We start from the raw sequence: 115,185 nt of genomic DNA, 5'->3' as shown, positions 1-115,185 counted from the left end.
ATGGAGCTACTAGACTTAGGCTAAGGAGTTAGGGTTTCTGGAAAATGCTCCTCATTGACCACATACAAATTTTTTCAATAGCAGCATTGACAAAGACACCTCAGACAATATAAAGCAGTCGCTAAACACGGGAGAGGTCCCCCAGGCCACTGTAAGCCCCCCTACTCCACACAGTGGTTAGGAGGTCGTCCCTTGAACCTTCCTAAATCCCCCCATGGCCAACTAAGCATAAGCAACATGACAGCCAATCAGAACTGAACACAGGACTATATAGAGGAATAGACACTAACTATTTACATTAACACGCACACACACACACACACACACACACACACACACACACACACACACACACACACACACACACACACACACTGTCTGAACCGCTTGTCCCATACAGGGTCGCGGGGAGCCAGAGCCTAACCCGGCATCACAGGGCGCAAGGCTGGAGGGGGAGGGGACACACTCAGGACAGGACACCAGTCCATCACAAGGCACCCCAAGTGGGACTCAAACCCCATACCTACCGTAGAGCAGGACCCCACCCCACATCAGCCCTCCTCAGCCCTGTTACAATATTATTTCTAGTTTGTATTTATTTGTTTGTTTCTGTAAAAATTCATACTTTTTTTATCAAGGTTCCATTGAAATGATTTAAAAACACAGCCAAGACATCATTATATATATTGCAAACAACAAGTACATTTACTTGTTTAGCTGATACTTTTCTCCAAAGCAACTTGCAGCTAAGGTTACAATTATTTGTCCATTTATAGAGCTTAGGAATTTTACTGATTTAAGAATCTTGCTCAAGGGTACTACAGCAAGAGGCAGACATCAAACCTGCGACCTCTGGGTCCAAAGACAGTAGCTCAAACCACTATGTGACCAGCTGCCCTGGTACTGCTTGAAATGACTGAATGATAATTTCAATATTTTTATTATTCACATATGACTGCAAAGCTCCGTTTTCAGCAGCCGTTACTCCAGTGTCCTAATGGTGAACTAATGGCAGTGGTCTTAATGGTACAGAAAGTTTCTAATTGTGTTTTCAAAATGGCCAAAATGAATGAGCTTTCTCAAAAAAACGTCAGTCTATCATTATTTTTTGAAATGACAGTAAGATAAAGAAAAAAAAAAAAACAATATATGAACCTAAACAAAGAAAAAAAGGCCTTTCTGGGCAAAAGGCAAAAACTCTTGCAAGAGAAGAGCAAACTGAACCAAAACACTTCTTCTCCAGACCACACACAAAGCCTTCTTCCCCCTTTCATCTCACAAAAGGTTTCACGCAGGTGTGGGAAAAATAACAAGTCGGTTTGATTCTGTCCCGGTGGATGAGAGGGTTGTAGCTATGGGTCACAAAGAGAAAACTCCAGCTGTTGTTTGTGCACGTGCACCAAAAAGCTGCTCTGAATATTCATTCTTTTTACAAAAGCTGGGTCATCTGCTCGAGAGGATGTCACATACCAACTCTTTAGCCCTACTGTTGGGATCTACTCGAGCGTCGATCAACTCTGTAGTCATGTCATCAGAATTGAGTCCATATTTCTTAAACACTTGCGTGACAAGAAGGACAGAGATGTCAACTGGTGGTGAGCATGATTCCATGCATAGGGTGCCAGTCAGACAGACCTGGGAGACTCAAGTGTTCTGAAAGGGTTTTCTGGAAATGACTGGTAGACAGCCCAGTGCAAGATCACTTCAGCTCTGAAGAAACGTGTCCTTTATCTGGAGTGAGGACACAGGACAATTCTCTAGAGTTAACGGAATCCGACTGCTTCCCTCAAAGTGATTGGGATACAATGTTTTTTGAGGATCTCCTGATTTAGATGAGAGGAACCGGCAGGCTAAGAGGATTACAGCAAAGGCAGTTGCTGAAGCAAAATCTCAGGTATAGAAAGAGTTTGGACAGGCTATGAAGAAAGACTGTTGGGTGGGCCTTAGAGTTGTTCTGCACCTTCAGCATGCACTTGAGTGGTTCGCTGCCAAGTTTGCTGCAGTTTGTATGAAAATCAGCTCCTCTCTTCAAGTAACTGCCCCTAATGGAGGAGTTAAAAAATCTTGGGGTTTTGTTATGTAATGGAAGAGCGCAGTAGAAAATTGAAAGATGAGCAGGTGCAGCATTATCGATCTGTGGTGGTGAAACAGGAGCTAAGTCTCCTGGTTTAAGGCTTGATCTCCATTCCCATCCTTATCTATGGTTATGACCTTTGGGTAGTGATCAAGAGAATGAGATCATGGATACAACTGGCCGAAATGAGGTTTCCCTGAAGGATTACTGGGCTCTTTCTCCACAAAAAGGTGAGAGTCTGGCACTCTGGAAGATTTTTGGAGTAAAAGTAAAAGTAGAGAGGTGTCAGTTGATGTGGTTCAAGCATGTTGTTAGAATGCCACCAGTCAACTTCCACTGGAGTTATCCTGGACAGGTCCTACTAGCAGGAGACCGCAGGGCAGATCCAGAGTCTGCTGGAGAGACTATATCTCACAGCAGGCCTGAGAACACCTGGGAGTCCTCAGAGAAGAGCAGAGACTGTGATTGAGGATAGAAAGGTCTGGGCCTCCTTGCTCAGCTTGCTACCGCAGTGACCCTCTCCATGACAAGCAGAAAAAGAAGCTGAACTGAACTGCACTAAACTATTCAATTTATTGACTTATCCGATGTCGTTAACTGGAATGACTTCAAATTTGAGCCACAGTTTTTCACCCTTTCAAAATACTGAACACTTTGTACATGAGCGGTTCCGAGTAAATACTGTGCTCAAGGTTACTACAACAGAAGGTGGGATTCAAACCTGAGTATTCTGATTACAAGACAACAGTGTGAACCACAATACTTCCTTGTAGAAAATACTTTTGTAATACTCTAAAATAGTGTCTCCTTAGTGATATTGTCATATTCTAAAAGCTGTAATAAATCCATCTTACCTGTAGTTACTGCTAGATGCAGAAACGCACCATCATCCATAGTGCTCTTTCCATCAGTCTTCACTCCACACCAATAATAGTCAGAGGCCTTCTGTTGTAGGTTCCTCATGTTCACATAGAAGACCAGCTGATCGGGGTTATCAGTGATGGACAGCTCACTTTTACGCCTTGTTGAGTCAGTGCGTATCATGGTAGTACAGTATGCCTTTGCATATCCTTTACACCAGTATTTCACATGGTGTTTATATTTCTGATCGTAGTGACATGGGATGGTGACAGATCCTGCTCTCTGTGTAGATATCCAGCTCACAGTCTTCACACCTGGATTAGCTTATGGAACAAATATAAACAAAATGAAACAGTGAAATGTTGTGGAGCTCACAGGTGTTCTGGGTTTATAGAGTTAACATTATGCTAAAGTAAGAATTGCATGTAAGGAATCCTTAGTTTATTTGGCTTTTCAGATGTTTATATATACATTTTGAGGAACTAGTTTATTCCATTTTATAACATAGACACATTCTATCTCATCGTGATAGACGGAACATGAGGTTTTTGTGCAATGAGGAATTACTGCGGAAATATAGATAACTCCAAGGGTTTCCAGACATTTACCGAAAACTATATATCATTACACAAACGCATTTGTTTGTTGGTTTATCTGCTGAATTTCTCCAATGCGACTTATAATGTAAGGTTTTTTTTATATATATATATATATATATTGAGCAGCAAACAGTTGCCCCTTTAAACACCTGAGCAATGTTTACGTAAGTGTTCAGAGTAAGTACTGTGCTCAAGGCTATTCCAGCAGGAGGTGGGATTCAAACCCGTCTTCTGACTGCAAGGCAGCAGTACAAACCACAATACTTCCTCATGTCAAAGCACTTTTTTATTGACTCTAAAATAGTGTCTCTCGAAGGTTTAGCAGGGGGTAGTGACAGATTCTGAAAGCTGTAATAAACCCGTCTTACCCGTAGTTACTGTTAAGTACAGATAAGCACCATCATCCACTTCATCCGCTGTGCTGGCTCCATCAGTGTCCACTCCGCACCAGTAAGTGTCAGAATTCTCCTCCTGCAGGTTCCTCATGGTCACATAGAAGACCAGCTGGTCGGGGTCATCAATGATTGACATATCACCTTTACTCTGTGGTGAGTCACTGCGTACCATGGTAGTACAAGATGACCATGTTTTCCCTTTACACCAGTATTTCACATGTTGCTTGTCTTTCTGATCAATGTAACATGGAACGATGACCGATCCTCCTCTCTGTACTGATATGCTTTCTAATGTTTTCACACAGTCATTACCTACAGGGAGAAAATATAATTGCACATTTACTATGGTTTACCCTTTTGTTCCCCCATTTTCATCAGTCTCTTTTTCTGTGGAAACAGGTTGTAAGGTTGGCTGCAGCCCGTAGCAAATTTTAGCATTTGTAGGCACTTTCATTCCGAAATGTGAAAAAGAAGAGGTGAATGCCAGTCAAATTACACTGACTGATGGAGGAGCTGAAGAAATAAACTTATTTAGGAAATCCAAAAAAATTCTTTAAACATCTTTTTGAGAGGAAATTTTGAATTTTTAGTTCCATTTAATTCACACAAATTCACACAATATACTTCTTTTTTTGTTATTTTTTTTCAGTTTTTTCCCCTCCCATCACTGTGAGACCCAGCGGTAGGTGAACAAAAAAGCACCTGGAGGAAAGACATGCAAACACAATGATCACATGCAGACTCCATAGAGACTGGGAGGGGATTCAAATCTTAACGCCAGGAGCTGTGCACTACCGGTGTGTGCTGTCATGCTGCACATTGTTTTGCATTTGCTAGAAAACTAATTTTATTTCATCAAATTAACGTTATAAGTGAAATATATAACAACAGAATGCTGTCAGGAGACTAACTTGACTCATTGTCTGATTCGCTGTAATCCATGATTACAGGCAGGATTTTTTAAATCCTTTTTAACGTCTTCAGGCTGTTAAAATGGATTCCAAATTCACTGCAATTTACTGATAGAATAATCTGAGCCCAGCCGCGTAAATTTACTACAGACAGTTCCGTTCCACCAGAGCAGTAATGGGTCAGTGCCAGAGCTGACAGTGTGAGGACTTATACATCTTCATGACCGCTTATGAATAAGCTCAGGTGGCTCCTTGGAACAGCCCACCTGGACCAGCCTATTGCTCAGCGTGCTCCTCTGTTTAGTCAGGGTGGTCTGAAGATCATGAAAGTTGTTGTCTACAATGGACAGGAGTTTGTTTAGACCTTCTCTGTGCTATTTCCTCCAGCCCATCTCCCAGGACCGAGATAGTCCGTCCCATTAGTTTATTCAGTCTGGACTTCCAAGACCCAGTCTAGTTTGATTTCTGCACATAGAGACACATTAACTGAACCTTGTTGCGACAACTTTGTAAAAATAAATAACTAAATAAATCTGCGTTTACAGTGAAAACGTGTTTCCTAACAGGATCAAATTTCAGGAATCTCAATCACCTACCTGTACTTATTTTGCCCATTCCTCCCTAGATCTTTGTCAAAGTTACAGAGTCCACAAATCTGAGCAAAATTCTCATCATATGGCAAGAATAAGGAAAGGTTGGAAGCGTTGTACCTGGTGTCCTGATGAGGTTGAGGAGGATGAGGAGGAGGAGAGGAGCCATGTGTGAGAGAGTATCAAATTGTCACCGTTTGGAGAGTGAGTCTGATTGTCTGTCCTCTGTGGTGTGACCACTGTTCGAGTCCTCAGTCCCTGTTCGCTGTGTGCAGCATAAAAGTGGGAGGAACTGAAACCAAAAAACACTCAATGCAACACACACATGTCTGCTATGTTTGTTTTCATGGCAAACCTTTGTTATTCCTCTCATGCAGATTCTCCTCCATGGAAAAGAAGTCCAGCTCATCATTCTTACACATCCTTCAGCTGTTGTGGGAATTGTGGGAGTACATGATCTCCCCCTCTCACTCAGAACTGCTGAAACTCTGTCCACATTTAAGAAGTGTCTGAAAACTCATCTCTTCCAGACTCACTTTCATCCATAATCTCTTGAACTCCTGTAAGGTGTAAATGTTCATGCACCATAACTTCATGATGATGCTCGGATAAGCCTTTACACAGTCGCTACTCCTATATTGTACGTAAATGTTTCTGTCTATCCGGAGTTTTGTGCACCTACTCGTGTGATGAGCATCGACGCATAAAGTGGAAAGAAACAAACCAAGTTTACTGAAGAATCTCATGTCTGCAACTATGTCTCTCTTTCTCCTAATGTAATGCACAACTTGTATTTTCTCTGAGATGTTGTGTCGTTTTGGAGAAAAGCATCTGCTAAATGAATAAATGTAAACGTAAATGTACATGAGCTTTGACAGTCTGGAGAAGACCTACATTCTGATACTCTGGAGGAGACATTGTGGGAGTGTGTTGTACTAGGACTTCTACTGACTCCAATTTTCCCCTTATAGCTGTAGAGTGAAAGTTGTGCCCAACTCATGTCAAGCTCAATCAGGAGGCTGATATGGGAGAGCTGGTTGCATTCTAGTTAGAGTTACTGCCTCTGAACCCATAGGTTGAAGGTTTGACTCTCATGTCCTGCTATAGCACTTCTGACCATGGTCCTCATCCTAAAATTGCCCCAATGAAATTATCTAACTCTATAAATGGGTCAGTAGTTAAAAGCTGCTTTGGAGAAAAGTGGCAGCTAAATGTCAGACTCTGTCAAGAATGTGTCTTATCTCCCCTTCTGTTAGTGGTGGTGGCACATTAAGGTGCCTTCAGGATTTTGAGTGCATGAGACCGAGGACAACAGGGTGTATGTGTTGCTGGCCGTAGACAATGTGGTCCTGTTCATCTCATCACAATCCGTTTTCTGAAATACACTAGAGCAGTTTGCAGCCTGGGGTAGCAGCTCCTCTGGTGGGTGGAGTTCAAGAACATTGGGGTCAGTGGTGGAAGGTGAAACCACTGGATTAACCAACAGCTTGAGGCAACACCTGCAGTGTTGCAAACTCTGTGCAACTGTGGTGGTGAAGTTAGAGTGAGGGTTGAGTTTTAAGGCAGAATAGCTGATTTACTGTTTATGTTCTCTGGCATTTATATGTTACTTAACCTTCTGTTCTCTGAAAGAAGAACTCCATACTTCTGCTTTCGATCTTCTATCTGCTTGCATTTAACTAAAGCTATGTTATGAGGCACAGGGCTGGGTCATTTCACAGAACATCAATTACAAAACTAAAATTCAGACAATGGGAAGGGTGCTCAGTGCAATTTAGTAAAATATGTGCTGTAATACATACACATAACAACACAAATATAAAGGTTTAGGAATGCTGCTATAAAACCATTTTCCTGCGGTTGCTGCCGTGTGGTGTTTATATTTCTGATCAAAGAAAAATAGTATTGTGAAAGACTGTGACATCCATGTGTTGTAACATCCACTTTATGCTGCCAACCCTAATAGCTGAAGCGGGTGTAGCAGGCTTAGGGTTAGGATTATAGAGAACTGTTATTCTTGTATTTCATAAATATGGAGTTTAAACCATGCTTCCTGCCCAGTAAAAACACTTACAAAATCTGCGAGTTACCACACACACACCGCACTGTATTTGTTATTGTTTTTGTCTGAGCCAATGATATGGTATCTATGAAGGAATGACTTTTTTTTGTCAAAAACTCTCTTTGTCCCGAAAAGTTAATTTGTAATTTCATTTAACTGATGTACTGGTTAATAAGTAAAACGTAAGCGTTCCGGTGGCGGTAAAAAAGAAGAAAAAAAAGAAAATTTAAAAATACAAGTGAAAAAGAATCCTACAGCAAGAAAATACTGTGACGCGCAACACCACAGGCGGCGTTCATTACGAACAGTCTATTTGAACACCGGCACCAGGAAAATAATGCTCTCGGTCCGAGGACCCCGTCTCACTCAATAATAATAATAATACTACAGTATCACTATTATATTGTAACGACCCACGTAACTGGTGTTCAGGCGGGGAGGTGTGCTTAATTTAAATAGTTGGATTATGGGAACATTGTTAATAACGTGTGCAACCACTAGGGGCACTTCGGGGGGAAATAGTGGGGTGACCGTGTTGGCGAGGGTGTCGAAAGAGAGCGGGGAGGTGCTAAGCAAGTGGGGAGAGTTGGTTGTAGGCGCAGGTCCTGGCGAAAAGGAGATCTTCAGACCGATCCCACGGCACTATACGCTGTAGTCTTATTGTTATAAATAAGCATTATTTTAACACTAATTTCTGAAGTTCTTATGATAAAAGGGTTGGCTGGGGCAAAGAAGGACACACAAATGTTTACAATAACACTGGCAAGAGGTTTGGTGCAAACCAATGGAAATAATGCTTTTGGTTCAAGGGCTCCTTTATCTCAAGGATCTGCACCCCAATCCAGCCTGCTCAGCCTTCTTTAAGCTTTTCTTAACCTCTTTGACTTTTTTTTTTTCTACCCCACATGCCTGGCAACAGCAAATAAACACCTAACTGCCGTAAATCCACGTTTCAGACCTCAGCTCAACAACGACAGGCAGACCCCTTGGAGCATGAGATAAACAGAAGCCATAGACCTGAATTCAGAAGTTTCAATCTTTGCCTACTGTTCTGATTCCCCTTCTCCCTACCACCTTCATTCCAGCTAAAAGAGTTTTATCATAAGAGCTAAGTGAGCTTACATGTCTTCTTTCCGTTTCCTCTTATATGAACCATGTGTATTCCATCCATTTTCTATCCCGCTTGTCCTAGTAGGATCACAGTGCCGTCACACTTTTCTGTTACACATATTACTATATTTTAACTTATGTTCTTTCCTCTGTGCTGCTGGGTTTTTGTGAACCAAAGTGCTGTAGGTCACTTCATCATTTTTGGTGGTCGGTTCAGAGAGAAACATTCAGTGTTCAGTCATACTGAGTTATGTTAAAATGTTTATTGACATTAAAAAACTTAGTTAATATAGAAAGATTTGTATTGTTTCAGATAAAAAATTCTGTAGAACAGTGAGTTCAGTTGAAGATGGGACTCAAAGGGAGAGAATGAGTTAAGTAGAAAAGACGTGAGACAGAAATGCCCATTTTGACTCTTTATCTCTCTGTAAACACCCACACCCACACACATACTTTTGAGTGACACAGTGAACCCGATGTCGGTCTCTGAAAAGAGAAGTGATGGTAAACAGTTCAGGCCACTGGTTCATCTCACTGACTTCTCCTGCTCTGTGCTCTTTATGATGCTTCAGTTTATCTGCTTTTCCACAGAACATGACCATTCATGTCAGTTTCATGTGCTAAAGCACAGTAAAAAATGCAGTAACTCTTACTCTGTCTGTCCCACTGTTTCCAGGTAACCATGAAAACAGTCAACAACATCGGCAGAATTCCCAGCATCACCAGAGAGACCAGAAGTGTGAGGAGACTCCAGGTCTCCCTTGAGGAAGAACTATGACCAAAATATCATTTTAGATAGTTTGTAGGTGATGTTTATAATAAAAATCTTAATGATTTGATAGAAACCTTAAGCTGTAAATTACCCAGTATAAAGTTTGTGTAAAATCCTTACCGTGGTAAATCAGTTGTGCAACATTTTTTCTTTATTGACAGTGACTATGGAGACATCAGGAGGAAACGCAGTAATTGTCACTTTTTACTCGGGTAAAAACTTAACCAGCTGTAAAAATGGGTAACTAATTATATGTAGCTTAATATTGTAAGTTGCTTTGGAGAAAAGCATCAGCTAAATGAATAAATGTGACGTAAAAATTAAGTGTACAAATTGCTCCCTGCCTACTATTTAAGGAAGCTACTGCAAAAACACTGGCCTTGAGGACTTGAACCCCTGACCACCTCTGAGACAAGGAACATGTCATATGTAAATGTCTGTTTTCCTTTTATAATTCTCAGGTGTAGAAACAACACCATCTGATCTCCCTTTATTCCCCATCCCCTGTGATTCCTCTGTGGGCTTTATGTATGTTTAATACTTTTCCCCATTTGATAAAACTTAGAAAATCTGTAACAGCTGAGCAGACTGGAAAACATATGTGTGTTCAGCTTGCAGCTGTCAATCATAATCAAGAAAAATGTTTCAGAAAGCAATGCATTCATGTATTTTGCAAAAATGACAATGAACCAGTTGTAACTTATATTTTGACAGCCTGTTTTATTTTGAAAGTTTCTGACAACTGCCACAGAACCATTTTAGCTGTGTCTACTTTTAAATATACTGTATATGGGTAGAGTCATCCTCAGTTTCAGGTCCATCAGATCTCCACTCCATACCAGTAAGTGTCAGTGTCCTTCTCCTGTAGGTTCCTCATGGTCATATAGAAAACCAGCTTTTTGGGGTCATCAGTGATGGACACGTCACCTTTCCTCTGTGGTGTGTTGGTTCATACCATGGTACTACAGGATGGCCATGTGTACCCTTTACGCAAGTTTTTTACATGGTTTCTATATTTGTGGTCATAGTGACATGGGATGGTGACAGATCCTCCATGTTGTGCTGATATGTTTTCTAGTCTCATCTCACACACTTTATCTACAGGGACAAAATTTCAAAAATAAATGAGGTGAACAAGATGTCCTTATAATTTTTTTCCATTTGCATCTGTTGATCTGTTGTGCAGGTGGGAAAATTACTATGAGCAGTGTAGCCCCATGTGTGAATCATTATAAATCCCTTTTGAAACAGGATTCAGCTAAAAACGAAAAACAATTTTAGATGTCTTTAACGTGGCCGGCAGGCTATTTCTGTTCTTTTAACTCTGTTTATTTTTAAAAACTGCTTTTCTCATCTGAGTGACGCAGCGCAATGAATCATTGTGTCCACAACAGCAGAAAAAAAAAAAAAAAAAAAAAAACAGAAATAAATACAGAAAGAAAAAAACAGCAGTAATGATTGAAAGGGTAGATATTGGGTTTCAATAATAGCTCCAGTGTGAAAAGAGATCAGATATTCCTAGCAAACTACTGTGTTTAGGCAGGAAGATGTGCTTAATGTAAATAGTTGGATTGTGGGTAAATTGTAAATAACATGTTAAACCACTGGGGGCACTTCTGGGGGAAATGATGGGGTGGTCATGCTTGCCCGGGTGCTAAGACGAGAGGCTGGGGGCACTAAGCAGGCTGGCAAGGCTGGCAAGGCTGGCAAGGCTGGCAAGGCTGGCTTCAGACACAGGTCCTGTAGAAAACAGGGTCCCTATACCAAGAGCATCGTTTCCCCGTGTGCTGGTGTTCAATAGGATGTCTGAAGTAAACAGTGTCTCCGCGTCCTTTTTCACCCCATCCAAACCCATAATGCTGAGTGCCACCACACATACAGGGCAATCTTTAAAAGATGTAGTTTGGAATTCTGCACACGTTTGTCCTATAGCAGGTAACTCTGGAGCCCTACAACTACACATCATGAATAACCATCCTTGCACAGGCTTCCTAGAATTCCCCAAGGGGCAACACACACAAACATAGAGAACTCTCCACAGTACTGAGCTATTTACACCCCTGGCACATACACAATAAATTGACACTTATTTATTTAGCAGATGCATTTATCGAAAGCAACTTCCAATGAGCTCTATGTAGAATTATCACCCTACGCACCTCACCAAGGTGACTTACACTGCTAGATACACTATTTATACTGCGTCACTCATCCATACATCAGTGGAACACAAACACTCTCTCTCTCTCTCTCTCTGTCGCTCACACACATACATCAGTATGTTCCACACCATTGTAGCAGTTGACTGAACAGCACAGAAACTTGGAGCAGATTTTTAACTAACTTCAGAAAATATTCTCATTTAACTGTTTCATTGAAGCCATACTGGTAGCTCTACATTAACATCAGCATGTATTTGTTTACATTTATTCTCTTAACTGACACTTTTCTACAAAGCGAGATACTTCTCTGGGAACAGTACACAAATTTGTGTTTGACAAACTTACACACAGACACATGATTCTTGAGTTCAGCCAGTTTGTCATATTGTACTAAATATGCCAATACACATCACATGAATTATTTTTTGTTTTGAAAAATTATTAAAGAGATACTTGTTCATGGAGCACTTTGGACATCACAGAATAAGCTTGAAAGAGATGATCATTGAGATCTTTCTGCTACAATGGTGTGGAACATACTGATGATGGAGCTGGTCAGAAAAAGCAAAACCCCAGCAGCTTCCTATTTGTCATGCTGTGCAGTGAAAACTATAAACAAATGGGTAAGACACAGACACACACATTGTCTGAAGTCGCTTGTCCCAAGCGGAGTCGTGGCAAGCCGGACCCTAACCTGGCAACATAGGGCACAAGACTGGAGGAAAGGGGACACACAGCCAGGATGGGACACCGGTCTGTCACAAGGCACCCAAGCAGGACTCAAACCCCAGACCCACCAGAGAGCAGGACCCAACCAAACCCCCCCAGGTATGACAAATAGCAATCAAAATTAGAAAAAAAAACCTCCATTTCTTTCTTTTCTCAGTAGGAACCCACAGGAAGCAACATTTCTACTATTGGTCATAAGTACAGGAAGCAACAAGGCAAACAGAGAACAAACCGCAGAGTGAGAGATCACTGTGAATGTAGAGCAAAGGGACAAAAAGAAGTGAAGAAGCAGGAGCAGCAGTGAGCAGCACTGGAGCCTCATGGCTGGGTGCAGATCAGACATACACAGGGCTTTGCAAAACTTTTCAAATCCCTTCAGCGTTCTGAAATACTGTATTGCAGGGGGTTTACTGTATCGGGTGGCACAGCGAGTAGCGCTGCTGTCTCACAGCACCTGGGTGGTGCGAAAGGACATGGGTTCGATCTCTGCTCAGTTTGTGCCGGAGTTTGCATGTTCCCCTGTGTCCGTGCGGTTTTCCTCTGGGTGCTCTGGTTTCCTCCCACTCTCCAAAGACATGCTGTTCAGGTTCGCCATAGTGTGTGAGCAACAGAGAGAGAGAGAGAGTGTTTGTGTTCCACTGATGTATGGATGAGTGACGCAGTATAAATAGTGTATCTAGCAGTGTAAGTCACCTTGGTGAGGTGTGTAGGCTGATAACTCTACATAGAGCTCATTGGAAGCTGCTTTCGATAAATGCATCTGCTAAACAAATAAGTGTCAATTGTGTATGTGCCAGGGGTGTAAATAGCTCAGTACTGTGGAGAGTTCTCTATGTTTGTGTGTGTTGCCCCTTGGGGGATTCTAGGAAGCCTGTGCAAGGATGGTTATTCATGATGTGTAGTTGTAGGGCTCCAGAGTTACCTGCTATAGGACAAACGTGTGCAGAATTCCAAACTACATCTTTTAAAGATTGCCCTGTATGTGTGGCGGCACTCAGCATCATGGGTTTAGATGGGGTGAAGAAGGACGCGGAAACACTGTTTACTTCAGACATCCTATTGAACACCAGCACACGGGGAAACGATGCTCTTGGTCTAGGGACCCTGTTTTTTTCCAGGACCTGTGTCTGAAGCCAGCCTTGCCAGCCTTGCCAGCCTTGCCAGCCTTGCCAGCCTTGCCAGCCTTGCCAGCCTGCTTAGTGCCCCCAGCCTCTCCTCTTAACACACTAGCAAGCATGGCCACCCCATCATTTCCCCCAGAAGTGCCCCCAGTGGTTTAACATGTTATTTACAATTTACCCACAATCCAACTATTTACATTAAGCACATCTTCCTGCCTAAACACAGTAACATTGTTACAGTATGTAATCCTTGAATATGCCGTGTGTTCTGAAAGTGCCGTAATTCTGCATGTAATAGCTTCGGTGTGGGGGGGGTCCTACAATATTTTAGAAAGGGATTATACACATACATACACGCACAATGAGTTATTTAAATATAATATTTGGCAACAAAAAAGAAGCACTGACTTCCATTGTGACTCAGTCCATCAGCAGGGTTTACAGAGCCCTGAAGAAGAAGAACATGAAGGATCAATTAAGAATCAATCTATTCTCACAGCCAGGTGAATTTACTCTACATTATATGTAATTATGTATTTATACCTTTTCTTTTTTGTGACAGAACTGTAGACAACCTCATCAGCTCCTTGTGTGGAACTCTGGAGAAACACAGTAAACCAGAATATTTAACTGCAGGTGATACATTTCAGCTCTGTGTGAATCAGATATTGTCTGAACTTTTTCATTTTACTTTATCATTTTTCATGGGTTGAAGGTTATAAAGACAGAAGGACTTAAACGTACTTTTATTGTAAGTGTCCATATTACAAAAGCAAAACTGAAGTCCCTTAAGGCAGCTTTATGTCCATGTGAATCAGGATCCAGAACAGAGATAGAAACCAGTAAAGTACCAGATTTAGCTCAAGGTCCATAATTTCATACTGAGTCCACAGAACCTGTCAGAGGTCCATATCTTGGTAACATCATAAAGAGCAAATTACACTACAGTTTACACTATAGTATATTGAAGGTGTGTTACAAAGTTATTATTACTGACTATAATTTTGCTGATACCTTCAGCCAAAGTAACTTGTAATTTTGGGGTTTTTACACTAAATGCCTAAAGACACTTTATTGATTTATTTACTGTAACTGGAGAATTTTTCCTGGAACAACTGAAGCTGAGGACTTTAATCGATGATCCTGCAGCAGGAGAAGGGATTCAATCCCAGACTCTTGGACAAGTGAGGAAACAGCTTTAATCACAGTGTCACCTACTTACACATATTAAGTGTATTAATACAGTGTTACATAGTTTGCTGATGAACTCTTACTTTAATCCATTCACTGTCAGAATTTACTTGCTATATTATACTGTATGTTCATCTGTTCTGCTAGTAATGAAGTATGATGCTTTGGGGAAGAGTGTAAATAAATCTCAGTGTAACATGATGGATTCCTCACCTGTTAAACCCAATAAACAGCATAAAATGGTCACTGTGTATCATCAACCTCTTATTGTGTTACAGTTTCAGACATGATACAAGTATAAAGTGGTACCTGTGTGCCCTGTAGAGCTACAGTGCTGTATAGAACTTCACTACTGGGGTCCACAGGGGGCTGGAGAGGAACAAACACTGTAAACACGCATTGCAAACACACTGTGTCACCATATGCTACTGCTGTCATACTTTACTGTACAGCTACACTATTAGATTACTATATTTTACCTTATGTTCTTCTCGCTGTGCTGTTGGTTTCATGAGAACCAAAGTGCTGTAAGTCACTTGATCTTCATTCATGGTGGTCGACTGAGAGAGAAACACTCAGTGGTCAGTCATACAGAGTTATTTACATTAAATTGTTTATTAACATTATGAACTGTTCAGTGAATTTCACAGTAAAGTACAGAATGGACTCTGTTGTTTCAGATTCTAGATTTTCTCACAGAAGAACAGTACATTTTATAGAATCTGGAGATCAGAGGAGCAGAACGAGTTGAACAAAGAAGATGAGAGAGGAATGTCCATCTTGACTCTTTACCTCTCTATAAAACACACACACACACACACACACACACACACACACACACACACACGCTTTTGAGTGACACTTACAGTGACAATAAACCTGATGTCTGTCTCTCTGTTCCTGCTCTCTGTTTTCCCTGAGAAGAGAAGTGATGGTAAACAGTTCAGACCAGTCATTGGCCTTCATGAAACTCTTTTTGCTGAATACGATCATTTGCCCATAATTACTGAAGAACATAAAACACTTACTAGAATGAGTGACCAATGCGTTATAAATCAGTTTCATCTGATGTCCATTTCATAGGAAAAAAACAATAACTCTTACCTAATCTGTTCCGTAGCATCCTGGTAACCATGACAACGGACAATAGAATCAGCAGCATTCCCAGCATCACCACAGAGATCGGCAGTGTGTGTGAACTCCAGGTCCCCCTTATTTTAGTAAAGTAAACAAAATTATGTTTATATGATTTTGGTTGCTTAGATATCTTAAAATAAAGAAAATATCGTTGGTTGTAAAAATCCTTACTGCTGTAAAGTCGTCGTATTTATTTTGTCCTCAGTGACACTGAGTGTGGAAACAAGAGGAAACACGGTAACGGTCAAGACTCCCTGATAGTTTGTAGTTGAAGTCCAACCTGTTCTCAGTTCATCATCTGGAGTCAAATTTTCTGTCGTTTGTTTAACTGAGAGTGTAGTTACTGTCAGGGGTCAGATAAAGATAGTACACACACACACACATTTTCAGAACCGCTTGTCCCATACGGGGTTGCGGGGAACCGGAGCCTACCCGGTGACACAGGGCGTAAGGCCGGAGGGGGAGGGGACATACCCAGGATGGGACGCCAGTCCATCGCAAGGCACCCCAAGCAGGACTCGAACCCCAGACCCACTTAAAGATAGTAATATTTGATTATTAAAAATGACATAACATTGTGTAGAGTGTAAATGTAGACAGGAAATTGTTTCAGAACAGTAAACAGAAGAAAAAAACTTCTGATTGATCAAAGTCAGTTGCTACCAGGGGACATGAAAAGTACAAATTTAAATATCTAATGTTCAGTTAATTTTTAGGGGAAATTCTTCTCAGTATAGATATGAACAACAGAAGAAACGCAGTACAGTTACAGTGATCATGTTTCATATCTCTGTTGGTATGAATTCATACAGACATATAGAATATATAAATACAGAATATTTTGCCATAATGCTCCTTCACAGTGTTTAGAGCTCAGACCTTTAGTTTCGATCACTGTCTTTGCAGTGGTTTTCTGTGGGACAGCAGAGGAGCCTGAACACAGAGACAGAAACAGGGAGAGCGGTGAGAATCCTCAAGTTGTACAGTGTGCGTGTGTGTGTGAGAGTGTGAAAGTGTATTATAATTTACTAGAACAGTCCATTTCAGTGTATGTGTACAGAGTCACTACAGACGGTGACAGTCTCGCACCACTGACCACGTGCTCAACGATCACACTGATCAGGGAGGCAGGGTATAAAGAGGCTGCCCGGACTCTCCACATTGCAGAAAGCCTGGTTCCCATCTTGTTCCCCGCTCCTTACCCACCCTGTGGTTCCTCGGTATGGTTTCCCGGTTCCTCAACTCTCTGCTCCGTGATCTCAACTCTGGTTTCGTCTGCTCCTCGTTCCGACATATGACGATCGACCGACTCCTGCCTGTCCCTGACTATTCTATTGTCTGCCCCACTACACAAACACGCACCGGCGTTTGGGTCCGTCCGCGGTATCACCACGAACAGCATAACAGACAGTATATGAAAGGTGTCATACATCTGTCATCTTACCTGTAGTTACTGTTAAGTACAGAGATGCAGAGTTGTCTGTAACTTTAGTTCCACCAATCTCCACAGCGCACCAGTACCAGCCAGAATCCTTGTCCTGTAGGTTCCTCATGGTCACAGTGAAGACCAGCAGATCGGGGTCATCAGTGATTGACACGTCACCTTTACTCTGCCGTGAGTCACTATGTACCATAATAGTACAGGTTGACCAGTGATACCCTTTACACCAGTATTTCACATGTTGTTTATATTTCTGATCATAGAAACATGGGATGATGACAGATCCTCCTCTGTGTACTTCAATCTTTTCAAATGTCCTCACACAGGTGTGACCTACAGGGAAAAAAATTAAATGGTGAATTTCTTTTTTCAGCTGACACGTTTCCTCTAAGATACTTACAATGATTTACCCATTTATTAAGCAGGTAAATGTTCACTGTGTCACTTCAAGGTAAGCACCTTGATCCAAGGTACAACAGCAAGAGGTACAATTTGAACCCGGATCTTTCAAGTGCAAAGCAGCAGTTTTAACCACCACCCAACGTGTTGTACTTTTACTTGTATTTGAGAAAAAAATATTTGTCTGAATTCATATTATATCGGGTATTTTTAGCTCATGGGAATGTGTTGGTTCTGGAAATGTTCATATACTCAGTCATTCAGGAAAGAATAGATTTGTTAGTGATCATCTTTGGTTCTTCTTGTTATGCTTCCAAAATTTCATCTTAAAAAATGTAAATTTACTGGTAAGAAACCCCTCCCTGTTTAGTTACATCATGACAACAAGCGGTGTATCCATATCGATCTGCAGTGACTGTAAAGTCCTAAAGACCACTAAACTGTATCTTTAGAGTATTTATACTTCTTCTCTAGCCTGTGTTTTTATTCCACTCACATTAGTTCTGTTCTCCTCTGTTTGTGTTGATTCTGTAAAACTGATTTCTGTTGTGTGTCTGAATAGTTAAGAATTTAAAGTAAAAATGTGAAAATGAAGAGCACAGATAGAAGAGGAATCTAAATGTGTCGTGGGATCATCTCAGTCAATACAGAGAACAACTGCTGAACTATGTTCATATTAGAAGAAAGAAAGAGTAACAAACAGCAAAAAGAGCAGCACTGTAAAGCTGTGTCTCAATATATGATACAAGCATTTAGTCCTGTACAGAATCACAGGGAATATTACATTACAGTGAAGTGATTTTCCACCTTCAACAATAGTGATGATCAGGTGTCCTCTATTACCTGAACTGTGTTTTCAGACCAGGAACTAATCATGAGTACTGTACTATGGTAAATATACCTTTTTTTTTTTTTTTTCAATAAATTTGCAAAAATTTCTAAAATCCTGTTTTTGTGTTCCCATTATGGTACTGAGTGTGAAAAATGAATTTTAATGATTTTAGCATAACACTGCAACATAAAAAAGGTGAACAAAGTGAAGGGGTCTGAATACTTTCAAAATGCTCTGCATACAAAATATATTTGACTCAGATTTCAACACTCATGGGATCAACTCTATTTATCTCTGACGCTTTTGGTTCATATCCACAACACGATAACCGAGTTTCCTTTCCCACTTTTGCACAAACACGTTCATTTGAAAATTGCGATGCTTACATGGAATATTTGAGTCGGTTTTCAGTATTTTTGTGCTGTACATTTGTTTGCTTTTCAGTGCTCAGGAATACATACTACTTTAACTAAAAATGAAAGCTTAACCCGAACCCTTTATCATAACTTCCACAAATTAATGTGACTTTTGACTCTGGTGTCAGTAGACAAGGAGAGAAAAATTAACACCTGCACACGATATTCGATTTTTTTTTGATGTGTTAAGATGCTTACTAATTTTTACTCATTTATACAGTTAATTACATTTACACATAATTTTAGCTTGTTTAATTTACCCAGCTGTATAACATTTTCTATTTAAGCATCAGTGATAAATTAGTTTCATAACTCTGGCACCATGTATTATCTTGTAACTTTCCACACTGTCCCCCAATGTTTCAGTGAGTGTGTCTTACCTGGTACCCTGGTGAAGATGAGGATGATGAAGAAGAAGAGCGGAGCCATGTGTGTGTCAAAGTGCAGCTGTGTGTGAGTGTGTGTCCTCTGTGGTGTCACCGTTTGTCCTCAGTCACTGTCCACTGCATGCAGCACCAAAAGAGGAACTGAAAATACACGCACATGCACGCAAACACACCTTCTTCTTTTTCCTGCCAGAGAGTTGAATCTATTGCTTTCATATTTTAGACTTTTAAAGAAAAATTATGTGCTTCTGTCTCATACATCAGTATGTAACACATTTACATTGTGGACCAAAGGCTATTAGAATTATTTTTGTGTCATACACTGAATGGACTCGACCCATCTGGTAGTATCTGGTGGTGGAATGGTCTGGTCTTCCAGAGTAGAGAGTGTGTGTCGATGGTTAGAAACAATGAAAACAATGAGGTGATTGAGCCAAAGAACACAAACAATCTACCACGAATTCACAGAAAGGTGGGCTGCGGTGACTCAAGTGTGCAATTCAGTTACAAACACTGAGTGCTAGAAATAGTTCTGAGATTTCAGTGCCTTAGACAAGTGCTCACTTGGAGATGAAGCTGCACATATTACTTGGTGATGAGGGACTGGAGATCTTGGAAGATGTGAGGATAAGAAGACTTGGCAACATCGAAGACACAAGAGCAGAGGGTCAGAAAACACTGAAATATTTCTCAACTGACCACCAGACAGACACTGCTCAAGAACCACAACTCAGCAACTGTCCTTCATTCCCCCATTTTACAGACCTGTGAGTGGTGACCAAGTGACCCTGAGCAGAACCTCTGGTGGTCACTGGGGTCCTGCATCCAGCGGTATGCTAGAAATAAAAGAGTACAAATCACAAAATAAGCTCGAAAACACGACTAAATGTAGAAATATGGTGGTTGTTCTCCCAAAATTCCAGCAGTTACTACAACCGGAAATTCTCTCTCCTCCTGAACAGTTTCTCCTCTTACACAGTTTTAAGCAAGTTTTTTCTTCAGAAGCTCGCAGGTCCTTGGGAAGAAGTGACAGTCGAGTTCCTCCATCTTTGTTTCTCAGTATGTAGGTGAATTGCCTTTTATTCTCCATCTGTTGTACCCTGGTTTTGATGAAACCATTTGTTAAATGAATAAATACAAATGAACGGACAGAAGAGTCGAATAAAAGGTAGTTGGTGAAGGGCCAAGAAGTGGTGGAGCAGTGCAGCTCGAAAGGCCGGTGGGAAACTCCAGCACCACGACATGTACAAGAAACACTAAGATGCAATTTCTTTCATCTAAGATTCACAGGTCATAGATAGAAACCTGTGGTCAAGACTGTTGTGCTCACTAAGAGGCAAGTCGTGAGCTGGTTGTGGGTCATGACCATGTTGCGTGTGGTTGCACTTGCTGCGTATGAACTGTTCATTTACTCCTTTACTGATGCTCTTCTCCAACAAGACTTACAAGCCATTTACAATTATTTCTCCATTTATATAACTAGGTAATGTTAGTTGAAAAAGTTAGGGCAAATACCTTGCTCAAGGGTGTTACAGCCAACTAGGGGATTTGAACCTGATACCTTCAGGTCCTAAAGCAACAGCTCAAACCTATACACTACAAGCATCTGCTAGGAATGTCACTCAGTCCCTTGGAGTTGAGCATCAGCTGCAGAAGGGAAGGTGTATTTATGTATTTGTTTATATTTCATTTACAAATGACTGCTGATCCCCATCTACGTGACAAAATATGTGTTGTCTGTGTATTTTAAATCTGAAACTGAAATTAGAATGGATTTCATACAAGCACACAATGAGTTTCTAGTTCGTTCCATTCCCCTCTTGCCGTGGAAACCGTGCAAGTGGTCTCTACGAGTCCGATTCAACTCAATGGAACTTCCATCCATCTGCAAATGAGTTACAAAAAATAAAATGCGAACAGATGTTTCATTCAACCAGTCTTCCACAACTGCTATAGTCCTTTGACCCTCTATGTCCCAGTCCTCTGTCACTCACTATCATGTCCACAATGTGTCCTTCAGGAACTGTGGCTTTCAAGACCTCTTCGTTACTGCACTTCATGTTTCTGATCATTTCTTCATCTCCTTCCATCCTTTCATTACCACTCCAAGTCCATCTTCCTACGCTGTGCCCCATGTCGTGTTCTGCTCTAACTTAGTTTCAATCTTAAAAGGGAAACCAAAAAGTGTTGTTGGCTCTGCAGTTTACAGAGGGGTCCTTGTATTCCTCAATAGAAAAAAAAAAAGGAATAAACCAGTCTGTAGCAAATAATCCTCACAAACCTTTCAGTTCCAGAATTGTCAAAAATAATGACATACTGGGTTGGTTTTTCATTCAGGTTATTGACTTCTTTATTAGTCACTGTAGATGGAGGTAAAAACGTGGGGTCAAAAGTATAAAATGGAAAGTGGGCACACAAAAAATGAAAACTGTCACATGGTGAAAACTATGTGATAATACACATTTGTTAAGATACATACTGCAGAGCCTGTGACACGCTGAACGGTGGCCTGTATAGCCTGTGGTCGTTATACAGACGTTGCTATTTGCGCAGTTTTTGTGCACTGACTGTGCTCGTCAGGGTAGCCGGCTCTTGAGAGGCAGGGTAGTAGCAGAAGGGGCGGCTGTGGATTTCCCATAATGCATTTCTGTTGCTTGTGTTGTAAAGAGTCGTGTGCAACCGCTGCGGGGACCTGTGTGAGGATTGCTGATCGACATGTCAATGGGGGGTGCATGTGTGTGTTGAGTGGGTGCTTGTGTTGAACCATACTGAAACATTCCTGTTACAATTCTTTTTCTGAAATTTACTGACACCATGGTAAAGGTACCGTTGTATGGTAACAACCTTGCAAATGTCACGCAATTCAAAGGTAAGTTGATCTGTTTTTGCATTTTATCACAAAGAAAGTTAAAAGGGTTTGTGTGCTGTTCCATTACAACCTTCTACTATGAATGGTAAACTCAGTTAAAGATAGTAATACACAAGGTTGAGGTAAACACGGTATACAGAAAAAACACAATAGCATATTCACCCATCCCACCCCCTATTGTCTGAACTGCTTGTTCCATACAAGGTTGCAGGGAGCCAGAGCCTAACCTGGCAACACAAGGCATAAGGCTGGAGCGGGAGAGGGGACACACCCAGGACAGGGCGCCAGTCTACTGCAAGGCACCCCAAAGAGTGCTTGAACCCTAGACCCACTGGAGAGTAGGAGCCAGTTCAACCCACTGCACTACCACATCCTCCCTATAGTATATTCAGTTATTCTGTAATATATAGACTTACTATGTAAAGTTTCCTGCTAGTTGGTGTTCCCATTTTTCATACTTAGTTCAATTTCTATAGCAACTATATACAGAAATAACACGTATAACTGAAAGGATACAGGAGAAAGTTTCACATACACTAAAAACAATGGTACTGTGATGTTACAGCTGTCCTGACACACTGTTATGTAACGGATAACTGCTCTGCTCAGAAACATTGGTCTTTGTCCTCAAGTTACATATAATAACGACACTGAGTCAGTTTTTACTCAGATTGTTCATCTCTTTACTGGACGTTGTGGGCAGAAGTGAAATTGTGATCCAGGAGTACAGCGGGGGACAAAAACATGGAAACTGACATCAATTAAATTACACATAAGCTTAAATGAATGTTACCAAATAAAACCTAAAACATACTTTATCAGATATAGCACATTTTTAATCAATGCCATGCAGCCGGTTCACAGCACTGCTGCTGGAGCAAACTAATGAATACAGTACAGTGAGGTCTTCATCACGGCGACGATGGTGCAGATGAGGTAGACCAGAGCTACAGCACAGTGCCTCAACACATCGAGAGTGTGTCCCCTACTGGATAGGAAACAGCATCAAATTGTGTAAATGACAGGACTCCTGCTACTGTGCAAACACACACTATTGGTAACCAGCGATCCTACGGGAGGGCTGAAGTCGTACCACGAAGATGGGGTCCAAGGCCACACAGAGAGCACACTGAATACGAACACAGCCGATCACAGGGTAGCCACACACACTAAATAGAATCACCAATCCACTGAAAAAATGTGTCTGTCTGAAACAAATGTCCTCTGCCATACTTTCATTTCTTTAATTCCATCCCTCTAACACAAACGTCAATCAGAATTGACGTTTTCGATATACTGAGGACAACTCTTTTGTTCCAGAGAACCAGTAAAATACTTACCCTAGTAATTCAGTGCTGTTAGAATTGTCCTTGGATTTATTGATAGTTAAGTCAGCGGGAGAAAATGTGTTAATCGTCATTCCTGTTGGATGAATTGTCATTGCAGGTGAGAAAATACCTGGTTAAATTAAAAACAAACAGATTAATTGAATATAATCATTTTGAACTGACCACAGTCCCTTTCTGCAGGAATCACAAGTTAGAAATATAATTAATTATGATATTAAGTGACATTGGCAACACAAAGGGTTACATTTAAAGACCAACTGCATTAAGATAATATGTCTTTAGTGTGTTTCAGAACTCAAATTATTGTGTTTGATAACTGTTTGCATTGAGTGTAATAAATGCAAGGGGTCCTCCTAGACAGGTGCTCACTGACACCAATGAACCCAGGTGAATGAACCCTATTAAGACACCGAGTCTCTGAAAGGGGTCTGGAGAGGACCCGAGGGAGACACCCTGCAGCGTGTACCTATTAGCAACTGGGACAACACTGGTGTGATTTGGCTCATACTTTCCAGGACATGTATTTTGTTTCAAACAGTTTTCATTTTATCTGCTAGTTTGTATGACTAAAACTAAAATGGACTAAAATGTAGAGAAGACTAAAACAGTGATGTGTATAAAATTGCCACGTACCTCTTGTCTGGTCACCAGTCCCTGAAAAAACAAAGACATGAAGGAACCAATTGAGGACTTTAATGAACAGAAGTAGAGGACAGTCACTGTGTCCCCCATTTACAGCATCAGTAAGAGTGAAAGATGTTCTCCTACTGTGAACACAGTCATGTAGAGAACAAACCTGCAGATACAGCAAGATACCAGGAAATGAACCCCTGATCTCCTCTTATGAAAGTGAACACAATTTCATTCATAATCATCAGCTTACTGTTTCTAATCACGCGATGGACTGACGTCCTGTTCAGAGCGTGTCCCCTCCACCTTCGGCCATGCACCCCATGTTGGTGGGTAGACTCTGGCTTGCCGCGACTCCGCTTGGGACAAGCGGTTGTAGACGTTGGTTGGTTGGCTGGTTGGTTGTTTCTAATTATTAAAGGCAGCATTGCATGTCCATCATCTTCCTGTGTCTCCACAGCACACCAGTAAGTGTCAGAGTCCTTCTCCTGTAGATTCTTCATGGTCACAGTGAACACCGGGTGGGTGGGGTCATCAGTGATGGACACCTCACTTTGTGTCCGTGGTGAGTCAGTGCGTACCATGGTACTACAGGACTTCCAGTGATACCCTTTACACCAGTATTTCACATGGGGTTTATATTTCTGATCATAATGACATGGGATGGTGACAGATCCTCCTGTCTCTGCTAATGTCCAGCTCTTAGTCCGCACATTCTGAACACCTGTGGGGAACACAGCGGAGAGGAAAAATAGACTTAAAAATGTGTATGTTGTGATAACAGTATATGTGTATAAGTGAAGCTATCATGGAATTCACAAAGACCAGGAAGACTCCAAGTCTTCATATGTTTTATACAGGGATTCAGCAGCACAGCTGAGCATCAGTCACATGTCATGAGTGACCTGAGTCCCACTAGATAATGAATGAACTCTAGGTTTTTCTCCGTTTTACTGTTTTCATGCTGTATATCACTCATTTACTAAATTGTATATCACATATACATTAACATGCATTGGTTAAAAAAGTGTAACAGTAGAAACTGTGGTTAGTAGCATCAGTAGACAAACACACTGGACTGTGTTTTAGACAGACCACATTTAGAGTGGACAATCCATGCATCTTCAACAACCACTTGAACAGAGCAGCAATGCAGCAAGCCAGAGCCTACCCAGCAACACAGGATGCAAGGCTGAAAGGAGAGGGGACGCACCCTGGGCAGGACGCCAGTCCATTGCAAGGCACCCCAAGCAAGGATCGAATCCCAGACCCACCACCCAGAGGGTTACGGCTGAATCCGCCTCGCCACTACGGTGGACAGTCCTACAGTACCAATTTAGTCTATGATGTCAATCTCCAATCATCACACACACACACACACACACACACACTTTCAGAACCGCTTGTCCCATACGGGGTCACGGGGAACCGGAGCCTACCCGGCAACACAGGGCGTAAGGCCGGAGGAGGAAGGGGACACACCCAGGACGGGACGCCAGTCCGCCGCAAGGCACCCCAAGCGGGATTCGAACCCCAGACCCACTGGAGAGCAGGACTGTGGTCCAACCCACTGCGCCACCGCACCCCCCCAATCATCACAAATTGATGTAATTTTAGCCAAATGACAATTAAGCAGTTAATAATATGACAGAGCAGGTAAGTCCTAGTTAGGGGTAGGAGAAGAACCACTCATCCATTCTACAGTTAAAGTAACTTAGTCGGTAGACAAACTGGCTTGGCTCTACTCTTTATATCAGAGATAAACTTCAACGCATAGAAACACACAACATATACTCAACTCTCCCTTCCGTGTCTGTTATACATGTGTTTGTATTTCACTGATACACTACTTACAGTATTGTGTTTAGACCTGAAAAAAAGACCCAAATAAGGTTTTAAGTACCACTAAATATTGACTGTCCTAGGGCGGCTCATGGAAATTGTCACGCCCTCCACCTCCGCACAACAGAGAACACCTGCTCCTGCTGATCACCAGATGCACACATAAAAGGGGAGCTTGGAGCGCAGCAAGACCTGGAACCTTGTTCAGCCTTGCTACTCACTCGCGATTCGTGCCTTAGCTCTCCCCGATTCCCCAATTCCCTGCCCCGTCCCCATTCTCGTCCTCGGCCTTGCCCTGCTCCTTGTTTCCCTGTGCCCTCTCCTCTATCTCCACGACTTCCTGGCTCACCACAACTTCTCGCTTGTTTGCCGGATTACGGCTTTTGGATTCACCCTGTACGACGTTTGCTTCCCTGGTAATCCTAGGCAGTTTCTTGGACAATGATTTTTGGTTTTCATTAATCATAGTTTTTTTTTTTTTTTTAAATGAAAATAACAAAGAGTAATGTAAGGGGAACTGTATTTCTGTCTCATTGCAAAAACACATCTATTGATCATTTTTGCTGATTTCATGTCTCATATCATCTAACATAACATCTGATATGTCTGATATCATGATTCATGTCATATCAGTAATACCCTTTTTTGATGAAAATGGTTCAATTCATCCTATGAGAACAAAGGGCGGCTGTTTAAAGGTCTATTTTTGTACTCTGTTGTGGTGTAGAAATGTATGCTGTGTGCCGCTGATGGAAGATGTGAACTTTTGCAAATTTTATAAATCATTCTTTTATTCTCACTTTGGCACTTTAATAAACACCTTCGTCACTAAACAGAGAATGTTCATCACTAACTCAACCGATGGAAATGCAAAAGTCTGGTGCGATCGCTGCTGAAAATATTGTGTGATATTACGGACATATTATAGTTGTAGCCCTGTAGCGCTACTAGGTTGCGTGTTTAATTTTGAATGTTTAAATAAAGCTTCATTAATTGGAGTCCTAGTTTGGTCGAAGCCCTGCCACCATATGTTGGGACGGGTGCAATCTACACATTGTGCTAGTTCTGCCCGCACTGTGAGTTGATTGGGGGGTTCAGTTTGGTGCCGAACCAATGAGAGAACAGGGGGGATGGAACGAATGGGAAAAGTTTCGAGACTTTTCTAGAAGGGTCGGGAGAGAGAGAGGAGAGCGTGAGACGGAGGTGTTCGAAAGAGCGCTCTAGAGTGTCAGGAGGCGATATTTTTCTGGTTGCTGGACGAGTAACCAGAGAGAAAATATCACTTCTCTGCATCGTGTTGGCGAGTTTTTAGTTTCTGTGGTGTCCTCGTGGTCCGACGAGACGTCCAGTTAAAACGACAAGTTTTCAGGGTCAGCCCGTCTCGTCGAACTGCTACGCCGGTGTGACGGAGGAGGACTGAGGAGGACTGAGGAGAACCCGATAGCGCTTCGTGCTACCGGTAACGCGCGAAGTTCCTCGGGCATCGCTGGAATTTTCATCCGCCCCGAACGCGAGTGGACGGGGATAAGGTAAACTGCGGGTTTTTTCCTCTTTTGCTCGCAAGAGACGAGTGAAGCGACCCATAATTTTGGGTCTCAACGCACACGAGCTGCGTCCAGGCCTGCAACGAGGGGTTTTTACGTGTGTTAAATACTCCGGAGTATGAAGTGTGTAGCACCAGGTTATTCATGCTTGTTGTAAGATATTGAGTGTACGTGTGTTTTCTGTTGGGTTGTTTTATGTTTGCATTCGTTTTGAGGGGATTTCCAATTTGGGGTTAATAACACTTTGAATATTATTTCTATGGGGGTTTGGAGAATTTATTAAATTGGAGGGTGGCGCTACAGTGTACTGAAATATAGAAATATTAAGCCTTAATTTAAGGCATATATTGTGTCAGCTATGTTGTATATTTGATTGAAATAATAAGAAATTAACAACGTATTTAAAATTACTGCAACAGCACATTTCGGTGTATTTGTACAGTGTCACTACAGACCGTGACAGTATAAGGTGTCATAGATCTGTCATCTTACCTGTAGTTACTGTTAAGTACAGAGATGCAGAGTTGTCTGTAACTTTAGTTCCACCAATCTCCACAGCGCACCAGTACCAGCCAGAATCCTTGTCCTGTAGGTTCCTCATGGTCACAGTGAAGACCAGCAGATCGGGGTCATCAGTGATTGACACCTCACCTTTACTCTGCGGTGAGTCACTGCGTACCATAATAGTACAGGTTGACCAGTGATACCCTTTACACCAGTATTTCACATGTTGTTTATATTTCTGATCATAGAAACATGGGATGGTGACAGATCCTCCTCTGTGTACTTCAATCTTTTCAAATGTCCTCACACAGGTGTGACCTACAGGGAAAAAAATTAAATGGTGAATTTCTTTATTCAGCTGACACGTTTCCTCAAAGACACTTACAGTGATTTACCCATTTATTAAGCAGGTAAATGTTCACTGTGTCACTTCAAGGTAAGCACCTTGATCCAAGGTACAACAGCAGGAGGTACAATTTGAACCCGGATCTTTCAAGTGCAAAGCAGCAGTTTTAATCACCACCCCAACGTGTTGTACTTTTACTTGTATTTGAGAAAAAAATATTTGTCTGAATTCATATTATATCGGGTATTTTTAGCTCATGGGAATGTGTTGGTTCTGGAAATGTTCCTATCCTCAGTCATTCAGGAAAGAGTATATTCATTAGTGATCATCTTTGTAATTATTTTTCAGTATTATTGAAAAATGTACAGCTTAGTGTTTATAATATTGAAAGAAAGAGATGTAAAGAATATTGGTTCTTTTTGTTATGCTTCCAGAATTTCATCTTAAAATCATGTAAATTTACAGGTAACAAACCTCTCTCTGTTTAGTTACATGGTGACAACAAGCAGCGTGTCCATATCGACCTGCAGTGACTGTAAAGTCCTAAAGACCATTAAACTGTATCTTTACAGTATTTCTACTTTTCTAGTAGCCTGTGTTTTTACATCTTGGACATCAGTGATGATCAAATGTCTTGCATTACATGAACTGTATTTTCAGACCAGAAACAGCCCGTATACAGTAAGTACAGTACTATGGTACACGAAAAAAATATTGAATAATTAAATTGCAGTGTAGACGCTGGGGAGTCTGCTCATTTTAGCAGAATAAAAAAATACTTTAATATTCATTTCTTTTTTCTTCCCTAATTAAGTCACAATGATTTATTGTTCAACAGCTCAGTCAAGGTACTATTATGGAGAAAAGCATTTAAAAAGTATATTTGCCCAAATCACATGAAATATATTTCTGACATTTTTAACATCAAAAAGAAGAGTAACTGAGTTTTGTTTCTTCACTAAAATACAAACATTTTTAAAGATGTTCAGTATTTTTCAAGACACTCAATTTACTCTGAAAATCCTTCTGTTAGGAATAAGAAAAAAAAAGTTTCTGAACATCTTTGCAGTGTTTTTGTGCTGTACATTTCTATGCTTTCCAGGTGCTTTAGATACATTTGATTAATTAAAATTGAAATGAATCCCTTTTATCAAAACAAGCACCACTGAACCACAACTCTATCCTCTCTCCTGCCACTTGGATTAATTGCCACGGCTCTAGGTTGACGGATGTGGTTTTTTTTTTTTTTTTTTTTTTTTTTTTTTTTGCTCTTTCTCCTGATTCGGCTGTTCTGCGAGCAGTAGCCCCCCCAATCCCCCACTTTGTCTGTAGTTGGGTGTGTACAATGTTAACGGTGTGTCCTGTTGCTGTTTGTGTGGTTAATTCAGCGAAAAACGGTTAGGAAACAGAATTCTTCCCTTTGTGTTTCTCACTTTTCTAGGGTCATGGCGGTCTTGTGGTTTTCGCAAGTCACAATGAACAGATTTTTCTTTCACTTGGGACACCGCTGTGTTCAACCAGCCTGTATACAGTCACTGTATTATCACTAATCTGCTCTGCAATAAACCCTTTTTTCTTAAAAGTGGAATCAGTTTTCTTTCCTGACGCTGAATGTGGACAATGTGTCCATTCAACATGTTTATTTTTTACCCATTGTGTAGTTTTACGGTTAATTTTTAGCTTCCAAAGTATTATTTTGGTGTTCAGTGAGTGTGTCTTACCTGGTACCCTGGTGAAGATAAGGAAGACGAAGAAGAAGAGAGGAGCCATGTGAGTGTAGAAGTTCAGCTGTGCGGAGACGGAGTGTGAGTGTGTGTCCTCTGCGGTGTCACCTCTTTTTGTCCTCAGCCTCTGTCCACTGCGTGCAGCACGAAAGGAAGAGGAACTGAAAACACACTTTAAAAAAAGAAAGGAAAAAAAAAAAAGCCATTGTCACAAACCAAGAGTGATGGACAGGCTGGTAGCAAAGATTCAGTAAGATGCTGGCAAAAATATTATAAATAAAATACTGAATCTTGTTGCTGCTGCTGCTGCCTGTTCACATGCATTTCACTTTGTACTGTTACCCTCTTCGCTTTGGTACATTATTTCCTTAACATTTTCCGTTTGAACCAGGTTGGATGCCGGGAACGGCCTACCGGTACCCATGTTTGTCATTAACTATTAACATTTGTTGTTTTATTAAGGAAGCATGACAAGTACATGCAGTTGATTGTTAAAAGTAAACATGTATTGCAGTTTTTAAAAATCATTTCTGTGATCTCTTTGCTTTCCATTCAGCAATTTAATACCTTTGTTGTGCTGGGTAGCTTCTATGCCTCATTTTCTTTTGTAATGCAAAACTATTTGGCTTCGGTTAAAGTGTTTCGTTATTACTGAAGCTCAACTTTTTAACTATTTCTGTTCTGGGGGGGTGTGGTGGTGCAGCAGTGCAGTGAGTTTGACTGGGCCCTGCTCTCTGGTGGGTCTGGGGTTCGAGTCCTACTTGGGGTGCCTTGTAATAGACTGGCATCCCAACCTGGGTGTGTCCCCTTCAGCGTTGCGCCCTGTGTTGCTGGGTTAGACTCCGGCTCACAGCGACCCTGCTTAGGACAAGTGGTTTCTGCGTGCGTGCGTGCGTGCGTGCGTGCGCGCGCTTCTGTTCTCCACTGCTGCCTCCATCCATTGTCCATACCCTCACATGTATCTGCTTCTTCTTCCTGCCAGGGAGTGGTTTCTGTTGCTTGCCTAATTCAGGGCAGCACAGTGACCCAATGAGTAGTGCTGCAGTGTAAATCACCTTGCTGTGTGTGGGATGGTAACACTATAGGGAGTTCATTGGAAGTTGCTTTGGCGAAAAGTGTTTGCTAAATAAAGAAATGTAATTCATTTTATTCAGTTTATTACTCACAGGTCCTTTCATCATGTCTCTACATTGACACAGGTAGTGCAGGTGCCCCATGGTGTCTGGGTCATGCAACAGGTATGACACCCCCCTCAGCCTCACTGCTGGGTAGTTTAGGAGTTAGAATTTAGAAGTTCACATTCACTTATTCCATTATTCAGGGTTCCAGATAAATTGTTTACTTGTTGTTTCAATAACTGTGTACATTTGCAGTTCCACAACACTTGCCTTTGGTTGCTTTTGCTGTTTTTCCAGACCACCTCTTTGGCTCACTAGCGATTCTTTCTTTACTGCCAAACAGAAGTAACCAGTTTGCATCCTTGACAGTGCCCACTCTTCTTGGGGGAAACACCAATACAGCAGTGGTGTTCAAAGGCATTTGAAACTGTTTATTGTAACTGGAAGTGTGAAATGTGTCTTTATATGTATTGCTTTGGATATGCTGTCTTTTTATTGTGGATTTTCTGTAATTCGATGTTTTGTATGACTATGATATGGAGCCTTGACATTGAAGGCAAGAAGTTGTACAGCCCTGTACACTCTTGCTACACACTATCTGTTTGGATTGAAGATGCTGTAAAAAATGTACACTTTGCAGGGCAACAGTAAAGTCTTTCCCTGGCACTGTGCACTCTGCAACTTTGGCCATCAAATAAATCAGTGGATGCTACTGTTGTCAAGAGGAAAGCAGTAAACACAGTAAATGTCAGTTCTAGAGGGTCATTTCTCCTTCTGCTCTCTGCTGCTCGGCGAAGTGAAACCTCTTGATGACTGACTGACTAACCACATGTCATTAGAGGAAGCAGAAATGTGGACCCGTTACGTTTACTGAGTCACAGCACACAGATAGTTTGTGTTCACAGTGAAAAGTGATGCAAGCCTTGTGAGCTGGTTGTGGGAAGTGACCATATTGGTGTGTGCGTGTGCGTTTGTGTGTATACACTGTACATTGGGTCTGCTTCGGTCACTGGTCAGTCCACTGGAGGTTAGCCACAGCGGCAGAACGGAAGGTTCAATTACTACTGTATATTTCTTTACATTCATTTAAAAATTAAATTTCCTGAGTGCATACTGTGTTGTGTGAAACTGCAGTCAGAAAGGATGTCCTGATCCCACACAAACATTGTGGTTTAATGCGACAATGACTTGAGTGTTTGGGGATGTGAGCAGTTGTGCTGAAGATGGTTTTGAATTGCATTAATGGTGATTCATCAACAGCCTTGAGCACAACAGCAAGTATTTGAACAGCAAGTGGTACGGAACAAACTAGGTTTGCTTGAGACATTCATGTCTGCAGCTATGTCTCCTTCTCTTAATGTAATGCATAAATTGTACTTTTGCTGAGATGTACGTTGCTTTGGACAAAAGCATCTGCTAAATGAATAAATGTAAATGTATTTTAATGATCAGGGATGTTGTCCTGTAAACTGAAGGTCCCAGGTTCGAATTCTACTTCCACCATGGCTGGAGTGCCTTGGGATAACAATCTCACCCTCAACTGCAGTCTGATCTGTGGCCCTTAAAGAGAATATTGATTCAAAACCACACAAATCTCGGGTTAGGAGTTAGGGGTTGGGCTTGGGGTTAGCATTAGGGTTACAGTTCAAAACCACATGAATTTCTGCTAAAACAGATCACTGTGTTCATGATGCCATGTAGGTTCAACCAGGTGTTTGTATCTTTCAGTTTGAGGGGGAGGATGAGAGCAACCAGACATGTCCTGATGATCTCCAGCAGGCCGTCATTCCACCAGGAACAGGAGTGTTAGATCAACCAGGACTCATCAGTCTCGCTGATGTTGTGTCACTGGGGTCTGGAAATGCAAAGCACTTGGACTTTTGGATGACCGCCACGTTAAACAAATAAACATCATTAAGTTTCCGCTGTTTGGGATAACTGAAACATGTGCATGTAGTCCTCTGTGTGTGTGTGTGTGTGTGTGTGTGTGTGTGTGTGTGTGTGTGAAGTGCATATTAAAGAATATTTTAAAATCATTGACTGTCATCTATTGATTACTGTCCTGGAACTTTGTACTTTTTTTGCCTCTGTCTTATTTTCATTTTTTTAGAATGAAAAGAAGGTAGACAGACAGTCTGTACCTCTCTGTTGTGCAGCGCTACAATGCTGTATGTAACTTCATCGCTGGGGTCCACAGGGGGCTGGAGAGAAGCACACACTGTAAACACACACTGTCACCATGTGATACTGCCGTCACACTTCACTGTTACGCTTTTATTACTACGTTTTACCTTATGCGCTTCTCTCTGTGCAGCTGGTTTCTTGTGAACCACAGAACTGTAAGTCACTTCATCTTCAGGAGCTGCGGTCAGCTGGAACACCACACACTCAGTGTGCGTTTATAGTTTATGGAGTTATTTACAATAGCCAGTTCATTGATGTGAACAGCTGACCGATGGATTTAGTTAAAAAAGGACAGAGCAGTTTGTAATTCTTTCAAATAAAACATTTCTTCACAGTAAACCAGTGACTGTCGGTTGAGTCTGGACATCGGAGGAACAGAATGAGAAGAGAAGAAAAAAGCGAGACAGAAATATTCATCTTAGCTCTTTATCTCTCTATAAAACACACACACTCCTTTGAGTGACACTTACAGTGACACTAGACCTGATTTGTGTTTCTCTGTTCCTGCTTTCTGTTTCCCCTGAAAAGACAGGTAAAAAAAAGGTTAACATTTCAGATCTGTCATTTTTCGTTGAATCCTCCTTAAGATGTTTCTTTACAATGTTTTGATCTACTTTATACCAGTAATAATACTTTTCTTTGATGATTCCTATGCTATTCTTTAATAATGTAAACTACAGCATACTATTGAGATGTTAGGGAGAAATTACACTATCAGTATGTTACCAACCAGTTTGAATATGATGATGACATTCTATGTTAAGAATGCAATCAGTCTTACTTTGTCTTTTCTTCAGAATCCATGTAACCATGACAACAGACAACAGCATCAGCAGAACTCCCAGTATTACCAGAGAGACCAGTAGGGGGAATGGACTTGAGATCTCCCTTGAAGAAATAATGTGGACAGAACAAAAGCGTAGGTAATATTTTTAATTAGATAGTCTAATGAGTATGATAAAAAAAATTTCTTTTCATAATTTAGCTACTGTAAACTACTGGGCAGTATGACTCAGGGCAGGACACGGGAACTGACTGATGGACAGCTGTCAGGGAGCTGCTCCTGTCCTAATAGAACAGTGACAGGCAGCTGCACCCACTGGAGGGAAACTCTGAAGGATTAAAAAGCAGATGGACTGAGCAGTGAAAATGATGGCTTTTTTGTTCTTTTGCATTACAATAAACCTTTTCGATAAAAATTCTGCTGTCTCACATATACATCCTGCCCATTCAACACCCTCTGGCCCATAACTGACCAATATATGTCTATACATATACATACAACTATGCACACTTGGGGTATGGTAGTACAGCAGGTTTGCCAGGACCTACTCTGTGGCAGATCTGGGGTTCAAGACCTGTTTGGGATGCTATTTACATATTTATATATATAAATGGCATAAAACTGGGTAAAAGCCTTACTGTGGTACACTGAGTGTGATGACATCAGGAGGAAACACGGTAACTGTCAACGCTCTCTGATAGTTTGTAGTTGAAGTCCAAACTGTTCTCTGTTCATCAGCTGAAGTCAAGCTTTCTCCTGGGTGTTTAAATGAGACTGTAATTTGAAGGAATCAATTTGAATAAAAAATTCATTAGGTTTTTTTTTTCTTCTCATAATAGTAAAACAGTAGAATGTGAAAGACTGCCACAAAATTAATTAACAGTTAACATTTCTCACTGACCATACTGTAGCAAGGTGTGATGTAATAGGTACACATAAAATATCTAAAACATTAATAAACCAACACAAAGGAATAAATTTGAATGCAGAAAAAATTTCTAATATGTTCCTTCGCAGTGTTTAGAGCTCAGACCTTTACTTTCAATGATTGTCTTTGCTGTGGTTTTCTGTGGGACAGCAGAGGAGCCTGAACACAGAGACAGAAACAAGGAGAGCGGTGAGAATCCTCAAGTTGCGCAGAGTGTGTGTGTGTGTGTGTGTGTGTGTGTGTGTGTGTGTGTGTGTGTGTGTGTGTGTGTGTGTGTGTGTGTGAGTGTGAGTGTTCCTCCTAGACAGGTGCTCATTGACAGGAATGAACTCAGGTGAATGAAGCTTATAAAGACACACAGTCTCTGAAAGGCGTACTAGTACTAGTAACTACTAGTAACTGGATCCACACTGGTGTCCTTTAGTTTCCAGGTACATGAACAGACATGCTGTTTTGGTTTAAAGTAGAGAAGGTGTTGTACCATCCTGAGATGTAGAAACCTACCACCTGCCCTCCAAATGTTCACTTCTCCAGGAACATTTGATCTCCGATAAATAGTAATAAATAAACAGAAGGTATACATTTCAACTTACCATCTCTAATCATTAAAGGCAGAATCACACCATCATCTGATCCCCCATCAATCTCCACAGCACACCAGTAGGTGTCAGAGTCCTTCTCCTGTAGGTTCCTCATGATCACAATGAAAACCAGCAGGTTGGGGTTGTCGGTGATGGACACGTCACCTTTCTTCTGTGGTGAGTCGGTGCGTACCATGGTACTACAGAATGCCCACGTTTCTCCTTTACACCAGTATTTCACATGATTTTTATATTTCAGGTCATAGTGACATGGGATGGTGACAGATGCTCCTCTTTCTGCTGATATCCAGCTCTTAGTCCTCACTCTCTGAGCACCTGTATGGAACAAAATACAACAAACAATGCATTTTCTGTACAATACTTGAAAGAATTAGAAAGAACCATTATGAAAGATAATCAAGACCATCAAGTGATATTCCTATAATGCACATATGCAAAGAGGATCAGTCAAAAATCCAAGTGCTTGTTGCACAATTTTTAAACATTTACTTACCAGGTCTGAGCAGGAAATCACCTGCCATTCTGAGATTCAGGAAACTTGTGGATTGCTTTATTTTGACTGTTTTGTCTAGTTAATCCCCTACAAATATAGCCAATGCAGTCTATGTGTATTCAAAGTTTTGACTGATACTACTTTATCAGATTTATTAATGTATGAATTAGAGGTGCACAGATCCTTCTGTACTAATAATAATAATAATAATAATAATAATAATAATAATTCAATAGTACTTTAACATTGTACAACAAACAGAATGAGCAGCAACATTTGTTGTGTTTGTAGCCCAAACCTTAATTTGTTTTACTTTGTGACATGATGCTGTCCTTATAAATTTGAGTGTTAAACAGAAAGGGCTGCACTTTACACAAAACTGCCATTTTTCCCTCCATCTCAGTCAATACTGACCGTTTACGAAAGGTATCATAAAACCTCATCTTACCTCTAGTAACTTTTAAGTACAGATATGCAAGTTTATCCGCAGCACCTCCACCAGTCTTCACCCCACACCAGTACCAGTCAGAATCCTTCCTCTCGAGGTTCTTCATGGTCACAGTGAAGACCAGCTGTTTGGGGTCATCAGTGATTGACACCTGACCTTCCTTCCTCACATAGTCAGTGCGTATCATGGTAGTACAGGATTCCTGTCGTTCTCCTTTACACCAGTATTTCACATTACGTTTATACTTCTGATCATAGAAACATGGGATGGTGATAGATGTTCCACTTTTTGCCGTTAGTTTTTGAAAAGTCCTCAAGCAGCAATGATCTATAGGGACAAAACATTTGTGATCCAGTGGAAGTATTCGTTCTAAAAACGTTTACTTATTAATATTCACAATGGATTCTGTCACAATGGATTCATCTTTGATTGCATGACACCTGTACAACAATCAGTTTATTCATCATCCACACAACTTCTGTATGTATTGCAAATGATGCAGGAGGAGACGTTGACACTGTTCGCAAACCATCTCTGTATCACTGCATACACTGGGTGCTTGTGATGTGAATTTTTTGTTACAAATCAGTTTTTTTTTAGTTTATTTACTAAGGCTATGGTGTGATCCACCAAGTGGGAGGAGTGCTGTGGATCTGTACACATCTTTGATAGACCCAAAACCCTAACCCAAACCGTAACCGTAACCCTAACCCAAAGTATTGCGTTCGTTGGCTGGACGATGTCACACACTACTTCGACATTAATAGGGCAGTAACATAAGGAATCTCACACAGGAGGTAACCTGGGTGCATGCTGGTACCTCAGGTCTATTCCTTAACCATTACATGTATAATTATTTTAAACCAGCTTGATTCATTTATTGATCTAGTTATTTATCTCTTGTTCATTGTACTGAATTATATATGGACTGTATTTGTGAAAAAAAAAAAAAAAAAATCCCCACTCGCCCCCCTTTTTTGTGGGCGGTCTTACTCCTTCAAGCTCAGGTCCTCTACCAGAGGCCTGGGAGCTTGAGGGTTCTGCGCAGTATCTTAGCTGTTCCTAGGACCGCGCTCTTCTGGACAAAGATCTCGGATGTTGTTCCCGGGATCTGCTGGAGCCACTCTCCCAGCTTAGGGGTCACGGCCCCAAGCGTTCCGATTACCACGGGGACCACTGTCGCCTTCACCTTCCACATCTTTTCTAGCTCCTCTCTCAGTCCTTGGTATTTCTCAAGCTTCTCATGTTCTTTCTTTCTGATGTTGCCATCGCTTGGGATGGCAACATCTATCACTACGGCTTTCATCCTCCGTTTGTCCACCGCTACTATGTCTGGTTGGTTAGCCATTACCAGTTTGTCAGTCTGGATCTGGAAGTCCCACAGGATCTTAGCTTGGTCATTCTCGACCACCCTTGGGGGTGTATCCCACTTTGATCCTGGGACTTCCAGCCCATACTCGGCACAGATGTTCCTGTACACTATGCCAGCCACTTGGTTATGGCATTCCATGTATGCCTTGCCTGCTAGCATCTTACACCCTCCTGTTATGTGCTGGACTGTCTCAGGGGCATCTTGCACAGCCTGCACCTGGGGTCCTGCCTGGTGCAGTAGACCCCGGCCTCTATTGATCTTGTACTTAGAGCTTGTTCCTGTGCTGCTATGATTAGTGCCTCTGTGCTGTCTTTCAGTCCAGCTTTGTCCAGCCACTGGTATGATTTTTCGATATCAGCCACTTCTTCAATCTGCCGGTGGTACATACCGTGTAGGGGTTTGTCCTTCCATGACGGTTCCTGTTCTTCCTCGTCGTCCTTCTCGGGTTTCTGCTGCCTGAGGTATTTACTAAGCATCTCATTAGTCGGGGCCATCTTCCTGATGTAGTCAAGGATCTTTGTTGTTTCATCCTGGATAGTGGCTCTGACGCTCACTAGTCCTCGGCCTCCTTCTTTCCGCTTAGCGTACAGCCTCAGGGTGCTGTATTTGGGGTGAAACCTTCCATGCATTGTCAGGAGCTTCCTTGTCTTGATGTCAGTGGCTTCTATCTCCTCTTTTGGCCAGCTTATTATGCCAGCGGGGTATCTGATGACTGGCAGGGCGTAGGTGTTGATAGCCCGGACCTTGTTCTTCCCATTCAACTGACTTCTCAGGACTTGCCTTACTCTCTGCAGGTATTTGGCGGTTGCTGCTTTCCTCGCGGGCTCTTCATGATTCCCATGCGCCTGCGGGATTCCAAGGTACTTGTAGCTGTCCTCAACATCTGCTATGTTGCCTTCTGGTAGTACAATCCCCTCAGTTCTGACTACCTTCCCTCTCTTTGTTACCATCCGACTACACTTATCCAATCCGAATGACATTCCGATGTCGTTGCTGTAGATCCTGGTGGTGTGGATCAGGGAGTCAATGTCTCATTCACTCTTGGTATACAGCTTGATGTCATCCATGTAGAGGAGGTGACTCACGTTTACTCCATTCCATAGTCGGTATCAGTAGCCAGTCTTAGTGATGATCTGGCTGAGGGGGTTCAGGCCTATGCAGAACAGCAGTGGGGACAACGCATCTCCTGCTGCACTTGATGGTGACTTGCGCAATTTGCTTGGAGTTGGCCTCTAGGGTTGTTTTCCACTGCCCCATTGAGTTCCTGATGAAGGCTCTTAGTGTCCTGTTGATCTTGTATAGTTCTAAGCATTCCAGGATCCATGAGTGAGGCATCGAGTCATAGGCTTTCTTGTAGTCAATCCAGGCCGTGCACAGGTTGGTCTGTCTGGTCTTGCAGTCTTGAGTGACTGTTCTGTCTACCAGTAGCTGGTGTTTTGCTCTTCTGGTGTTTCTACCAATTCCTTTCTGGGCCCTGTTCATGTATTGAGCCATATGCCTGTTCATCTTAGCCGCTATGATACCTGAGAGCAGCTTCCATGTTGTGCAGAGGCAGGTTACCGGGCGATAGTTGGATGGGACTGCTCCTTTCTGGGGGTCCTTCAGGATCAGGACTGTCCTGCCTTCTGTTAACCATTCAGGGTGGGTCCCATCCATTAGCAGCTGGTTCATTTGTGTTGCCAGGTGCTCATGGAGTGCAGTTAGCTTCTTTAGCCAGAAGGCATGGATCATGTCAGTGCCTGGTGCTGTCCAGTTCTTCATGCTTGAGACTCTTTCTTGGATGTCTGCCACTGTGATGGTTACTGGATCCTGCGCAGGGAGGTTGCTGTGGTCTGCTCTTAGATCCACTAGCCTTTGTTGTTATGTGATGCCTCCTTCTCCCATATGTTTTACCAGTATTGCTCAGTCTCGAACCTTGGTGGGTCCACTCTCATGTTATTACCCTGACACTGAGAGTACACTTTGGATGGTTCTGTGGAGAACATCTGGTTTATTCTTCTGCCCTTTATCTCTCTTGTGTACCTCTTCAGGCAGTTAGCCAAGACTGTGAGTCTTTGCTTGGCAGTTTCTAAGGCCTCAGGTATAGATAGCTTGCTGTACTTCTTAGGCAGGGTCTTCATCACACCTTTGTGCAGTTCAAATAGCTGGCTAACTTCCCTTCGTGTTGCCTTGATCTTGGCCTCTAGCCTTCTTTTCCATGGAGGATACTGTTTCTTATGCTTGGTATTCATCTTGTATCCAAGCATCTCAAGGATCACTGTTGCTGTGTTGTACATCAGCTGGTTGGTCTCAGTGATGGTCACACTAGGGATTGTTCGTAGTGCTGCATTCAAATCTTCAAGTAGACGTTCAGTAGGTACTTCACTTGGTCTTGGTAATCAGCCACAGGGGCTCCAGGTGTCCTTCTTATCTCTTAGGTCAGCTGCTCTTGTATTCAGCTTACAAGGGCTCATTGTTCTTGGGGCTTGGTACCCAATCTTGGAGTGTGGGGATGATGATATCTCCCCCCTGACCTGTTGTCCTGGCTCCCCCTTGCCATAGCATTTGTGTTGTACCTCATCAATCTCTAGTTGTGATAGCAGTTGTTTCTTGCAGATGTTGTAACACTGAGCTACTAGCTGTTTAAGCATTAGTCTTGATGCTGGGTTTCAAAGTATCCATAGGTCCCACATTCTCTTCATGTAACCCTTTTCACTGGGGTTACTTGTGTAGTAGCATTCCAACAGTTCCCTATTCTCCTCTCTTGTCCATGCATGCCTTGTTCTAGTAGCCCCCTTATCATCAGTATGTCCTGGTTCCCCAACATCTGGCACAGACCTTGTTAATCCAGGCAACATCTGAGCCAGCATGACTCTCTTTGTTTCACTCTCATACCCAAGGTAGGCAGAGCCAAGCATAAGGAGGTCTTGCCTAAGGACCCCCTACTGGAGGTAGGCCATGACTGGAATTCAAACCCCAGCTTTTCTCAGGTGAAAGGCAGTGATCTTTCCACTACACTATCCAGCCACTCAAATTATATATGGACTGTATTTGTGTATATATATACACACACACACACACACACACACACACACACACACACACACACACACATACATACATACATACACAGTACTGTACATTTTGTGCTGAATTACTGTCTGAGATGATTAAAGTTTCATTCATTCATTCATTTGTTGCACCTCTGCTCCCTCCGCACTGCTGGTAATGTCTGTCTGCTGAAACAGTGTAAAACTCATTCACACTTGTTAAAATCATTGACTCACTCATTTTTCTGAGCAGCTCGTGATGCTATATTCATGGTACTGCTTCTGCATCGTGCACTGCCAGCTCTTTCATTTCATTTCCTAGCGATGTTACGTCTCCCATAAAGACAAAGGTGTGTTGAACAATCCCTGCCCTGCAGCCCCTCATCTAGGATGTCAAGCGTCTGTTGAATAAACACAGGGCGATTTTCACAAGCAGAAGCTGCTCCCTGGTACACACAGAAATCCTTCCTTCCTCTGTCATATTGGCGGCTCTCGGTGGGACAGAGCATCCGGGGGAGTATGAAAGCAGCAACGACATCCACAGCGGCTCTCAGGGAACTCATTTAGAACAGGGAAGAAATAAGAAACGTCCTTCTGAATGACACCAGTGCCTTCTGTGTTGTCCTGCTAAACAGATTACTGATGGAGGCTGTACACTTTTGTGAGTATGTATGTATAGTGTAAACACTGTTCACTTTATAGCGATTTCATAAATGTATCTGTTCTATGTGCATAATAGAGCTGGACTTTTTACCACAATATCAGTGTTTCCTGCCATCACTGATATTGTCCTGCATTACATTACAGCAAAGGAATGTTCCCTCTCGGACATTAATGATAAACAGCTATCCTGCAGGACATGAACTACCATGTACTACAGTTTTACAGTGTGTATTTTCAGACCAGGACGTAGTCATTATATGTGCTGTACTATGGTACACAGCTGGGGGTTTTCAATAAATATTTGTGATTGAACCTCAATACAGACAACTGGGAATATGCGTAATGATTTAATGAAATTTATTTAAAATAAGTTTTGGATAAATTGCAAGGCATTTCTGCTTCACAGCTGAGTGAAAGTGACATTTGGGTGATAATGTCACTGATCAGTTATATTTAGTTTGCTGAGAACTGTGCAGATGGGATGTATGTGGATTTGAGAGTTAAAGCACAGACACTTAGATTCGCTTTCTCACAAAGATGAAACATTCATTTCGGAACATTTTGAGACATTTGTTGCAGGTATTGAGGCTAAGTTGCAAAAATGTTTGCAAGATTACAAAAGAATGAAAATTCTTCACACCTTTTTACACAGTTGTATAACATTTAGTACAGCAAGCAGTGTTTGATGTGCTGCCCTCCCCCCGCGCAATTGTCTCTCTCCATTGCTTCCTGTAGCTGCTCACATCATTTTCAAGACTCTGGTTACAACCTACAAAACTATCAATGGTTCTGATTGTCAGTTTCTACAAGACCTGATCACACCCTCAACCAGACTGATACACTCCTCCACACACGAGGTCGGAAATGAAAAGCACAAAGGTTTTTGGTACTGACTCCACTGTGGTGGAATGACATTCCCCTCTCACTCAGAACTGCTGAAACTCTCTACAATCAAGAAGAGTCTCGAAACTCTGCTCTTTCGCACTCACTTCTCCTCAATGTGCTTTGTGCTCAAAAAATGTTTACTGAAGAGACTGACGGCACTCCAGAATCATCTGTCTAGATCCAGATCTTTCTGTCCGTTAGTGCAAAACGTTGATTTTTTTTTTTTTCCTTGAGATGTACCCGTGTGTCTTACCTGCTACACTTGTGTAGATGAGGAGGATGAGGAAGAGGATAGGAGCCATGTGTGTCTGTCTGAGTCCAGCTGTGTGGAGACTGAGTGTGACCGTGTGTCCTCTGTGGTGTCCACACTGCTTGAGTCCTCAGTCTCTGTTCACTGTGTGCAGTGCAGAGGGAGGAACTGAAATCACACACTTTCTCTTTCACATACACACATGCACACACACAAACATACATAGACCCATTTATGCCAGAGGACCAGGTAAAAAGCTGTTCTCACTTTCATCAGAACTCAAGGCAAGTGGTGACATCTGGAGTTTTCACTTCTGGCTCCAGTGTATGGAATGACCTCCTTCTCTCACTCAGAACTGCTGAATACCTCTCAACATTCCAGAAGGGCTCTCAGAGCAAATCTTTTTCAGATTCATTCCCTCTTGATCTTCTATGTATCCTATAAATTTACATCACATTGCTACAATGACCTTTGTATTTCCTATTGCTGCTATTTGCTGCTAGTCATGCAATCTTATTGTTAATGTTATTGTTTCAAAATGAAAAAGTTTTTTACTCTTCAGATTCTATATGCAGCTACACGTTTTTTCTCCGAGTTGTACTTCACTTTAGAGGAAAGCATCTGCTAAATGAATAAATGTAAATGTCTTCCAGCTTGTCACTAGATATTTGCACTTGTTTGGTAAAATAGAAGAAGGTCTGGGATTCAGGTCCTTCTTGGGGTCCCTTCTGACAGATTGGCATCCCATGGGTGTGTCCCCTCCCCCTCCAGCCTTGCACCTTGTGTTGCTGGGTTAGGCTCCGGTTTGCCCCGACCCGCTCTGGACACGTGGTTGTTTGTGTGTGTGTGTGTGTGTGTGTGTGTGTGTGTGTGTGTGTGTGTGTGTGTGTGTGTGTGTGTGTGTGTGTGTGTGTGTGTGTGTGTGTGTGTTAGAATAGAATCACTTTGTAGAGCACATTGGTTTTTGAGACAAACACATCAGTCTCAGCTGTCGTGTTCACTGGAATAATAACAGCACTGGGTAACTTTTTTTACTCGGGTATTGACCTCTTTATTGAACATTGTGAACAGGGATGGACATCTGGTCACCAAAGGATGTGCTTAACAGTGAATTTATTAGAAATAAAAATAGAGCCTTTCTAGAATTCAAATTAGACAAAGGATTCAGGATACTTTGATCAGTGATGTTGCGGAGGGAAAAGGGATTCAAACCTTTGACTTTCAGTTGCAAGTCCACTACAGTAACACACGGAACAAGTAAAGTATTTTTACTCATTAAAATGCTGAAGGTTTTACGGTGTTGTTTGTTACTACAGGATGTTTTCTGCAGTAGATCCAAGTCTTAATCATGGCGATGATGGTGCAGATCAGGTAGACCAGAGCTAAAACACTGTGCCTCAACACATCCAGAGTGCGCCCCCTATTGGACAAGTAACAGCATCACAACACACATCTATATCCAAAATCAAATTAGCTTCTGGACTCTACACCTCAGGTGAATAAGTGTTAGTCATTATGATAACTCTACAGTAATGCAGTTATCAATCCACAGAATGAAAGCTTTGAGAATAAACTAGAAAAGGGTTTTAAAAACCCTTACTTTGGTAAATCAGCAGGTTTGGAACTTCCATCAGTTGTATTCATAGCCTCAGTAGGGGGATGGTTTGATCTCGAAGGCCCATCTTCACTGTGTTGTACAACTGAAGTAAAATCTATTTCTGTAATTTAAAAGATTAGTGCAGACATTTCAGACTCAGTCAACAGCTATTTGAAATGCATCTTTTACATTTACTTATTTAGCTGATGCTTTCAACCAAAGTGACTTGGAGAGTTATAGTACTTACACTCAATTTCTCAATTACACAGCAGGAGGTGGGATTCAAACCTATGTCCTTTGAATCCCTCATTTCAGATAAACAAACAAGTTTCAACCTGCATACACAGTAGCTCCCCAAGAGCTCAAGTATAGTGTAAAATAAAATAAAATAATAATAATAAAAAAATCACTGTATAATAAATGTAATAAAAACACAGACAAATTTGTTGATACCTGCTCAGGAACTGCTGTCTTAAAACTGTTCATATATCCAAATGTTCAAAAAAAATCTTTACAGTTATTTTCAGTGATTTTTCTTGTTCGAATATATACTGCTTAATTTCTACAACACTAATGAAAGAGTCATAGTATAAATATTACCTTTTGTCATACTAGGAATATTTATAGTCACAAAAGCAAATTTAGGAACAAACATCTGCTCTTTGCTGTATTTCAGAATTACAGGGAGATGTATATCGGTACCATTTTAACTTGAAAGTTAAAAACTTGTGAGCTATGTACTCATTTCAAGCTTTTGTTCAGTATTCATTCCCCCAGCATGTGTATTTCTCTTTGCTCTCTGTTTTTGTTACTAAAAAAAAAGTATATATATATATACACACACGATCCTTTACATCCTTTATAGATGGCAGTGACGCTGAAATGTGAATGTTGTTTTCTGTTGAGTTTCACTGGCAAGAACATCATAAATAAAAGAGTAACAAGTAAACAAGAAATATGCCAACTTACCTTCCCTAACTATTACAGGCAGAAATGCACCATAATCTGCTGTGTCACCAATCTCCACAGCACACCAGTACCAGTCAGTGTCCTTCTCCTGTAGGTTCCTCATGGTCACGGTGAAGACCAGCCGGTCGGGGTCATCAGTGATGGACATGTCACCTTTATTCGGTGCTGAGTCGGTGCGTACTAATATGGAGCAGAGTTCCCATATAAACCCTTTACACCAGTATTTCACATGGTGTTTATATCTCTGATCATAGTAACATGGGACGGTGACAGATCCTCCTCCCTCTGCTGACATCCAGCTCTCAGTCCACACCCTCTGACCACCTGGGAGGAAATTAAAACATAGGTATTGTTCTATAAAGGCTGTTTGGCTTTACATTTTGAGAATGTATTTGTACTGAATTAGAATCAAATCTTTTCCATCTCGATAATGTTATGAAGGACAGCATTATAAAAGGTAAAGATTCTGAAGACATTTAGTCCATTGTGCTTAATTTGAAAAGTAAAAACTTTTTTTGACTCTATTTAATTTTAGCTTCATTTTACTGTCGTAAGAACAGATTTCCGAATCAATACTTCTTTTAAGCTTCTTACCTGCAAGAACTTTGAGGTCGAGAACTGCAAAAACATCCTTCTCTTTATTTGTCTTGATGGCACACCAGTAAATGTCAGTGTCCTCCTGCTCCAGGTTCCTCATGGTCACGTAAAAAACTAGGTGTGCGGGGTCATCGCTGATTGACACCTGATCATTTCTCTGTGAGGAGTCGGTGCGTACCATAGGAGTTTGTTTACTCCCTTTACACCAGTATTTCACACTACCCCTGTACTCCTGGTGGTAGAAACATGGGATGGTGACGGATCCTCCTCTCTGTGCGTTTAACCATGCCAACGTCTTCACAGCGGCAGCACCTGAACAAACAAAGTTTAGCAGTGTAACAAAGTTATTTGAAATTTTGGATATCAGCTAAGAAAAATACTATTATTTACAACGGGACATAAATGGAAATATAACACTCAAATATTCAGTATTTTAACATTTTATCATTTATTCATTGGCCTGACTGTGGGACATGAGCTGCTCTAAAAATCCTTTTGCCCACAGTGTTCGTGAGACCCCCCACCAGAGCGGGAGATGGACAGGGACCAAAAGCAGACTTCAGAATCTGAGTCTCTCCCTACTATCCTGTCTTTCCTTGTCCCCGACATCCTCTTTCCAGCTTGAATTTAGAGATGAGTCTCTTAAGAGAAGAACCAGGCAAGTGTCACGGGTGATGAAATCGGTCAGAGAGTCCAGTCCAGTCTTAAGGGACCTCATGTTGGACATTAGTAACAGTATAACATTGAGGTATAAAAATGCTCAGCATTGTAAACTGAGTCAATTCTCTTTGCATTCATTTTCCAAAACACAAAATACTGCAAAATCATACATTTCGGGATATTTATATCACTCATCTTGTGATAATAAAGTATATTCCGGCTATTTAATGCACTTTTTTCAGTCTCAATAACTGCTTTGCAATCACAATGTTTTTTTTTTTTAGAGAAGTAAAAAATGTTGATCAGCAAATATGTGCAGTAGTACACTAGTAGACTCCCTCAACCAGTTCACGGGCATAAATAAAATGTGTGCGAAATATTAAACATTTTCTCACACACACACACCCTCTGAACTGCTTGCCCCCTACGGGGTCACGGAGCCTACCCGGCAACACAGGGCATAAGGGACACACCCAGGAGAGGATGCCAGCCTGTTGCAAGGCACCCCAAGCAGGACTCAAACCCCAGATCCACTGGCAAGCGAGACCCAGTCTAACACCCTCTAAACATTTTCATTCAGTTATAATTATTTTAACTCAGTCACTGATAACTTTTTTTGCTAAAAAATACTGGAAAATCAATAATAATGTATTGTTGAAGGGGGGGTGCGGTGGTGCGACGGGTTGGACCACAGTCCTGCTCTCCGGTGGGTCTGGGGTTCGAGTCCCGCTTGGGGCGCCTTGCGGCGGACTGGCGTCCCATCCTGGGTGTGTCCCCTCCCCCTCCAGCCTTATGCCCTGTGTTGCTGGGTTAGGCTCTGGCTCCCCGCAACCCCGTATGGGACAAGCGGTTCTGAAAGTGTGCGTGTGTGTTGTTGAGAGAGCTGCAAAGCAGAAAGGTGTTTTTCAAAGTCAAGCTCCCTACCGTTAGTTATTTAACAAATGTTTTTCTCCGCAGTGACTTACAGAGTCAGTGAAGGCACTTACATTTATTTACCCATTTATACAGCCTTGTCATTTTTTTATCATTTTTAATTTATATAATTCAGGAACCTGTACCATGTGCCCCAAGTAAAGTGAGTAACAGTTGCTAATATTACATGAATGTGGTTGTCTTACCTGGAAAGCTGGAGAAGAAGAGGAGGAGGAAGACCAGAGAATCCATGTGTGTCAAGGAACCCAATGAATGTCCCTCAGACACCAAATGTTTCTTCTTGGTGTTTTTTTTTCGGTTTCACTGGTCTTCACCGACCCTCCTTCAACTTCTGTTTTAACTCTGTGGCCTCTCCCACAATTAGAGGAAGCAACACGACATTTCCTCGTAATACGCCGGTGAAACATCACTGTGCTTCAAATTCAAGACACAAATACACCAAAGAGAACAGAGGTGCTTAACACAAGCGTCTTCTGGTTTGTTTGCTTGTTTAATTTGTGTATTGCCCTACAGACCGTTATGGCGATACTAGAAGTTGGAGACAGACGGCCGCTAGTGATGCTGTCTAACTGGTGACGAAAAGAAGAACCTTCACTGTGCTCTTACTATGAATTCCAGCTTTTGGAAAAGTGTAAAATTGGAATATATGGGTATATACATCAGAAAAATATAAAGAATACAACCAAGGTAATTATTTAATGTGGCACATAATGCATTACCTTTTGTAACGATCCGGCTAATGAGTTAGCCCGGGCCAGATCCTCACGTGGATTCCAGAAGGCGTATAATTATATAAATCCAGACGGACACGGACAAAAGGAAGCTCTTCTTTTTAATATCTTGTAGGCAACTATGGATGACATATTTCACACAGCTGTCCTTACGATAAAATAAACAACATTAAAGTAATCTCCAAAACGTGCGAGGCACAAAATGTGTACACGGCCAAGTATATCAGCCTGCGCGCGCGGGCGCGAGGACCAAGGGGGCGGAGCAACCCCTTAGTCTCCATCATGATACGTCATCATTACACTTTTCATGGTCACACACCAATGGGAAGATGTTTTCCTAACTAGACATGTATTTAGCAGACATTTTTCTCTAAAGCAACTTCCAATGAACTCTATGTAGTGTTACTAGCCCACACACTTTATTCACCAAGGTGATTTACACTGCTAGATACACTACTTACACTGGGTCACTCATCCATACATCAGTAGAACACACACTCTCTGTGACACTCACACATTATGGGGGAACCTGAACAGCATGTCTTTGGACTGTGGGAGGAAACCAGAGCACACAAAGAACACCCACCGGGAGAACATACAAACTCCGCACAGACTGAATGGGGTATCAAACCCATGTCCTCTTGAACCACACTATTAGTCTGTGGTCTACACGTTACTCGCTGTGCCACCATAGACCTTAACTGCATGGAATTCAACACCACCAGAAGTCATAAATGGCCCATCTTCTCAACCCTTTTCAAACAGGACTGTGCAGAAACCCAACTGTACACAAGAAGAAGAAGAAGAAAACAGAAATGGGAAGTAAAATTTCTCTTCATTCGAGTCCCGCTTGGGGTGCCTTGCGACGGACTGGCGTCCCGCCCTGGGTGTGTCCCCTCCCCCTCCGGCCTTCCGCCCTGTGTTGCCGGGTAGGCTCCGGTTCCCCGTGACCCCATATGGGACAAGCGGTTCTGAAAATGTGTGTGTACTAGAAGCGAAGTGCCAGTAAATAAAGTGTTATTTTTAAACAAGCAGATACAGCTCAATTAACATTGTAAGTCACTTTGGCAAAAAGCTAAATGAATAAATATCAAGTTATTATTATTATTTATTTCAAACTGATTTTTCAAGATACCAGCATTTCATTTCTGCTACAGATGTTTGACCTCTCTATGTCTCAGTCTTCTGTCACTCACAGTCATGTCCACCATGTCTTCTCCAGGAACTCTGGATTCCAATAGCTCAAGCCCATTTCCATAAACATCTAATTTAAATGAAATAAAATAGAAAAAAAAAAAAAAAAAACACCAAAATATTGTATGCAAAACAAATGGTCCTTAAAATAAAAACCTGAAGGCAAGATTGTAGAGACGGTGCAGTATTTAAAATTCAGAGAAACGGGGCATGAAGAGGCTGTACCATATTTTAATACCACATTTACAGGTACTTTTCAGTGCTTCTGCTGAGTGTAGAAGTGCCTTGGTTTTGTATAAGAGCGTTTTAACAAAAGAGTTGTCTAAATATCAGCTCAACCAATATAGTAGGAGCACCAATTTCCATCCTCATTCTTTCCTCCATCGGGGTCCTCTGAGCTCTGCAGAAGAGCAACATGAAGGATCAATGAAGGATCAGTCATTGTTCATTTATCCAAATAAATCTGTTGGTAATATATTTCCAGCAATGCAGACATTAAGAGTAGAACTGCAATGTTTTACAGTGTTTTACTTTAATCACAGTTACTGTAGAAAACTGTACCTGTTTCTTCTTTATGACGGAACTGTAGATGAGCTCATCAGCTCTATGTGTGGAGCTCTGGAGAAACATGGTGAATCACAATATTCAATAAGAGGCAATACATTTCAGTCAGTTCTCTGTGAACCACGTGACATTCTCTGAGCTTTACTGTACACTCGGTAAACACGGTAAACCCACTGGGGTTTTACTGCTGTCACACTGTACTGCAGAGTTGCCATGTCAATTTATTTTTACCTTATTTATTTTCTTCTCTTCCATTAGTTTCTTGTGAACCACAGTGCTGTAACTGACTTCTTCTTCATGATCGGTGGGCAACTGTGGTAAAACACCACGCACGTCAGTGTTCAGTTGTACATCATTTACACTGAAGAGTTTATTACCGTTAACAGAGTCGAGTTAATAAAGTGCACAGTGGTTTGGGCTGTTTTGCAGTAGAGCACTTCCTCACAGTAAAACAGTGTAACTCAGCTGAATCTGGAGAAGATGTGAGGCAGAAGTGTCCTTTTGACTCTTTTTCTCTCGATAATCACACACTTTTCAATGACTCTTACAGTGGCAGTAAAGCTGACGTCTATCCCTCTTTTCCTGGTCTCTCTTTCCTCTGAAAGGAGAGATTATGATTGACAGTTCAGACCTGTGGTTCTTCTCGCTGACTCCTCAACAGGTCATACAGACTTTTTAAACAATCAGTTTTAATCCACTATATACCAGCATTGTGATTGCTTGATGATAATTGAAGAATTACAATTGAATACTATAAAAACAGATTGCAACTGTGTTTATCAAGGAATTATGATCGTTTCATCCATTGTGCAGTAATTTCACCACAAAAAGCTGAAATCTTACTTTGTCTGTTCTGCAGAATGCAGGTAACCATGACAACAGTCAACAAAATCAGAAGAACTCCCAGTGTGACGAGAGAGACCAGCAGTGTGGAGGAACTCTGGGGTTTGTTTTTCTCATTAGTTATATTGAGCGTCAAGACATGAGTTGGAGACGCAGTATCTATCAATCTTCTCTCATAATAAGCAGTTCCAGTCCACTCTGTTCTTTGTTGATCAGATGAAGTCACACTTTCAGTTGTAGGTTGGAATGAGACTGTAGCTACTGTAAGAGTTTTGTTCAAAAAAAAAACAACAATGGCACAGGTTAACTGATACAGGTTCACAAATCATCTACATTATTAATAGTTAAATGGTAAACTAGGAATGTCTAACATATTAATTCATACCCACACAAATGAATAGGATTAAGCAAAAATTAGACAAACCTAAAGGGGCTTTCAAGTGTTTCCCAGCTCAGACCAGGGATTCTAAACTCAACAAATGTGCCACCTGCCTTCTCTCACATCACCGCATCAGTAAAAGCTGTAACCTTCGAGGAACCACTGATCTCCTCTGACACAATAAACACCACATCAGGTACAAATTTCAACTTACCTGTTCTAACTATCAAAGGCAGAATCACAGCATCATCTGATCCCCCATTAATCTCCACAGCACACCAGTAAGTGCCAGAGTCCTTGTCCTGTAGGTTCCTCATGGTCACAGTGAAGACCAGCTGATCGGGGTCATCATTGATGGACACGTCACCTTTACTCTGTCGTGAGTCACTGCGTACCATAATAGTACAGGTTGACCAGTGATACCCTTTACACCAGTATTTCACATGGTGTTTGTATTTCTGGTCATAGTGACATGGGATGGTGACTGATCCTCCTCTCTCTGCTGTGAACGAACTCTCAGCCCACACACTCTGAACACCTGTAGTGAACAATATATAAACAATATAATATGCTTTTAAAACACGAAGCTGTTACTCCACTTTCAGACAAGGGCGCCTGAGTTGCAATGAACTGAAAAGTGAAAAGGAGACCAAGTGCAAGTGAGCGTGTAAACGGTTCTGGAAATGACTTATTTCTTTAACATTTGACCCTTTTGCCAAAACTAGAAGTTCATTGTCACTGCCAGTGCCCCCTACAGGGAGTGCTATTGAGCAGCATTCACACATTCGCCAATTATGAACTTTTCTGTAACAAATGAACAAAATATGAAAAAAAAAAATGCTTTCGGGTGCTGTCTCTTTCTTTTTACACATCCAATTTTGAACCCACTACAAAGTCACTCACACTCTCTCACCCTCACCCAGCGCTTGGATAAGGGGGTACATCCTGGACAGGATGCCAGTCCAACACAGGATTGCCCCCCCCCACACACACACACACACACACACACACAAACACACACACTCCACAAACAATTTAGTCTCATTATTTGGCCTCAGTTGTATGTCTTTGAACTGTGGGAAGAAACCAGAGCACTTCCTGAAAACCCACACAGACACAGGTAGAATATGCAGACTTCACCCCAACCCACTGCACTACTCTGCCACTCACACATGGGATGCTGAGAACAAATATAACTGAACAAAGTTAAAAGGAACAAATAAAAAATGCTATAATAAATCAGTCAATCAAAGGTTTATTTGTCAAATGCACTACAATAGAGCGTATAGCAGTGGTTGCTGGCAATGAAATCTCTTTATTTCACTTTTTCCTTGTGGCGGGGGGATAGAGAAAGTAGCAACGGACAATAAGATTACAAATATGTTCAAAACATTTGCAAAACACAATACAATAGGAATTGAGTAACAATAATTATTAAGTAAAACTATTTAACAAAAACCAGATAAGATTAAATTTAATTAGTTACCACAGAATAGTTAATCCTGGTGTTTATTGTCCAGGGACAGCAGGTAGTGCCGTGATTAACGCTGGATTTCAGCATCGAAACATTGTGTTTGAATTAAACACATCGTCCTCAGTCATCATGTCAGTTACACACAGACATTTTCTGAACCGCTTGTCCCATACGGGGTCACGGGGAACCGGAGCCTTCCTGGAAACACAGGGCCTAAGGCCAGAGGGGGAGGGGACACACCCAGGACGGGATGCCAGTCCGTCGCAAGGCACCCCCAGTATTAAAAAAAAATGCCATAAACCATCTTACCTGTAATTACCTTTAATTCCAGAGATGTCCTGTCATCTATAGTGCCAGTTCCACCAATCTCCACAACACACCAGTAAGTGTCAGAGTCCTTCTCCTGTAGGTTCCTCATGGTCACAGTGAAGACCAGCTGGTCGGGGTCATCGGCGATGGACACATCACCTTTACTCTGTGGTGAGTCACTGCGTACCATGGTACGACAGAATGTATACATTGACCCTTTACACCAGTATTTCACATGGTCTTTATATTTCTGCTCATAGAGACATGGGATGATGACAGATCCTCCTCTTTGTACTGTTATCTTTTCTAATGTCCTCACACAGTTATTACCTAAAGTAGAAAAAATGCAAGCAATGAATTAAGTTCTACTAATAGTAACAATATCTTCTACTTATTTGACTTAAAATTACGAATGGTGTACACTAGGAAATTCTTGGTGAGGAAGAAAGAAAAAACACATGAAAGCATGGTAAATGGTAGTTCACTGCACTCCATGGTCACTGACAAGATTCTTATTTCTCGCCTTTGGTTTAAACCAAGGCTATAAGATGTATCTTTACTTTCTTTCTATTCTGGCTATTTACTGTTATTTATTGATGCTCTTACTGCCATTATTTATTGGTTTTTTGTGTGTGTAGTACTATCTATTGTGTTCTCTATAGCCGGCGGAGAAGCACTCAAGCAAGAATTTCATAGTACTTTGGACACGGTATTGTACTTATGACAATAAACCTTAAATTGCTGAATAATTAAAGGCAGTTAAAGAAACAAGGAATTAAGTGGTGTAAGGTAGCACATACCCAGCATGGGATGCCAATTAATTGCGAGGTACACACACACACACACACACACACAAACACAGAAAACAAGCAAACATGGCCAGTTTACACATTTATGGTCATATGTTTTCACTCTATGGGAGGAAACACAGGAAGACACATACACTACACTGAGACAACGTGATGAGCAAGATACAGCCAAAGAAAAGTTTTGGCACCAACAGTACCTGCTGCACCACTTTACCACCAAATAATTTTTATGAAATATGTTTCAAAATGATCAGTTTTACATTCCTGCTGAAATTCTGATTTATTTGGCAATGCTGTTGTATGTTCATGCTATTATACAGCACATACCTTTAAAATGATCCATGTGAACGATAATTCCTTTTTTTCTTGTTTAATTTTGTTGATTAAAAAGGCATTGTTCAAAGGCCAAAGAACTTTAAGAAGTGTTTTTACAGAAGTCAAGAACTTCGAAGAACAGGGAAATTGAGGAAGCAAAAGCAGTGATACAAAACTAAAATTAGTGGTGATGCGGTGATTAAAAATGGGTAACCTATACAGAAACTGCAATGTAAATTTTGCAACACTGACATCATTTTTTTCTTCGGGGGGGAGTTAGAGGAAGGGTGCTGCAGTGGGTTGGACCTTGTCCTACTTCCCAGTGTGTCTGAGGTTTGAGTCCCGGTCAGCGTGCCTTGTGATGGGCTGGTGTCCCGTCCTGGGTGTGTCCTCTCCCCCTCCAGCCCTATGCCCTATGTTACCAGGTTAGGCTCTGGCTCCCCTGCGAGCCTGTATGGGACCAGCGGTTTAGCTGATATTTGTGAGTTAGAGGAATCGTGTGAGTTTCAACATGCAGACGACTGGTACTCCGCTCAGAGTAAGCATTGACAGTTGTTTGCTCCTAACGTGTTTATTTTACTGTTTTCTCAGTCATATATGTAACAGTCCCATTATATGATACTGACCTTGTGGTTTTTCTCAGTTCTCTGTTAAACTTATGTGAATTGAATTATTGTCCAAATATAACCACTGTCCTTTACTCTTGTACTAAACAATGTCCAGTTGTAGTAAAATATTAGTTAAAACACTTTATTGACAGTAAAGGGTTACAGACTTTGTTTTCACTCCAGGAAGCAGTATTTGTACTCTTTTACTGTTTCACAGAGCTGAAGGTTGTCAGCAAAATTTTGTCATTACACTACAGGGTGTTCACACACACACACTTTCAGAACCGCTTGTCCCATACGGGGTCACGGGGAACCGGAGCCTAACCCGGCAACACAGGGCGCAAGGCTGGAGGGGACACACCGAGGACGGGACACCAGTCCATCGCAAGGCACCCCAAGCGGGACTCGAACCCCAGACCCACTGAAGAGCAGGACCCGGTCCAACCCACCGCGCCACCGCGCCACCGCGCCCCCTACAGGGTGTTCATTCAAAGTTAATAAAATGTATAGAAATATGTGCATGTGTTGTGTTTCCTGCCATTAAATTATAATTAGTAAGCTCTAGTATATTAAAAAGTAGTATATATATTAAAAAGTGAAGTATAAATGCCTCTCATACTTGCGGTTAGTGTAATGAAAAAAAAGATAAAGGTTTTCTTCCTCACTGGCACACAAATATAGCAAAGTGTGAGTAATGGAGATTAAGTTAACCCTTAGTCCACCAGTTTGCTTTTCACAGTAATTTGGGAAGCGGTTTATCATTTATTTCTTCTGCCCATGTCTTTAGACTGTGGGACACTTCTCTCACACCCTAAATAGAGCCCATATAAAGTAACTTTTTAAGACATGAAAATTATTAATTCACATTCCTTCCATTTGTTTATGTTGTGCCCTTCACAGTCATGGTAAACTTGTCAGTGTTTCTATAACTCTATAGGTATCGTTTAAGGCTGATGATTCATCACATGTGGTGTCTTTAGCTAATTGTTTTACCAATATACAGTTACGGGTGGGTAAAAAAATTTTTCTCTCTAAATGCCTGTAAAACAGAGGTGCTTGTGGTGGGTGGTGATGCCAAAACTCTCGACATAATCACACCAATCTTTACAACAAATGGTATTAGCTTCAAGCGTACAGATTGTGTCAAGGATTTGGGTGTCCTGCTGGATGGGAAGCTGTCATTTGTATCTCAAGTAAATGCTTTGACTAAGTGTTACTTCCTTCAGTCGAGAAAAATAGCTAAATTATGGCGATTCCTATGTAGACAGGATGCTGAGAAACTGGTTCATGCTGTTGTTTCCAGCAGGCTGAATTACTGTAATGCTTTATTTTTGGGTTGTCCACTGGCCCTTGGATCCCCAGAGGTTTTTTCTCCCTCAATTTTCAGTTGAGAGCTTTTGTTCCTTTCCTCCATGACCAGTAGACATACTTATAGCTCTATAAAAGCATCATATTATGATAGTCAGTGGTCAACTGTCTTCTTTCTTTCTTATCTGATGTATTTGTTTTTCTTGCCTTATGCCTGTGTTAAAGAATGTGTCACTGCGTGAGAAGAGCTCTATAAAACTAAATTGAATTGAACTCTTAACAGTTTTTTTTCTTTTTTTTTTTTTTAAAAAAAAGGCTCAAGTTAACAAGTACGAGCTAATTGAGGGCCAGGGATGGAAGTGTGTGTTTTTCACAGAGGTCAAACACACCTCATCATACCATTTCCAAATGAAGCAGTAAGTAACTAAATAGCTGAGTGTACAAACTTACTACGGTAAGTCGGCTGGAACAAAAGTGTCAGATACACAACGGTTACTAATGCAACAATATGCATTTATCTAGCATCATATCACAAATGAAAAATCGAGGTTAGTTCAAAGTGTTATGGTAATAAGCTCATGTATTGGAATTTACAGAGAAATATGGTCAACAAAGTAAAAATAACAGCAGTGAAAGCTACTATTAGCAGTGATGCAAAGTTAAGAAAGTGTAAAGTTAAGCTGAAAAGGAGCTTCAATGCAAAGTAAAAATAAAGCTGAAGCATTTTTTTTTTTAGCAAGAAAAACACTGTCAGTGAAAATTGAAAAAGGGAGAAAAACTTTGCAGAGCCTCTGCTGAAACACGAAGCAGGGACCCCAGTCCACTGCGCTGAACCATAAAGTACTGTGTATATATATATACACACACACACACACACACACGCACACTGTCTGAACCGCTTGTCCCATACGGGGTCACGGGGAACCGGAGCCAACCCGGTAACACAGGGCGTAAGGCCGGAGGAGGAGGGGACACACCCAGGACGGGATGCCAGTCCGTCGCAAGGCACCCCAAGCGGGACTCGAACCCCCGACCCACCGGAGAGCAGGACTGTGGTCCAACCCACTGCGCCACCGCACCCCCCTATATATATATATGAATATATAAATATTAGCAGTCCTTTTACTGCCTGCTATTTTCAAAACAGTCACATAATGTCTTGGTCAGCGTGTCTTACCTGGGAGGCTAGTGAAGATGAGGAGAACGAGGCAGAGAAGAGGATCCATTTCTGTGTGTGTCTGTGTCTAAGCGGAGACCGAATGCAATTGTCAAACATATATCCTGTGAAATGGGCGGTGCAATAGGCTATAAATTGTACAACTTTCAATTCCATTTTATGCATGGTTATGGTATCACTTCAGGCAGTTTAATTATATCATAGTGGACAGAGACCGTCACACCTGCATTCCTCGGTGAGAGCAGTGTTGTCGAAAAGAAAGCGTTGACATTTATTTTTGCAGGTGCTTCACTGTCTATATCTTTTTGCGCTATAAATTCATTGTGCAAAATTTGATGCTTGTTGAAAATTGTCATATATCTGCTGAGCTATATTAGCAGTCCTACTCTATATCTATTTTGTGTCCTTCGCAGTAACAGTAAACGTGAGTATTTTCATAACTCCGTAACTGACTCTGAACAAAGATGTTAGCTAAAAAACTAACTAACCTCGGCTGGGGGTTTGACTTCAGCTCAAAATACGCAGAGTCTTCATGTTTTCCCCATGTTCAGAAACCTCATGTTCGCAAACATAGACAAAATACTTCCCCTTTTTGACTTGAAAAGTATGTGAGTAGCTGCTGTCAACTTGATGGCATTTACGTCAATCAGCTGAATAAAAAAAAAAAAAAAACAGAGTGCAAAGCCATGTAGATAAGCAAACCTTAAAGAAAACTGATTAAAAATAAACATCACATTTTTCTAGTGGAGTTAAGAGAAATAGTTTCAGTTTACAGTGGTGACAATGAGAAAAACTTTCTGTCCAGTTTTTTGTGGTCCAGAACCCATCCTAGAACACTAAGTAGGGGACACCCTGGGCGGGATGCCTGTCCACTGCACTATGACTCTACATTCATTACTAACATTAGTGGAACTCAAAACACTTCATTTCCAGCATGTTTTACACACACACACACACACACACACACACACACACACACACACACACACACACACTTTCTCTCTCTCTGTCTATCTATCTGTTAGAGAGCAGCCCTCACTGTAATAATGGTGTACAATAAGGTATTTGGATCACTGCAGGTTCATTTACTAAATGTAAGGAAACAACACATTTTGTTAAAGACACTAAACACGGTTGCTGGACAAAGTAGCAGAACAGAATCAATCTGGACTGGACTGAATTCTGCTGGTCTGAACTGGACTGTGTTGAACTGGACACAGGATGACCACAACGCTGATGAGTGAGACCAGGTTGTTTCTGGTAATGTTGACCGTGACGTCTGTCCCGGTCCCAGGTTCGATCGCGTCACTGAGGGGGAGGTGGAGCCCCCTGGTGGCCAGTCACTGGGGTGGAGGATGTTGTACTTGCGTCACATGAATATTTTTCTGTATATTGTGTACAATGAACAGTCGCATCATTTGCGTATCTGTGCTCTGAGCTGTGTGGTTCACATCTTGCATTTCTCATTAATCTTCACCAGTTTTTGGAGCTCTGTTGGCAGCTTTTGAACAAATAGCACAAAAAGGGAGATTCTCTCTAATAAAAATAATACCGGTTTATTAAGGTAAACCGAAACCAGTAAATAAGAGCAGTGTTACGTCTTGAGGGAATTTTCTTGAACAAACTGTAAAGTGACTTGTCTATTTTCAGCAATAAGTTCACAAGTTGAGACCTCAGTTTTGCTCCTGTGTTTGATGGGCTGCTTGTGTTGAGAGCTCAGAAAAATCACTGCTCTCTTACTGTAGTATAAAGTTTCAAACTGCTATGAGCTGGAACCCAACATGAACTTGAATGAAAAATATGACTGAATATTAATAACTATGATGACGATTCTGATTTTAGTTCAGTTTACATTTGTTGAATTTCTTAAAACAAGGACAAGCACACAAACATACCTTATAGAAAAACATGAAACCTGAAATAACAGAAATTTGGTTTATATGCACGATACAGTTAAGCACATTTTCCACCACCATCTATATTCTTTTTTTTTTTTTTTCTTTGCCTTTGTTTTCATATCGTATGTATTTCTTTAAATGCATTAAAATGAAAATCTTTTAAGGAAAATATCTGGGTTGGGAGAAAACAGAGTAATATACGGGACACATACGGGGCACTATGTACAGGACACTGTGGTACCGATATACAAATGTGGATGTTCTTAGAAAAATGGATGAAGAACGATGATCATATAAAGATTTGAGTACGTTTCATTCTACACGGGGTGATAATGTCATATGTTTAAGTTCATTTGGCTCACTGAGCTCTATTACCTATTATCACTTCATTTAGGTCTAGACCCAAAACAGCTGATAGATGCAACTTTTGGGTTCACCTTGAGCGTTTCTATGTCATACGTCATGGTCAAAACTGACACAGTATCATAATTAACGGTCTGATCAAAAGCATTCACACAGGATTTGTGCAAATCATTTCAATTGTCCACAAGACAGTAAGCAGCTGGATCCAGTGTTCAGCTTTTCTGTGCATTTTTGTAGCAGCTTTAAATTTGTCACATTTATTTTCTGCCCTCCAATCTCTCCTGCCGTGTGATAGTTTTCAGTTAGTTTGACAATTCAGTTACTAATAATGTATAAAAAAATGAAATAAATAAAAAAAAAATAGAATAAGTTTTAAAAAATGACAATTTTTGCAATTCCAAAGATGGGCAGAAAACAAATAAATGAGAAGAAAATAAAAATATACTGCTTTCTGAAAATAACACCAAAATAATATGAAATGCAGCAGTGACAGGAGTAACTAATGTGTGTTATATCTTTTTTGTAATTGTTACCATATATTGGACACATATAGGGCACTATGCATTCTTTATAATTAATGAACACCTTAATTATTATTAAGTAGCGAGCCCCTCTGTGGGTGGAGTCAAGACTGATTGACACCTCACCTTTCTTCTGCAAGCAGTGTGCTCAAATCACGGTTTCACACATTTCTAGTTTGTCTGGTTACTGTCACCAGCACATAATTCTTACATATGTTCACGTGATTTCTGATCACTTTTGATTATTGTGTCAATGTGCCACATAGAAAAAATAGTTATAATTTTTTAAAGAAAATTATATGTAAGTACTTTTCTGAGCAGGTGATGTGGTAGTGCAGTAGCGCAGTGGATTAGACCAGGTCCTTTTCTTCGGGTGGGTCTGGGGTTCGAGTCCCGCTTTGGGTGCCTTGCAGCAGACTAGCATCCTGTCTTGGGTATGTCTCCTTCTTCTCCTGGCCTTACGCCCTGAGATGCTGGGTAGGCTCCGGTTCTCTGCGACCCCGTATGGGACAAGCGGTTCAGAAAATGTGTGTGTACTTTTCTGAGATATAGTAAAAATATTCAACATTCTGTCACATTGCAGTAGGTGTTTACATGACTCCTAATATAAGACAAAAGAAATGACAGTGTTTTGATACAGAGAACAAGTTCAATGAGAACATTTGGCGCTGAACAGAATCCCCCCCCCCCCCCAGAAGTCGTCGTCTTAATTCCCACTAAAACAACAGAATCCATTCATGAAAACACACACACACACATTTTCAGAACCGCTTGTCCCTTACGGGGTCACGGGGAACCGGAGCCTACCCGGCAACACAGGGCGTAAGGCCGGAGGGGGAAGGGGACACACCCAGGACGGGACGCCAGTCCGTCACAAGGCACCCCAAGCGGGACTCGAACCCCAGACCCACCGGAGAGTAGGACTGCGGTCCAACCCACTGCGCCACCGCACCCCCTTCATGAAAACAGTGAGTACAAAATATTAAAACTCTTTAGGTTACATCCAGGTCGGCTGAGATCTAAGTGAGAACAAATGATGTTGTTTTGCAGGTAAATTTACTTTGTCTCACTTCCCCCATCACTCAGATTTTTATTTTTTTCCCAGTCCTCTTACTGAATCCACGTCTGATCTCCACTTAGTAACTACACTTACAAACACACATATAGACACACTCTGCTCCTCTTACCTGTGTGTCCTGTAGGCTACACTGTGTCACTGTAAATGACTTCATCCTCAGGGTTCACAAGGGGCTGGAGGGGAACACACTGACATTTACTCCTTCAGCAGACACTCTTCTCCAAACCTTTTTTGCGAGGCAATTAAATTGTTACCTATGCTATACTACTTACAATTATTTACCCATTTATTCAGCAGAGCAATGTGACAATCATAGTTACACACACAAACACACTCTACAGGCAATCTGGAGTCACAGCCCATCTGAAACATGTCTTTGGACTGTGGGAGGAAACCAGAGCTCCTGGCAGAAACCCACATGAACATGGAAAGAACGTGCAAACTCCGCACAGACTGAGGCTCAGTGATTCCAGTCCACATCCAAGCCCACAGTGCAGGAGCTGTGAGGCACCAGTGCTATCTGCTGTGCCACTGCTTGCACGCGCTGTAAACAAATGCAGTCACAGTGTGTCACTGTTGTCAACCTTTCATTGCAGAGATGTGAGGCAGCAAAATGGAAAAGTGGTTCTTTTCAAGATATACATGAAGAACCTAGGAGAAAATTTTCTTTTAATTATGTATTTAATTCTAATATAACATTTGAAGACATCAGGACACATGTGGTTGAAATCACCCCCCAGACAGTGTTTATTAATAACACAGACACACCATGTAATCGTGGTTCCACAGCCGAATGACTTACCTCCTTAACATTTCTTCGTTCTGCTGGTTTCTTGTGGAGCAGAGTGCTGTAAAACACTTCGCTGTCTGACGTCGGCTGCGAAACACCACAGACTTCAGTGTTCAGTCCGGCAAAGCGGTAGTGAGTGACACATCGTGTGGCAGAATGAATTTCAGAAAGGATACAGTGGTGCCCCTTATGATGGAAACGATAAATGACCTCAGTGCTATGAGTTCGGTCAAGGATTCATATTCAGTTACATTTCTCTGAAAAGCAGCATCAGTTCAGAAGAGCAGGACCCCAGGTGTACCTGGCGTGTGTCGTATGACGACAGAAAGCACACAGAAGCACTTTTCAACGGAACACAATGTACACTTACGGCGTCAGTGGGGCCGCTGTGCGTCTCGCTCTTCCTCTCCTGTGCTTCCTCTAAAAGGGAAGTGAAAGCAGAGTTCAGACCTGTGGTTTCCACCACCGACTCCTCCGTTACACACCAGCACTAGAGCAGTGAAGGAGGACTCGGTCAGAGCAGGGGGTTATTTAAATAAATAATAATAATAAATGAAATGACACACATACTGTACAGAAACAAATAACAATGATGAAGGTGAAGAAGGTGGAACACGAAGCAGGAGAATATCAAGAATAAGGAAGAAGAAGCATATTGCAATAACTTGCTATCTAATATTTCTCTTACTCTGCTTCCTGAACATGGTGAGGGTTCCCATGGCAACAGTCACCCCCAGCACCAACAGCAGCAGCCCCAGTATGAGCAGAACGACTGGCTGTTGGGATGAACTGGACCGGGCATGGAACACAAAATGGAAAGGTGTGGGGTTGAGCCCAGGCTGCCTTGAGGCGGTTGAAATGTAATTGTGTTATTAACTTTTATGAAATTAATAAAAAGAATAATAATTCCATGCTGTTACATTACCCAGCACTACATGTCAGTTCCCTACAAAAAATGGCCAAAATATCTCCAGCTCACCGTAGGTTATTTTCAAGAGTGGAATTATTTTTCACTGAAATGGAATCTGGAGAAGAAACATCTTTCTGACTTTTCATTCCTGTTGAACTCAAAGTGCTTTCTGATGTAGTTAAGGCATCTGAGGCTGTGAGGGCACGATTCAAATGACACTGAAATATGGACTTCATTGCCTGTTCTCTATGACTTATATGAACACAAAAATGTTCTTGAGAATAAAATAAAAACGGTAGCCACATTAGAGGTGACATGCATAGTAAAAACCCATGAAGAAATGACACTAGTCTACTCAGCAAATTAATATTCATAAACAATAACATTAAAACTTTTCTTGACATTTCAAAGGAAGTTACTGCAGATATCCATCGGAGACGACACCCATATTTCAAGTCAATTAGAATCACAGCAATGAAATAATATTGACAATTATTGGCCACTCTGATAGACACAAACAAGACATGTAAAAATGTTAACTTACCTTTCCCAATTACTATTGGGAGAAATACACCATAATCCTGTCCCATATTTATCTCCACAGCACACCAGTAAGTGTCAGAGTCCTTCTCCCGTAGGTTCCTCATGGTCACATAAAAGACCAGTTTGTTGGGGTCATCAGTGATGGATACGTCACCTTTACTCTGTGGTGAGTTAGTGCGTACCATGGTACTACAAGATTCCCATCTAAATCCTTTACACCAGTATTTCACATGGTGTTTATATCTCTGATCATAGTGACATGGGATGGTCACAGATCCTTTTCTCTCTGCTGACATCCAGCTCTCAGTCCACACACTCTGACCACCTGTGACAATAGTAAATCAAAGTGAAGTTATTTTCTATAAGTTTGTTTATTAAGCCATTCTTGAATTTATGAGCTGTGTGTCCCTGTAGGGGGTGCGGTGGCATGGTGGGTTTGGCCTGTGCCTGCTCTTTGGTGGGTCTGTCTGCGTTCCTGTATTGAGAACTAATTGACTGACTTACAGAACCTGCCTGTTCAAAGTAGGGTTGTGCCAAACCAGAGCCTAACCTGGTAAAACATGACTTAAGGCTGGGGGAGGACACCCAGGATGGGATGCCAGTCCATCGCAAAGCACCCCAAGCAGGACTTGAACCTCAAACCCGCCAGAGAGCGGGACACAGCAAAGCCCGCTGCACCATTGTGCCCCCCAAGAACTAATTGTAATTATTGAAAATCAAAACTGTTCCATTTGAGTCACTTATGAAACAGTACAATCAGAGAAGTGTAAATACACCAAACGTTATGTTTAGTCCACTCTGCATGAACAAAACTTTAATATTTACTTTTGCTTCCCACTCAATTTAATGGCTAAAAATACATATACATACACACACACACACACACACACACACACACAACCGCTTGTCCCATATGGGGTCGCGGGGGACCGGAGCCTACCCGGCAACACAAGGCGTAAGGCCGGAGGGGGAGGGGACACACCCAGGACGGGACACCAGTCCGTCACAAGGCACCCCAAGTGGGACTCGAACCCCAGACCCACCCGAGAGCAGGACTGTGGTCCAACCTACTGCGCCACCGCACCCCCCGCCTGGCTAAAAATATTGCATCTGAAATGTTAGTATACGGTCTAGACTAAAACATTTTGTTTTCGTAATAAACCATCCTACCTATAAGAACATAGAGTTGGAGATGATCAAAGATATCTTGGACTCCATCAATCTTCACGGCACACCAGTAAGAGTCAGCGTCCTCCTGCCCCAGGTTCCTCATGGTCACGTAGAAAACTAGGTGGACGGGGTCATCGCTGATTGACACCTGATCATTTCTCTGTGGGGAGTCAGTGCGTACCATAACAGTTCGTTTACTCCCTTTACACCAGTATTTCACACTATTCCTGTACTCCTGGTCGTAGAAACATGGGATTGTGACGGATCCTCCTTTCCGTGCATTTAGCCATTTGAATGTGTTCACAGTGGCAGCACCTGAATAAAGAAAGTGTAACACAATGGCAAAAAATAATTATGGTAAAACATGCAGGTCATGTGTAATATTAATAATGCAAAAAAAAAAAAAAAAAAAAACACAATACTGACCTGCGTATAGTACAAGCTAAAGCCATTTTAAAGGTCAACTTAGACATCAACAAAACACTACAAGCACCCGGAGTCAGTTAAACAGCAAAATAAACTATATTTTTATCATCACTGAAGTTCTAGGTAGAAATAATTCATATACATTGAAATAAACAGCAGTTTAACTGAGAGTTCAATAGAAATGTGTTCAACAGAAAATATGATTGCACTTGGAACAACCCTCATTCCTCAGTTAACGTCTGGGATTACGGAGCCCTGTAACAGTTCCCGGCTGGAGTATGAGCTGCACCTCCTCTTGGTCACAATCACTGTGTTATATTTGTTACAGGTCAGTCGTTGTTAACCAGTTTCATAAATCCTTTCCTGTGAAATATGTAACAGGTTCTAATGTTACAATAATGTGACTTACCTGGAAAGGTCGTGAGGAAGACGAAGAGGAGGAGGAAGACGACAGGATCCATGTGTGTCACAAACCCCAACTCTCTGGAGACTGAACCTTTCTTCCTGCTCATCTGTGGCTTCATTGGTCTTCACTGGTCTTCAGCTTCCTTCTACTTCCGTTTTCTTTCATTGACCTCTTGCAGAGTTAGAGGAACCACCAAGTCTTCCAAGTAATGCAGTGAAACATTAAAATAGAAACTTTGCAATTACTTACTGTATATTTATATATATGTAAGTCTTCCTCTCATCCCAACATGGGGTGGTGTGTGTGTTTTCCTCAAGCTCAGCTCTGCTACCAGAGGCCTTGGAGTTTGAAGGTTCTGCTCAGTATCTTAGCTGGTCCTAGGACTAGACTAGGTCTTCTGGACACAGACTTGAGATGTTGTTCCCGGAACCTGTATTTATATAAAACTATTATGTCTTTCTCATGTGAGATAATAGGTGTGTAATGACCAATTCCATATGTTGCTTTAGAGGAAATCATGTGCGTAGCAGAAGCACACAAGTAGTGATGGTGTAAAAAACAAGTGAAAGCCAAGTTGTATTGATTAAGTAGTTAAGTAGAATCAGGTGTGAAAACCATAGTCATTTATTCATTTTACAGGTTCAGTTTAAGATTTAACATTTAGATTTTTAAGTTTGTTTCAATATTTTTTACATGATGAATGACCATCCCTGTAGGATTCACATACTTCTAAGCAGCGCTGTATGTGTGAGGTGGAGAAATAGTGGAGACCTCCACGAGCAGAAGTTCAGCACCAGTAAAGTTCACAAAAAGACTCGTTTTAACCACGTTTTCGAACGCTGCCAACTCTGCAGAAGGAAATGAACAGAAACCCGACAGTCTACCGCAGGCTGATTAAAACAGGGACAGGAAGTGAAATTTCTCTTCTCTAACAGAACAGGCAACTTGTCTCAGCTCAATGGCAGGAAATTAAAAAAAAATTTGTCAAGACATTTTTAAACAGATGTATGACTCACAAGTATAATTTTGCTCTACAGAGGTAACTACTAGTTAATAGTATAAACTTTTCCCAAAGCCATTTACTAGGCTTAACCCATTTATACCATTTATAGAACTGGACAGTGAATGGAGTAACCCTTGGTCATGTGTCTTACTTAAGGGGACCTCCATATATTGCGAATATATCTCAAGGAAATGTTCTTCAAACTAAATAAGAATTAAGATAACGTTTATTGTTCTGAACAACAATAGAAAAACAAACAAGCAAATAAAGCAAATGAATATGAGACTGACAAAAATGTAATTACTGCAGTTCATTGACAGTCAAACAAATTATTGATAGAAAATATGATCTGCAGGTAACAGGAAAAGATAACAGGAACTGAAAAAGAAACATTAAAAGTATGTGAAACTTCCACTTTTTGACCATGAACTTCTCTTCGAAAAAGGTTCTTGTTTTTATGACACAATTCACAAATGTCTTTGCACCACAGCCGCAAGTTGCAGAGAGTGTTTAAGTGTATCTCACCTTTAAATTACTTATTTTAGAAATGATCAACCAGTAAAATGTGAATTTTTAAAAAAGTCTTTCCGTAATTTACTGACACATAATGGAAAAAATAATCTAAATAATAGGAGTGCAGAGAAAGGAGATTGGAGGAGCCATGCAGAAACAGATGTGCAGAAAGAGACACATCATTGTACATAAAGAAAAAAAAAAAAAACAAGTCACTGTGAAACAGGAAGGTCAATTACAACGAAGAACAAGACAGGAAGAGGTACCAACTTAAGATCAGGCTAGAACAGACACCCATCACAGTGTGCAGTGACACCTCTGTGAGTTATAGCCTGGCCCTCAAATAGTTACCAGCTTTACGCTCAAAAAAAATGCAAAAGTACAACAGTTACCATAGAGTGACTTCTCCCAGTGCAGCAGCAGAATCATGTATGTTTACATTTTGCAGTTTTTTACTTGTGATTACCTTGTGATCATGGTTTCTCATTTTGTGACTGTGCAACAGTGTCGTTTTTCCTTGTAATATGTGCGGTCATAACCTAATGTACATGGTATTACAAGTGTTGTTTCTTCTTTTCTGATGATGTCGATTCTCCTTCGGAACAATGTCATTGTCCCACAAATCAGCTCCAGGATTGAGATTCCGGATTGTGTACAGAGATCCTGAAACATCCAAACATGTCTGTTCCATGTGTTTTGCAAAAAGGGGTTGCTTTTTTTCAGGATTCTTTGGTCCCTCAGAGCTAGATTTTGCAGATGATCTGCTTCTCGAAGCAGCAAGTTCTGGGATATCATCTTGGCCCTTCAAAATACATCTCACTGATGATCTGCTTCTTAAGCAGTAGGTTCTGGGACACCATGTTGCTCCCTCAGAAGTGGATCTTTTAGATTATTTACTTCTAAAGCAACAGATCCTGAAACACAGTCTTGGACCTTCACAAGTGGATCTTTTAGATGATCTGTTTGTTAAACAGCAGTTTCTGAGACAGTCTTTTTTGTCAGAAATGGATCTTGTAGATGATCTGCTTCTCAAGCAGCAGTTTCTGGGATGTAGTCTTGGACCTTCAGCAGCGGATCTCATAGATGATGTGCCTTACAAGCAGCAGGTTTTGGGACACCATCTTGGTTCCTCAGAGGTGGATGATATAGACGATCTGCTTCTCATGCAGCAGGTTCGTGGACACTGTCTTCTTCCTTCAGCAGTGGATCTCGTAGGCAATCTGTTTCTCAAATAGCAGGCTCTGGCTCAGAAACAGTTCCTCTTGTTCCACGTCCGTCATGGGCGCCGCCTCTTCCCCCTCTCCCGCCATCCTCCTCAGGGGCTGTGGAGCCCGATGCTGTGGGGACTCAACCGGAGGTGGCACACACTGCTGGGCGGGAGGCAGCACAGGCCGACTGCGGTTGAGGACGTACATCTCGTGGCCACGCTCATCACGGTACTCCTCCAGCTGGGCAAACGTGGTGGGTCCATCAGAGTAGTCATTGACATACAAAACGCTCTCCTCCTGATGGCCCTTCTGCCGCTGTTGATGGCGGCTGTAGATCATGACCACCAACAGCAGAGCAGTGAGTGCCAGCAGAGCGATGCCTGCAGCAATGGCAGTCTGGGTGGCCGCCCCCAGCGCATTGAAGTCCATGCTCCCCAAGGCATACAGCGGTTCACGGCTCACATCTGTCAACACTGGGTGAGCAGGATGCAACCAGGGCCGCCAGGGAGATGATGACACAGATACAGATGATGATGAGGATGAAGAGGAAGAGGAGGGGGATGCACTGACAGACAGGTGGAAGGTCACCCTGGCCACACCTCCGGCGTTCCAGGCCTCGCACTCATAGAGGCCGGCGTGAGCCTCCGTGACGTTGCTAAGAAATAGCATCCCGCTCCCTGTGTCCGGGTCAAAGCGTTCGCCCTCCGCTTGGTTGTCCGCCGCTGCTCCCGTCCGAGCGGTCGTCTCAGGCTCTGGCAACACCGCCGCTACATCCGGCGCCGACCCCCTGGCTGAAAGTTGGGTCCTGTCCTGGGAGGCCTTCCTCCAGGTGACCTGTGGTTGCGGGTAGCCAGAGGCCTGGCAGGACACTCGCAGGCTCTCCCCCGGACGGACGGACCGGCGCCGGGGCTGTAGCCGTACCGCGGGGGGGATGCACACCAAGCTGTTGCGGGGCACCTCCACCAGGCTCAGGTGCGAGAGGCGAGGTGGCTCAGCGCACACCAGCCGGCGGTCGGTGGAGCTCAGCAGCCGCTGGCCTTCCTCATCGATCCAGGTACGCAGCCAGTGGAGCGCACAGTCGCAGCGCCAGGGGTTGCCTGGGCATGACGGCATGGGTGTTTATGGAAAAGACAATATGAAACCTAGTATGAATGAGTGATGAAAAACATGTTTTTGAAAACTATTTCAGGATACCTCTCAATTTTCCATTTACTCAAAAAAGGGAATTAGTGGGCTGCAAGGACAGTTTTGGTGGACAGGAGTAGGAGACAGCTGAAGATACAGTGTTTTATCCCATTTATGTCAAAGTTAGGAACCAAACTGAACTTTGCAGTTGGGCAACACATGTCTTCCCCTGAGGTCTTATAACTGGTTCCTTTTAGTTTAACAGCTGGAAAATCCCAAATATATAATTATTTTGGATAAATGTTGTAAAATGACAGATTACACACCAAAAATGCTAAGGACTAGAATTTAAACAATGAATAAAGAGCCTAAAATATTTAATAGTATGAAGTGTTTGAAAAATATGGTACGGTACCTAAAGTACGGTGGTGATAACCAGATATGACTTTAACAACACAGAAACTGTCAGCTTATGGTGTCAAAACTCCCTCATTTAATTAACACGTAATTTAAGTCACGTAGCATCATATGAGCCCACTAAAAATGGGTCGGTACAGTTAATTATGTGTATTTGTAATTCAAAATTCATAATTAAAATCCAAAGTAACACATTATTTATATTCATGTGGAATAGACACACTTTCAGAACCGCTTGTCCCATACAGGGTCACAGGGAACCGGAGCCTAACCCGGTAACACAGGGCATAAGGCAGGAAGGGGAGAGGACGCACCCAGGACAGGACACCAGTCCGTCGCAAGGCACCCCAAGCGGGACTCGAACCCCAGACCCACTGGAGAGCAGGACTGTGGTTCAACCCACTGCGCCACCACACCCTCCCCCATGTGGAATAATGAAGCATTATTTATACCCTTCCCTGTACTGCTGAATCAATACCCCATTAGTTTTGTATTCCCTTAGTGATTCCTCAACCTGCAGTTGGTTCCAGCACCACCCCCCCCCACCTGTGACTCGCAGCACTTGAAGGCTGACCAGGGGTTCCAGTGAGGCCTGGCTGATGGTGCGCAGGTTGTTGCGGCTCAGATCCAGCAGGGCCAGGGAGCCCAGCCCGGCCAGAGCCTGCTCCCCAAGTACCTCCACGCTATTCTCTTGCAGATGTAGCTCCTGGAGCCGCTGTGGAGATGGAGAAGTCAGCATCAACCAATCACCACGCTTACTGTCACATGCAAGATCAGTGCGGCGGGGATAGCCAGCTGTTTGTATCCAGAGTCTTCTTCTGGTGTTAAACTATATATTACCTGTGGTAATTTGCCCTCGGCTGCTGGAAAAATCAGGTACCTAATGCATAGACGTCATGAAAAATGCCACAAAATTACTCCCAAATGTAACATTCAGCATGCCTACACTTATTTACAACCCCCCCCATGGATGGTCCAAAGCCCGGCTGAGAAAGGTGAAGGGTTGGGCATGGGGCTAGCTACCCCGTACCGTAAAAGCCCTGCCAGCTACAGAAACGTCATGACATCGCAGCTCTTAGAGACACCTCGAGTACCCTTGTCGGAGACCTATGTCCCAGGAGGGGCGGAAGGCATAAGAAGAAGACATTTATTTACCGTTTCCTTATATAATACGGTGCCCTGTATATAAGACGTCACATCCTGTGTTGTATACTTACTAGAGGCCACATGAACAAGTGAGTTAGACTGTTACTCTGTAACATGAATCCTTTTTATTTTATCATTATTAGTAAATATCAATGTTGTTACCATGTTATCTCTATAACTTGAATAATTTTGGTGTCTAAATAACAGGTTTACAACATTTCCACTGGATACTATGATAATCATTGTTGACACAAACAACTTTCTTATGAATAAAGCAAGTCATAAAATTACTGTGAAAAGTATTAATGAAAATGAATATTGCACTGCCAGCTTTAATGTTTTTCTCGTTATCCTATTTTGTAATCTGCAGTGAAAAACTTTCTTACACTTATGTGCAAAATATTTAGCAGGAGACGCTAAATAAAGGTATAACATGTTACTGCCCACCAGGGTACTGACACCCAGCCCCACCTTCTGACCTCTCAGACCCCACCTGTAGGCCACGGAAGGTGAAGTCCTGAAGGCGTGTGATCTGGTTCCCGGCTAAGTAGAGCACGCGCAGATGAGCCAGCCCTTGAAAGACATCGGGCGTGACCAGGTGGATGCGGTTGCCATTGAGGGCTAGCTCCAACAGCTGACCCTGGCCTCGAAAGGCCCCTGGCTCCAGGGCCGAGAGGCCGTTGTGCTGCAGGTAGAGGTACCGCAGGTCGGGCAGCTGGGAAAGGTCCTGCTGGCGTATCTGGCCAATGGCATTATCTTGGAGGAATATCGTCTGTAGAAGGTTGAGGAGAAGGATGAGAGGAAACCAGATTCCATCAGCTGGCCGTCAGCTGGAGTATCAGACCCAGTACCGAGAAAGGCAAAACTGGTTTTCATGTGAAAATTATTCATTCTTAGCTGATGTCAAAATTTCTTAGCTATTGTGTATTAAACAAGTCTGTACTTCTTTAAAAAGTAGTGCGTTAAAATAGCTTAATTTTGTGGAATGAGAAGCTGAAGCAGAAGCGTAGCTTGAAAACAGACATTGTTGAAGGTGATATGGAAAAAGGAAGACCCCTTTTTATAGACCTTCTGGGCTGAGGGTCCTGATGTGTTTTTAATGATTCATAGAGGACAGCATAATCATAACTGGAACTGTGTAGAATTGTTGGAATGATGCACAGCTCTTCTAGGGAGCGAGTCAACAACAACATGTGGTGGCTGTTCATATCTGCACATTGTTGCTAATCTCTATCTGTATTTTGTGCTAAATGACCTTCCTCCAGAAGGACCTTTACTGTTTCCTACTGCAGCAACACACTTTTTCTTTACAATAATACTGTGTATGTGTTTTTTTCTGTTTTACTTTCCTGCAAATAAACAAGTAGCACACAGCAATAAAAATAAGACAGAAATCTCGTTTTCTTTTGAAACTAATCCCCTACTGCATAATGCAACAGCGATTATACTGAAGCATTAATATGTTTTTTTTTCTTTCTTTTTTAGCTACATTATGAAAAGAGAGAAAAAAAAGATCTTAAGGTTTACTTTTTCAAAGTTGTTTCTTGTTCAGACCTTATTGGAGCAAGATGGCCAGTGAAATGTGACAGGTGCGAGCTGGACATGTGGAGATAAGACAGCACTTTGTTGCGGCCATTTCAACAAATAGTAGCTGGAGAGAGATAGAGTGAACTTTGGCTTTTCAGGAAGTTATACAAAAACAGAAATAGGCCAGTCTTTGACGAAGCGGTGGAGAAGTAGACTGATGGTTGACTTGGTCATTGGAAGGAGTGGTAGACAAGATGGAACTCTGCAGTTTTATTTAACTGGGGGATGGAATTGTAGACAAAAGAGTGACGCCATATGACAATCTTGAAGCAGTAGTGGATGGAGATAAAATCCACACTCAAATGACTAAGTTGAGGGAACAGTAGACAAAGGAGTGATATCATGATACAACAAAATGCATAATATAGGAACATCTGAAGAAGTGGTGGGCAGGCAGAGTGATGCTTGATACGATACGATACAATATTGGAAGGAGTGGTTGCCCTTCATATGACCTTCTCAAAGGAGTGGTACACAGACAGAGGCAGATTGTACATTATTATGACTGGTTAATGGGAAGGTAGACATATCTGATATTAATCTTTGGTATGACCATCTGAAACACTGTTGGACAACACAATTATTATTGCAATATCGATCTGAAGGAGTGGTCGACCGATAGAGTCCACTTTAATCTGACTCATTGCAAGACTGGTTTAGCTGGTGAAATAAGACTTTTTAGTGTTCAAGATGTTCCATGGAGGCATGAAATTTTGATATTGTCTGCTTAGATTAATTAATGAGTTCATCTGATTGGATGAAATTCAGGCCAGAGGGTGTGAAGCACATTGAGATGCAGGGTTTTTTGCTCTCAGAACAGAAGACTGATCTAATCGGACCTGACCAGATGGGTGAAATCTCTGACTGGTTGAATTACAGCTGTGATCTGACTGGAGGAGATGCAGACCTGGGTGATGGGAGGGATGTTCCTGGGGAACTCCCGGAGTCCCATGGAGCCGCACTCCACTGTGAGGCTGTAGCAGCGGCAAACGGAAGGGCAGCCCAGGGTGGGGGGAGCATAGAGTCCCCACAGGGGCAGGAGGACCAATGTCAACAGAGAGACGGACATCACACTCACGTGGGAGCTCCTAGAGGGAAGACAGGGGAAAAGAGATGATTGAATTTCAAAGCACACTGATCTCAGTGTCTACTGAATTCTGACCGAAGGGCAAATGAAAGCTTACATTCTCAGAAAGTATGTTTGGCTTTTCAAGGCAATTTAGAATAAAAACTAATAATAATTACTCATCGGAAATTCTATGGCCCAAAAAATATTGAGGTCCATATTAGATATTTCTCTTGATCTTCACAATTTTGACATCTTAGATTGTTACATCTTGTGAACTGCTGCTCTGTACATTAAATATAATACATGTACTACAGTATTTGCTCCTCTTTACACATATAATTACGTATGAATAGCAGGTTTATGGTTTTGATAATAAATGAATTATTTATTATAAGCTAACCAAGCACTAAAAGAACAGAAAACTTATATCTGTAGTCCCCTGGACAAACAGAATGGCATAGTTATAGTTTGAATTGAAATAAAAATACATAAATAAAACATTAATATGACTGACATATAAGAAACTGTAAATCATATTTTAATGTAACATAACATGATATAACACAATGTCAAGAATAGCACAGAAAGACGTTGAGAAGTCATTAATAATAATAATAATAATAATAATAATAATAATAATAATAATATAGACGAATAGTTTATAGTGTATGTCTTGAAAATGTGATTAATTCCATGAATTACTGTTAATTCTGCTTTGAAGGAGACAAGAGACATACAGTACAGTACCACAGTAAACAGATGAGAGGTGTTTCTCTCAATGAAGACCCAGTGAAGCAGGGAATTCGAGGGGTTCCCTGTATCCTCTGCGGAGCCCAGCGCCCCCTTCAGGACCCCATGAATCCGAAATCAGTGCATTGCTCGTTTTTACATAAACAGAGTGAGTTCGGCCATATGTTACGTGTGTCTTTATTACCCATCATAAATTGTGGTGTCTCTCCAGGGCCACAATCAGGAGTAAAGGAGGAACACACAGCGCTCCCACCGGTCGACGCAACCCGACATCAGGCCAGGGCACTAAATGCAGCTGTGTGAACCGAGGAGCCATTGGAGGCCAGTACTGATGTGCTGTACCATGTTTTCTTTTATTGCTGTACGAAAAAAGATGGACGAAAAAAGAGGCGGTCCATCATGAGCATATTATTATAATTGTCCCGCAGAGACACGTGAATGTACGAACCTGTCCAGCCAGGGATCGATCAGATCAGATCAGATCAGATCAGGTTTCCTCTCACTCCCGCGTCCAGCAGCAGGTGATCGATGGGCATCCAGGTGACCGGTCCCACGTCGCAGACCACTGTGTTCCACTCATGTTAATTATTTCATTAATGCTGCGGATAAGACAGGAACGAGAGAAAGAAGGAGGAAAGGCGCGCGCGCACCCGCGCGGACGGACAGGCAGCGGCGGCTCGGTCCAGGAGCGAAGTCCCCGAGATGCGCTGGCTGCTCCTGATGAAAACATCACATCTCCATCATGTCCGTCATGTCCGGCATCTGCAGCATCTCCCTCATCATCTCCGTGAGCTCCATCACCACCACCATCATCTCCGCCATCGGCTCCATCGTCCGCGCGAAGGAAACACGCCACGCACTCCGAGTCTGAGCGTCGCGTGACGCGGAGGCGACGCGCTTCAGGCTCCGGGTTCGACTCCGGGTCCCGTTCTCTGCCCCTCCCCCCGCTCGGGTCCACAGCGCGTTACCGAGCCGCCGCCCCGCCCTTCGCCGCGCGGCCTTCGCTCTCCGCGCGCTCCCGTTCGCTCTCAGCGGCGCGCTCAGGTCCGCGAACGGAGCTCGGCGCACGAATCGGATAGTGGGCGAAATACAAAATCAGCTAGGAGGGTTCTGCTATATGAATCTTTCGGGCTATGATTCCTGTAACGTAGTAAACATGTTTACAAAAAAGCGCGCTGCAATCACTAATCCAGTGGCAAGCGGGACAAATGTGTGTGTTTTGTTTTCCACGCATAAAGTTGAGACTGTTTTATTGATGCATATGAGGTATGGACTGCACTGTATTATTTGTATCAGGTTACAGAGATTACACACAATAAAACTCCAGGCTCTTCAAAGGGAAAATAAAAGACTAAAGGCTACGGTTTGTCTATCTGTCCTTTATTGCTATACACACACACACCATAAGCAGCATCTCAGCCTGGATAGGAAGACACCAAGGACTGTTTATGAGATTTCTCAAACCAGTGTGATATGTACTGCATTGTGCATTTTCCAAGTTATTTGCACTGAGACCTCTGTCATTTCATAAGTCACTGGAGCATCCTACTGCCAACACACACACACTTTCTGAACCGCTTGTCCCATACAGGGTCGCGGGGAACCGGAGCCTAACCCGGTAACACAGGGCATAAGGCTGGAGGGGGAGGGGACACACCCAGGACGGGACGCCAGTCCGTCGCAAGGCACCCCCAGCGGGACTCGAACCCCAGACCCACTGGAGAGCAGGACCCAGTCCAACCCACCGCACCCCCACACCCCCGCACCCCCGCACCCCCTCCTACTGCCAACAGCCTTTTCAAAACCCCAAAGAGAACACGGGTGCTGTCCGTTGTCCTGAAACTTACTCATGCATAGATGTCCTGTCCGTAGCTGTGAAACTCCAAGTCTTGTCCATGTTAGCATGAACAGTGCTGAAAGTGATGACACCTTGAGTGTGTGTGTTCTTCTGTTGTTACGCAGGTAGACGTTGCTAATGGCCCCAGAACTAAAATTATTGTCATAGACAGTTGAGTCCAAACATTTTCTGACAATTGCTTTTGTGTCGGGGTATCTAAATAGCCTCTTGTCTTATACATAAAACATATTAAAACATATGGGGTCCACCATGACACAACAGACACTGTATTTTATCTTAAGAAATTTCAGAGTTTTGAAATCACAAGGACATGTTTAATGAAACTGAAGTAAGGAAATAATGTTCATCCTTCACCAGAGTTTCATGAGCCGAAACAGCAGAATGTGGCTTTCTAATTTGACACACTCAATAATGCTATCATTATGCTCAAGTTATATGTTTTCCATGGTTTATATAGGAGGAGGGGGGTGCAGTAGTGCAGTGGGTTGGTTCGGGCCGTGCTCTCCAGTGGGTCTGGGGTTCAAGTCCTGCTTGGGGTGCCCTGCGATGGACTGGCATCCTGCCCTGGGTGTGTGTCCCCTGCCCTGTGCTGCCAGGCTAGACTCCAGCTCCCCACAACCCCATATGGGACAAGTGGTTTCAGACAGTGTGTGTGTGTGTTTATATAGGAAAACAAAGAAGAACATACAGAAAAACAGTAAAATTTTGGGTCAATCTTCTTTGTCTTTGATCTCTAGAACCGAAGAGAGAAGTTGGATTTGAGGTCGCACTGAAAAGAAGCTTTTCTCAGATGAAAGGGGGTTTAACGCAGTATTTTCACTTGGGATTACACGGACTGAACAATCTGTGAGAAAAGGCAAAACATAATAGGTCAGACCATTCTCTGTGATTATGCTTCTCAAACCATCCTATCTATCCAGAACAATAAAGACCTTGTGAAAGATGTAGAAAGAGAATTTCTAAGATCTACCAGAAGAAACAAAAATGGTTTGAGAAGAAACTGTACCAACATCTGCACATAAACTTCAAAGTAAGATGGAAAAAGATGTGGAAGAACAAGAGAGATCTTCAATGAATCTAAAAGAATTTCCAAGTCGAGGTCCCAGCAGCAAATTTAGTTTGTGGCAAAGACATAGAAGTACCAGCAATATGCCTCTCAGGGTTAGAAATGAATGGAAAGGGACCTACCAGTGAAAATCTAGCGATATATCAAAAACTGGCACTAGGTAGAGCTGCACTAAAAGATCTTCAGGTGCACCAATGTGTCTATAAGAAGAAAAACAAAACTGTTCAAACAATAACACTATTTTCTAGTAACTATACAAACATGTGTCGTGGTTGAATGTAGGACACCAGGTGGGTGGACTCATTTTATTTGTATCACATGAGGGTTGCACCCACAGAACAGAGCAGAACAGAGAGCCTTGGAAGATAGGTGAGGAGAACAACTCTCAGTTTGATGTTCCATGGCCAAGTGCATTGAAGTGGGTGCTTTTATATTGCGTCTTGAGGTGGTCTTCCAGCAGGCAGCTGTTAGGCGCGTAGTCCTCGATCGCACAGTCATCAAGCACGCGGTCATCTGTGGGCCAGTGACAGCATGAAAGATGGAAACTAAAGAAGCAGGACAAAAAGTGGACTTTTTTTGCATTCTGATGCTGGAGGACGCTTTTAGGAGGCAAGGAAACCAAATAGTTAGATGCTGAACCAAGTAAATCAGTGCTACATGTTCCAAAGTTTTTGGCCTGAGTTTGCATCCAGAGAGGTTTTCTTGATGAGAAATTTCTCCCACAATGACTTCCAAATGTAGTTTCTTGTATTGCACTTTGCACACTGAGTGAATGTGCAGTGCTGTAAAAGCATCTGCCACTGTCAGGGTGTGATTCACACAAAGAGCTCCCTCTACAGAGTTTTAGGAGACAAGCAGCAAACCACACCTGTGTGATACCCAGTAATCTGGTTAAGGTATAAAAGAATAATCTGGATTCTGTCACTGCAGAGTTCTGTGTCACTGCTGGTTCAGCTCCAAGGACATTCCTGCTTGTCTTGGTCTTGAACTGATGGCTGTGAGTAAACTAAGACATCTGGATCCCGCTTACCCCTGTGTCCTCTGCGTAACAACTAATGTATTCCTTTTATTTCAGATGCTCGATCTAAAGTGACTCCCATGAAACTATAGGCCATTTCAGAGAATCTGTGCTTTGAAGTTCATCTTCTCCTACTTTACTACTGTATATTGATATGTGCTTCAAAACAGGAGATAATATACAAGCTTTCTAGATGTCAGTGAGCTTGTCCTTCTAAAAAATCAACATTTAGATGTCATTTCAGACATGAAACTTCACGATAAAACGTTTCAGACATCTGAAGGAAATTTGTGTTTGGCCGCAGATTTTGACAGATTAAAAAACACCTTGGGTGCAGAAACTGACAGCAGATTTCTATCTCACCTGAGAAGTGTTGAAGTCCCAAGATCTGAACATAAGTATATGAGTCCTACCGAGTGAAGTTATTCAAGTATCAGCTTGAGAAGAAAGTCTGCACTGAAAAAGGTAAAAACAGCTTCTGTTTGGGGTTTCTAAGATTATGTACTTACAGATATAGAAAACATATCTTCCTTACTTTTATGTTAAAATGTGAAGATTTAAAATAGTGATCTTCTTTGTTTCTGCCTTTCTATGAGGGGGTGCAGTGGTGCAGTGGTGCAGTAGGTTTGGCTGGGTCCTGCTCTCTGGTGGGGCTGGGGTTTGAGTCCTGCTTGGGGTGTCAGACTGGCATGCCGTCCTGGTTGCATCCTGTCCCCCCTGAGCCTTGTGCCCTGTGTTGCTGGGTTAGGCTCCGGTTTGCCTTGACCCCACTTGAGACAAGGGGTGTGTGTGTGTGTGTGTGTGTGTGTGTGTGTGTGTGTGTGTGTGTGTGTGTGTGTGTGTGTGTGTGTGTGTGTGTGTGTGTGTGTGTACTTTTCTCTGTATATTCTAAATGGATTCTTCCAGCAGCCAAATTATGTTGCTTGAGGACAGTTAATACTAATGGTCTCAACACAGGAAGATGCAGAAATGTTACTCAACTTAATCTTCATGTCACTCAGACAACACGAATTAATTTAGAAGTTGCCACAAACAAATCTGTAATTTTTACTTAACTCATAAATTTGCAATTTTAGATCATTATAGTACCTGACATACAAGTTATAGACAGCCTTCAATGTCTTTCCATGACCTGTTAAAAATGTGAGATATATGTAATATCCATAGTTTTATCTGTGCGTACTGAAAATACGCTGCAATGCACGTTCACTGGACACGATTACAGCTGCTCAGGGAAATCATGCACAGTATAGAAATTTTGTAGGATTTCAGATCTGAATTTTGTGTTGAAATGTCTTTATTTCAGTCATTTTTATCGCATGTTACTTTTCTTGTAGAGCAACAGCGGTGCAGTTATTAACAGTAATAATCAGCCATGTGGAAGACTGTGATTGTGCTCCTGCTTTCAACCTGTTTTCCTGTGAATGAAACTTTGAGCAATGGTAAGGTCTCAGTTTACCTTGTTATCCAGTTGTCCTGTATGAAGTATCATCACCATCAGGTTCAGACTATGTGACAAGTGTCTTTTCTTACAGTTTGCTTTCCTCATGCTGTGATGGACCTCGTGTTCCTGGTGGATTGTTCCAAAAATATTACTCCGCAGAAATTCAGGAAGGTGCAATCTTTACTCTATGACTTTGTCGATTCTTTTCATGTGGATCAGGACCAGGTGAGAATAGGACTGATTCAGTACTGTTCAGACATACAGGTAGATCTCACTCTTGACACTTGCAGTAATGTAACACAAATTAAGTTAGCAATTGAAAACATGCAGCAGCAAGATGGTTCAACAGAAACTAAACTGGCCCTGGACTTTCTGCTAACATTCGGGTTCACAAAAGCAGCAGGTAGTAGGGCCCATGCGGGGGTCCCACAGGCTGGGGTTTTAATCACAAAAAATCAATATAACATTGAGAACGACGAGGATATGATCAAGCATGGCGTCAAAATAATTCAAATTCAACCTACGAGCAGAGAACACATGAACATCGCAGAAATCAGCTCAGCCTTCTGCAGCCTCGCACAAGATTCCAAACAAAACACATATCAAGGTAACATCACTTGGCTGTTTCTCTGTCTGTGCCACTTTCCATGTTTCAAAGCATTCGTTTTTAAAATTCACGTTGAGATTTAATACCTGATATAGTGCTGTCATCTCTTTTTTCCACCTATATTTATATCAAGAATGTGGACACTGAATAAAGATGACACAGTGGTGCAGCAGGTAGTGCGTGTGCCTTGCAGTGTCTGAGCTGTGGGTTTTGGATGAAGACTTGAGCCCAGCGGACTCTGTGTGGAGACATTTAATCACTGTCTGAAAAAAAAACACCTTGTTTTTTTACAAAGATCTTTCTGTGTTTAAACAGAATTGATATTAATAAGCTAGATAAATAATTGGTTTAGTTAAAAATTCTCTGTTCTGACATATTCTTTTAGCAACTACATGCTTAGAATGAATTAACTGCAGATGGAACAATTGATAGGTTAGTGGGTAGAGCTGTTGCCTTCAGACCAGATGGTTGCAGATTTCAATCTCACCCAGTGCGGTAGTACCCTTGAGCAAGATTCTTCCTTTAAACTGCCGTGGTGGAAATGCTCAGTTCTATGACATTCACATTTACTTATTTCGCAGACGCTTTTCTCCAAAGCGACTTCCAATGAACTCGATGTAGTGTTATCAGCCCACACCCCTTATTCACCACAGTGACTTACACTGCTAGATACACTACTTACAGTGGGTCACTCATCCATACATCAGTGAAACACACTCACACACTACCTAAACCTAACCTAAACAGCATGTCTTTCAGCTGTGGGAGGAAACCAGAGCACAAGGAGGAACCATGCAAACTCCACACAGACTGAGTGGGGATCAAACCCACGTCCTCTCGCACCACCCAGGTGCTGTGAGACAGAAGGGCTACTTGCTGTACAAGCGTGATGCCTACCATGCTGGTTCTATAAATGGTTCAATATTTGTAGCTTGTCTAACATTGTAATTTGCTTTGGAGTGAAGTTTCAGCTAAATGAATAAATGTGCTAACGCATTTGTATAGAAGTTTAACTGCACCAACCTGTAACACTGCAAACCTGCGGTATATTCTTGATGGAATGGAGTTTCGAATTTTCCGGGTTGTTATTTAGATTGCATCATTGCAACTGAAGGCACTTAGACAGAGTTAAGGGAAGGACAGCATTCAAACAGAATTCTGTCAAGATCTTAGATGGTTGTGTCACTATATTGAACTTTGCATGTCAATCTTTGTTGTACAGGCTGAAGTCGCTCTGCTTTCTTCTACTCAGCATTGACTCGTGCTTTAAAACTATACCAGTTGTGAGAAGTTGTTTAGTGAAAGTGGTGGACTGGATCTGTTGTTATGATACATGTCAATTTAATTGTACCAATTTTTTCAACTGAAACCATATAACAGAAAAACATGTTCCAGCTTGTCCTCAAGGTACATTGGCAGACATTGTGTTCCTGGTAGATGGATCATATTCCATTAGTCCTCAAGAATTCACATGGATCAAGAACTTTCTTTTTGTTGTGGTGGGCCGGTTTTACATAAGTAAGATACAATTTGGACTCGTTCTGTACGCTGAGAGACCCAAGATACAGTTTTTACTCGAACACTATAGCGAAAAAACAGGGATCCAGACACACATCTGGAAACTAAAGCGAATAAATGGCACCAAGACAATGACTGGACGAGGTCTGGGCAAACTGCTGAAGCAACAGTTTATCGAGACTGCAGGAAGCAGGATCAGTGAGGGGGTACCTCAGATTGGGGTGGTCATCGCTGGTCACCGCTCCACCGACACAGTGAAAGAGAAGGCTGAGGAGCTGAAGAAGAAGGGAATCACACTCTACGCCGTCGGGGGAAGGGATGCAGCTGTGGAGGAGCTGAGGGAGATTGTCAGCAAACCAGAGAACATGTACTTTGTGTCCAACTTCTCCAACCTACATGACATCACTGAGAACATCATCCAGTCTCTGTGTGATACAGCAGAGGAGAGAGGGAAGCTGATTGTTCATCTTCCTCCAGGTAATCTATTGGTTCTGTTTTGAAATGGAGATACTTATGGTTGTGTATTGAATCTGTTTCTTTTGTAATGTGTGCCATGTGATACAATACGTGATGTGTTCTCCCTTTAGATCTTTATAATACAGACAGCCAGATAACTGTACAGAGAGGACGGTCACTCAGTATCCAGTGTCATTATGATGAGGAATACAGAGATCATGTGAAATACTGGTGCAGGATGATAACTCAGTCATCATGCACAACCATAGTGAGCACTGACACTCCAGAGAGAAGTGGCCAAGTGTCAATCACTGACAACAACACCCTCCATGTGTTCCATGTGACAATGAGTGACCTGCAGACGATGGACTCTGATGTTTACTGGTGTGGAGTGGAAACATGTAATACAGAAATCTATATGGCATCTCTGAACCTGACAGTTACTGCAGGTAAGATGTCACATACTGCCAAGAACTGGTTGCATTAAGATTTCAATACTTTTTTCTGAGAGGAGACAGCAGCATAGAGCAGCGGGTTGCTCTGCTTCCTCAAGGCACACGGGTTGTTCAGGCGTAGGCTTGAATCTGACCTGGTCTGTGTGGAGTTCGCATGTTCTCTATGTCCTTGGGTTTCATCCCGGTGCTCCAGATTCCTCCCACACTCCAAAGACACACAATTAGATGAACTGACCACTCTAAATTGCCCATAGTGTGTGAAGATACATGCCTGCCCTGTGACAAACTGGTGCCCTGGAATCCTGTGGTATTACTTTCTCAGATAGGTGCTGGACCAATGCATCCTTGGCCAGGATAACCGATTACGAGAAGTGAGTTTGTTTTACCTCTTGACAAGTGATTTCATTAGCTGAAAGGACAACGCTTCAACTTTCAGAAACTATTACCAGTATGAGCAACTTAACACCAACAAGGTCAACAGCAATGCTACTACTACTACTACTACTACTACTACTACTACTACTAAAAATAATAATGATAGTCAAAAATTACAGGTGCTGTTGGACTGTCACTCTTCCAGAACATGTTGACTGGTAAGACAGGGGAAAATGTGAGTGTCCAGAGTTTCTACAGTGAAGGAAATAGAGACCAGGAGAAGAAATGGTGCAGGAGAGGGGACTGGAGCTCCTGTCTGATAGCAGGGGGAAACAGGACGTCCCAGGACAGAGTTCAGCTGGAAATCGATGACAGACGCCGTCTTTTCACTGTGACAGTGAGGGGACTGGAGAGTAATGATACGGGCTGGTACTGGATCATTGCTGGAGACCAACACCTCCCAGTGCATATCAGTGTGGGGTCTGGAAACACAGGTAATACAGTAGTATCATTGAAAAAAATGCATGTTAGGTGAAAATTCTTGGTATTTTATATTTTTAGTGTCAAATAGCAAATAACAAATAAGCTAAGTTTACTTAAAAATCAGACATCTGCAACTATGTCTCTCTTTCTCCTAATGTAATGCACAAATTGTATTTCTCTGAGATGTACGTCGCTTTGGAGAAAAGGCTCTGCTAAATGAATAAATGTAAATGTAGAAGTAAAAACTAAAAAATTTCTTCTCTATTACATCATAAAACGGGGGTGCGGTGGTGCAGTGGGTGGGACCACAGTCCTGCTCTCCGGTAGGTCTGGGGTTCGAGTCCCGCTTGGGGTGCCTTGCAATGGACTGGCGTCCTGTCCTGGGTGTGTCCCCTCCCCCTCCGGCCTTGCGCCCTGTGATGCCGGGTAGGCTCTGGTTCCCTGCAACCCTGTATGGGACAAGTGGTTCTGAAGAAGAAGATACATCATAAAACTTTTTTTAAGGTATAAACAATTTACTCGTTTTTGTTCGCAGAACATTGGTCATTCTTACATACCGCAATTACAGTACCGCTGAGCTTGACCATTCATCGGTCTGTCTCACAGAGGTCAGTCAACTTTTGTTTATACTGAATGAAAGCCTTTTCAACAGCAGTTCATAATATATACATTCCTATCCAAATCTTGAAGTCGACTATATAGAATATTATATACCAATGAAATCTTTTATTTAGCTTACTGCCTGATTCAGAAAGCAATGTGTATTATGACTGTATATATTCCCCAAGTTCTTGCTGGATCTCTGTTAAGTCTTCTGGTTGCACATTATGAATCATCCATCCTGGAAATAGTTCTCCAGTTTTTGGACTGTAAACAGCATAGTGATGATAAAATTGTAGATTGAAAATATTCTTGAGATAAAAACTACAGTAAAAATTTTTAAAAAATTTCATTTTGAAGGGTTGGACCAAATTCATATAATCCATCCACCCATCCACCCATTATCAGTAATCATTTCCTGGAAACACAGGGTGTGATGCAGGGTACACCGTGGAACGGAAGCCCTTTTATCGAAAGGAAACCAACGCTGCTCAGTCACTCACACATACATACAATAAGAGTCCTTTAGAGTCACAATTCACCCAAAACACGGGTTTGGACTTGGGAGACGTCCTGGAAAATGGGGACAGCATGAAAAGCAGAAACAAACCCACATCCATACACACAACCCAGGTGATGTGAGACACCAGCACTACCACAGCATCCACTTTTGATCTATTACACCCTCAAATTCTCACACACTTTTTCTGCTTTTCTTTCCTCAATATACATTAAACAGCTTAATTTCTTCTACTACGGAGCAAACGCTCCACGCACTGCTACACAGTGCTACTGTTCTGGCCTATCTCATCTGCACCATTGTTGCTGCAAATACAGTATGGAATCACAGTAAGTACATCATTTATGGCTGTTGAATCAAATTGAAAATGGGAACCTGTAACCACGTTACTGAAAGGGTTAAATGCCTTTTTAAAGAAAATTTTATGAGGCCAGCACGCAATCCACAGTATGTTGAGCAAGAAAGTGAATATAATTAAAATATGATTATTAGTATTATTATTAGTTTGTACTTTAGAGAAAATCAGTTATGAGGCTATTGATTCATACAGGCTGAAATTGTAGAAGATGAAAAGAAAAAAGGTATGTTATTGTTGTCTCTCCCTTTGTTTTCGGATAAATAAAATAACTGCCATCATTTAAGAAAGATAATGAATCTATCTAGAAGTTTATGACAACCTGTGAGAAAATGCAAGAAGCGTTTGTGTATTAAAACCATTTCGGTCTCACAGCTCTCTCTTTCACTCTTTTTTTCGTCTCTTCAGGTCCACAAAGAGTCAGACCTTGAGAGAACACAACAGGTCACACCAGAGAATATGTGGGTTCCAGAGCCCTTTCTCAGTGTCCATGTTTTATCTAACGGATTATGCATTTTAAATGATCTTTGATGATGTGACGCAGCTCATTTTATGATTTCAGTTTATTCGTTTTAAATTTTGTTTTACATGGGGTCAAATGCCTGCCTGCTGCATTGTTCCCAGAAAAATTACCCAGCCTTTCAAGTCCTAACTTTTTGTAGAATTTGTCTTTGGACAAAGATAACAATAAAAGAGTGAGAAATCAAAATCCTTTATTTATGATTCTTTGTTTAACTTTGATAGGGGGGTGCGGTGGGTTGGACCTCAGTCCTGCTCTCCGGTGGGTCTGGGGTTCGAGACCCGCTTGGGGTGCCTTGCGACGGACTGGCGTCCCATCCTGGGTGTGTCCCCTCCCCCTCCGGCCCTATGCCCTGCGTTGCCGGGTGGGCTCCGGGACCCCGTATGGGACAAGCAGTTCTGAAAATGTGCGTGTGCATGTGCATGTGTGTCTACTTTAAAACAACCATTGCCTAGCAGGAGTACAATGTGTATCAGATGAGCACAGATATGCTCTACACTTCATGATCACTCTCACAGGGCCCCCCTGGGGCGGGAGCACAGGAAGGGCTTTCAGGGGGCAATCCAGGAAACATGGTCAAAAAACAGGCAAAGGGTCACCGATGTGCAAATACAGTTCAAAGGGAGAATCCGAGAGCATAATCAGGGGAACAGGCAAGGAGTCGTCGCAAGCCAGGAAGTCGTGGAGATAAAGAAGAGGGTTCAGGGAAATTAGGAGGAGGATGAGGACATGGGTGAGGGCAAGGGTGAAAATGAGGACTCAGGGAAGCAAAGGCAAAGTACGCAGGTAAGTAACAACACTGAACAAGGTTCCACGTCTCTGTGTGCTCAGCATCTCCCTTTATGCACCCGTTCCTTGATCAGCCGCAGGTGCTCCTCGTCGTGCCAAGGAGGGCATGACAATTACATTTATATGCTGAATTAAATACGAAAATTGGGATATGAACAAACTTTTCTTACTTTCTGGACATCATAAAATTTTTACAGTTTGACCCTTTGCACTGCGTGCTTTTGCGGTGACACTGTGGTAGCATCACTTAATGTGTACACTGGATTGCTGTGGGTTGCTGTGGAACTATCAGATATCTGCTCTCTCGCTATCCACCGAACAGTTTCTGAGATGTTCCACAAAGATTTCTGCATCACACAAATATCCTTCATTGGCTTGAAGATGCATTTATGTTCATGCTATCTGGGTCCTTTTGCAAGAGACATTTGGCTCTTTTTAACAGCTAATGAGTGCAATTGCTAAATGCTCTGCAGCTATAATAACAACAGCAGGAATAATTGTAATTTTACTTATGGAAATATGTTAATCATCAAGCAAAACTCTTTAAAAAAATGCTTTAAATTTATTAGATTAAATTTATTTTAAGAAATGCAAGATGAATTGAAAAAGGGCAGATAAGGATTATATCTGTCCATTCCTGGAACATTGCATGTGACACTTCAGAGCTCTAAGTGCAACTGGTCAGTTCAACACAAGCGCAACAAGTTCAACGGTCAACTTGTGAACCACCAGCTGAAAAAGGTAAGAATAATATCACCCTGGCTTTTACACACACAATCTAAAACCACTTGTCCCATTTGGGGTCACAGGGAGCCAGAGCCTAACCTGGCAACACAGGGCATAAGGCTGGAGGGGGAGGGGACACACCCAGGACAGGATGCCAGTCTGTCACAGGGCACCCCAAGCAGGACTTGAACCCCAGACCCACCAGAGAGCAGGACCCAGTCCAACCCACTGCGCCACTGCATCCCCCAACCCTGGCTTTTATTCCTGGAATAATCTAAAAAATACACATACTGTTTGTGAATGAATGATAAATGAAGCTTTAAGCCTAAAGAAAAATTTACTTTGTTTTTAGCAGCAAATTATACACCTCAAATTGTCTGTGTGCCTACTCTTTTATGGACCGGTCTCCTATCTAGGGTGTACCACTCAGCCTAGTCCCTAGTGATTCCAGAAAGAGCTCTGAACTGCCACGACCCCGATAAGGTAAGCAATTAATGAAAGCGTGTGATCGAATGAGTTAAAATAAAATGAACAGAACTGAGAAAAGCAAGAGCTAAGGAAATGCTTATAGTTCATGCTGAATATATTCCATTCCGCAGCAGTTTTCTCAGTGTGTGAAGTGACTGTTTTTGCAATATGTTTCTTCTTCTTCTTCTTCTTCTTCTTCTTCTTCTTCTTCTTATTAGTATTAACTTTCTCTAAAGCAATTGGTGGAACTTGTTCATTTTATTTATTATTTTAAATGTGATTCAAAACTGCCTCTCCTGACGGCAAGGTAGTGACCGTAACCATGACACTACAATACCTACCTGTTTTATTATTTATATTCAACAGCAATACTAATCAGTCATGTGGAAAACTGTGGTTGTGCTCCTGCTCTCAAGCTGTTTTCCTGTGAATGAAGCTCTGGATGATGGTAAGGTCTCAGTTTTACCCTGTTAACCGGTTCTCCTGATATGAAATCCCATCACCATCAGTTCCATCCTGTGTGACATGTCTTTTCTTACAGTTTGTTTTCCTCATGCTGTGATGGACCTTGTGTTCTTTATGGATTGTTTTGGAAGTGTTAGTCCAGAGGAGTTCAGTAAAACAAAATCTTTCCTCTGTGACTTGGTGGATTCCTTTCATGTTGCTCAGGACCAGGTGAGAATAGGACTGTTTCAGTGTAGTTCAGATGTACACACTGAATTCTACTTTGGAAGCAACTCAACAAGAATCAAGATGGAAATTCAAAACATGCAACGGCAAGGTGGAGCAAAGGAAAGAAGACTTATCTTTTATTTCCTGCAGAACCATCATGTCACAGTAGGAGAAGGAAGCAGAGCCCATGAGGGAGTTGCCCAGGTTAGGGTATTAGTGCTCTTTGACAAGTTGCAGCTAATTAACAGTGAGGAATACGATGTGCTGAGAAACCACGAAGTCCATCTGCTCACACTTCCAATGTGGGATATTGCTAGCAACAGAGGGAAGCACAGCATCACCTCTTCGGTTTTGGCAGATTTCACCTGGTCCATCTGTATATTAGCAGAGGATCCCACACTACAGCTGTATCCAGGTAATATCGCCTTTTGGTTGCTCAGTGAAAGGTCCTGTTATTCTCTATGTTTTAAAACTGTTTTAATTTAAGAAAAAAAAAAAAAAACTTTGCATTATTATTATTATTATTATTATTATTATTATGCTCTGTGATAGACTGGCGCCCTGTCCTGGGTGTCTGCCCTTCCCCTCCAGCCTTACACCCTGTGTTGCCGGGTTAGGCTCTTGCTCCCTGCCACCCTGCATGCGACAAGAAATTTCAGACAATGTGTGTGTGTGTGTGTGTGTGTGTGTGTGTGTGTGTGTGTGTGTGTGTGTGTGTGTGTGCTTGTAGGTATCAGTTGCACTAAAATCATATTAGATTACATAAATCTGTTGTGATATTGACATTCAAGAGAATTCCATGTGTTTAACTCTTCAGGTTTTAAATTAAAAGTTCAGGCTTTCCTTTGCTACTATTAAAGATGATGAAGACTCAGAAGGTTTCACATGCCTACCAGAAATCTGATGTACACAGGAGGAGCCACTTCCCACATATAAGTGAAGCTGCTTGGCTTTTATGATGCTTAATATCACCAGAACTTGTATTTTGAAATAAAATTCCTGTCCTCATATACTTTGATAATCTAAGTTCCTAGTATGTTATGCAAATTTAGCTTATGCAAAAAAAAAAAAAAAAAAACATTGCAAAAGAACCTTCCTGGAGTTAGACAGCCAAACAAAGTGATGTGTTAAGTATCCTTCTGGTGTTGTATCTGTATTTTTGTTGCTGTAACTCCTGCTTTGAATCTGTCTGTGATGCACAGACACTAAACACTCAGCAGTATTGTCATTCGCAGTACCTCCACACAATGACTAGGTACAAGTGTACACCATTTCAGCATCATTTGAACATAATCAAGCTGGTCCCGTAACTTGTCAGCAGTGACAGCGTGTAGTTGGCAAAGGGAATGCTGGCAAATCCTTTAGATTTTTATTTTAAAGGAAAAATCATATTTACCCATCATTCAACTGACTGTATGTATTAAACTAAAAACCAGGTAAAAAAACTGAATTCCACTCTAGGATGGGTTATAAAAGAACAAGTACAGGTACAAAAGACACAAGGGCAACATCTCTGCTGGTAGGTCATGTGAGGTAATCCTCCTGTATTATTAACAAACTATGTTTAAATTTATAAAAGATTAACAACAGAAATGAAGGTCACTCTAGATGTCAGTACTGGGGTCTCCAGACTTTAACTTTTGAACTTTTACAAATCCTGACCTGCGCTTGTATAGGTTGATAAAATATGACTCTTTAAAAGTTCTGTGCATTATGCTTGAAAATTAACTTGTATTCCTTATGTTCTGTGAGGTTGACTACTTTCACCTGTAGTTATTACAATACAATGTTTCACTAATGATTTCAGCCCATATAACAATTAGCACATCATGCAGTCTGCCCACAGGAGGCAGTGTTTGATATCGTCTTCCTGGTGGATACATCCTTTTCCATTAGTCCTCAAGAATTTGCATTGATTAAGGAGTTCCTCTATGTCCTGGGATCAAGGTTCTACACAGATCTGGATCAGGTCAGAGTTGGACTGGTTCAGTACAGTGAGAGATCATGGAAAGAATTTAAGTTCAACACCTACTATTCTAAAACAAGGATCCAGAAACACATTTGGAACATGAAGCAGATCAACGGCAACAGGACAATGACTGGACAGGGTCTGGACTTCCTGCTGAAGCACCAGTTCAGAGAGACTGCAGGAAGCAGAATCAGTGAGGGGGTACCTCAGATTGGGGTGGTCATCACTGGTCACCGCTCCACCGACACCGTGAAAGAGAAGGCCGAGGAGCTGAAGAAGAAGGGAATCACACTCTATGCCATCGGTGGAAGGGATGCAGCTGTGGAGGAGCTGAGGGAGATTGTCAGCAAACCAGAGAACATGTACTTTGTGTCCAACTTCTCCAACCTACATGACATCACTGAGAACATCATCCAGTCTCTTTGTGATACAGCAGAGGAGGGAAGGAGCCTCATTGTCCATCTTCCAACAGGTAAATGTGCTTAGACCTGGAGATACTAATGGTTATTGTAGCCAGTTGTGGACCATAGGACAGCAGGTTAATGCAACAAAACAAGTTTATTTTAAACCAAACAAAAACTAAAAAACCAAAAGGACTGAAGCCCTTAGCCCATCTGCTTTTTATTATGCTTCTAATGGATTAAGTTTCCTTTAAACACTTTATTATTATTATTATTATTATTATTATTATTATTATTATTGTTGTTGTTGTTGTTGTTGTTGTTATTATCACACTGCCATTCCTCTAGGGTTTTATAATGCAGATAGCCAGATAACTCTACAGAGAGGACAGTTCCTCACTATCCATTGTCAGTATGATGAAGAATACAGAGATCATGTGAAATACTGGTGCAGGATGAGAACTCAGTCATCATGCACAACCATAGTGAGCACTGACACTCCAGAGAGAAGAGGCCACGTGTCAATCGCTGATGACTCTGCCAAACATGTGTTCTATGTGATCATGAGTGAGCTTCAGACGATGGACTCTGATGTTTACTGGTGTGGAGTGGAAACCAGTAATAGAATATTGTATATGGCATCGCTGAACCTCACAATTACTGCAGGTAAGATGTCGTTTTTTCCATTGACTGGTTTTTGCAGATTCCAACATTTCTAACTATGAGTATTCGTTAAAAATCATTCACTTTAAGACTATGGCAGGGTAAAATTTCAGGATGAAATTCCTTTGTGTTCATAAAACTAGTTTATTTTTTACCAGGGGCTCTTAGGACACAATAAAGACAAAACACACACACACACACACACATTTTCAGAGCCACTTGTCCCATACGGGGTCGCGGGGAACCGGAGCCTACCCGGCAACACAGGGCGTAAGGCCGGAGGGGGAGGGGACACACCCAGGACGGGACGCCAGTCCATCGCAAGGCACCCCAAGCGAGACTCGAACCCCAGACAAACACTCAACAATAAATACACACACTGGCTGAAACCGCTTGTCCCAAGATGAGTTGCAGCAAACCAGAGCCTAGCCTGGCAACACAGGGCGCAAGGCTGGTGGGGGAGGGAACACACCCAGGACAGGACACCCGTCCGTTTCAAGGGACCCCAAACCCACCGGAGAGCAGGACCCAGTCCAACCCACTACACCACTGCACAACCGCGCCCTCCTCTAGCAAAAAATTTTTAGTTGAATTAAAGGGTTCTTATTATACCATGTAACAAAAATATAGTATACAGTTTTTTTTCGGATTTTCCTAACAGTTTTATTACGTTAAGCATACTTTTGAGATTACTTCGTACTGTATGTCTGTCCTTTTAGAGCTGATGTTTTCTAGAATGTTTTGGTACTATCTGGAATGCTCTGGTTCCTTCTAGAATCTTCCAATGGCTGTAAAGTACATCTAAAACTGACGCTCAAGAAGAGTTAGTGGCATTTTTATAATCAGTAAACTTTAACTAATCATAATCAATGCAAAAAACGACATAACTAAGAACTTTGAAAATTTTTGTTGTATTGTGTTATCTGTGTTCAGGTGCTGTCGGACTGTCCGTGTTGAACAACGTTTTGACTGGTAAGACAGGGGAAAATGTGGGTGTCCAGAGTTTCTACAGTGAAGGAAATAGAGACCAGGAGAAGAAATGGTGCAGGAGAGGGGACTGGAGCTCCTGTTTGATAGCAGGGGGAAACAGGACGTCCCAGGACAGAGTTCAGCTGGACATCGATGACAGACGCCGTATTTTCACTGTGACAGTGAGGGGACTGGAGAGTAATGACATGGGCTGGTACTGGATCACTGTTGGAGACCAACACTTCCCAGTACATATCAACGTATTGCCTGCCAACATCGGTAGGTTAACAGATTATATTCAAAAATCATAAAAAAAATGTTAAAAAAATGAGCAAAAACATGAAAATATGTAGATTGTTACATTTGTTCAAGTGACAATTTCTGTGTTAAATGTGTTGGACTTGTTGGAATTGGGACAGTCATCTGCTTTGATTAAAACAATAATGCACCCTTCTCTTTAACAGCAGTAGAAAATCCATCCTCAAGTGGCACAGTGGAAATATTAATGACATTGACCATTCAACAGGTTCCACCACAAACGTGAGAGAAGTTTGTTAGATTTCATAGTTTTTCACTAAAATTGTAAAAGTTTGACCTGTAAATGTGTTTCACTTGTTTTTCCTTTATTTGCAACAACTCAAAATACTGGAGTTGGGTTAGGGTTAGCCTAAAGTAAAGTTGTCTCTGAAAAAAGAATGATGGCTGAATTTGAAAAGAAAAGATTACATTAACAAGACTGAAAGGACAGTTTCTCAAATTTATTTAAAGCTCTAATAAGTATTCATTCCACCTGGTAGTTTTTCACATTTATTGTGTTACAGAATAAAACACTAATGTACTTAATTGAAAATATTGTTTAAAAAAATACACTGTCATATAAAAGTGAAGAAAACAATCCAGACCTCCCCTCCCATAGCTAAAATTTGGTAGTACTACTTTTGCCTAGGTGTCTGTCAGCATTTCATAGCTTCATACGTGAAATTTCAGCTCATTCTTCTTGGCAAAATTCTTCAAACTCCATGTGAACATTTTGGGATGAATTCTGGCCTTTAACAGGACATTAACAGTGTTGCTTTTAATCCACTTCTGTGTGACTTTGACCATATGTTAAAAGTCATTTCCTGTTGGAAGATGAGTCCCTGGGCTCTCGCAGATTACTGCACGTTTGCTGACAGAATTTTTTATTTTTTTTTAAACATGTTTTTTTGTATTTTTGCCCAATTCATTTTCCCCTCTTTACGAGGTTTCAAGTACCTGCCACAGAAACTACCCCAAAGCATGATGCTGCTGCCACCATCCTTCACTGTAGGGATGGTGTTCTGACTGTGATGTGCTGTTTCTACCAAAAATAGCACTTAGCACTGAGCCCCATCAGTTCCATTTTGACCTCATCAGACCATAAATATAACTTAATTTCAACAAAGGGTTTCTCGTTACCACACATCTGTGCAAGTTAAATTTATAAAATGTGCATGCTATTCTTTTTTATCATTTTCAGCTTCTCCCATCTCTGTTAAGGAGGACTGTAAGTCCTTTATAGATGCCACAGTTCACTCAGTTCTGGGTAGATACGCAGTAATTCCATATTCTCTCACCTTTTCAGTGATGAGAAGTTTTTACCTGTGGAAACTTTCTATGTTTTACATGAGATATGTGTCTATTTTTAACGTGAATCTTGGGAATGTGCATCTTTTTATGCTTGTAAAGTTAACAGATACTGTATTTTGGAAGACAAATAATTGATTTTTTAAGTGTTGCAGTAATAAATGTAACCCACATCTAGCAAACATTTGGCAAGGAAAGCATTTCTTATCAGTCCCATACACTTTTATGGGTGTCAACAGTAATAGAATAGAATAGAATAGAATAGAATAGAATAGAATTTATTGTCTATTTCCAGGGAAATTTGTCTTGGACACCATGACATAATCAGCTCGCTCTCTTCCTCTAGGTCGCAAATTCTTCACATACTGCTGCATGCTGCTACTGTTCTAGTCTACCTGGTCTGTACGGTTGTAGGTGCTACTGTGATATGGAACTGAAGTAAGTGGATCATTTCTGGCAGTTATTGATAACTTTAAAAGTCATGCAGTTCAGGTGAATTGGTGACTCTAAATTGCCCAAAAGTTTGTGGCTACTCTGCGGTGGCCTGGAATCCTGGTCAGGTTATAATACCACCCAACAATTCCAGGATGGGCTCCAGATTGCCATGACCCTGAGCAGGACAACTGGTTTGTGAAAGTGAAGTAGTGAGTGCTAAAGTGAATGTGCAATATCAGGTGTAACTTTTAGTACATACTTAAGCTCACAGTTTTTGTACAACTTCCAAGAGTAATTTTAATTCCATTGTTTGTGATGTTTTAAAGTTAGAGGAATGACCGTTATGTCTATTTGCACATTTTCTGTTAGATGTCTTTCATTTTTTTCCATTTCTTCTCTTCAGGTCCTGAAACACTGTGACTGAAATGTCATCCAGGGAAGATGTGTAATTAAACTGTTTCAGCGGACACTGAATATTTCCTGAGTAATATAGCAATCCAGTCAGGCTTACAAAAAGCAGATGATATATTGGAGAAGGCTGCGCCCACAGAGGGGGGGCATTGACAAAAGACACACTCTTTATTGTCACTGGGAGCTTATCTGAAATTGAACCTGAATTGGAATTGAATTCAGCTCTTTCATTACTGGTTATTTCCCTTATTTTTCTGTTTTATTTTCTTTTTGCGAGGGGATTTTTTTAAACCTTTCAATATTTTGAAAATAGTATATTCTCTTTTAGCTTCTGTACATGTTTTAAAAGGCTTCTGCCTGCTTGTGTTGCATGTTGAAATGGTTGAAAAGACATTTGAAATAAGTTTTCTTATTAAAAGTAGAAAAGTAGACAAAAGGCACCATAATTTGAAAATTAATACGGTCATGCACACTCAGGAAACCAGCTGAGTGACTTTCTTCATGACCTCTGGATTAATGTCAGACAGTGCATCTTTTTTCCAGTTGGTTAATTCAGACCTTTACACTTGTACATATTCCTCCGCTTGCTGATATTAAGCTTGTAGGGATTGATATGAGCTCATACCAGTAAGGGATAGGTAGTGTAGAGAGAGGGGCAGCAGGGAGTATAGTTTTCAGGGCCCTTGCTTTGCTATCAAAAGACCTGGGTTAAAACCCTACCTTTGGGTGTTGTACCCTTGGCAAATATACTTACCTGAGGTAATGCAATATAAATGACTTAGCTATACAAATTGATTAATCATTGCAAGTCACTTTTGGAGAGGGGGATGTCAGCTAAATTAATTAATAACTGTCTGTACAGTGAAGCCTCAATTTATGAACACAACCTGGACTGGAAAATGGCTCATAACTCAAAGTATCCATAAGTCCACCCCCTACATAACAATCAATAATGGTTTAATAATACAGCAAAATCCTTCAGTATATTCACAGGTTAGGTTCTGTAAAATAATACAGGTAAGGCAAATGAATTAAAAATGGGCTATAAGACTTTCATTAACATGAAGCAATATAAAAGCTGTCTGTCTTAAAATGGAAGAAATTAAAAATGTGTAATGTCTGTAACCCCCTACTCAGTCTCCTGTTGTTCTTTATAAAGGCAAAACAGTGCTTTGTTACTACGTATGTTACTTCTGCGTGTCAGGTGTGTTATGTCTATCGAGATGATGTCCATCAACATATTTTCAGAAGTGATGGATGTGATTCACTCAACCGGAAAGGTCAAACTTCCCACAAGTTCAAACACAACTTCTTGGATGCCATTTGGAGAGCTTGCTCGTGGAAAAAATGTTCTGATTTAAGCAGTGACCTCTGTCTTCCTGTTTGTGTCCTTATAGTTAGTTTGGTATTTTTGCTTATTTGTGTCAGCTCTACACTGCTTCTACATCTGTCTGGGTGTTTGCACGTTTTTTGGATAGTATAAAAGTAGTGTAGTGTAGAAAGGTGGGGGAAGACTTTGTTTTAGGTCTGTAACCTTATTTATTTCTGGGCAATAAGTTAGAAAATGGATTTTCTTAAATGATTAGGTTTGTTAGGTTTTTTCTTTATTTGTGAAATCCCTTTACATTTGTGAATTACCAAGTCACACTTTTGTAAGGTTTGCCTGTTGGCTCTCTATTTTGTGCACTTTATTTTCTCTTTCACATGAACATTAAACACACATTCCAGTTTGTACACACTACTTAATGTCCTGTAAATTTAAAACTCATAGCAACATTTACATTCACATTTATTCATTTAGCAGATGCTTTTCTCCAATGCAATGTAAATCTCATAGAAAATACAATCTGTGCCTTACATTAAGAGAAAGAAACATAGCTGCAGATGTGTGACTCTAAAGTACAGTTAGTTTGTTTCCTTCACCATATGCACCCATGTTCATCACACATATACAGCAGAATATTGCCGATTCCTAATCACCTTCCTACATTTTTTTTTTTTTTTTTGATGAAATACTGTAGTATTTCTTTCTCCTGTGGTCACCTGTTATGATTTCAAGGCTATTCACATCTCTGAAGAGCCTTGGACTCATAACAGGTGGCCACAGGAGTACTGCAGTACAGCTGTACTGTAATGGAGGATAACAATAAACCAATACCACTGTCATGGGAGGCTGTTGACAGAATTGGGTTTTTCCTCACAAACACCAGGATGGCACATCTGCAGGGCACATTGGTTCAGGTGTAATTTTATATTTACACTGCTATTCAGTAAACAGTGCAAAATAATAATAATAAAAAACTTACAGTATAAATATTGCAATTAATACTAAAATACTAAAGCAAACAAATCTGGACGATAACACGTTCCTACTTTCCCAGATAGAGCAAAATTACTAAATTTTATGCCATCAACTACGTGGTGAAATACACACACACACACACACACATTGTCAGAATCGCTTGTCCCATACGGGGTCACGGGGAACCGGAGCCTACCCGGGAACACAGGGGCGTAAGGCCAGAGGGGGAGGGAACACACCCAGGACGGGACGCCAGTCCGTCGCAAGGCACCCCAAGCAGGACTTGAACCCCAGACCCACCGGACAGCAGGACTGTGGCCCAACCCACTGCGCCACCGCACCCCCTTGGTGAAATACACTTAACAAAAATATTTAATCACATATAGAACTGTACGATATTTTGATTTCGATTTATCACATAACATTTTCCCCAAATCAAATTAAAAAAAAAAGTAACAAAGTCAATCTCTAATCTTTCACCACGTTGGCCCAGGCCTATAAACTGGTCTCTTCCATTCTGACCCAAACCACGCATGCGTCAAGTAACCTGCCGCAGCGAGCGCTACACCGCCGCCCCGGCGCGCCCTCTTTCGTGTGACGTCACGGCTGCTCCTAATGCATCGGCGGACGAAGAGCGGAGAAACGAAACCTGGACGAAATGAAACCCGGTGCGTTCGGGCAGACGGGACAGGTTTACGGGAAAGGGCACCCTTTCACCGATACATACATAAGTTGAATAAAACAAATTAAATTTTACCCATTGTACGTTACCTATTTTTTTTCTACGCGTGGTTTTCCGAAACTCTGAGTCTGAACGCAGTGACACAATTTAACACATAATATCCTTCGATCCTACAGCGGAAACAAAAAGTCACACCCACTCACTCACCTGCTCCAAGAATCGAAAGTGCGGTATCTCCTCAGTCTTATTGCGGAGGGTAAAATGGCACAAGTGGGTGAACTGCTCGATAAGAACCAGTTCAGCTGTTCATTCTGTCTGGATCTGCTGAAGGATCCAGTGACTATTCCCTGTGGACACAATTACTGTATGGACTGTATTAAACGGTTCTGGGATGGCGCTGGTCGTCATCATCATGTTCGTGTCTACAGTTGTCCTCAGTGCAGACAGACCTTCACACCAAGACCTGTTCTGGGAAGAAACACCATGTTGGCTGAAATGCTTATGAAAATAGGGAAGATCGGATTCCTGACTACTCCTCCTGATCAGAGTTACGCTGGACCCGGAGACGTGGAGTGTGATGTGTGTACTGGGAGAAAGCGCAAAGCTGTCAAGTCCTGTCTGGTGTGTCTGGTCTCTCACTGTGATACACACCTCAAATTTCACGATGAACTCAATCCAGGAAAGAGGCACAAATTAATTGATGCCACTGGACAACTGAAGAACAAGGTGTGTTCCCATCATGACAAACTTTTGGAGGTCTACTGCCGTACTGATCAGCAGTGTATCTGCTATCAGTGTATGATGGCTGAGCACAAAGGACACGATACGGTCTGTGCTATAACTGAGAGAACCGAGCAGCAGGTAAGGAGTGATAAAATAATATGCAATAATAATGTGCATTGTTTTCAAAGAGACAATACTTTGGTGAAATTACTTAGCGCTCCTTCTACACTCTGTTCTTTCCTTTCAGGCTCAGAATTCAGTGCAGTTGTGATATATTTCATGTTTGATGTATTCATTTAATTCTTTGCAACCTAAAATAAGAAACTGGGTCTCTTTATCAGGAATATATGCTTTTAATACTGCGACCATCTCTTTGACTTCTTTGGCCCTCAGCGTGTCAGGGGCAATTGCTTTGTAAGAAAGTTTTAGACACGTGTGTCCATTTACGTTACTTATATCACTGTAAAAATAGTTTGTTCTATAATAACTATTGTTATTTTAAGGCTGTTGTGTCCCTGTGTGTGTTTCTTTTTCCGTTTCTTTGGCCATTCACTCTTCAGACAAGAACCCAATCTCCTCATTAGTCTATTGCCCGGTCAGCCGCCAGCCAATCATTTTCATTGCGGCAAGTTTAAAACCCAGAAGACAGAACTTATCGGCGATTTGTTATTTAGCTTGGTTTGTGTGAATTATTTACATATCGCTATCGGTCTGCCGGGGGGCTCGGTGTTGCAGTGGGTCGGCCCAGGTCCTGCTCTCCAGTGGGTCTGGGGTTCGAGTCCTGCTTGGGGTGCCTTCCGACAGACTGGTGTCCTGTCCTGGGTGTGTCCCCTCCAACCTTACACCCTCAGTTGCTGGGTTGGGCTCTGGCTCCGGCTCCCCGTGACCCCGAATGAGACAAGCAGTTCAGAAAATGCGTGTGTGTTGTTGTCTGTTCTGTGTTCACGCTAATCACTTGTTTTGTGTGACTGATGCCTTTTGTGTTCGCTGTTACTTTGTGCAATGTGACGGAAAAGTGAACAAGTAAAACTGTCACAGCACACACCTTACACAGACGTAGGTTTCTTGTGGAGACACGCCAGGTTAGGGTAGAGTGCCATCTTTGATTTGGGTAGTTAGTGCAGGTTAGGTAGGGCACATGAAGATATCAAAAACTCATTCTGTTTTGTATTTGATAGTTAGGTGAGTGCATTCTGTCCGCAAGAAATGTTTCATCTGGATATGTTCTTTGGCACTGGTAATATTCCTTGTTCTGTGTGACTTTCACTATGTATATTCCTCTATTCCACATATTTACCTGTACATACACACAACTCGCCAGTATTATAGCACTGTCTTGTTCCTTTTCACAAACACCACTTCCCAAAACAGTTTTTATGTTACACCCTTGAATCTCTAGATTACCCTGGGTCGTAACATAAGCCATATAGAAAAATACATCCAAGATGTATGTTTAACTCAACAGCAACTGGCCAAAAATGCAGTACCGTGCAAAAGTCTTAGGCACTTACAGTAGGTGTTTCAAAAAAAAATACTTGTTTTAGATGGTTATTTAATCTCTTCTGAATTAGTGTCAATGGGAAAGGGCATATTTTAGATTTCCAAGCATTCGTTTTGCAAAAAGTTTCAATAGTACTGTAGCACACTGAGGGGGTGGAGATGGGGTGGGGGGCAGGGAACAGGTAGGATGGGGCTTCGTGTGGGTCAGGGGGCAGGGAGCCTCGTGTCGGTCCGGACGCCGACGTCGTCTCTGGGTTCGGGTTCTTGTGCGTCTCTGTCTCTCTGGATTCACTCTTCTCCTCCATCTCTTCCCTCTACTGCCGGGCACCGGGGAATAAACAGGGAAGGTAATCAGTCCCAGCTGTGGCTGCTTTGCCCCCATCTCCGCCTCCTTCCCGGGCTGCCTCAGCATGCTACAATTATATTAAGGGTTTTGTATGCCGTCAAAGAAAGAAAGTACAGACACACACACACACACACACACAGAGTCTGAGACTGCTTGTCCTGAGTGGGGTCACAGTGAACCGGAGCCTAACCTGGCAACAGAGGGCGTAAGGTTGGATGGGGCAGGGAGATACCCAGGACAGGACGCCAGTCCGTCGCAAGGCACCCTAAGCAGGATTTGACCCCCAGACTCGCCAGGAAGCGGGACCCGGCCAAGCCCACCGTGACCCCCTTTCGGACAAGCGGTTGTTGATAATAGATGGTTACTAAGCTTTGTACGAAGTTTATTAATTAAAAACATTGTTTTCGGAAGTATTCTCACTTTACAGCTTTTTTCCCCAACCAAGTGCCTAAAACTTGTGCACAGTACTGTATGTTTTTCGATAGTTTGAATCGGTGCCTTTCAAAATTGACTATTGCATTAGCATGCAAGAACATGAATGTCATTCCCTCTTTAAGGATTTATAAGCACAAAATGAGGAACGAAAAACAAAAATGACTTTAAAAAATGACACTTGGGAATGCAAGTCTCGTTTTCAGATATGGTCTCTTTAGACTTTCAGTAAGCTGCTTCTCATGCCATCATCTTGGGTCTTATCCTCAGGACAGAACATTTTATTGTAGGTGCCCTTCTAGTTACTGCCATTAAGTTTTTGATGGTGCTGCACCCATACCATCACCTTCTTGGGATGGGCAAGTTTTGTATGATGTTGCAGGCCTATTAAACTACGTGCATCCAACCATATGGCAGCAGGTCAAAAGCATGAAGAATGTATGTGAATAAAATGCTCTTTGGTCTGGCACTGCTGACGTGAAAACTGCTTATAACAGTCATAGAACAATATTTATATGGATAGACAGATGCATGCTTGTAAACATATATAAAATGATTTTACTCTGCAGACATGGCTGGCGGTGAAACAGAGGGAATGCCAGAAGAGGATTGAGCAGAGAGAGAAGGAAGTGCAGGAGCTGAGACAGACTGCGGACTCAATCACTGTGAGTGTGGAGCAGAGGAGAAGAGCTGTTTCAGGGCTCAGTTAGGATTTATTGAAATGTACAGCTTTCCCCTCTGTGTGTCTCTTACAGTGCTCTGCACAGGCAGCAGTGGAGGACACTGACAGGATCTACGATGAGCTGAGGCACTTCATTTTTCGAGAATTCACTCCATTGAAAAATGCAATCAGAGGTATGGAGACAGCTGAACTGAGTGAAACCAAAAAACGTCAGGAGCGACTGGAGCAGGAGATTGTTCAGCTGAGGAGGAAAGAGTCTGAGATGGAACAGATTTCACACACAGAGGATCATATCCATTTCCTACAGGTAATATTAATATTTTTTAATATTGTTTTATCATACAGATATAATATTGATGACCACTGACTCTGTAAGGTGGGCAGCATAGTGGCATGCTGGTGTCTCGTGGTTCCATGGCTCATGGGCTGTGTGTTTGGTCTTGTTGTGTCTGGAATTTCCATGTCCTATATGTCCAGATGTGGGGGGTGCGGTGGCGCAGTGGGTTGGACCGGGTCCTGCTCTCCGGTGGGTCTGGGGTTTGAGTCCCACTTGGCGTGCCTTGCAAGGGACTGGCGTCCCATCCTGGGTGTGTCCCCTCTCCCTTACAAGCGGTTCAGAAAGTGTGTGTGTGTATATATATACACACACACATTTTCTGAACCGCTTGTCCCATATATATATATATATATATATGTTCAGGTGTTTGCTGAGCTTGGCATTTGGACTGCAAGTGTTTCATTATCAGTTGAGGTTCCATCATGATGTGTGAATGTCAAGTGAGGGATTGCTGTGTAGTGTAGCCTGTACCCTGTCTCAAGTTGCATGCCTCTAGGATAGACACCTGACACTGTAACCCTGCACTGAACAAGCAGTTGTTGATATTGGATGATTTTACAAAAATGTATGAAGTGTATTGCCTGAAAGCACAATTAAAAAAGTAAAAACTTTCTCTTTCTAGTGTTTCCAGTCGCTTTGCACATCTGCAGAACTTGGAGAGATCCCCAGCAATAACAGTCCAAAGAGAACTCCTGGAGACATAGGGATTCAGTTCAGCATCTCAAAAGATGAGATGATCAACAACTTTAAAAAGAAAATAATAGACACACTCACAGGTTAGTAGGATAAAAGCAACAAAGCAACCGGCTAGCTTCAGACACTTCCAAGTATCTGCAGCTGGGCGGTTGCTTTTGTAGCATGCTCATGAAATTTCAGGTCAAAATGGGTCTACAGCCACAGGACAGAATACCAGCTTTAACTGCACCAAGAAACGGTTTATTTTACAACAAAATAAAATCAAAAAAGCGGACTCGGAACAGTTTCTCGGCTCAGGTCACTTGAGAGGACATACCAAAAACTCAGTTGCCTTTCAGTTGTTCAGGCCAGCTGGCTTTTTGGTGCTTCCCATGAAGTGTCTGCAGCTGGCCATCATTCAGCTGGCCAGTTACTCCATCAGGGCAGGAGCAAGTGTGCTACTGCCCCCACCTCCTGCCCAGGGTTAGTCCTTTCTCTCTTGAGGTTTCATAGGTTCCCCCATTTTTAATAACTTTTATTAAGTGTTGTAAGTAAGTGAAGTAGCACTCAAGCAAGAATTTCATAGTACTTTGGACATGGTACTTGTACTTATGACAATAAACCTTGAAATTGAACTTGAACCAATAGTCATATTACGTCTGTGCAATTTTGAATTAATGTTGGATGTACTGGTTCAGGGGGGCGCGTTGGTGCAGTGGGTTGGACCGGGTCCTGCTCTCCGGTGGGTCTGGGGTTCGAGTCCCGCTTGGGGTTCCTTGCCATGGACTGGCGTCCCGTCCTGGGTGTGTCCCCTCCCCCTCCGGCCTTACGCCCTGTGTTGCCGGGTAGGCTCCGGTTCCTCGCGACCCCGTATGGGACAAGTGGTTCAGAAAATGTGTGTGTGTGTGTGTGTGTGTGTGTGTGTGTGTGTACTGGTTCAGGATTAGAGTAACTCCTCCTGACATAATCATTACTGTAACTGCAGCTACACCTGGAAAAGTGACCAGTGTGATGACAACTACACCTGGAGGAGAGATCGCTGTATCTGCAACTACACCTCAAAAAGGAATCGCTGTACCTGCAACTACACCTGAAAATGGGATTGCTGTAGCTGCAGCTACAACTGGAAGAGTGACCAAAGTCAATAAAGCTTCTCGTAGAAAAAAGGCACCTATGGGGGAGAGCTCTTCCGGTTCTGACCTGACTAAGACAATGAAAAGCACAGTTTCCTCTTTTGTACGAAGAGAAACAACAAAAAACGTACCTTTCTTTCCAACAGAAAGTGATTTAGATTCAGATTGATCCCAATTAGTTGACATGCTGGAAGGTCAGACCTTTTTCCTGTGGTCTTCAGAAGCTATTCCAGAGCTGCTCCAGCTAAGCTTTCATGCCTACATTGGCAGGTCCAGCGAGTCTACAGTAAGTGTCCAGACTCCAAATAGTACCTATCCCAGGACATATTCAAACGGAACACATAGCCAGTCCAGGAGTGACCTAATAGTTTCCTTTTACCTCCATCCTGGATGTAACATACCAAATTACAGAACGTGTTCTGTTCGCCTTCTTGGTGGCGGTAGCTTGGTAGATCTGTGCCAAATTTTATTTTTAATGTCTTCTTGTTTGTAACTGTGACACAGAATTGTGCTCTAGAAATGACCTTTTTTTACATTTATTTACATTTAAATTTATTTTTTAGCAGATTCTTCTCTCCAAAGTGACATACACTTCATAGAAACTATTTTTGTACTCTTTTTTTCAGTACAGGCATGAAAAGTACAAATAACAATATTAAATCTGTATATTTTCATGGAAAATATTTTAGATATAAGTATTTATGTTCCAGGAATGCCTTCAGTGTATCTGACTCGTGAGAAAATGCTCATTTACTGTGTGCCACTAGTGTTACTGGGCAAGCTGACATGCCACACAGTATAGATCTTTTGAATGAATTGAGTCTGAGGCTTCAACAAAATTAGATAGTGTTAAAAAGAAATCTGAAATAAGCACTAAATAAATAAAACTATGATTTGATATTTCAGATGGTTAATTTCCAGTGACTGTGGAAAAATATTCACGCCGCTAGACCATTACCACAATTAGCTGTGTTATGACCACAAACTAACACATTTGAATTAGATTATTATGTTTATATTGTTCTTATCATCAGTAGTAGTAGTAGTAGTAATGTTAACAAAACATAATTAGCATTTTGATGGGCTGTGATCAGTTTTATTGTAAAATAATTTTGCAGTGTCGAAGGAAACAGGAGCACTCTGAAGGAACACACAGACTGGTGTAGGAGCGCTACCAACTTTGGTTTCAGATGTGGTTTCAAATCTACATGGATGGATAGATGCACAGTTGTGAGAAAAATGTATGGACTCTTTGCAGCTATCTAGATTTGTGGCTTCTGAAATGTGATCTGGTCCTCATCTCTCTCATAATAATGAATTAAGTCTTTTTAACATACACAACATTTTACATTGACATGTCTCTATTGAATAAATGGTTTAAACAATCAAGGTCATTGATGGTACAAGTTTTCATATTGATCCCTTTGGTTTCCTTGTGAAGTTTTGAGAAGATACCCTGAAAATGATGTTTTTAGTCTATTGACCGCTCTACCAAACTTGTACTGCAAAAAATCTGTCACTGCAAGTCGCCAGTTTCTTCTTGTTTTATCTTCCACCTGCATCATTCACGGTAAATAAACTCATTTGTTCCCTGTTGGCCCTGTGTCCGAAGTGTAAAAACAAATATAGTTCAGTTTGTCCAGTAGCGAGGTGAACTTCACTGCTCCTTCCAAGATGCAGAGACATCTCTGTGTTCATATCTTTGTAGTTTCTGCTGTGGTAAGCACTGTAAGCAGTTGCTTAGGGCTCTGCAGTTACCAGGGAGCCCCAATAAGAGATTTATTTCCAACCCCAGTAACATCCAGTTACCTTTTAAGAATAAATTTTCTATTAAATAAACATAGCTATTTTTTAATTGTTGTTATTTCTATTTATTAAATATTTTGCCTTTTGTGTCTTTTGATTTCCAAGTTTCTCTTGCAGTTCTAAGACCCTTCTGAACTTCTAGATCCATTAGAACTACATTTGTAATCTCTAATAATTGTTATAAAACTACACTGAAAAACAAATTGCAGCACATCCTATCCTAGAACATTGATTAGACTTTTGAAATGCATTTTGACATCAAAATGTGTGTGAAACACACACATTCTGTAACTCAAACTCCCGTTGTTAAAAGCCTCTTTCCCACATAAAGTCAGCTCTCATGGTCACGATCATTTCCTATTTTGACTTCCGTTTGGTCAAAGACTGCAGCTTTTTCTCTTGCGCTCCTTGCAACTATGTGAAACATGAGTTACACAGAACAATCCCAAATATAGATATTGTGAAAATCGTGCAAATAACACAATTTGCATTAAAAATCAACAACCATAACCAGTTGTGATACACACACATTATCTGAAACCGCTTGTCCCATACAGGGTCGCGGGGAGCCAGAGCCTAACCCGACAACACAGGGCAAAAGGCTGGAGGGGGAGGGGACACACCCAGAACAGGATGCCAGTCCATCGCAAGGCACCCCAAGCTGGACTCAAACCCCAGACCCACCGGAAAGGAGGACCCAGTCCAACCCACTACGCCACTGCGCCACCACACCCCCCAGTTGTGATACATTATAGCATTATGATCTCATTAATTATGAATAATTGTGATGCAGCCTGCTTTGTGGTTCTCAGAGGAGTCTACGTTCGTAGTCGCAGATGAATTTGTGCTTCAGGATAGTTCCCCTTTTTCAGCGACATCAAAACAGGAAACCCCTGCCAAGGCCCCCAGCTCTCACAGAACACACACTGCAAGAAGACCAAATGCTCTGAGTAGGGCAATTTCAGCACTTAACACCAAAAATATGAAAAAATGAGTTTCATGAACTGCTGTTGGAAATATGCAAGGAGTCCTAAACACAACGGATATTTTTTCTTTTGACGCATATTTCTTTTATTTCCTCATTTCTTTATTTCCTTTGTCCAAGGTCACTTATAAGGTAATCTTGCAGAATTAACAGGTCACACTTATTTGCCTATTTGAACTGCTGGGTATCTGAAAAGTGAAATCAAATAAATTTTTAAATTAGCAAAATTAAGTGTTATTTTTAAAAAAAAAAAAAGATTAATGTCTATGTGCTTTTCTCATGGGAACACACAGGAGTGTTAGTTAAACTAAGGAACTTCAGACAACTGAACCACAGTCCTGACCACTTCCAAGCTATCAGCTGCCCCGGTAAGCCCTACGGAGTTCATCCAGTCCACTGTGAGCTCGTGAAGTGTTTGCTGAAAACGGTGAGAACAGCTTCAGTTTTGTGTTTATTCACTCAATGCCTCTTAAATTCACAACTTGCTTTTATTATTTATAAGAATGAAAATAAAGACATTTATTATTTATGCATTTCTTTATTTTTAGTGGCTTCCTTCCATTTTATATTTTGTTCACACTACTTCTGCAGCTGCTACGAATAAGAATAAGAATAACAGTGAAGTTCTGTTTGAGTAAATAAGTGGGTAGCTAGTATATGCACCCTGGTAAACATTTCTGTTCTCAAGGAGCACAGCCTTAAAAAAGTTCTAACAGATTTACTGAAAAGTTTTCTCATGAAAAGAGCAGAGACAGAAAGTTAAAAAAGGACATTTTTTCACCACTGCATGATTTCTGTGATATTCCTCAAATATTTCTGTATTAAAAAAAAAAATGTCCATCATTGCCTTTGAAGACCTATTTTGTTGACACTATCAGTAACAACAATAATAATAATCACCAAAATCAGTCACTTTGTGAAATATTTATTTGTAATGGGGGAAAAAAAAACTAATCATTCAGAGCCCATGCAAAATTCACCCCAACTTCACTGCAAATAATGCTTAATCATAAGGAAAATGTTGTGGACTCATTAATGAGCTTCCTAAGGTGGTGGTGGTGGTGGTGGTAGTGGCTGGGACTCCTGTGTGACAAAACTGTAATTGAGGTTTCATGCTTTTGTGAAAGGAGAATCAATGGGGCTTTGCCCAGAAATCAGCAGTTTACTGGCATAAGAAACTTTACCAAATCCTATTACCAATTTAACATTTTGAATCATGTTTGAAAACAGGGAATAAAATATCAGACTTACATTAACATCTACATTAACATCCTTCTCGATGCTACTAGCTGTACTTTTGAAAATGCTTTAAAACACCAAGCACATTGAATGAACATTAGGAACTCAGAATAGCTAGTTCTGCGTCTTCTCAGTTTGAAATTAAATTCTGCTGATTCACAAATAAGAGATTAAAAGAGTAAAATGTCCACTGCTGTAGCAGAGAAAAGATGCTATCTGTCATTCCCGGAAGACTGAGTGTGACACTTCAGAGCGCTCAGTGATACTGGTCAGTTCAGCACAACTGCAGTTCTTCAAGTTTCAGCTTATGAAGAAAGGTAAGAACAACATTAGTTTGGATTTTCTTTATGAAATAGGCCAAAAAAGACAAATATTGTTTTTACCATAAGTAAAAGTTAGCTTGGGGGGTGTGGTTAGGGTTAGGGTTAAGGTTAGGGCAAGGGTTAGGGTTAGACGGGGTCCTGCTGTGGGTGTGTCCCCTCCCACTCCAGCCCTGAGCCCCTTGTTGCCAGGTTAGGCTCAGGTTTATTGAGACAAGCAGTTTCAGACTGTCTGTGTGTAAAAGTCAGCTTCCTCACTTACTTCCTTTAGAATCACAAAAAAGGGATTTTAAATAGAAAAAAAAAAACAGCTTTTTTTAATGAAATATGGCAGAAAATATATTGAAAAATGAATTGATACTCTTAGGTTTTTTTTTTTTTCCGCCATCTGAAGAAGCTGTAGCATATTCCTTATAACTATCATTGTTTCAACACATTGCTTATTTTGTTTATTGTCATTTCAGAAATGCAGTTTATGTGAACCCGCACTTGACTTGGATTTACGTTTCTGAATGAATCTAGACTAGAGCTCATGTAAGGAAAAACTACCTATCAAATGAGCACAATCTAACTGAAAAAAGTCACAAATAAAATACATTTTATAGTGCTATAAACATAGTTAGTCTACAAATACAATTACAATTTCTTTTTTTACTTTCTGAAATAATTTGAGACAAAAATGACTGCTCTTTTGTTCTTTCATTTTATGTCATTATTAAGATAACATTATCGATCTATTATGCATGTATGTATTTTTTTTTTCTTTCTTGAATGTTGGAGTAATTCAGTTCAATTACCTTGCTCAACTTTGAGGGTTGGGATTAAAAACTGTACCTTTTCTTGGCAAGGCAATGATTCTGAACCAGGTCATTACACTACCAACCTGTTTTATATTACTTTTCTTGTAGACCAAAAGCAGTGCAGTCATTAATAGTACTAATTTGGTCATGTGGAAAACTGTGGCTGTGCTCTTGCTCTCAACCTGTTTTCCTGTGAATGAAGCTCTACAAGACGGTAAGGTCTCAGTTTACCCTGTTATCCAGTTCTCCTGTATGAAGTATCATCACCATCAGTTCCATCCTGTGTGACAAGTGTCTTTTCTTACAGTTTGCTTCCCTCATGCTGTGATGGACCTTGTGTTCCTGGTCGAAGGTTCTGGAAGTATTAATTCAAAAGAGTTCAGAGAGGTCAAATCCTTCCTCTGTTATTTTCTGGACATATTTCATGTTGGTGAGGACCAGGTGAGAATAGGACTGGTCCAATTTAGTTCAAATTTACACACTGAGTTCCATCTTGGAAGTTTCCATAACAGCGCAAAAATCAAGAAGGAAATCCAAAAGATGCAACGGCTAGGTGGAGTCGTGGAAAAAGACCTTATCCTTGACTTCTTACAGAATCACCAAATCACAGAGGCAGAAGGTGGCAGAGTCAATGAAGGTGTTCCTCAGGTTAGGATGTTAGTCCACAAGGTCACTGAACCAATTCCATCTATGGCATATCAGATGCTATGGAACCGTGGTGTGCTGATGTTCACAGTTCCTCTATGGATGATCACCACAGTATCAAAGAATAACACCTTGGACACTTCAGAAATCAGCCAGATTTTATGCATATTAGCAATGAAGCCCACACTGCAGGTGTATCCAGGTAATCTCACTTGTCACTTGTTCACTTTAAATAAAAAGATTAACACTCACGTCCTGGTACATAACTTACATTCTTCTTTTCTTCTTCTTCTTTTCTTCTTCTTCTTCTTCTTCTTCTTCTTCTTATTATTATTATTATTATTATTATTATAAGTGAAGGCAGTAAGTACAGAAGGAAAGTAGTGAGATCCCATTTATTCACTGCCAAATAATACTGGGAAAGTATGGAATGCACTTCATGATGTGACCCGCTACTGGACTGGAGGTCCAGCTTCTCACCACTCCTCACAAAAGGAGTAATGTAGCAGATTTTTGCTGTAGAAAATAATAATAATAATAATAATAATAATAATAATAATAATAATAATAATAATAATAATAAAAAGAAAAAAGTAGGTTAATGTTTTACACACGGTGGGGCGCGGTGGTGCAGTGGGTTGGACTGGGTCCTCCTCTCGGGTGAGTCTGGGGTTTGAATCCCGCTTGGGGTGCCTTGCGGCGGACTGGCATTTCGTCCTGGGTGTGTCCGGTTCCCAGTGACCCCGTATGGGACAAGCGGTTCAGAAAATGTGTGTGTGTGTATGTATTTTACACACACACGCTGACTGAAACCCCTTGTCCCGACAAGCCGGAGCCTAATTCGTTAACACAGGGCGTAGCGCTGGGGGGGGACACACACCCAGGATGGGACGCCAGTCTGTTACAAGGCACCCCAAGCAAGACTCAAACCCCAGAACCACCAGAGAGCAGGACCCAGCCAAACCCTCTGCACCATCATGCCCGCAGTAATGTTTCAATGAATTACTAAATATATATATACACATACATGCACACACACACACACACACACACACACACTTTCAGAACCACTTGTCCCTTACGGGGTCACGGGGAACCAGAGCCTACCCAGTAACACAGGGCGGAAGGCCAGAGGGGGAGGGGACACACCCAGGAGGGGACATCAGTCCACCACAAGGCACCCCAAGCAGGACTTGAACCCCAGACCCACCGGAAAGTAGGACTGCAGTCCAACCCACCGCGCCACCGCACCCCCTATTACTAAATATATAAATATATTTTTAATGCATTTTCAAGGGGGGTGTGGCGGCGCAGAGGACTTGGCATGGTCTTGCTTTCTGGTGAGTCTGGGGTTTGAATCCTGCTTGGGGTGCCTTGTGACTGTGCCTTGTGCCTTGTCCTGGGTGCGTCCCCTCCCCCCTAGCCCCATGCCCTGTGTTGCTAGGTTAGGCTCATCTTACCATGACCCTGGTTGGGATGAGTGGTTTCAGACTCTGTGTGTGTGTGTGTGTGTTCATCTTCCTGTTAACTTGATTACTTTGAAATGTGTTTATTACACTTTAACGCTTGACTGCTGGTTTCAGCCCATTTCACAATTTTCAAACATTTTGCACATCTTTCAGTCTGTCCACAAGGAGCAATGATGGACATCATCTTCTTAGTGGATGCATCATTTTCCATGAGCCCTCAAGAGTTCAGATGGATCAAGGAATTTCTATATGTGCTGGTGAATAGATTCTACATACATCTAGATCAAGTCCACTGTGGGCTGGTTCAGTACAGTGAAAGACCAGTGACCAGCTTCCAATCCTACCAAAAAACAGAACAGGTCCAGTGGCTCATCTGGAACATGAAGCAGATCAACGGCACCAAGACAATGACTGGACAGGGTCTGGACTTCCTGCTGAAGCACCAGTTCATCAAAACTGCAGGAAGCAGAATCAGTGAGGGAGTACCTCAGATTGGGGTGGTCATCACTGGTCACCGCTCCTCTGACACAGTGAAAGAGAAGGCTGAGGAGCTGAAGGAGAAAGGAATCAAACTCTATGCCATTGGTGGAAGGGATGCATCTATGGAGGAGCTGAGGGAGATTGTCAGCAAACCAGAAAACATGTACTTTGTGTTCAACTTTTCCAACCTACATAACATCACTGAGAACATCATCCAGTCTCTGTGTGATACAGCAGAGGAAGGAAGGAGCAAGATTGTCCATCTTCCTCCAGGTAATCTATTGGCTCTGCTTAGAAATGGAGATATTTATGTGTTATTACCTATGTACATTCAGTCTATTATAGCAACAATAACTCTCATGCTCTATGCCAGGTGTTACTAATGCAGAGAACCAGTTAATTCTACAGAGACTATGGACCCTCACCATCCAGTGTCATTATGATGAGGAATACAGAGTTCATGTGAAATACTGGTGCAGGATGAGAACTCAGTCATCATGCACAACCATAGTGAGCACTGACACTCCAGAGAGAAGAGGCCAAGTGTCAATCACTGATGACTCCACCCACAATGTGTTCTATGTGACCATGAGAGACCTGAAGATGATGGACTCTGATGTTTACTGGTGTGGAGTGGAAACCAGTAATAGAAAATTGTATATGGCATCTCTGAACCTGACAGTTACTGCAGGTAAGATGTCTCATTTAGCCATGTTCTGACTGCATTTACGTTCCAACTTAGCACTGGATACTTGCACAAAAATTATTTAATTTAAGAAGGTTGCAGGTTAAAACTTCTGAATGAAATTGTTTTAGCATATTTTTACCCAATGGCTAGTAGGATACAATACTTCATAGGCAGAATACTTATTGAGAGATATTTTTGTGTTGAATTGAAGAGCTCTCTACATTTTGGCTCTTCCGTTGTTGTCAGGTGCTGTTGGACTGTCCGTGTTTAACAACATGTTGACTGGTAAGACAGGGGAAAATGTGAGTGTCCAGAGTTTCTACAGTGAAAGAAATAGAGACCAGGAGAAGAAATGGTGCAGGAGAGGGGACTGGAGCTCCTGTCTGATAGCAAGGGGAAACAGGACGTCCCAGGACAGAGTTCAGCTGGAAATCGATGACAGACGCCGTCTTTTCACTGTGACAGTGAGGGGACTGGAGAGTAATGACATGGGCTGGTACTGGATCACTGCTGGAGACCAACAATTCCCAGTCCATGTCAATGTGGGGTTTGGAAACACATGTAAGACAGTATCAAAGCACAACATACCAACATACAAAGGAATATTACACAAATATACACAGGATATATTTGAGGGGTTGATACCTTTATCTGACATTTTTGTATTTTCGGTGCTTAATATATTATGCAGAGATGAACTGTTAATCTGCTTTCAACTGATAAATGACTGAATACCCTTCCCAGCAGAGAGATATTCAGCTCTTCCTGAAGTCGCCATATCATTGATTTTGACTGTTCAGCAATCTGTCTCTCAGAGGTTAGTGGACTCTGCCATTAAACAATTCAAAACAATCTCCTAATCTTGAAACAGTAGGCAAGAATCCTTCGTATTTTTCGCAACATATTTATGTTTTTTGTGATATTCATATTTTTAATTTAAATACTTCTAAAAATGGGGTGTGGTGGTGCAGTGGGTTGGACTGGGTCCTGCTCTCTGGTGGGTCTGGGGTTCATGTCCTGCTTGCGGTGGACTGGCATCCTGTCCTGGGTGTGTCCCCTCCCCCTCTGGCCTTATGCCCTGTGTTACTGGGTAGGCTCTGGTTCCCTGCGACCCTGTATGGGACAAGAGGTTCAGAAAGTGTGTGTGTGTGTACACTTCCAAAAACTTGCATGTTGGAATAATATAATTGCTGAGACATTGTGATCACATGTGCATACATAAGTATCACATTAAGACAGGTATAGAAGGAGAAATAAGAATAAAAAATTAATAGTACAGGCAGCATTATGCCACTGGGACAGTAAGAGGTTGGCACCACGCCAACCCTGTGTCAGCTCATTATCGAGCCTATCAAAACATTTAATAGCTTGAATTACATAAACAATGTGTCACTTCCGCAGTGTCAAATTGTGAAGCTAAAGCTCTCATTATTTAGTGCTTGTTTAGTACCACAAGTAACCAAATCCCAATCATATCATGTGCGATGATCAGTTTCAGAAACTAAAGCTCATTTCTCATCATATGTGTGCTTTAATCAGTTATTAAACAGTGTGATTTCTTCTTTCAGAATAGAAATTCTACATGTGCTGCTGCATATTTCCACCTTTCTGCTCTATACGATTTGTACAGTTGTAGCCGTGACTACGTTGTGGTCCAACAGTAAGTATATTTATTTATTTATTTATTTAGTAAAATTCATTCCTCCATAGTGATGCAAATTTCAGAGGAAAATATAATGACTGAATTACATCAATATATTTGTTTAGATATATATATAAGTTAACATTGTGTGACTGGTTGTGGGGTAAAGCCAGCCACAGGGCAGGACTAAGACTTATGCGTTATGCAAGAATTATGATTTACCCTTAAGGGAAATTTCATTGGTCAATATAATAAATTTTAACACTTTAGCACCTGAGATACACTCAGTTCAGGAATGTAAATACAGACTGTTATTCAGGGTTTGTTAATGTAGCAAAAAAATTATTTCATCTAAATACCACCATTCAATGCAAATTTATTCTTACTCCAAAATATTTTTAAACTGTCAAGAGTTAAAATTTTTTAAAAAAATGCCGGTATTTGTAATTCTTCTGTCTAACAGATTCTTCCACAGATACTGAGACTGAAATGTCAACCAGAGAAGAGGCAGAATAAAAACTGATCAGCAGTCAGTAAAGTTCATCCTGAAGGGTCAAGTTAATGTGAAATGAGGGGTGTAAGGTATATCACAAGACATTTTTTAAAAATTTTATCTTACATTTGCTGTTCTCAGGTTTATTGTTTCATCTGCTAAATGAATAAATGTAAATGTAAATATGCTGCTTGTACAATCTACAAAATTTAGTAGTTAGTTCACCAGAATTTAACCCAAATTAATTGCAAAAGCAAATGGTTCAGGTCAAGGTAACTGTCAGACATCGGCAGACATGACATATTTCCTTCATAAAAATTATTATAATAATTTTCAAACAATGATTGTATTTTTATTCTCCACGTTTTGTTTTGCCTTGATTAACTTTATATTATATATCAATGTACACTAGCCCTTGTGTTCAGGAAGATCAAGTTATGGATTTTCAGTGATTTACCTCTTAATATTTTTCATTGCACTTTCTTCATTTACCCATTTTCTAAATTTGTTTTGTTAAAAAGTAAGCAAGGTCCATATTTACACAGCCACCCAGTAGGAATCAATAAAATGCTTCTTATGGCTAACAAACCAGTATTTGTGTCAATTTTGATATTAACTGGTCCTTTAAAAAGGATTTACTGGTATTTTTTAGAATTTTTTTAGAAGAAGTACTGCAATTAAATACAAAGGATTTCTTGTCCTCGTTGATAATGGAGCATTTGTGATCTGTGTTTCTCTGTCTGCAATGGAGACTGTGAATGCTGTGGGCCATATGTAAGTGTCCAAACGTACCAGGTACTTTAACACAGCTGGACACAAGGCGGGTCCTCTCCGTGTTATAGAACTTGAATTAGTCAAGTTGTCGAGAACCGGTGGTGATAGAGTCACACATTTCTTACAACGGAAGGCTTGCAATATCCTCTTTTTAAATACAGTACATTTACATTTATTCATTTAGCAGACGCTTTTGTCTAAAGCGACGTACATTTCAGCAAAAGTACAATTTATGTATTACATTAAGAGAAAGAGACATAGCTGCAGACACGTGACTCAAGTAAACCTAATTTATTACCTACCACTTGCTGCACCCAGGGTCATCGTTTGAGTAGGTGCATAAAACACAGAATAGACAAATCCTGAACCCTCCCACCATTTTTGTTTTTTCTTAAATATTAGAAGATACACAAATAAGCAAGTACAATGCCAGAGTAGTGGTTGAATAAAGGTTGTATCTGGGGATGCATGAACAAATACACTGTAAATGAGCTGGAGAGATCTTGG

General features: G+C 41.6%; 5 protein-coding genes, 1 long non-coding RNA gene and 1 pseudogene across 8 annotated transcripts in view; 1 reads left to right on the top strand and 6 right to left on the bottom strand.

Annotated features, from left to right (window-relative positions):
* Positions 1–1,699: 1,699 nt before the first annotated feature.
* On the bottom strand, positions 1,700–42,779 carry LOC108929564 (polymeric immunoglobulin receptor-like; annotated as a pseudogene).
* On the bottom strand, positions 33,915–35,632 carry LOC108929561 (uncharacterized). The gene is made up of 4 exons (XR_003797924.1): positions 35,604–35,632; positions 35,116–35,169; positions 34,721–34,856; positions 33,915–34,186 (listed from the first exon to the last, which is right to left on the bottom strand). It is a non-coding gene; the product is annotated as an uncharacterized LOC108929561 (long non-coding RNA).
* A 999-nt stretch (positions 42,780–43,778) lies between the features above and the next one.
* On the bottom strand, positions 43,779–47,928 carry LOC108929556 (CMRF35-like molecule 8). Its single transcript, XM_018744186.2, has 5 exons — positions 47,694–47,928; positions 45,913–46,227; positions 45,319–45,642; positions 44,353–44,470; positions 43,779–44,172 (listed from the first exon to the last, which is right to left on the bottom strand). The coding sequence occupies exons 1-5, from the start codon at positions 47,737–47,739 to the stop codon at positions 44,028–44,030; spliced, it is 948 nt and encodes a 315-aa protein (XP_018599702.1). The 5' UTR covers positions 47,740–47,928; the 3' UTR covers positions 43,779–44,027.
* Positions 47,929–49,614: 1,686 nt separating this feature from the next.
* On the bottom strand, positions 49,615–57,919 carry LOC108929562 (polymeric immunoglobulin receptor-like). Its single transcript, XM_018744193.2, has 8 exons — positions 57,220–57,919; positions 53,003–53,332; positions 51,434–51,757; positions 50,841–51,101; positions 50,546–50,595; positions 50,229–50,309; positions 49,995–50,051; positions 49,615–49,833 (listed from the first exon to the last, which is right to left on the bottom strand). The coding sequence occupies exons 1-8, from the start codon at positions 57,266–57,268 to the stop codon at positions 49,768–49,770; spliced, it is 1,218 nt and encodes a 405-aa protein (XP_018599709.2). The 5' UTR covers positions 57,269–57,919; the 3' UTR covers positions 49,615–49,767.
* A 2,542-nt stretch (positions 57,920–60,461) lies between these two features.
* On the bottom strand, positions 60,462–65,396 carry LOC108929566 (CMRF35-like molecule 8). Of its 3 annotated transcripts, none has more exons than XM_029255079.1 (9): positions 65,328–65,396; positions 64,493–64,807; positions 63,324–63,647; positions 62,849–62,972; positions 62,558–62,658; positions 62,240–62,289; positions 61,882–62,055; positions 61,189–61,252; positions 60,462–60,493 (listed from the first exon to the last, which is right to left on the bottom strand). In XM_029255079.1, exons 1-8 carry the CDS (start codon positions 65,377–65,379, stop codon positions 61,205–61,207), a joined length of 1,188 nt encoding a protein of 395 aa, XP_029110912.1. In that variant the 5' UTR covers positions 65,380–65,396; the 3' UTR covers positions 60,462–60,493; positions 61,189–61,204. The 3 variants fall into 3 exon arrangements, with proteins under 3 accessions (XP_029110912.1, XP_029110914.1, XP_029110913.1); XM_029255081.1 differs by having other exon boundaries at positions 61,882–61,956; XM_029255080.1 differs by having other exon boundaries at positions 62,849–62,894.
* A 1,531-nt stretch (positions 65,397–66,927) lies between these two features.
* LOC108929565 (leucine-rich repeat-containing protein 24-like) lies at positions 66,928–75,081 on the bottom strand. The gene is made up of 5 exons (XM_018744196.2): positions 74,591–75,081; positions 73,231–73,411; positions 71,230–71,508; positions 70,137–70,305; positions 66,928–69,145 (listed from the first exon to the last, which is right to left on the bottom strand). Exons 2-5 carry the CDS (start codon positions 73,390–73,392, stop codon positions 68,037–68,039), a joined length of 1,719 nt encoding a protein of 572 aa, XP_018599712.1. The 5' UTR covers positions 73,393–73,411; positions 74,591–75,081; the 3' UTR covers positions 66,928–68,036.
* Positions 75,082–97,770: 22,689 nt separating this feature from the next.
* Positions 97,771–115,185, top strand: part of LOC108929563 (tripartite motif-containing protein 16-like) — a 36,902-nt gene continuing 19,487 nt past the window's right edge. The window contains exons 1-2 of the mRNA XM_029254515.1: positions 97,771–98,370; positions 101,080–101,175. Coding sequence (XP_029110348.1) covers positions 97,771–98,370; positions 101,080–101,175 — 696 coding nt within the window. The remainder of the gene's footprint in view (positions 98,371–101,079; positions 101,176–115,185) is intronic.

Source organism: Scleropages formosus, chromosome 9 (assembly GCF_900964775.1).
Source record: "Scleropages formosus chromosome 9, fSclFor1.1, whole genome shotgun sequence".
NCBI lineage: Eukaryota > Metazoa > Chordata > Actinopteri > Osteoglossiformes > Osteoglossidae > Scleropages > Scleropages formosus.
This window is presented reverse-complemented; position numbering and strand designations above follow the sequence as displayed.

Excerpts from the sequence above, each read along its gene's own strand:
- LOC108929556 (XM_018744186.2), bottom strand. The coding sequence starts at position 47,739 with ATGGATTCTCTGGTCTTCCTCCTCCTCTTCTTCTCCAGCTTTCCAG. Across the intron at positions 45,643-45,912 it reads CGACCTCAAAGTTCTTGCAG|GTGGTCAGAGGGTGTGGACT; the intron begins GTAAGAAGCTTA and ends ATTTCCTCCCAG. Across the intron at positions 44,471-45,318 it reads GCCTGTAATAGTTAGGGAAG|AAATAGATTTTACTTCAGTT; the intron begins GTAAGTTGGCAT and ends TTTAAATTACAG.
- LOC108929562 (XM_018744193.2), bottom strand. The coding sequence starts at position 57,268 with ATGGATCCTCTTCTCTGCCTCGTTCTCCTCATCTTCACTAGCCTCCCA. Across the intron at positions 50,596-50,840 it reads CATTCTGCAGAACAGACAAA|AGGAAAGAGAGACCAGGAAA; the intron begins GTAAGATTTCAG and ends CTCTCCTTTCAG. Across the intron at positions 49,834-49,994 it reads CCGTCATAAAGAAGAAACAG|AGCTCAGAGGACCCCGATGG; the intron begins GTACAGTTTTCT and ends GCTCTTCTGCAG.
- LOC108929566 (XM_029255079.1), bottom strand. The coding sequence starts at position 65,379 with ATGGATCCTGTCGTCTTCCTCCTCCTCTTCGTCTTCCTCACGACCTTT. Across the intron at positions 64,808-65,327 it reads CTTCCTCACGACCTTTCCAG|GTGCTGCCACTGTGAACACA; the intron begins GTAAGTCACATT and ends TTCTTTATTCAG. Across the intron at positions 62,056-62,239 it reads ACAGCGGCCCCACTGACGCC|GGGCACCACTGTATCCTTTC; the intron begins GTAAGTGTACAT and ends TTCCATCATAAG.
- LOC108929565 (XM_018744196.2), bottom strand. The coding sequence starts at position 73,392 with ATGTCCGTCTCTCTGTTGACATTGGTCCTCCTGCCCCTGTGGGGACTC. Across the intron at positions 71,509-73,230 it reads ACATCCCTCCCATCACCCAG|ACGATATTCCTCCAAGATAA; the intron begins GTCTGCATCTCC and ends AACCTTCTACAG. Across the intron at positions 70,306-71,229 it reads TCACCTTCCGTGGCCTACAG|CGGCTCCAGGAGCTACATCT; the intron begins GTGGGGTCTGAG and ends CCATCTCCACAG.